We start from the raw sequence: 144,179 nt of genomic DNA on the forward strand, positions 1-144,179 counted from the left end.
TTTGCTGGTAGATTTTGGAGAAAAACCATTGAGTTAAAATTAGCTTTTGTTCATTCTAATCTGATCCGGGAGTGAAACATGAGTATCAGATTTCCCAAATTTACTTTCAAAATTCAACAAAAGTTCAACCAGAGTCCAAGTTGCACCACTATCTCAACATGACTTGTATAGAGTTGTGTAGACGGGGTACCTTTCTGTTGATGGGTTGGATCAAACAATAAAGAAAATCAATCAGAGGGAAGGTCTTTCTCTTGCAACATGATATGGATTTGCCACTGTGCAATAGCAGCCAAGGAACATACCCTGTTGATTTATAATTGTATTGAACGGATGCTTCAAATCACTAAGGCTGTGTTTGGTTAGGAAAAAGTAGAGAAAGGAAGGAAAAGGTAGGGAAACCTTTAGGCTCCGTTTGGTTTGTGGGATGGGGATGAGAAAAAGGGAATATTCAGAAAATATTTATTTTTCTCTCATTTGTTTTGGGGAAAGAGAGGGATGGGATGAGAAAAATGTGGGATGTCAGATCCTAAAATCGTGGATTTGGGGTCGCACCAAAACCGTGCGACCCCGGTGGAAAAATTTGGGAAAGTACTATTACAATCGAAAGAACCACCGTTACTAGCCTTCTTCTTCACCTGGCAAGGAACCAGTGTGAGGGGCAGCGGCGGTCTCCCTCCATCTTCCTCTTCTCCCTCACCTTCTTCTCGTCTTCACCAGATCTGCCACGATCTGCCACGATCTGCCAGGGGCACTCCTATTCTTCCCATCTTCACCAGACCTGCGGTGAACCAGGCAGCAGCGAAGAACCAACAATGCATTTCCGGCGATGAACCAACAATGCTTCCATGTTCCCTTCCCTGTTCTTTCCGTCTTCCTCCCTCACCTTCTTCTTCTTCTTCTTTCAGCGAAGAACCAACAGTATTTTTCCTTTATTTTCCCATATGTGAAACCAAACGCTGGAAAGTTAAATTTTTACACTTTTCCATCCCGTCCCATCTTTTCCCATCCCACCCAAATTCCCACAAACCAAACGGAGCCTTACAAACCTTGTATAGGTTTCCTTGCCTTTCCCTTCCTTTCCCTACCTTTTCCTTCAAACCAAACATGGAGTTCAAAAGAGAAGTTGAGAGGGCAAAATTGATCTAAAACCTTATACTGAGTTCCATCATATAACGAGAAGGTCCAATAATTTTCGTTTTAGTCCAACGTGATGATTTTAAAGGATATCCAAATTCCAAATTACCCGAATTAGATTTGAATCAAGTTAGAATAATATCCTATAGGAACGGAAGAATCATCAGCATACTTGAAACTAAGAACTATACCTCTACCACCCAACTAGAAAGAACTGGTTAATTTGCAAAACAAAAAATTTTACGAGTCTAGATTTGCTACCAACAAAGCATATTTGAGATGTTAAGGGATCCGGTTGGAAGCTTTGCTGGTAGTGTCTTGTTGGTAGCAAATCAGGACTCAAAATCTCTCAAAATCTATATGTGCATGTGCATCCCTATGAGTCAGAATGGACTAAGATTAACCTGACCAAGATGTTGCTCAACTTTAGGCCTGTATTTTGGCCCAGGGCTGGCCCTAGGTCTCCGTCCAGATGGCCACCCAAGCCCAATATTTATATAAACTATCAGGCTCAATGCCTCCATCTTCTCCTTAAGCTCTTTAAGCTGTGTATGGTTTGACAGAAAAATAAGTTAGTAACAGAAAGTTGAGGGATAGCTTTTATGGAATTTTACAGAATTTGTTAAGAATTTTCTCCCAACTTCTGCTTCATCTTATTTTCTATCAAACCAAAGATAGATTTGAAGAAAATTGTGGACAACGCCCAAAAATATGTATTTTTGGATTTTTTATATAATCTTCGCCAATTAATCCATTTAGGATATTAGTAAGCTCCCATTTTTTCAAAATAATTAAGAGATTATTTGGTACTGCACGTTGGCATTTAAAGTCTAAATGCTACTACATTAGCATCACATAAGCATTTTGAATTTAATGGAAAGGAGATGTAAATATGTCCTTGTTTGAAGTTAAGTTGTCAGGAAATTCCTTTTCTATTTGTTTTTAGAAATAGAAAAGGAAATTCTTCTCTCTCTCTCTCTCTCTCTCTCTCTCTCTCTATCTATCTATCTATCTATCTATCTATCTATAAAAGTGTGAATAGGTGTCTTTGGCTTCTAAAATTTTTATTGAACATCAAATGCCCCTCTCTAAAGTTTAAATTGGAAAAAAGCAAAAGCTAAGTTGTTACTTTACATCTTCATTTAATGCTTTTTTGATAAAAAGGCACAAAAGTACTTCTTTTGTTCAATAATTGGAAAACAAGCTATAGCAAAAATGTCATTTTACATTTTTCGTGTAATGTTTATTTATACTATTATTAAAAGTGTGAATAATGGTGTCCTCCATGTGGAACTTTTATTTGACTAAATTACCCCAATTTTTTAATTTGGTCATTATCTAATTTTAAGTACAGAAATGTAATTTGAAATTAAACCACTTTCCTCATCATTCAAATCCTTCTCATTAAGTATCGTATTTAAAGTATTAACTCCCATTGGCATTCATTGAATCTTATTCTTGACTAAAATACTCTTATTTTTTAAGTTGGTCCCTCTCTAATTGTAAGAGAACAAAATGTATTTTGAAGCACTACATTTCTCTTCATTCAATTCCCTCTCATTAAGTTTTATTTTAGGGTATTAGCTTTCAGTCTTTTATTGAATTCTATATTTAAGATATTATTTTCATAAAATAAAAACAAATAAATTATATTAATTAAATATATATCCAATACTTTTGATGATATAAACACATGTTTTTAAAATTTACTAAAAAATGGAACCATTTTTCCATCATGGTGGTGGCAAGTAAACAATTCAACCATCCGGGTCAAGTGGGCTAATCCAAGACATCATAATTAAATAAAAAAAATTAAATTATAAATAAATAACAAATATAGAAAAATTGGGCACATCTCTATTGTTATATATATAACATTCCAAAAATATATATAAACTATAATTATTCTTATTGATATTGGAATGAAATATAAATTTAAAACCAATCCAAAAATAAAAATTATTTTTGTAGTGACAAATCGACAATTCAACCTTTTTAAGTCAAATGTGTCAACCCTTTTAAGTAAAATGGTATCGCTAGTTTATTAGATAACTGCCCCATCTAACATGGTTAGAATTTGTTTTAGGGCCCATTGGTTTAAAGGAGGAAAGTGTTACAGGGTCTTCCCAAATGACAATGTTCTTCCCTTTTGAAACACTCCAAAAGGTTCCCTCTTTTAGGATATCTCTAGGACCAACAAGTTTATAAACCCCCAAGAATAATTTGATGGAACTTTTAAACTCCAAAAATTCTTACCCCTCAAGTATATTCCTTTTATGACTTTTTCGAAAGACTCTCTTTATTGGATAAGAATTTCAAAGCCAACTTTACTAGAAGATCTAGGTTAAAAGCCCAAGGATTCCTAAACCCTAAACCTTCATTAAATTTACTGTTGCAAACCTTTTTCCAATTAATCCAATTAATTTTCTTTTGATTTTTGGTCTCACCCCACATGAACTTCCTTTAGGCTATGTTTGGTTGCAGTGAAATTTTATTTGTACTAGTACAAATGCATAGGAGTGCAAATGAAAAAAAATGCAAATTCTCGTTTAATTTTGTTTTGGGTTTTACTTTATTATGCTTCATGTCTTAATTTGCTTCATTTGCACTGCAATCAAATAAAATAAGATAAGTTTTGAAGCAAAAATAGGTAAGAATTTACACTCAACTCATTTACACGGCCATAATTTGGCATCAGTGCAAATATATTTTCGTTGCAACCAAACACAGCCTTAAGTTTTAGCTAGCTGGTTGCAAATGTCCTTAGGGATTAAAAAGCATGAGATTGAATAAGCAGCCAACTTGATCATGACCTCTTTCCCTATGGAGACCTAAAAGGTTGTTTTTCCAGCCTTTGGATTTACTTTCCATTCTTTAATGATTTTTTGAAATTTAGGATGCAGATATGGACTAAAGAGGGTTTTATTTAGAGAGATTGACCTTACCTCCCCATACTACTTCAAAAGATCCTTGATTAACCCTCCTCCTACAATGCTTGCTCTTGAGAAGATGTATGAATCATCTACAAAAAAAAATAAATAAATAAATAAGTGAGTGATGGTAGGACAATGTTGATTTAGGGGATGTTTGGCAAATCTTTTCTTGTAGTCTTTTAGACTTTTCAAAGCTTGGAAGATCAAAATTTGGTCTTCAGAAAGGCCTATGCCCTAAAAAGCTCATGAAACCCCAGAATGGCAAAAAATCTGGAAGTTTCAAATGAAGCTTCCTATCTTTATATACCTAAAATCTTTCATTTAACAGCTTATCATGTTAGATTAGGATACTTACCAAATAGTCTAGATCTTTAAAGACAAGATCCCAAAAGTTCATTATTTCTTTTGACCATCTAGGCCATCAGGGAGATATTCTTGAAAAGACTTGCTAAATGACACCTTAGTTTAATACTATAGACAAAACCCTCATAATGTAAATTTTATAGTGTTAAAGAAAGAACTTCAAAGTAGATTAAGAACAAATAAGGTGATAGAGGAACACCTTGTGTTAGCCCTTTAGAAGGAAAGAATTGGTTGCTTGGGCTACCATAGACAAGAATTTGGTAGGACCCAGAAGTTACACATTACATGGTCCACCCTATGAATTGAACACCAAACCCCAACTTCTCCAACATATTTTTGACCAAAACTCATTCTACCCTATCTCATAAGCTATTCATATATAATTTGCATGATAGTCATGAAGCTCAGCCTTTGCCTAATAGATTTCATAAAGTGAATAATTCTGTGAGAAATCAACACATTATCAAATATCAATTTGCTGGGAGCAATAGTGTTTAATTCAAACTTATAATTTTTTGAGAGCATGGGTTTCAATTTATTGAGTAGAACCTTGGCAATTACTTTATATAGGGTATTGCAGAGACTTATGGGACGGAATTGGGCTACACTTTGGGTTTTTACATTTTGGAATTAAGGTTATAAAAGTTTTATTTATATCCATGTGCAAAATACCACTCTAGAAGAAATCCTTCATAGCCAAATTTATGTTGTTCCCTATCTATAAATATCCTAATACTTTTGGAGAAAGGAACTTGGAAAGCCATCTAGTCCCGGAGCATTGTGAGAATTCATTTGGAAAACATCAGCTTTGATTTCCTCCCCCTCAATCTCTTTTTGCAGCTAGTTGTTAACCTCATCATTGATTATCCGATTTAATTAATTAGGTCCAAAAAATGATTAATTAACATTCTAGAGATTCCATCTTGATTTGACACCCAATTCTCATTCTCATCCTGTCCATCCTCATAGTGATTTGATGGAAATACTATACCTAGCATTTTTGTCACCTAATTTCAATCAATTTTGTCTTGACTTTTGGTTCCATAAGATGTCTTTCTTCAACTCCTCATTCAAATGATGTTCCAATTAGTGGTGGGAATTGGGCGGGTTCAACCCAACCTATTTAACCCGTCAATCCGTTAATGACCTATTTATATAAAATTAAATGGATCGGGCTCAACCCAAATCTGCTTTAATTCAATTCAATCCGTCCAAACCCATTAATCTTATATTTATGTACTTAAACAAAAAGCTAATTCCCTTTTAACAAATAAGTTAGTTATAGCTTAGTGGTAATAGTAGTTGTTATTCATACAAGTGGTGGAGGTTCAAATCACATTATATTCTTGTTATTTTTATACAAGCTCGGGTTTCGGATTTGACAAACCACATAGGTTCAAACTGATCAGACTAACTTGAACTATCTAATTGGATTGTAATCACATCAAGTTCAAGAGTGGTTGAACCGTTTACATCCAGATCAGTTTGATGGGACAAAACGATTGGACCAGATTCAGTCCAATCAGACCAAACCTGGACCATACCGATTCAGTTCGATCGTGGTAGACCCCGATCGGGGTTGGTTCAATTCGGTCGGACCAGACCGGTCCTGTTCAATTCGGTCAAACCAGACCGGACCTGTTCAGTCAATGGTGGATTGACTTGGGTCGGCTCATATCAGGTTTGTGCACAGGTCTAGGGCCGAACCGATTTGCTCGAAGCAGGTCAAAAGAAGTAAATCTGATCGGGTCGGATTCGGGTCAGGTTGTGCGGATATGAACCAAACTGGACGATCCGACCTGGGCAAAGCAAGCGGGGTGGTTTCGGATTCAAGTCGACCCGGATTAGCTTATACCAGGTTCCGGTTGTGTGAATAATGGTTGGACTGGACAATGCAAATTGGGCAAAGCAAGCGGTACCGAGCCATCCCGTCCGAGGTTTATTTTGGATTCAGGTCGACCCAGATCGGTATATGTTGGATCGGGTTAAACTGCGTTGAACTAGTCCAGACTTGGGTCAAATTGATTTGGATTTATGTTGGGTGAAGTGTGTTGATTCAAGACAAAACTAAATTTAGTCAATAATTAATAGAAAATTAATGTATTAATTATAAATTATTTAATTCAAATGAAAAAAATAAAAAAAAGGCTAAGGAATTAATACTAATGTCTGTAATGGTTAACCCAATAGTTATCCACAACCCAACCCAACCCAATTCATTTAAATGGGAAGGTTGGGTGGCAACCCGTCAAATAAATGGATGGATTGGACGAGTTAGATACTGAGTGAATTCAACGGGTTAGGTGAAAAATTGCCACCCCTAGTTCCAACTCCTTCACTCTTGTTTTGTTGTAGGTTGATTTCTTTATATGCTTAATTCTAATTGAAGAGCTTTAATTCTCTCTCGAGCCTTGCCAAAAACCTTCTTCCTCTATTTTGATAGATCTAACCTAAGCTTCTTACAATTTTTAACCACTATATATTGACAATTACTATCTAGACCTAATTATCAAGACAAATAGGAATAGGAATATTATCTAAACCTCCTGTAGTTAAGTGAATCGTTCTAGCGTCCTAAGAAAATTAATCAAACCAATCCCTGTTAGTCAAAGGCAATTCAATTCTTTTTTTTTTTATGTTATCCAAACCATCTCTATTGTTTGTCGAGGTGAACTTAGTCAAAGGCAATTCAACCCATTGTTCTTAGAAACATTTTATTCCTAGCTAAGGTTAAGCTATTCGCTTTTTTTTTTTTCGCATTCACATTTATCCTCTTTGCTAAAAATCATGCTCAAATCCCCAATGCAAACCCAAGGGCCATTAGTCCATCTCGTTGTTCTCTACCAAAGATGCAAAAAAATTCGTCCTCTTTTTTCCTATCCAATTCTCTATAGATGAAAGAAATGTTCTAAGGGTCTTTCCCTTCTTCAAAAATAGTAGCTACAATCATCCTTTCATTGCCTACGTTCACTTTTAAATCATCTCTAATGGAGACCTGTGTGATGCACGGTTCCAACCAAAGCTTGGCTCGACCCAACTATCAAAAGAGAGACTAACCCCTTGACAGTTCTAGATTAGGGCTAACATTATCCCTTGGGGGGCTGACAAAGGGCAGCCACCCACACCCTTTATTAGTTGAGAGCTTTATGGAATCTGATTGTAAGGCTGAGATGAAAATAAACTCCTCAAGTGGCTTTTACTTGGATTTATTTCCTAAAATTTCTTTGTTCCTTTGAACCTCTTCTGCACTCTAAGTATCTTTTTTTTCTCTTCTTTTAACTTTCTTAAACAAAATTGCCTTTTTTTTTGTAGGGAGAATTCCTGAATTCCTAAATTCTAAATCTTTTTTTTTTTTTTTACAAAAAATGAGCATAGTTTCTATTGTACATGATGTGATGTACATTAAGGCTAAAGATAAAATTGCATTAAGAGAAATTGCATTAAGAGAAAAGAGATAAGGGATGAAGATAAAACTGCATTAAGAGAAAAGAGATAAGGGACATTAATAACTCTTAAGGGATGAAGATAAGGGACATTAATAGCAAGGGACATTAATATCAAAGCTCTTTAATAACTCTTAAGGGATGAAGATAAAATTGCATTAAGAGAAAAGAGATAAGGGACATTAATAGCAAATGAACAAGGCCTTGGTCAGGGGGAGGGGGGGTAGGCTAAGGGCTAAAGTGCAACGTTTTCCAGATTTTTAAGGTGGGCTCTACATGAACAATTTTTTTTTAAGTTATGTTTAGTGAAAAATCTGGAGAACTCAAATCAATTCAGTCTTTTTTCTTCAAGTATTCCTTTCATCCTCCTCATAATTTATCCCAAGCCACTCAAATCAGGTGAACCAACTTAGTTGAATGTTCACCTCAACCCTTCTTAAGAGGAGAAAGGTTTAACAGAATGCAATAGATGTTCAAAAGGTTATGAAATAACTAATAACACTCCAAATCAAGGTTCAAAATATCGATATACGACCGATACGTATCGTATCAGGAGCCTTCTGATACATCCCTACAGAGGGTGTACTGAGATTTCAACTGGTTCAGGAGATGGACGGACCTTAAACCAGCCCTTCTAAATCAGATTTGAAAAAAATAAAATAAAATAAGCTATTGATACGCCTATACACCAGTCATAAAAATCATAATACCCACAAGGGTCACAACCATTCAACCTTTTTCTATGGGCCCATATAATTTATCAATGATGTGGGCTCGCTACACAGCTAATGCGTTCAAACATTAAGTGAATCCAAATTGCCCCAAGGAGCGCTGAGTTCTCCGAAGCTCAAATGACTAGACAAAGCCGATTTGGTTATATATATATATATATATATATATTTGGATGTATCATGTCAGCATGTCCCTCTTTTGAGAGAAGCTATTTATATATACTTCTTCATTTTTTGTATTTTTGTATTTTTTTTTGTTATAGAATGTAGAGAGATTTGAGTTTTCTAAGGCCTCTTATTTTAATGCATGTTATTATTACATTTAAGAGAGAGAGAGAGAAAGAGAGAGTGAAAGTAGTAATAATATAAATAGGTTGAGGTTAAACAATCAAAAAATTATTAATTTAAAAATCAACTAAACTTTCACTTAAAATAAATATTAACAAAACTTAGTAAATATTAAAAATGTGTTTCAATTCTCATTAAAAATCAAACTTAATAAACACTAATAAAATCAAGAAATTTAAATATACAAATATTAATTGATAGTTTTAATAATATTATTTGATAACTTTGTATTAATGCATTTTTAATTAATTAATAATTTTTATGAGTTGAGACCTTTATTGTGCATAATGAACACATTAAAAATGATAAAAATTAATAAAAATTAAAATGTAGAACACATTTTATTAACAGTATTTTATTGCAAAAATTATTGAATAATAATAAAAAAATACCAACAATTAATTAAAAATCCAGAAAATCCTGAAAAACCTAAACATAATTAAAATACTGAAAATAATTAAAAATATTGAAAATTAACAGTATTTTATATTAAAAAGGGCATTTGCTGAAAAATAATTAAAAGGTACAATTAATAGTGTTTTATTATTAAAAAATACCAAAAAAATTATTAAAAAAATACCCAAGCCAAAAATTATTGAAAAATATTGAAAATTAGCTACATTTTTCTTAACTTTGGTAGTTATTTAGTTATTTAATTTATTTTTATTGAAATAAAATGTATATTAATTTTGTAGTGAATAATATGAAAAAAAAATGCTGAAAATACTGAAAATTATTGAAAAATACTCATATGCATAAATTACTGAACAATAATGAAAAAATTCCAAAAATTAATTAAAAAATCGAAAATTCTGAAAAACCTGAAACATAATTAAAATACTAAAAATAATTTTAATGAATTAAATTAATTGTTTTTTGCAAAAAATACTGAATAATAATGAAAAAATGATGTACTTTAATTATTTACAGTAATATAATTAACAGTAATTATTTTTAAACTGTAATTAACAGTAGTTATAATTTAAACTATTAATAGTAGAAAATTACATTTATTTACAGAAAAGTTATATTTAATTACCAGAAAATTAAATTTAATTCGTTTTATCCAAAAATTTACCAATATTTCTGAAAATATGATAATTTTCAGAAAATTACTGTATTTTATATAAATACAGATATTTAATAATTACAATATTTTGATAATCATAGCATTTTAATAAATTCAATTTTTATTAAAAATACCAATAATAATTACATTAATAAATAATGTATTTATTAATTAATCAATAGTAAATTAATAATTACAGTACTTGTAATAATTAGCAGTATTTTAACATATACAGTATTTAATAATTAAAAGTATTTAGTTAATTACAGTATTTATTAATTAACAGTACTTGATTAATTACAGCATTTATTAATTAATAGTATTTAGTTAATTAGCCATATATTCAATAAATACAGTATTTTAATAATTACAATATTTTTAATACTTATATTATTTTAATACTTACAATATTTTATTAATTAGTAGTATTTTAATAAATACATTATTTATTCAAAACAGTATTTTATTGTAGTAATAATAATAACTATAGTATTTTTAAATAATTAACTGTATTTATTAAAATATTTTACTCATTAGTAAATACAATATAAAAATGGTCCCTGTTCATCTAGAAACCTATACATGAAATCTATATATAATTTGAAGCCTAATAACTATATTTAATAAAATTACTAAAGTTAATAAAAATATTAAAATTTAGCAAATTTTTATCTAGCAATTATTAAAAGTTATGAATTAATAAAAAATAATTAGTAGTTCATAAATGAAAAAAAAAACTTAAATATAATTTAATAGGATAATTAAAAAAATATATAAAAAAGTAAAAAATTATGAAAATTAGAAATTAAACCATTTGTATAATGTGATAAGGCTCCTTCTACTTAGGGATGATCATTTATAACTTGGCTCAACCATGGGCTCAAGGAAATATTTTCTTATAAGCTAGGTCTATCTGAGATTTACAACAAACCCAGGTAATAGGTATAAATTATTGATAGGATTATTAAATTTTAATAGGTTTTATTAGGGGTGAGCACCGTTCGGTTAAAACTGAAAACCAAACCAAAAATTTTGGTTTCTTTTTTTTTTCAATTGGGTTTTTTTTTTATTTTTTATTAAATCAGTTTTTAGTTTTAGTTTTTAGAATTAGAAATTCGGTTAACCAAATTAACCAAACTTTCTATTATTATATGTAATATATAATATGTAAGATATAATATATAGTATGTAACATATAATATATAATATATTATAAAATTAATATATAATATAATGAAATTTTATTTCATAATATATATTTTATAATATATAATATATATTATATGTTAGAATATATGTCATAGATTATATATTATTAAAATTCAGTTTTAACCGAAATAACCAAAAACTGAACAAAAAATTTTGGTTTCGATTATTTCGGTTTCAGTTTCAGTTTTTATTTTTTAGTTCAGTTTTTGAAAATTCAATTTATTTGGTCCAATTTTTAATCGAATAAACCGAATGCTCACCCCTATTAAAAATTAGTATTGATAGGATAATTAATGTTAATAATAAAAACTAATAAATAGTTTATAACTTAACCTAACCTGATTAGATGTATAAGTTTCCAGGTTGAAGCAAATATTTTCTTTTAAGTTAGGTCTAGCTGAAATATGCACCAAGCCTACACATTATCAGGGATAATTAGATTCGAAGTCTAATTGGGCATCAAACTTTTGGAGTCCAATGATGGCTTTAGTTTATATAACCCAAGCTAAACAACCCCTAATAAGTTCAACTTGGAAGTTATATGCATATATGGTAAATATTATTCTAAATAATAAATTATATATATATACTAGAATTAAAAAATAATAAATTTTAAAAAAATCATAGTTTTATTATTAACACGAACAATATCCTATAGGCCTATAAAAATATTATTACACTTGAGGTGTGGGCTGGGCTAGGCCAAACAATCTTAAAAACTGCTAATACACTATCAAAATTTAGCCCAAAGTTTTTAATTTTTTGGTTCATCAAGCTACACAATGTGGGTGGCTGATCCCTCATAGTTCCTTTGGCTTCAATGTTATCCAAAAATAATTAAAAAAACTAAAAATAATGCATGCATGGATTGCACTTGATTTGGTGACTTTGGTCCAATCCAATTACGAATGTTACAATGCATGCAATCTGGGCTGGTTGGGTTAGGGTGACGATCAATCCAAGCCTTAAACCTTGAGTTTGGGCTTAGATTAATTTAGTTAATAACTAAAAAAATTAACTATAGATTAATTTAATTATAACTATAGCCTAACTTTATATATTTACTGATATTTAATTATTTTAAATGTTTAAGTGAAATTTACTAAAAATTGAAATATTTAATCATTAATTAATAAAATAAAATAAATAAATTAGAACACTAACAAATAATGTGGAAAAATAATTATTTTATTAAATAATAAGCAATGATTATTATTTCTTTCTAAAAATATTAATATAATTAATTCAAATTATTAAATTATTAAAACATTTTTATAATAAATTATTAATATAAAGATTTAATTATTTTAAACAACGTTGCATTCTTTCCGTAATGATTATTTCACTTTCCTTAACAAGTCCCGTGCGATACCTGCTAGTTTTTCACAAAAAGTCGTCCAACAATGTGATGCGGTGGTTCGGGTTCCCTGACATTCCTTCTCCAACTCGGATACGGTTCTTGCACTATAGTCTATACGAAAACGAGTGATCGTGCTAGTGTTTCTATATAATTTTCGAGTGTTCAGGATTTAGATTCATAGCATTTGTCCTTCAAAGTTTAAAACACAATCGTGGTTCTTCTACTTTCAGGCTTCCAAATCTGTTCTTCGATTCTTCGGTTTTAAGTCTTGAATCGTTCTTCCGTTCCTTCCCTTTTGAGTTTTACAAAGACGACGAACAAGAGGGCTTCAGTGTATCAGTTTACTAGGTCGGTTTTGATCTCTCCTTTACTTCTTCAAACATCGTTCTTTCTTCCCCTTCTGTTTTAAAGTTTCTGGGCTGTTTACTCGGTTGCTTACTTTGGATTTCTTTAATGTACGCAGAGGCTATTGGAGAAAAGATGTTTACACTGATGATGATTCAGAACGTTCGGAGATAAGGCCGTCGAAGGTTCCCCGTCTTTCTGGATTTAAATCGGTTGCCGAAGCTCAGACACCTAATGGGTAAATTGAAAATGTTTCGTTCATTTGATTGCTTGCCTCTCAAGCAACATTAGTATATATTTCTACCATTAATATGAAATGGGTCACTATCTATTGTTTCTTTAAGCCCCAAAACATATGCTAAAACTGTTTGACGATCATCTGTTGTTTCTGTGAATGCCCTCTTGAAGTAATCTGATCAACTGTTTGGTTTTTCAAAAAACAGGGGTGTTTTGCATAAGAGTAAGAGAAACATGATTCTGAAAGCTGGCTCATTTTACATACCCAAGAAGAATGCCCTAAAGCCGCAGGGTGAGGATGCCCATTTCATTTGTCCGCAACAACAAGCCTTTGGTGTGGCGGATGGTGTTGATGGTTGGGTAAAGCAGGGTGTGGACTCAGGGGAATATGCCCGAGAACTCATGAAGAACTCTACAATTGCACTTCAGGTTGAACCTGAAGATGCTGTTGATCTAGAGAGAGTACTGAGAGTGGCTTGCTCAAACACTAATGCCATAGGATCATCTACTGCCTGTATTATGCAATTGTTTAACGAGGTTAGTAAATGCTCTGTATGGTTATCTCTGATGAACAGTATGATTTATGAAGGCTCAGAATTTGTTTCATTTCATGACTAAACCCATGCTTGCTTTTGTTTATAGTGCTTACATGCTGTCAATGTTGGAGATAGTGGGTTTTTGGTTATTAGAGATGGGAAAATTTTCTATTCTTCCCCAATACAGCAACACAAATTCAACTGTCCTTATCAACTGGGGAACAACCCTAAGTGTGATCAACCTAATTCAGCAATGGTAAGTGATTACACATGCTTTCCTGCCTCATTTTGTGCTATCTTTGAGAATTTTCATATTGACTACCTTCTTTCATGGATATGCCAGGTATTAAAAGTTCCAATTAAACTTGGAGATGTCATTGTTGCTGGAACAGATGGACTCTTTGATAACTTGTACAAACATGAGATTGTTGAGGATGTGGTTAAGGGAACCAGATTCATGGGAGTGGATCCACACTTGGTTGCATGGATGGTAGCCATGGATGCACACCACTCATCACTCCAACGTAATTGTTTGTCTCCCTTCTCAGAGGCATCAAAGATGGCTGGATTCAATTATCTTGGAGGAAAAAAAGATGATATAACAGTGGTTGTTGCTTACGTCGTCCCATCAGAATGAAATTTTAATAGTTATTTCATTGTACAACTTATAGGATTTATAGGATTCAGGTGGTAGAGGCAAAACAACAACATCAGAGTGTAGTTATCAAACATTCTTTTTGTAAATGATTGAAGGGTAATACCACATGTCACATTGTAACTGACTCTATAATCCTTTAAGTTGTCCCGTCAGAATGAATACTTAGTAGCTATTCCATTGTACAGCTTGTAGGATTCAGATGTTAGAGATGAAACATCAGAGGGTAATCGTGAAGCATTCTTTTTGTAAATGAGTTACGGATAATACTACATGCCACATTTTCATATGATTGAGAATGTGTGGTATGATTTATTGAGCCCAAATCTATTTACATGTCTATTTTACTTTGTAATATATTATTGAGGTTTGGCATTTGGTAACTTCCCTTAGATTTGTGCATAAATTATGGTTTTTTATCATGTTGTCACGAGATATAATCTTTGGTTACATCTTACATGTAAGAAGGATTGCAGATCCCAGTTGCTGACTAGAAGGCTTAAGTAGGATATGACATTATATATTGTTTGGTTGAACTAGGCTCTGATTTTTAGTGGAGTTTTGAGACTACTAGATTCAAAGACAGAGAAACTTAAGTTAACTTAATAGTAATTACATTTTTTTCCGGTTTTGTTTTTTTTTTTTTTATTGTTAAGATAATGTCTTCATGGTTTCAGCAAAAAAAGATATGCCTCCATGGTTGAACTATGATCATAAATTTTAATGTTGAAATAAAAAAGACAAAAGAAAAAAAGATAAAAAAAAATATTGCTCTTTGTTGATGATCCATTCTGTGGCATTAAAGATGAAATACTGATATTTACTTCCATCTTATTGAGTTTAATTCATGGATCAGTAATGGAATCATGCCTGTGTGTGAAAGTCAAGCTGTCTAACAATTAACTATCGGCAGGATAGTTAATTGAGAGAAAACTTCTTTTGGTAGATTAGAAAGCTAACACCTTAATAGGTAAAATAGAACTTTATAAGGGATCTCTTTTTATTTCTTAATATCATTTTCTTTTAATAGGTAAAACAGTTTAGATGAAGCTTCATGAGGTTAAGTATCAGATTGAAGAGAAAACTTTGTTACTTGAGAGTATGAGATACCAGTTTGAACTGTTGCACAAAGATCAAAATGGCTAAAAAATGGAGATGCATAGTATTTGTCAGAGCAATTGGTTTTAAGTCCCGCTTAAGTAAAATCTTTTCAAGTTCTTATAGGAAAGGAGAGGTTAAACAAAGAAAGTAAAAAAGAGAAGACCCCATGGAAAGCAATCATTCGATTGAATTAAATATGGAAAATAATGTCATGCTCTATAGGTAGAGTTACACAAGTGATGCTACTATTCAAGAAGATACCAAGAGTTCTTTTGTTAAGGAAGAAATTAACTAGAGCAAGTCTACCTATGAGAAAATATCGAGGGAAAACATCTTTCTTGTAAGAATTTCGGATCTTTAATTATTCCATTCTTTAAATTCTTGTAGAGTTGCTCTAGAGCAAGGTTCAAAATATCGATACGTATCAGATCATATCAGTCGATACGGTTGATACATATCGGGAGCTTCCTGATATGTCTCTATAGAGGATGTATCGGGATTTCGACCGGTTCAGGGAGATGGACGGACCTTAAACTGCCCCCCCTGAACTAGATTCGAAGAAAACTCAAAAAAAAAAAAAGATATTGATACTACCCGGTACGCCTCGTATCAATCTTTTGAACCTTGCTCTAGATTACGTAGCTCCACTGATACCAGTGGCTCCAGAATTTTTAGTGCTCTATACCTTCAAGTCATTTAAACAAAAGATTCTGTAATTAACTTTCATAGAAAACTGTATTAGTTAGATTCCAAAAACTACTTATAGAAAAGCTATGCTACTGATCAATATTTATGCTATCTGCGTCAATACTTCTGTTCTAATTATTTGTGTTTTTATTTTCAATTACTGTCTTTATTCTTTTGCCATTTGATGATAGATCCTATTTGGCATGTCTTTACATGTGGGCTGTCAGCTTTTTAAAAGTTTGGCAGCCCATGTTTTCGTCTTTTTCTGTTTTGTTAGAAAAAAATTTAGCCAGCAAAAAACGTCATACCTAATAAACATGTAAAGCTCATTTTGGGCAAATATGGGAATCTCCAAATGAAGTTTTTTTTTTTTTTTTCAATTTCTCTTCACGAGAAAAGACATGCCTTCAACCAAATGGTCTTTAAGTTTTCAAAATCTTAATGCAAAAACTTACTACATCTTTTAACTGTCAGAATTTCAAGAAAATCTTTAAAAAAAGATTTGCCAAACACAGACTCAATTAACTCAACTTGAAACATACCGTAGATAACACACAAGGATAAGAGGAGACTTAGAAAACCATGTCTATGCATAAAGTTCACTGGAGCAGCACTAATGGTTTTTACTGTTAATAATAGTTTTGTAATAAACTGTTGGTTTCATCATTTTTCTGTTCATAACATCATAAAAACATTTATTACATTGAAATGTATGCCATGAAAATATCTTATTTCAACTATAAAATATTGAAAATGTCATTAAAACCGAAAACGATTCTTACCAAAGGGTGAGGTGTCTCACTGTCATATGTCGGTAATCTTGTGCATCATTAATTTGCTTCGATTTGGAACTCACAAGAGTTCTTGAATGAGTTTTTGATGCCCTCCCTAAGCATGTAAAATCAGGTATTTATTCATTTATCATAAATCCAACAAAGATTTTATTCAAATCAACTCCAATAGGAATGGCAACGGGGCAGGGATGGGGACGGTTCCCCGCAAGGATTCAAACTTTTGAAAATTTTTAATTTATAATATTTTTTAAAAAATAAGTTTACTTAAAATAAATAAAAAAATATAATATAAATAGTATTTTAAATATATGTAAATATACATAAGTAATATAAATAATATCATAATAATATATTTTTAATATATTTAATCAGGATTGGAGCAGCATGAGATCTCATTCCCCATACCTGACCCATTCCTAACTCCAAACAAAGAGTACTCTAGTGCTCCTATGACAGGACAAGGATGACATTGAAATTTGGTAATATCTTCTTGTAATTATGGATTTTGTTATTGTTTTATGCCTTTTTTTTCTTCTTCCTTCTTTCTCTTTTGGTATCATAAAGTGTGATTGTAACAATTTAAACTCACTCAAATAATGCCTCTTTCACACTAATCAAAATCCATTTGTTACCAACATGCCCCCTCTTTCTCTCAACATTTAGCCCCACCTCTCTTTTTGTTGAGGGGAAAAAACTCCAAAAGTCATTTATCAAAAAAAAAAAAGACCTTTAAGAGCCTGTTTGGTTTGCAATTAGAATCAAAATCGGAATGGTCGATTTATCCTACCTGTTTGATTCAAATAGGAATTGGAATCAAAATCGGAATCAACTGGAATGGATTTTCGTTCCCAAAGGAAGGGGAGGGAATGTCCATTCCACTAAGAATGGGAATGGGTCCCGATCTGACCAAACAGTTGGAATAGGACCATTCCTATTCTGATTCCAAAACCCTATTGCCATGAAATCAAATGGACCCTAAACCTCTCTAAACTCTTTAAAATGAGTAGAAACTTCCCTTGTTTCAGAAACGGGCTTAAACATCTTTCACTAGTCACTGGAGAACCTTTGTTAAAACACAATTGGAAGTGTGCAATAGAAAATATCCCTGTTTGAGAGTGTTTGTTTTCTAAAGAACTTATTGGAAAAAGTGCTTATTTTAGGCTGGGACTATACCAATAAGCACTTGAAATAAGTCCAAATAAACACATCTTTTTTTTTTTTTCAGAAAATGAGCTTGTTTTGATAAGTTCAAAATTTTGTTGTTCTATACATTTTTTGCATTTTATGGCCTGTCTTGGCCTGCCACTTAGAACACTTACTAGGATAAGCATAAACATTTATTTATCCAATACACACTCCCAAAACGAGGACTAAGTGTAACTTTTTGTTACTATAAATAAGGGTGTAATCAAGTAGATTCTGATTTGGCATATCTCTAATACTATACATTCATATATTTTTATTTTTTATAAATAAAAATATAAAGAATTAAAGAAAATATAAATATTTTATAAAAAAAATAAGGTATGACTCTAATATTATACATTCATAATATTAAATTAAAATAAAAATTATTTTTATTAATTACAAAAATGACTAAAAACAAAAAAAAAAAAAGAAAAAAATAGGATTAATATTTGACTTGTGACATACCGATCAATTCAAATGAGTTAGTGTTTTAGCTATTTGGGTCACTGGGTTGATGATTGAGCCAACATTATTTTTATTCTTGAATCAACATTATTTTGTGTTGGAAGGTAGTTTGGTAGTGAAAGGGACCATGAATTTTCATTTGGAGAGACCAATGGAAAAGACATTTATCTATATACATAAAGCATTGGGAGGGTGTACAACAGCATTGTGAGGTTGACATTTATATGTTTTTTGTTGTCTAAATTATTTACACATGTCTCTCTCTCCATTTTCTTCTTTATTCTCTCTTTTCTCCCACCTTTCTTTATTTGAAACATTATAAAAATGCCACATATAAGACCTCTCTATATAATTGCCTCTATAATATTAAAAAATTACAACAATGCCACATATAAGATAAATCCCTTATATAATTGACTCAATGGCATTCGAAAATTATAATAGTGCCACATACAATTATTTACGATTATGACATTCTATAAATAAAATGCCATTCCTCTTCTTCCTCATCTCTCTCTCTCTCTCTCTCTCTCCTATTCTCTATCTCAACTTTTATTTATTCATTTACTTATTTTATTATTATTATCTAAATATTTATTTATTTAATAAATTATTTATTTTAATAAAATAAATCTGTAGAATAAAAAAGACGTGACACTAATTTCAATAAACATCTATTTATTTATTTTACTAAATTGTTTTTTATTTAGAAATAACTTACTAATAAATTATTCTCTCCCCTTGAGCCCAATATTTTGTGTTGTCAACGGATCCAGTCTGGTTCGAGATAGCCTATACCAATCCCATCCCAATAGACATTTATTTATTTAAGAAAAACTAGGACTGAGCCAATGGGTTGGGTCTATCCTGATGGAACTAAATTGATTGAACATAATTATAACGGTTTTGGTTCAATGATTTTGTCTTGATTAATTATTGTATTGATTTTCATTCTTACTTGTCCATAATTGATTGAGAACCAAACATTTTATGAAATATATAATTTTTTATCTTTCTTGTTTTTTTATTATGTTTCATGTTTGTAATAGTAAATTTGATAAATAATAAATAAGATAATATTAATTAAAAATGTTTAACTTATTAACATAAAAATAAATTAGTATTATTTTGACTACTGTTTTTAATATAATGAGGTCTATGATTTAATTCCAATTAAATAATCGGTTTAAGACTGATTCAATGCAGTTGTTTATTATTTATAGTAATATAATTATAATTATTTTATTTTCAAAAATATAACCTAATTTATTATTGCATATTATTGCATCTTCAAATAAGCATAAAAAATTGTATCTCGAAATGCCAATTTTAAATTTTGCCCATGCGAAACCCCCCGTGAATTCTTATTAGAACCGAATTGATTGGTTACCAGTTACCACAGCACGGTTGATTGATTTTCCGGTATCGTGTATTTCCGGCATCATAGTTGAACCTTTGTTTTTCAAGCTTAGCCGGTTAAACCGATAACCTAAAACTTTCTGAATTATGATTACATATGTCCGGTCGGGGTCTGACCGTCTGACAGGGTCACTGGTTGATTGATAGGCTCTAGGCTCTAGAGTCTAGACTAATCAACGTTACGTCAGAATCCAATTATTGATCTGAATCGTCACATTACAACACGTGCCAAGAATCAACAACTAATCTAAAGCCGTTGAAGTCGCATCTGAGAAATCAACTATTTTTTGGACCTTCCATGTGACAATATACATCTTTTTTTCTCCATCTAACGTGGATCGCTCAGGCGTGGCCCACTGAGCGACGTCTAGAACTGGGCCAATATAGCCCATTATCTCCAGACTTCAAAAAGTACAAACCGCGAGAGGTTTCTGTTCTTTCTCCTGAGAAAAGGCAGCACCTAATTCCTTCAGTGACAACTCGCCAATTTCTTCAGGCTTAAGTGCTTTACTACTCGGAAAAGGAAAACCAGATAATCTCTCCCCAACAAATCTCCCCACATTCATGAGCACTTCAATGCACAGTCACGACGATGGATATACAGAGAGAGACAGACGGAGATGAGGTTCAGAACACCGAGAAGAGGAAACTCCGACGGCCCACCATGACCCGAGACCGCCATGTCAAATTCCAGGGACGTGATCGAAGGGTCAGGCTTCCGGCCACTTGTGCTCCCGGTATATTCCGCCTGACCCAGGAACTCGGTCTCAAAACGGCTGGCGAAACGATTCTGTGGCTCTTGGAACAGGTTCGGCCTGACCTTGTTGTCCCTAAAGGTGTTTCGTCCAAGAATGCTTCTTGGGAAAACTCGGCCGACGTTTTGGTTGCCGAACCCATGAATATTGCCTTACCTCAAGATGATGAAAGTGGGGGTTTTATTGAGTCTGCACCGGTTTCCGACAGCAGCGAGCCGGTGGTGGTCGCCAGTGAAGCCGACGGAATGTCTGATCACTCCGGTCCCCGGACCGTTCGAGCCACTGTTGTACAGGCCTCAACTGTCTTCTACGACACTCCGGCAACTCTGGGTACCTCTGTTTTTGGTTCTCTGCTTTTTGCGTTTGCTGGACTTTCCTTGAATTTCTTCGTGTTATTTTTGAGAGGCTTATTTGTAAAATTCAGCTTGGTTTGTTTTTAATTTGCAAAAGGAAGCTTTTCTTTAATGTATCTTGATACAATTGTGAGGGGGAGTGTATGGAGAGTTTGGTTTCATGAAGAACAGATGTCTGTGAGATGTTGCAGAAACTGCATTGTCAGAGGAAGTTGTAGAGAAATCACAAACAATAATAACCTGGTTTGGTGGTTCCAACGAGATGGTACAAGAAATTTAGAAAAAGATTTTTCAAATAAATCATTTATTTCAAAAACGATTCTGCGTATTAACATCCGCAAATTGGCTTCCATCCCAAAATCTATTCTCAAGAATAATACAGTGCTATTTTGTTTTTACACCCCAACGAACTTCCAATGGGTTGACATTCCACATAGACATAGTCTTAGCATGGGATCCTTCTGCAGTTACTGGCCCTGATGTTAAAAAACAAGTGCGTTTTTTAGTGATAACAGGTGAAATTACATTAACAAAAGAGTGTGGGATGAGTGGCTGGACAAAAAGAAGCCTGTCCATCCTAAGCTGTGCAACTGCATATATATTGGCTCTATCATCTATGGAATTGAAGGCTCACCATACATTTCTGTCCCGTTGACCCCCAACCTGGGTAGTTCATCAACAATCTCATTTCTTCCCATTGAAGCTCATCACAGCGTATGGGTACTGGATCTTGGGAGAAAAATATCTCAATTATCATAGATATGATCTCCATGGCCCTCTCCTAATCCTTTGGCCCACCTGACAGCCTTTGATAAGACACCTATCAATTATCAAAAGAGATGGTGGATTTCCACTGATCTCCCTTTGGATCAAGAAGGGGAGCCATCACCTCTTCTTTTCGTGAGTCTGCTTCTCCAATTGCTCCACTGTACACCTACATTGTGTTTCCTTCTCCATCTTCCAGTGCTCCAACTCAAGAAGAGCCTGGGTTACCGAGTGAACTGCCATCAAACCTCACAGTAAGATCTTCTCATATCAATTTCCCAGGCTGAACAATATTTTTTCCTGAATAATGAGGACTTGCAAGCGTCTATTGCCATGCCCTATGGATGCAGATGGTTGATGATCTCACTTCTTCCGTGACACACATCCCATATACTTGCATGTCGCACTCTCTTTAGATGATGAACTATTAGAATGCTATTGATGCCCATGCAATTATTTAAGTCCTTGGAGGTACCAAGTTGCTCTGTATAAATTCAAACTGAGTTGCTTTAACTTGGCCTTGGTAATGCTATTGTAGAAAGACCTTAATGGAAATTTGTCCCTTGAGAGCTCTTTCCATCAGTCATTGGGAACATTCCCACCATTTCTTTTTCCAAGTGTCTTAGAAAATTGTTCTGCTTCTCAACCTCCCTCTCATGCAGTTTTTTTTATCAGCCCTGTCATGCAGTGGTCTGCTAAACAAGTCTTTTCCATCTCAACTCAACAAAGCCTCCTATACATAGGGTCAGCTGGCCAAAATCCTAATCAACGGTGCCCTTCACTCTTTGTCTCTTCCTAAAATTCCTTGTTGAACTCTGTATTTCCTGTTAAAGTAGCAGCTCTATGCATGATTGAGGTTGCTCTAAATCTGATTTGGATTTAGACTAGGTCCTAGTGTCTTGTCGTGGAAAAGCATGGTTGTGATAACCTTCAGTAGAATTAGTTTATGCCAGTTGGAGTCCTAATTTCGTTTTATGCAAACTAGAAACAGAGTAGCATCATTGCTTAATTTGTGAGAGAAATTGAGCTACTGGACTAAGAACTGGTTCAAATAAGAAGTCAAAGATCACATTCACAGGATTCATCAAAAAAAAAAAAAAAAAAGATCACATTCACAGGATGCCTCAGCAGCTCAGCAGTTTGGTCACCTAGAATGACAGTACATCTCAAAATACCTTATTGTTTCCTATTATTCTTTTTTTATTCTTTCCAATCCAATCCATTATGTTTGCAATGACAATACCTCAGAAATTCTTCTGACACAAGGAATTGAAGGTTATTGCCCCACTAAGATAGGTGCTTTTTGTTGGGTGGAGAGGAGTTTGCTATAAAGTGTATGGAATTGGAAAAAAGGAGCATGTTAAATCAGACATGTTGAGCGAAAATCAGGTTTTGTGGTCTGATCATGATTCTGGGGATGAAGAATCTGAGAGTGCTTGGGATTTGTTCCAATTTGGATATCTTGGGTTGTCTTCAGTTGTTATGGTGTTTGGTGTTTCTATTGAAGAAGTGGGTTGTATGTTCTGTACTTACATTTCTGCTTTTGTTTGTACATATTTGATGTATTTTCATTCGTTTGATTTTGAAGGAGTTGGGATTAAAGATTGGTGTAGAGCGGGTTGTTTGGATTATGTCATTTGGCTGTGATTGAGTAGTATTTGAATTTTTTAGGTTGTTTTGGGTTGGCTGTTGGTGCCGGGGCCATAAAGCTTATATACCTTTTTTTTTATTTATATAGTTTTATTTTTTCTAAAAAAAGGTTCGTGATGCCTATATTTACACTGAGCATACTGTTTGTTTAGCCAGACACTGTAGTAACTGTCTCATTTATATGTAATCAATACATACTATAATTTGTTGGTTCCCTAAAGTAGGTGCTTTTTGCTAGGATGCAGTTCATTGGGAAATTATTATTTTTGAGATGCTTCATAGGAAAAATGATTCATCTCTCTCTCAATCTCCATGGCTATTTGATTCCTCAAAGGAAAAGTAACATTGGTGTTTGGCTCCACACACTTGTTGTCTCTGCCTCATCAGTGGGAAGACTAGTATCCACTTTTATTTACACAGTTTTGTATCTCAGGTTTGGAAATTATTTCTCCGGTATTTTCCAATATCCAGTTTTATGTTTCATCAGCATGAGCATGACTTCCTAAAGGGATGACATGCTAGTTTTGAATTCTCCGAACCTAGGACAAGGCTTTTCAGAGATACCTATCTCATGCATTTTGTGGGTATTCCATGGTAAGGAATGTAATAAAAAAGAGTATCAGGTAGTGGCTGAACTGATGGCCATGAGTTATCCATTAGGTGCAAGCAAGCACTAGCAAGAAGAGCAATACTTGGAAAGCTATGCGGGCAATCTTCACTGGATTCCGTTAATTTGTTAGATTTGATCCTGTAGTTATAGAGTGAGATTTTGGGAAGATATCTGGTGGGTGTGATAGATCAATCTGCCAACAGCTCCCTAGACTTTATGCTTTAACTGAGAACAAAAAAGAACAAAGTGACCTTGTGACTATCTCCTTCAGGATTATCATGGGATTTGGTTTTAGAAGAGGTCTTAGGGATGTTGAAGTGGGGGTTCCATTTAGCTGATTGATCATCTTGAAGTGGTTTTTCTTTTCAGGCAAGGATAGGTCAAACCAAGAGGGTTTGGACTGTGGATTCTTTGGGTCAGTTCTTATGCAAATCTTTCCTTAAGACTTCAACAAAAAATCCCTTATCCCCATTATCTTTCTCTATTCATGAGGCTTGGGTTGGACGTGCTCCACCAAAAACTGTAAGCATTTGTATGGGAAGCGGCTCTCAGGATTATTAGCATGTGAGACTCTTTAAAGAAAAAGAATCTTTGTGCTTATCCTCTTGTATATGTTCTTTTCCTTTCTAATGGGGTCTGTATTGAGTATTGACCATCTATTCCTTTTTCCTGCACATCTAAGGAATGGAATCTTTTCTTTCTTCCTTTGGATTGAATTGATCTTATGCTTCAATTATTATGGAACTTTTTAGCAAATAGTTCTTCCATTTACACATAAAGGACAAAAGTTCTTTGGAAATGTCTAGAGCAGTTGTGCTTTGGGGCCTTTGGGGTGAAAGAATATCTGACAACAAAAATCAACATGAAGACTCAATCATTGAAAATGTCATGGTGAGGACGGTTTATTGGGTGCTGGCATGTAAAGAATTCAAAGGCCTATTGTTGGATGGTGTGCTGAGAGACTAGGCTTTTGTATTGTATCCAGGTTCACAAATGGACAACATGGTATTATTACCATATGGTCCACTCCTGAATTGGGGAAAATGATGTTGAACTTCAATGAGTGTAGCATTGACAACCCGGGATCATCAAGCATAGGGGGTGTGATTAGAGATCATCATGGTATTATAATGATGAGTTTCACAGGTCCAGTTGGGATGGGCCAATTTGATTGTGGAAGGAAACTGTGAAGTGGAATTTGGATTAGCTGAACGCAATGGCTATTCAGCAGGCAGTGGAACCAATGATAATGTTCCACACCAGTAATAAATCCATGGACCCCACTGTAAAAGTTGCGGGTCCCATGTATTTTATTACTGGTATGGAACATTATTATTGGTTCCACAGCCCGCTGAACAGCCATCATGTTCAGCTAATCCTTGCTTTGTGAAGTGGCCCTAAGTTGGATTGGAAAACAAAACAGGGGGCCCTTAAATACTCTGGCAAGTGATCAAAGAATCTAAATTTTTGGCATCTATTTTGGACTGCTTGTTCCGATGGATACTTCAATTAGCTAATAGAATAGTAGATGCACTTGCAAGGAATGGTATAAATAGGGACAATTTTCTGTGCGGTATACCTAGGCTGGGTATTTATGTAATGCAATAGTTTTCTTCTCTGTACTACAAAAATAGTGCTACTGTCAGCATTTGTACTATTTTATATTGTCTTCTCTATCTCTAGTTTCTGACATTAGAGAAGTTTTCTTTTCTTCATAATTAATGCAATCATATGGCTACTAATAAACAAGAACAATGGGTCAAACACTAGAAATATTTCAAAGGGGTCATCTTTTCTTCATAAGTAATACAAAAATATGGCTCTCTAGCTAATGATCACATGATCAGCTGTCTTTGGTTGGAGGTGCATCTATAGATGGTATTGACATAATGACCTTAGAACCAGGTTGGCCATGCTGTAAGGGGATTTATTTATGATGGAGGCTTTGTCTTTGACTCAGGTAATTACACTTTCTATTTCTTTCTTTCTTTCTTTTTTTGAGAAGTAAAAATAAAACTTTAATTAAAGGAAAAAGAAAACAAAATACATCAAACTAAAAAGTGATAAGGTAGCACCACACAAAACAACTGGAAAACAACCCTATCTAACCAAACTAAAAGCAAACTACTACAACAAAACTCAACGCAGATCCCTTCTATCAAACACTCAACACCAACCCCAACAGCTCCCCTCGAAGATCAAATTCAGTCCTCTCCATCACAAAGTTCTTCCTGCCCTCCTTCGTCATTCCAAATTTCTCCTCCTTCCCCTACTATGGATTTTTTAAGGCTCTCTTCCATTCTTTTCCTCTCATATTCTTTAAAAGCTCTTCTAGTAAAACTTTCTTTTCCCCCAAAAAAACGGACCCAAAGATATGCCAACCTCCACGTCTTAGTCAACAATTTTCTTCAAATCCACACTTCCATTCTTCGTCCCTTCCCCTTTTGTGTAGTACCTCCAAAGCAACCTCATCAGCTTCATTTTCTTCCATTCCTTCTCTTAAAACTACAGTCTTTTGAGACAACCCCTTGGGAGGAGATAATGAAAGGTTTTTCTCCTACCTAGGTCTTGAAATTCTTGGGTTTTCACTGTAGGGGCTTCAACATTTAAGGCTCTAAATTTTACCCCCTTTCTTCTATATAACATTTTATATTTTTTGGTCAGCCTTGCCTTAACTAATCCTTTTTTTTTTTTTATAATTGCAAAAAGACCTTAATAACATGCACAAAATTGGATATTTTTTTGATCAGTGAAAATAATTTGCATTAATAGATTTAAAATGATGGTTAGTACAACATGATCATAGGAAAGTTGTTCCCTATTCTTAAACCCACATTACAAACCAGCCCAAAATAATTGTTGTCTTGTTACACCCACTTTAGCCAGAGAGTTAGAAAACCCATTTGCACCTCTTCTGGCCCACTTAAACTCGGCCCTTATGTCTTTTGCAATCTCATCCACTTCCCTCATTTCTTGTCTTGTTACACCCACTTTAGCCAGAGAGTTAGAAAACCCATTTGCACCTCTTCTGGCCCACTTAAACTCAGCCCCTATGTCTTTTGCAATCTCATCCACTTCCCTCATTGCTTGTCTCAAAGTTTAAGGGATATGTTTGTTGGTGTTTGCCCATGAAATAATTACTTTTGGATCTACCTCAATCAACATGTAGCCCAGTTGTTTGGCTAATCTGAGGCATTGTAAAAGAGCCATCAATTCAGCCTTCAAGGAGTTTCCCAGACCAATTGGTCCTGAAAATAGTGCCAGAATCCTTCCCTCAGAATTTCTGATTACCCCTCCTATTCTTGCCATTCTTGGATTTCCAATGGAGTTCCAATCAAAGTTTAGCTCGACTTTGTTGGCTTCTAGAGGTTTCCAAATACTCTTGAAGAATGAGCTACTTCAGTCCAAGCTCTTAAGATGTCAGTGATAGACAAAGTTTGGAAGCAATCCAAGGTCTTTACCCACAAAGCTACCTTTACTTTTATGATATCTATCACTTCCTCCAAAGTTTGGCTTTTTGGACTATGACTTTCTTTTGAACCTCTGAAGTAGCAACAGCCTCAATTTTCTCAAACTCCTTCCTCCTTTGGCCTAGATCAAAACCCACTCTTTCGGCTACCACTACATACATCAAATGGCCGCAATAGATGCTTGTAGGAACAAGCAAAGCCAAATTAAGACCATCACATTCTGTATCCTGGCAACAATGAACTCCTCTCTGAACACCACCTCCCTCTTCCGCTTCACCCCCCTTCGCCTTCTCCTTTTTGACATTCTCCACCACCTTGTCCACTCCAATTCCCAAAACATCTTCAACCCTCTTCTTCAAGTATACCTGCAACTTTAGCCCTAGTCCCCTGTTCCGGTTCATCAGGAACTAAGGAAGAGATGAGCAAGAGCAATGGAGAAACTGACTCTAGCCATTGAAGTTCAGACCCAAGCACATCTGACTTACCTCTAGGATGCCCTCTTAATTTTGCCTCAATCTCGCAGACCTCAGGACGTTGAACACTATTAGAGACATTGTTGAGAAATATAGTCTTTGGTTGTATTTGGGTTTTCTTTTAGGGAGAGTGTTGGAGGTTATAGGGGTATATTCGTAATGTTGATAAATTTTTGGATGTATTTATGGGAGGAAGAGGGGCCTATGTGTAATTTGGTCTCTTGATTATTTAAGCCATTGGTTGTGTAGGATTAGCATTGAGTTGGTGAGGATATTTTTTGTGAGTCTACCAAGCCGAACCAATGTTAAATCTTTGTGCTTTCTCTCTTTCTTCTTTTTCTTTCAATTTTCTTCTTGGTTTACTATTCTTTTTATTGCTGTTTGACAACCACCATGATCTTCTACTACCTTTGAGCCAGCCTTCCCATGACTGGATTTTTCATACTCGGAGATCACCCAAATCCACTTTTATTTCTTCTCGCTTTGGTCTTGACTTGCACCTTTCCTCCTACTTTGGGTCCCCCACTTCTTAAAATGGTTTGACACCTTTACGTCAAAACCCTTCCCATTAATGCCCTATAGCTTACTTTTTTGGATACTACTTCTACAATTTTTAATCTTTCTCTCTTTAAAGTGGTCCCCACTCAACCTTCTATCCCCTCTAGGGGCCATAAACAACTATTCTCCTCTCTCCCTTGAAAGATATCCCCATAACTATTTAACTTCAGTTCTCTCCTTAGATTTTTTTGATCACATGCCGATCGTTAGTATATTCATTGTCCCCCCTCATTTTGAAATTACTATCTTACCCCCAACTTTTCTTGTTCATCATCTTCAACTTTTGGATATTTGCTAGATCCATTTTGTAGAGTTAGACCTATTGAAGTAAAAGAGGCACTAAATAAGATGAAGAAGGGATAGGCATTAGGACTTGATGGGATTCCAATAGAAGTGTGGAAAGGTATGGGAGAGGTAGGCTTGTTATGGCTGACTAAGCTATTTAATAAGATAGTAAGGTAAAAAAGGATACTTAATGATTGGAGAAATAGTAGTATGGTGCTTATATTTAAGAAAAAAGGTGATATACAAAGCTATGATAACTATCAGGGGATTAAACTCATAGATAAACTATGAAACTTTGGGAGAGAATAATTGAACAAAATACATGTATCCCAATCGTGAAATAACTGATGAAGTCCATACATCACTATGTATAATTTCAAAAGGAGAGGTAGCATGTTCAGCTATGTGAGAAAAAGGCAAAGTACAACTTTTACTCAAATAACAAATAAAACAAGGTGTACTAAAAGTCTATAAAGGAACAACTGGTTCTTATAGGTCATAGAGAGGATGGGATGGAGCAATCGATTGGGATACACATATTTACTCTGTTAGGAGGATGGGATGGAGCAATCGATTGGCGCTAGCAAGGAAAACCTAAAACCTATGAAGTTATACTGAAATGGAATAGAAACAACTGGTTCTTATAGGTCATAGAGAGTTTTGCACAAGGAAAAAAACAATTGTTTTGCATTCCAAAAAAGAAGGATGAAACTGGTTGGAAGATTTTTGCAAACAGTCTACAGAAATTCTTACTGTTCATTGAGAAAAAGGAAGGTGAAAGGCCAACAAAGATATGAGAGAAAAAAACGAAAATTAGGAGTCGAAGGGTGCTTCAAAAGTGGCTCTTGAAGAAGATGTCTTGATGGTCTCTACCTTCACAGAGCTAAAATTGATCTGGGAAGGTAAGAAGATCGATTGGGGAAGGAAGAATGTGGTTACAACAGAGTAGAGAGTTGTTGATAGGAACGAAGTTTTGGACTTGATTGCGGAAAAGTTTTAGCTAGAGAAAAAACCAAATCTCTTCCCCTTTGACGAACAAAAAAGCAATCCTGGAAATAGGGGAGATAGATGAACTTGTGTACTTTGAGTCAGCTATAGGCCAGATTACGCAGGATAATTGGGCACTGTCTTGCAACGAAAAAGGGTTATCAGAAGGAAGCTTATCTATTAAGATTCTTGGGTTGTCATTTAACCTTTGGCAGGAAAATGTCTTTAAAAAAATTGTAGAGATCTGTGGGGGAGTGTTGGGAGATACTCACATGCAAAACCTTCATGCAGTTGCGGTGAAGATATTGGGAACTTGGCTAGAACTAATTCCATGATTGACTGAAATATTTACAAGTGAAAGATGAAGAGTTTGGCTAGCGTTGGCAGCAGAAGCGTCTCTTTGGTTGGCAAGAACGAAGGAGGAAGAAGATGATGGCTTGGAACGGGATTTCCTACATGGAAAGCTAGAGCTAGGGTTGGAGAATGGTTTGATTGAGGAAAGGAAATCTAACCCAGAAACTGAAAAGGTGCAGACCATAGCCACTTTGGACCACTTACCTTTTAAGGATAATTTTTAAAAAAATTTTGAAAAAAATCCAATGGCTCCATCTATCATATGCGTAGAGTTTAAAAATCTAACCTTCCAAATTGCAAAGGAAGGTTGAGAGGAGTGGGCCTTTCTCTTGTCTGGTTGTATCGAGTTAACCCAGGTGTTGGTCAAGTCTTATTATAATCACGTTACCCTTTAAGGGGGGGGGGGGCGGTTTCAGAGCCTCGATGGGGGGTGATAGTTCCCATCTATAATCGTCCCCTTCATTGTCTTTTGGTATTCTACAAGTTATAGGGAAGACGAACCTCCACGAGAACGAGAACAGAAGAGAAGTCTAAAGGGCAAAGAACTTGCATGGGTACATTGCTAATAGGGAAACTCAACCACCCTAGAGAGGCCTAATCCTCGTTATTATAGAGAACACCCAAATGAATTAAACTTTGAGGAAGAAACAAACTGGGAGGACCTAAAAATTGTAGAAGTTGAAGAAGTGAGCCAACCTTAAAGTATTGGAAGCATTGGCACCACAAAAGGCTTTAAACATTTGGAGGTCAATCAGATGGGATTTGAACTTATGTTTGAAGAACCTCCACAACGGAAGTCCTAGAGTTGAAAGAGTTCAAGGCAGAAGAAGGAACCATGTCTTTTGGGGCACTTGGAAGAGCCAAGTAGAGAAGTGAACATGGGAATAAATTAAACACTTTCATAGGATATCCGTATGTGGGAAAATGGTGTTCAAAGCGAGCAAAACAGGAATCCATGTGAGGAATAATCAAAATGGATGAGCTAGTCAATGCTGAAAAGGATTACAACTCACCAATGTGGCTTTGGGAAGAAAACTTTTATCCATCATCGATGAGTCTTTTTATCCACCCCTTCATCCTCCTCCCTCCTTTGTTGTGCTAATGTTGTCTTCCCCTTTGTTGATGCTATTCCTCTCTTTGTTGACTTTGCAAATCTAGCGGTGAATCCTCTTCCGAAAGCAAACAATGACCCTTATCTCCTTGAAATTAAGGGGATAGTGTAGAGAAAAAGGAGAAGTAAATAATGAATTTGGTGTTAGAAAATTTATTTGAGCTAGTAGATCGAGAGCAAGCTAAAGGGGAAGTTAGGAAAGAAGAGAGAAGCAAGAAAGAAGAAGGTGAGAAGAATGTTGAAAATGAGCAAGGAATGGTAAATCTAACCATCGGAGGAATCGCAAGTAAATCCTATAAAAAGAGGAGGAAAAATTCAAAGGAAGTCAAAGAAGAGCATGCAAACATGAGGGTATATATTAGAAAAGAAGGGGGTGGAGGAAAAAAAGGAAGGAAAAAGAGGAGTGAGGTGGAAAGATTAGCTTGTAGTGTCTCTTATGGGAAGAATAAGAGCCAAAAGAGGTTGAAAAGGGGGGGGGGGGGGAGAACAGTAAAGGGTTTGTTAAGAGATAGGGTTTTCTCAACATCTCTTTGATTAAGACATTTGCTAGAATGAGCAAGGTTTTGGGAGTGCAAAGAAGAGAAGACTAATTAGGAATGTCTTGAGGAAAGAGAAACCAAGTGTAGTGATGTTACAGGAAACAAAACTATTGGAGGTGGACAGGAGATGGACAAAAAGTATCTGGGGATTTAGAGGGTTGAGTTGGTCTTTTGCCTCATCTTGAGGAGTATCTGGAGGAATTCTTACAATTTAGAAAAACGAAGATAGGGAGTGGGTTTTAACCAATGTGTACAAACCTGATTCCTATAGAGATAGAAACCTTTTTAGGGAGGAACTATCTACAATTAGGGGCTTGTGGGGCAGTCCTTGGTGTGTGTGGAGAGATTTCAATGTTATCAGGTATACAAATGAAACAAATAACCCCAATTAGGGCATAACCATAAGCATGAGGAATTTTAATGCTTTGGTGGAATCTTTGGAATTAAAAGGACCCCCTTTACTGCAAGCTACCTTTACTGATCAGATTTTCAGGAGATCCCACTGTGTTCTAAATTAGACAGGTTCCTATACTTAGTTAATTAGGTGGAGCTTTGGGGAAATCTAATCCTGAAAGTACTTCTTAGAGCAACTTCAGATCACTGCCCCCTTTGTCTTGTTGAGGATCAATGTCAGGGAGGCTCTACCCCTTTTGGATTCAAAAATATGTGGCTAGAAGACTCAAACAGGTGGGTTTCCCGGAAAAACTAAAGCTTCTAAAAGCAAGAAAAAAAGAATGGAATAAACAAGAGTTTGGAAGATTGGAGGAAACAAAGGACAAATTACAAAAAGAATAGAGGAGATTGATCTTAAAAAGGCTCAAAGAGAGTGCTTAGTGGAGGAGATATCAGAAAGGTGGAGGCTAAAGGTGGAATTAGAGGAAATTCTTAGAAAAGAAGAAATTTTTTGTAGACAAAAATCGAGATGCATTTGGCTTTTGAAAGGGGATGGCAATACAAGTTCCTTGCCACAACTGCATTTTCCCCTTCCTAGACTTAATTACATAAAGTCATAAAATTAAATTTTGCTGGATGCTGTTTTAGAAATCTGTGATTGACAGGTTTTGGAGGGGTGCTAAGAGACTTAATGAATTTATTGTGGTGTTATACTTAAGCCCAGGGGGTCTAGGAGACTTTGAAAGCAGAATATGTAAGCGGTTGAACCTAACGAACATTGTGGTGGAAGGTGATTCTACGACAGTGGAAGGCTGGGTGATAAAATAGTAAATGACTTTGGCAATACAGGAACCAAATGAGGGAAATTAGACAGTTGGCAATGGGCCTAAATTCTAATTTCTGTTGGGTTTGTAGATTAGCCAATGGGTTGGATGATGCTTTAGCAAGGTAAGGTTTGAGTAGGGAAAGACTATATTGGGCTCAATTGTAGTGTATTAATTTATCATTTGGTTAAGGGAGTGGTGATTTGTCACCCATTTTGGGCTTCCCAATACCAATTTTCTTGTAAATTTGTAAAGTTGTGTTTATAAGTATTAATAGGATTCCCTTGACTGTTAATAAAGAAAAGTGTTAAGAGTGTGAGGGAATTTTTGTCCTTTTATGAGTATTTGTATTTGGGTGCCTATTCAAGGGCACCTTTGTAATTTTGCTTGTGAGGTTAAATGAAAGTCTGTTGGTGTGAATAGTAACACACCAAGCATTCTCGACACATCTTTCCCTTCTTTCTTTTTTTTCGTCTTTCCAACATCTCTAAACCTTCCAACTTGGTATCAGAGCATTGCACAATCAAGGAAACTATCTACATCTGGTTGTGACTCACAAATGGACATGTTGATGTTAGCACGTTTCCGGTTGATGTCAGTAGTCTGTACAGTTGGCGACATCCTCATGGGTTTTTGATGGTCATTGATTTGCCCTGACTTTAGGGGAATTTTGGTATTAGTTTCATGGTGGTTTGAAGCTGTTTTAGATTTTTCTTTGATTTTTCGGATGAAAATTGGCAAAAAATCCAGATCTGGATTAGGGCTTGCATGCTCGCATGGTGGGTTGGTTGTTGCTGAAACCTCTTGTGTTTGAGTCGTGGTAAACCCCTGGGACTGCAGGAAGTAGTCCTGAATTTTTTGGAGCCCTAAAACTTTTTTGGGATTTTTTTTTCTATCCATGTTTTGCCGCAAATACTTATTTTTCCTAGTTTTTCGCTGTAGCTCATGTCTAACCTTGTGGGAAAGGTATTTAGGAGTTTAGCTGGTGTTGAAATACTGTGGTGCTGGTGAGAAATATTGTTTTTGGAGGGGCTATGATCGATGGACTCACACAAAGACATTTGAGTACCTACCTATGTCCTCTTGGGAAGAAATGGCAATACCGGAGGGCAGATTACACCTGTAAAACTTGATGGAACAAATTTCTTGAATGGTCTCAATCAACTAAGCTTACAATCGGTGGAAGAGGTAAGCTCGGATTTATTACCTGTAAGGAAGCTAAGCCGAAGCTTGAAGATCCAAAGTCCAAACTATTCCAAATGGAAGCAGGATAATCCACTGGTTATATCATGGCTTGTATGCTCTATGTACCTACACATTGCTTGTAACTATATGTTCCTTCCAACAGCTACAAATTTTTGGGACAGGCTAACTGGGACTTATTCTCAAGTGAAAAACACTACTAGAATCTATCAGTTGCAAAGAGAAGTATGTAATATGCGGTAGAGGGAGAAATCAATGGCCATGTATTTCTCCTTCTTACAATCAATTTGGGAATGTTTTTACTGTAGCTACCGTAGCTACTGTAGCTATAGTAGTCCGAACCAGTAAGGGGAAGAAGAAAGAGAAGAGAAGAAGAAGAAGATGAAAGAACTATCGAACTTGATAGCTAAACCCTATCAATCGACCTCTTAATAGTGATTAGGCTTCTAATTAAATGTACAAGGACTAAACTGCCCCTACTTAAGTATGGGACAGAGAACCTCTAATAAGACTGTCACATAAGCTCATAACTTAACCAAGGTGAGATGACTAATCTACCCTTATTCGGCTAACTCTAACACTCCCCCTCAAGCTAGAGAATATATATCATATAATCCCAGCTTGTTACATATATAGTTCACTCTCCCTAAGCTTAAGGCTTTTGTAAACAAATCTGCCCACTGATCACCTGAGCTTACATGTTCTTTGCTTATCTCTCTAGTAAGAACCTTCTCCCTCACAAAGTGGCAATCAATCTCTATGTGCTTTGTTCTCTCATGAAAAACAGGGTTGGATGAGATATGGAGCGCAGCTTGATTGTCACAGTACAACTTCATAGGTTTATCCATGTGGAACCCGATTTCTTGTAGGAGATTCCTCAACCACACTAATTCACATGTAGTGTGTGCCATGGCTCTGTACTCGGCTTCAGCACTGCTTCTAACCACAACCGTCTGTTTTTTACTCTTCCACGTCACAAGATTTCCTCCAAGAAATGTGCAGTAACCTATAGTAGATCTTCTATCAGACACAGAGCCCACCCAATCCTGTACCCAACTACTTCAAGTTTTCCTCCTGATTTATACAATAGCCCACGGCCTGGAGCTCCCTTCAAATATCTTACAATTCTAAGAACTGCATCCCAGTGAGATATATGGGGGTTCTGCATAAATTGACTCACCACACTGACTGCAAAGGAGATGTCTGGTCTCGTGATAGTCAAATAGTTCAGCTTCCCCACTAGTCGTCTATACCTTCCAGGATCATCAAATATTTCCCCTGTATCACCACTCAACTTAACATTTGGTTCCATAGGAGTCTCAGCCGGTTTTGCACCTAACAGTCCTGTTTCGTTCAATAGATCGAGAACATATTTTCTTTGGCACAGGTTTACACCTTGTCTTGATCTAGCAACTTCTATACCCAAGAAATACTTCAATGTCCCAAGGTCTTTTGTTTGAAAATGATTTTGTAGAAAGATCTTGAGTTTGTCGATCCCCAATTTGACAATATCATCCACATAGACCATTAATAAAATCTTTCCAGCTTCCGAGTCATAGCTGAACACTGAGTGATCAACCTGACATTGTTTCATTCCAAAATTCTTCACCACTTCACTAAACTTCCCAAACCAAGCACGAGGCGATTGTTTCAACCCATAAATTGCCTTTTTCAGTCTGCACACCTTACCAGCCTCCCCCTGAGCAACAAACCCAAGTGGTTGCTCCATATATACCTCCTCTATAAGGTCACCATGAAGGAAGGCATTTTTTATGTCAAGTTGAAATAAGGGCCAATCATACATAACTGCCAGGGAAATTAACACACGGACAGAGCTAATCTTAGCCACTGGAGAGAAGGTCTCCATATAGTCCACTCCATACAACTGTGAATACCCTTTAGCAACAAGTCTGGCTTTCAAACGCTCCACACTACCATCTGGCAAGTATTTAACAGTATACACCCATTTACAACCCACAACATGCTTACCAGGAGGAAGAGTAGTGAGCTCCCACGTGTGAGTATGTTGAAGAGCAGAGAGTTCCTTCATTGCCTGCCTCCACCCAGGTGAACTAAGAGCCTCTTGGACATTGTTAGGTATGGAAATAGATGACAATAGTGAAACAAACTGGCGATGTGAGGCGGAAAGGCGAGATACTGAAACAAAATTGGAAATGGGATGGAGAGTAGAACTACGTTTACCTTTCTGTAAGGCAATGGGTAGGTCAAGTCCTGAAGGTTCAACAACAGGAGCAATGACAGGATCCGCGGACAAGGTAGAAGCTGGAGGAGGGGCCGGTGTCATTCGACGTGTATACACTTGCCGAATTGGTGGTCGTTCAGTAGGGATCTGCACTGGATGAGATGACGAGTCAACTCCAATAGGAACACCCGGAACGGGATCACTGACCGGAAGAGGAAGAGGAAGTTAAGGTGGAGACGAAGATGCTTCAGTTCCTGAGAAGAAGGGAACAGACTCAAAAAAGGTGACATCAGGACAGACATAACACTTCCGAGTAATGGGATTGTAACACTTGTACCCTTTTTGAGTCCGAGAGTAGCCAAGAAACACACACTTAATGGAGCGTGCATCCAACTTGTCTATTCCAGGACTCAGATTGTGAACAAAACACACACAACCAAAGATACGAGGTGTTAATGGAAAGGGAGACAAGGTGGGAAACAAGATAGAGAAGGGAGACTGACCATGAACAATAAAGGAGGGCATCCTATTAATGAGGAAACACGCAGTAAGTACAACATCACTCCAAAACCGTTTAGGAACACTCATATGATGAAGAATAGACCAAGCTGTTTCAAGGAGATGACGATTCTTCCGTTCAGCCACCCCATTTTGTTGAGGAGTGGATGCACAAGAAGTTTGATGAATGATGCCATGCTGTTCTAAATACTGTTGAAAGGAAGTTAGAAAATATTCACGACCATTATCTGAACGAAGAACTTTGATTGGAACACCAAATTGTGTACGTATTTCAGCATGGAATTTTTGAAAAATGGAAAATAATTCACTCCTTTCTTTCATTAAATAAATCCATGTCATTCTTGAACATCTGAATGAACCAAAGTAAAAGGACTCAACATACGACTTTCAACTCTAGGACTGAAGGAAACACGATGATGTTTCCCAAACTGACACGACTCACACTGTAACACTGACAAATGACTCAAAGACGGAACTAGTATCTTGAGTGCCTTGAGAGAAGGATGTCCCAGTTGACAATGCCACTGTAGAGGAGTGAGTGAAGTCTGAAGTGCAATTGACGATCCACCACCGTCAAGGTAATACAATCCACTAGCTTCATGCCCCCCACCAATCTTCTTCCCTGTCCTGAGATCCTGAAAAACACAAGAGGAAGGGAAAAAAGTAACAGAGCAGTTAAGAGTCTTGGTTAATTTACTAATACATAAGATTGAATGGAAACTTAGGGACATATAGAACAGATGATAAAGAAAGAGAAGCCATGTCAACATTGCCAACACCACAGATGGGAGAGGAGGAATCATTGGCAAGGGTAACAGTTTGAGATGTAGAAGTTTCAGAAAGAGAAGAGAACACACCTGGAGTCCCGGTCATGTGATTAGAGGCTCCAGAGTCAATAATCCAAGGAGAGGTTTTAGATGACAGGCAAGCTATACCTGAGTGGGCAAGAGTAGCAGTAATGTGCTGTGAAGTGGACTGAAGGAACCACTCATACTCATCACGCGGTACACTCACCATCTCCCTTCCGGAAACAGATGTAGATGTGGAAGGAGTTAGGTCTGCCTGTTGATTATCACCGACATCAACCCCACCAGCAATAGCATGATTGGCCCATTTAGAGGGAGGGTGGCCATGAAGATCATAACCGGAATGTCCTTTCCTGCCACAGTGGGTACACTTCCTTGTAGAGCTGCCTTTTTCTTTGCCACGGCCTCCCCTTGAGTCACGACCACCACCACAGCCAAATATGAAACCACCACGACCTCCTCGGGAGACATGTCCTCCCCCTTTCGTACCACGTCCACCTCCTCTGGTTGTTACAAAAGCTGATCTATCAGACTATGTGGGATTCTCTATCTGTCCCAAAGAAATCCTACGAAGCCGAGCAAACACTTCCTCAAGTGTAGGAAGGGTAGAGCCCCCCAATATTTGGGCTCTAACTGGTTCATACTCTGATTTCAACCCCACTAAGAACCTTGTGACATCTAGTTGTTCCCTCTGTTGTTGTTGAACCTTAACATCTGGAGTGAGAGGATGATAGACATTGAGTTCATTTCTGAGGTTCTTCATACTGGCATAGTACTCTTCTAGTGTTTTATTTCCTCGTTGCAGACCAAAGTACTCCTGATAGAGCTGATATACCCTTGTAGTATTATCTTGCCCAGAATACAGCTTCTTGGCATGTTCCTATATGTCCTTAGCTGTATCTAAGAACATGAAGTTGGCACTTATTTTGGGTTCCATACTGTTCCATAGCCATGTCATGATTTGAGCATCCTCCTGTTCCCAATCATCAAACCCTGGAGAGTCAGCCGGTGGTTTATCTTCTTTCACATGCTTCACTTTTCTCTTTGCCTTGAGAAAAACTTCCACTGACTTGGCCCATGGAACATAGTTCTCACCATTCAGTTTAATTGAGGTTATCTGTACACCTAGATAGTCAGAGGAAACCACCACACTAGGTTTCTGATCACTACAGCCATCTCCCATTGCTGCCATGATACTCTTTCAATGCTGACTCTAATCTGAATTCCCAATCACCAACTAAGTGCTGCTGTCAAGAGTTTGATGTTCTAGAACCTACAACAGTCCCTAAACACAATGATAAATACACGCGCCTTTGTTCTTATCCACACCACTACTGATTTCACAAAAAAAAAACACAGACTACACCGACTTTAATTCAGCACTTACTAACCACATGCAAGCTCTCTTACAACTACTCAACAAAAACTCAACTAGCTGTCACACCACTACTGCTGTCAAGAGTTTGTGCATTACAAGCACCACCACACAGCCATAGCTGTCACACACAATACAGACCTGCTTTAATGCTTTTAAGAGGGCATCACAAGACCAACAAAAACTCAACTAGTACCATTGCATTACACCTTGCACCATTCGGCCACCTACAGTAGCAGCCCTTACACCATTTTGGTCACTGTAAACACAATCTGCTCTTGGAATTTTTCCAAGAACCAGGGCAACAACCAACCTAGTTCTCTAGGTTCTGATCAGTCCTCTCAAGTTCTTGAAGATTTTCAACCCAGAAATACCAATAGCACACAGAGGAGAGATAACCAACCTTCGTTTGAGAGCTTCAGCCAACCATTCACTGCTGAAGTTGTTTTCTTAGGAAAGAAAGTTCTGTGCACTAGAAAAAAAAGAGTTGTGATGTTTCAGGCCTGGGACGAACCACTTTTCTCCATTGACAGCCCAGAGAAGAAAATGAGAGAATTGAAGCACGAATTGAAACAGGTCACGAACTGAAGTTGTCATGCTCTGATACCATACAGTAGCTACAGTAGTCCGAACCAGTAAGGAGAAGAAGAAAGAGAAGAGAAGAAGAAGAAGATGAAAGAACTATCGAACTTGATAGCTAAACCCTATCAGTCGACCTCTTAATAGTGATTAGGCTTCTAATTAAATGTACAAGGACTAAACTAGCCCTACTTAAGTATGGGACAGAGAACCTCTAATAAGATTGCCACATAAGTTCATAACTTAGCCAAGGTGAGATGACTAATCTACCCTTATTCGGCTAACTCTAACAAGGAAGAAATTAATCATCTTGAGGCTTTGGAGTGGAAGGATCTTGTTGATGCTGAACAGTACATGAAGTACATTGAAAAAAACTGAGTTTTTTTGTCACTCTGCACAGCATATTCTCTAGGCAACACATCCTTAGTGTTGATATTTTGTCACTCTCCACAGCATATTCTCTTGTGCAGAATGAAGAGAGTAGGAGGAATGCTATGATGCAAGTGTTTGTAGGTGAGCACTTTATAGGTGAGTACATTGTTCTTGTGTCCACAAATCCGAAGGATACAAAGGATAGATGCTGGAAACTAAATCCCCCAATTGAAACTTGAGAAGTTTAAAACTGGAAAGAAAGTAAATGTTCATGTTTCTACTACAAGTTATGATTCTCAGACTCACATGCTTAAGGGAAACCCTCCTACTCTGGCATCTACTCATGACACCTTTGATGTGATGGAAAAATTGAGAGGCATCTTACTCCATCTTGAAAAGAGTGGGTTGCCTACATCTACTAGATCAGATGCTTCTTCTGGTGCTTTTGCAAAATCAGGTATTGCACTTGCGTGTCATGTGGAGACTCAATAACTTGATGTACCTTATTAGTATAGTCCCTATTGTATATTACTTTTACATCTTATTCTTCTTTTCTCTTTCAGCCCTGTATGGGCATTCTTGTAATTGTACATATCTTTTAATATATAAGAGACTCTTTGAGGTGGGGGTCATTCATTCTTGACACCTCTAAGATTATTCTTGTTCTTTTCTCTATTCGGCCAAGAGTGTTGACATGGTATCAGAGCAGGTTGTTGTCTGATCTATTCTCTCGCTCTCTTGAACCTTACTAGAAGTAGTAAACCTATCGTATTAGGGCTGTCTTGATCAACCATTTTCTATTCTTTCTTCTTTGCGCAACTAGCAGGAGAGATTTCTTTAGATCTCTTTTGGGAGACATTGGTTTGAGGCCAAACTTCAAATCTGGTGTCGCCTAAACCTGATCTATTCTCCCTACAAACAACATCTGATTTGGTGAAGTTTTGAAGGAGTTCTGATCTTCTTCTTGGGGCGGCAACACTGTACAGTTTCTTTTTTTGGACTGCAACAGCTTTGGACTTCAGATCTGGTGTCGCCTAGACCTGATCTATTCCACCTACAAACAACATCTGATTTGGTGAAGTTTTCGAAGGAATACTGATCTTCTTGGGGTGGCAGCACTGTACAGTTTCCTTCTCGGGACTGCAACCTTTTTTTTTTTGAACTTTAGGCCTTCTACATCAACCTGCAATTTTAGTTTTTCTCTCCAGATCGAAGGGTTCTCTCAAGCTCTCCTTAACCCTACACTCAGTTTCTGGTTTAGAGTTTTTAAGGAGTGCCTTAATCAGCATAAGATACCTCCTTGTTCGTGAAGAAGACGTTTGATGTGTTGGTAAATCACAGATCTCTCTCAATCGGCTGGCTCGGTCAACCTAAAACCCTAGATCTGGTGTCGTCCTAGGGTTTTCTTGCCTCCCATTTATTTGATTCATACTTCAGATTCATATTTGAAAGGCCTTAGACTCGACAGTCTTAAAAACTTACCTTTTTTGGACTGCCATCTTTAGTTTTTGATTGCTGAATTTGGTTGTCTCTGATATCCTTGTGCCTGGATTGCTGTTTTCTTGCCAAAATGGCCTCCGATAGTGGCGATTCTTTTGTTAAAGGTGATTCCTTGGCATCTATGGTTGAGCAAAACATTCGACAACTGGTAACATTTGCTTTTCCTTCTGCTCTTTCTGCTATTGGATTACCTGGTGAGTTTTCCGGTTATTGTGCTTCTTCTCATATTTGGATCATTGACTCTAGAGCTACCAACCACATGATAGGAGCCTACCCTACCCAACCAAGTAACCTTACTAAAACCCATCACAAACATATTGTTACTGCCAATGCTGAAAAGTTAAACATCATTGGTAGTAGTGATCTGTCTCTTAAGCTTTCACCCACTGCATCTTTCCTTCTTACCAAGACCCTTCTTGTTCCTAATCTTACTACAAACTTGATTTCCGTTGGCCAATTAATTGATGAAGGTAACATTCTCATCTTCTCTCAGGATGAATGTTTGATTCAGGACCGGAACACTAGGAAGGTGAAAGGGAAGGGGTGCAGGTTGGGCCGTCTGTTTGCATTGGAGTTCGAGAAGCCTCAAACAACAACATCATCAGTTTATTTCAGTTCCTCCACTTCTAGTTCCTTTCTGAGTCATAGAAATAATGTTTGGGACTTATGGCATAAACGCCTAGGTCATTTACATTCTGAAAAATTAAAATTTTTGTTTGATTCAGGCCTTATTAAGAATAAAGTTCCTTCCTTGCACACCTTTGATACATCTTGTGTTTCTTGTTGCTTAAGTAAGAGTCGTACCTTACCATTTCCTCACATATCTGAGCATGCTACCTCTCCTGTCGAGCTTATACATAGTGATGTTTGGACTGCTTCTGTTTCTTCTCGGCTTGGATACAAATATTTTGTGTCGTTCATTGATGATTGTACTAGGTACACATGGATATACTTTCTTCGCCACAAGTCTGAGGTATTCCCAACATTTAAGTTGTTTCATGCTATGGTGCGGGTTCGGTTTCAATCACAAGTGCGCATTCTCCGTTTGGATTCAAGAGGAGAATACACTAATGGAGATCTTTTATCCTATTTGAAGGACATGGAATACAAGTGCAACGAAGTTGTTCATATACTCCTTAGCAAAATGGTGTGGCCGAGTGAAAAAATGGACATATCCTTAGTGTTGTGAGGACATTGTTGCAGGAATCCCATACTCCACCTTCCTTTTTGGTAGAGGCAAGTATAACTGTGTTTTTGATCAACTATATTCCTTCCTCAGTTCTTGGTAATATGTCTCCCTTTCAGAAGTTATTTGGTCGTTCTCCAGATTTATCCATGTTTCATGTCTTTGGATGTGTGTTTTGTTCATCTTCCCTCTCATGAACGTTCTAAATTGTCTGCACAGTCTGTCATGTGTGCCTTTGTGGGTTACAGTCCTGGCCACAAAGGATTTCTTTATTATGATCCTTCTATTCGTTGCATTCGTATATCATGTAATGTTGTTTTCCTTGAGCACATTTCATTTTTTGTTGGAATTGCTAGACTATTTGCACCGTCTGTTTCTATTTTGCCAAACTTTGATTCACAGGATGCTCCACCTCCTTCTACTGAGAAGGACTTTCTCATCTTCTCTCGCAAGCGGTTATGTGCTCTAGCCTCTGCGCCTGTGACTCTCCTTCCTCCTGGTTCAGATCATCATTCTACCACTGCTCCTGTAAGTGATACCTCTACTTCAGACACTCTTCATACTTCTGTTCCTCTTCGTTGTTCTACTCGTATATCTAGACCTCTTGACCGCTATGGTTTTCCTTCAAACAATAGCTCTTTGTCTGCTGTCCTATCCTCCATAGATGTTCCTCTCTCCTACCAGGAAGCTAATAGTAGCCCTCATTGGAAGGAAGCTATGGATGCAGAGATTCATGCTTTACATGAGAATAACACTTGGGATCTTGTGCCTCTCCTCCAGATGCATCAATTGTTGGGAGTTGTTGGGTTTACAACATTAAACTGAAGTTTGATGGATCTCTTGATCAATACAAGGCACATTTAGTTACCCAAGGATATAGTCAGGAGTATGGTATTGACTATGAAGAAACCTTTGCTCCTGTTGCAAAGATCACCACAGTCCGTGTTCTTTTAGTAGTGTCTGCTGCTCAGTCTTGGACTATATGCCAGCTTGATGTGAAGAATGCCTTTCTTCATGGTCAATTGAAGGAGACAGTCTACATGAAGCCTCCTCCTAGATACTGCAGTGATCCTTCTTTAGTATGTCGCCTCAAAAAGTCTTTATATGGTCTAAAACACGCTCTTTAGGCATGGTTTGAACGCTTTCGCAATGTTGTACTTGCTGTTGGATATAGCCAAAGTTCATTTGATCGTTCTTTGTTTGTTAGGCGACAACCTCAGGGTATTACCATTCTCCTACTATATGTTGATGACATGTTGTTGACTGGGAATGATGCTAAAGGCATTCATGAATTGAAACTTTTACTTCATAATTCCTTTCACATGAAGGACTTGGGCCCTCTCACATTTCCTAGGACTGGAAGTACATCGCAGTGATCGAGGGTATTTTGTTTGTCAGCAGAAGTATGCCTCTGACCTTGTTAACCTTTGTTGGCCTTAATGATGAAAAGCATGTTGATACACCTATGGCGCTAAATCATAAGCTATCTAAATCTGAAGGTCCATTACTTCCTGATGCTGCCTTATATCGCCAGCTTGTGGGGTCCCTCATTTATCTCACTATGACTTTGCCTGATATTTTAGATGTTGTCTAGGTTGTTAGTCAATTTGTTTTTTCTCCTCGTCGGCCTCACATGACTAGTGTTCATTGTATCATTTGATATGTTAGAAGCACAACTTCCCAGGTGTTGTTCTTCTCCTCCTCTCCTATTCAGTTGAGAGCACATGCTAATGCGGATTAGGCTGGTTGTCCAAACACTTGTAGGGCCACTTTTGGGTGGTGTGTTTTTATGGGTGATTCACTCATCTCTTGGAAGTGTAAGAAACAACAAACAGTCTCCAAGTCTTCCACTGAAGCAGAGTATGGGGCCATGTCTTTAGTTTGCAATGATATTGTTTGGTTACAGTCTCTCTTTATGGATCTTAGCATTCAGATTCCTACTCCTATTCCTCTCTATGCAGATAATGCGAGTGCTATCAAGATTGCATCTAACCTGTCTTCCATGAGAGGACCAAGCACATCGAGGTGGACTGCCACTTTATCCGAGATCTCTTCACTACTAGGTCTATATCGCTTCCTCATGTAGCCTCAGACATGCAAATTGTTGATATTTTCACCAAAGCTATGACTAAAGTTCGACATCTCTTTCTTATAGACAAATTGATGCTTATATCGAGGCATCGGTTTGAGGGGGGTGTGGAGACTGTATAACTTGATGTACCTTATTAGTATAGTCCCTGTTGTATATTACTTTTACATCTTATTCTTCTTTTCTCTTTTAGCCCTGTATGGACATTCTTGTAATTGTACATATCTTTTAATATATAAGAGACTTTTTGAGGTGGGGGCCATTCATTCTTGACACCTCTAAGATTATTTTTGTTCTTTTCTCTATTTGGCCAAGAGTGCTGACATGTCATGCCCCACCCTCTAGCTCTTGGATAATTGACACAGGAGCCAGTGATCATATGACTAGTATGCCTTCCTACTTTACCACTTATAGACTTTTTTCCAGAAAAGGTAAGATTACCGTTGCCGATGGGTCCCAAACCCCATATCTTTTCATTTAATACATATTGATGCTTGGGGCCCTTATTCTATTCCATGTATGGGTGGCTACTCGTAGTATACTTGGTTGCATTTGATGAAAAGCTGAGATGAAGTTCCTTTAATTGTAAAAGGCTTCGTCATTATGGTGGAGATACAGTTTGAGAAGAAGATCAAGATTACTAGATCTGACAACGCCAAGTACTTTAAGAAGCACTTATAAACCTTCCTTGAAGAGAGAGGAGTGATTTACCAGAGTTCCTGTCCTCATACTCCCCACAAAATGGGGTATCGGAGAGGAAAAACAGACATGTGATTGAAGTTGCTAGAGGTTTGTTATTCCAGATGCATGTTCCAACTCGGTTTTGGGGGGATGTTGCTCAAACAACTGTATATCTTATTAACAAACTTCCCTTGCAGACCCTGCATCTCCAGTCTCCTCATCAACTTCTTTTTCCTGATGAGAATACATTCCATCTTCCTTCCAAGGTTTTTGGGTGTGTCTGCTTTATCCATGACATGAGTACTTATAAGCTAAAATTTGATCCAAAGTCTATCAAGTGTGTCTTCTTGGGATATTCTTTAGTCCAAAAGGGGTATCATTGTTATGACCCTTGTTCTAAAAAAGGTATGTGTCCAAAGATGTCACATTCTTTGAGTCTACTCCCTTCTTCTCCATCTCTCGTCCTTTTCTCCAAGGGGAGAATGTTAGTGAAGATCAGACTCCTTTTTGTATGTTGTTCCTACAACCGATGTTGTCAATTCTTCTCCTCATCCTTGTGGTGACAGTAGTCCTCCTTCTATGCCTCCTCCTTTGCTTCCTTTTCCTTGGTCTTGGCATCAATGGTTCGTCAGACTAAAAAAGAGGATGACTCCAGAATGAGTGCCCATTACAATCTGACCTCCCAGACTCAAGTAATTTGGATTCTGAACCTCATCCTGTTTCCGATGCCTGTGTTGAATATGTTGTTGAGCCTCCTCGTGTAGATTCTATCCTTAACCTTCCTATTGCAATTTGTAAAGCAAGACAAACATGTGCTAAGTATCCTATCTCAAACTATGTCTCTTATGATACCTTATCACCCTCTTATTGTGCCTATATTTCTTCTATTGCTTCTTTATCCCTCACAATAGGTAGTGCAGTTCCCTTATTGGAAGGATCCTATGAACCAGAAAATGGAGGCACTTGAAAAAAATCTAGGCATGGGAAATTGTTTCTCTTCCAGAAGGCAAAGTTCCTCTTGGATGCAAGTGGGTTTATACAGTGAAGCATAAAACTAATGGCTCAATTGAAAGGTATAAAGCTCGACTTGTGGAAAAAGGGTACTTAGTCTTACGACATTGATTATCAGGAAACATTTGCTTTAGTAACCAAGATGAATTCAGTCCGAGTTATCATGTCTCTTGCTACCAATTATTCTTGGCCCTTGTATCAAATGGATGTTAAGAATGCCTTCCTTAATGGAAACCTTTAGGAAGAAATTTGAATGGAACTTCATCTAGGAGTGAACATCCCTGGGAGTGAGGGAAATGTTTGCCATTTGAAAAAATCCCTTTATGGCCTTAAACAATCCCCTAGAGCTTGGTTTGACAGATTAAGGAAAGATGTCTTAAAAATTGGCTTCTCACAATCTCAAGCTAACCATACCTTGTTTATTAAGAGAGCAAATGGAAAAATAACTATGTTGATAGTATATGTTGATGATATTGTTATCACAAGGGATGATATCTCTGGGATTACTGAACTGAAATCTTTCCTTGCTACTGAATTTGAAATTAAGGATCTTGGAAAACTCCGATATTTCCTAGGAATTAAGGTTGTAAGGTCAAAGAAGGGTATTTATATTTCTCAAAGGAAATATGCCCTTAATTTGCTTCAGGAGGTAGGAAAATTGGATTGTAAACCGGCTGAAGCTCCAATTGATCCCAATCATAAGTTGGGAATTGATGGTGGAGATGTCCTTCTTGACAAAAGTATGTATCAAGGACTTGTTGGTCGCCTTCTACTTGTGTCTAAGTAGACTAGATATATCATATGTTGTGAGTGTGGTCAGCCAATACATGCACAAGTTTAGATCATCTCATATGCAAGCAGTGAATAGAATACTTGCTTATTTGAAGGTATGTCTAGGAAAGGGGGTGTTGTATTCTAATTATGGGCATCTAGAGGTAGAGGCCTATTCTGATGTTCACTGGGCAGGTTCTACTGATGATAGGTAGTCTACTTCTAGCTATTGTACCTTGGTGGGTGGTAATGTTGTATCATGGAAAAGAAAGAAGCAATCAGTTGAGACTCGATCTAGTGCAGAGGCAGAGTACAAAGCTATGGCACATGGAGTCTCAGAATTGTGGTTGAAGAACTTGTTGACAGAAATGGGAGTGTAGATTGATACTCCAATGATATTATATTATCACAATCAAGCTGCCATAAACATAGCCCACAACCCTGTTTAACATGATTGTACAAAGCATATAGAGGTTGATTGGCATTTCATTAGAGAAAGAGTTGCCAGTAGAGAGATTTGTCTACCTTATGTGAGGTTTGAAGAACAGTTGCTGATTGTCTTACTAAAGGTGTTCCAAAATAATAGTTCGACAACAATTTGAACAGGCTTGGCATGACAAATATCTATGCTTAGCTTGAGGGCGAGTGTTAAGAGTATGAGGGAATTTCTGTCCTCTTATGAATATTTGTATTTGGGCTCCTATTCAAGGGCACCTTTGTTGTTTTTCTTGTGAGGTTAAATGAAAAGTCAGTTGGTGTTAACAGTAACACACCAAGCATTCTCGACACATCTTTCTCTTTCTTCTTCTTCTTCTTCTTCTTTTCAATATATCTGAACCTTCCAACTAAAGGGAAATAGATATAGCGCTAATACCTGTATTTGCATCATTTTTTGGCAAATACGAAGGCTCTTTGTTTCTTGTATCTGTCTATATATCCATATTCTTATCTTGGAATCATAAATTGGATCACAGCAGTGAGATCTGTGGTCTCTAGGGTGAACCCCCTTGTTCTAACTAGTTCCTTGGTCCAACCTGTTCTCTAGGCCTTGCATGGGGAGGTGTTATGAGGAATGGGTCTTACTGAGGCATTTCTTTGCTGAGCTTAGTGCTTTCTCTTTTTTGTATATTTCAAGGGGGTGCCCCAAGGACTGCTTTCCACCATCATATCTCCTCTGAACTGATATTGTAGTTTTTGTATATTTTGTACAAGAAACCTGACAACGGTTATAAATCTTCCCCTTGTTCCATTTTTATTGAATTTTGGGGAAATTTATTTATCTTGTCATTAATTAAATAGTTTTTTTCTGCTGATATTAAAAATCTAATATGTCCTAATTACTATTCCCTAAAAGGTTCCTGTAAGCCCATAACCCTAATTCTGTAATGACCCTCTGCTCACCCCATGCTATTGGGTTTAATCCTCCATGGGAAGTAAGAATTTCTGCATATTCTGGCAAAAGTTTTTCACGTTTCTACCCACAGGAGACCAGAATTCATCTCAAGTGGCACACATTAGATTTGATTCCTTAGAGTTAATATGTAGTACTTGGGTTTGTCAACAATATTTGTGCTGCAGCAAACAGATTTTACCAGCTTTGCAAGAATTACAAAATAAAGATAACTCATTGGGTTTAACAAGGTACTTTATCTTCGTATTTAAATCATTAAGTGAAGCACTTTGATAGAATGATACTAATTTCTTTAGGTGTCTCTGGCTCTGCCAACATTTTCTAAGCTTTCAGCTTAATATAATCGGTTACTGTATCTTAATATTTGTCTGTTAAGATCTATTTATATCTTTTCTTTTTTGAGTCATAAAAGAAATTCATTGGAACATAATTACAGATAATGTTCTTAGGCCTAGAGGCAGGCAAACCACCTGTACATATAAGAGAATATTATCTATTGTACTTCAGTTCTATGCCATATTAATGATTTGGTGTTCATAATGATATTGTCAGTGTAATAGTTCATGATAAAGCTTATTGTCAAAATATAATTTTGTTTACTTTGTTGAGGCAGTGATGGTACATTATCCACAATATTTTGAATTGCTTGTAGCTAATTTTCTTCTGGGTTAAGAGGACTGTGTTCATTGATTGTATATTAGGGGAGATAAACCATTAATTTATGGACTCAACAGAAAATTCTTTTTTTTTTCCTTGTAAGCAGATAAGGCAGAGAGACTGGTTGCAGGTGCTGCTGCTTATGGGTCACAATTAGTTGTCTTTCCAGAGGCATTTGTGGGTGGTTATCCCCGTGCTTCATGTTTTGATGTTTTTGCTAGAACCTGTATAAGTGAGGGAAACAGTCAGTTGCAGAGGTATCATGCTGCAGCTGTGGACATTCCTGGTGAGAACCCCTTTTTGAGACAACCAAGGCTTTTGATGCATTGCATCGTATTAGTTAATTTGCCTTCTGTATTACATGCATTCACATATACATCAATACATGCAAATGCCAACATGCAGAGAAAAATAGTAACCAAGAGAAAATTATCAAAAAAAAAAAAACAACCAAGAGAAGGAGCAAGATGGAGAAGAAACATTCCAGAGTTAAATAGTATGGTTCAGTAGCTTATATCCACAGGAGAGCATCAAAGTTCCACTGAGTAGAACATAAAAGACAGCTTCTCAATCATACCTTTCTCTCTTTCACATATTAGAACCCAAAAAGACAATAAATAGAAGACAAATATGTATCCCAAGATCAAAGACACACCCTATGCACCGGGTTGAGGGTTAATTTCAGCAAATCCAGCATTATGCTTATCAACTCAGTCGAAGAAAGACTCAGAGAGAATATCAAAGAGATTCTGAATTGTAAAGTGGAAAGCCTCCCCATTACCTACCTTGGTATGCCCCTGGGAGGTAACCCAAGATCTCTAAACTTCTGGGACCCAGTGGTGGAGAAATTTGAAAGAAAATTAGCCTCTTGGAGAAAAGGTTAACTATCAAAAGGGGGCAGACTGATTCTCCTAAAGGCCTCTCTAGCAAACTTACCAACTTATTACTTTTCATTCTTCAAAATTCCTCCAAAAGTGAGACTTTACTTAGAGAAAATCCAAAGAAATTTCCTTTGGGATGGAGGAGGGGTGAATAGAAATCACCTGGTAAGTTGGGACCAAGTGTGTAAGCGGAAGGAGGAGGGAGGATTGGGAGTTGGGCATTTAAATGGCTATGGAGATTCCCCACCGAATCCGATACTCTTTGGGCATCTGTTATCTCTAGCAAGTGTGGAACAAATGCAAATGGGTGGGACAGCAATCTCCAGTTGAACCAGGTAAAGAACTCAAACCCTTGTAAAGGTATAGTTTCCTCTCACTCATCCTTCATTCCTTTCATTAGACTCAAAGTGGGAAACGAAAATAAAATAAAATTCTGGAAAGATCTCTGGTGGGGGGATTCCACCCTAGCTGAAGCCTTCCCTAGAATCTTTAATCTCTCCTCAAATCAGGACTCAACTGTCTCCTCTTGCATTCCAGCCTTACCTGCTGACACCAATTTGACTCTGAACCTGAGAAGGCCTTTAAAGGAAATTGAGATCTCAGACCTTTTAAACCTCTTCCTTACCCTAAAAGAAGTCTCTCTCTCCCCTCAGTCCTCTGATACCCGAATCTGGACCTTAAACCCAAATGGTGTGTTCTCCTCCTAATCTTTGTTTAAGGCTCTTCTTGCAGGTGACCAGACTTCCTCTTTCCCTTTTAAGAGGATATGGATCAGCCATATTCCTCAAATAATCTGTTTTTTTTTTTTGTTTGGGAAGCATGTCTACAGAGAATAAACACTTGTGATCTTCTCCAGAAGAAAAGCCAAGGAAGGTTTTATTTCTCTCCACATGTATGTGTGCTTTGCCTAAGAGAAGGGGAATCAGCAGACCATCTACTCATTCATTGCAGTTTTGCTCAAAATATACTTTTTAAACCTGTTAGGCTACAGTTGGGTCTCTCCCAATCACATTAAGGAGTTCCTCAACCAGTGGTATGGGTCAGGTTTGAGCAGAAGAGGCAAAGTGTATTGGCAAACTGTGGTCATGTAGTCATGTGGGGAATTTGGGAGGAAAGAAACAGGCGTATTTTTGAAAACAGAATTAAACCTCAGAGGATTTAATCGTAGATATTTTTTTCTTTTGTAACTCTCGGGCCATTAACACTGAGATGTTTCAAGACCTATCCCTTAATAACCTTAACAGAAATATCCATTCGATATTACTTCTCCCAAATCACCCTAATCCAACCAAAAGTTTTCAGCTTCCTCAACTTGAAGCTGGGATGACTTTAAACTTTGATGGGAGTGCTGCAGGCAATCCAGGCAAAGCTGGGATAGGTGGAATCTTGAGGGATGAATAGGGTCTGATTTGTTGGGTGTTTAGTGGTCCACTAGGTGTTATAGACTCAACAAAGGCTGAAGTGATGGCAGCCCTCACTGGTATCAGAATAATAAAAAACCTGGGCATTCAGAAATTATCCATAGTAGGAGATTCAGCCAATACCAACAAATGGCTGAAAGAGGAGGGGGGCCCATGGAGGTTGAGTCATTATCTGTCAGAGGCAAGAGACACTTTGGAACATTTGAATGTTAATCTGAAGTGGATCCCAAGGGAGATGAATCATATTGCAGATAGTTTAGCTAAATTGGGAGCAAACCTAGAAAATTTATACAGCAACAAGCTCCCCCCCTTGTAATTTTGCTTTTCTGCTGTTTTCTCATCTAGTACATCTGCTCATGTACTTCTCGTCTCTTTCTATGAAATTTGGTTAACTTTTTCTCAAAAAAACACACCCTATGCACATTCTGCATGATTGGAAACAATTATATGCTTAGGTGGGTACCTTTGGAAGCTGCCAGCTTGTTCGGTTCAGTGTTTATGGCTCAAACAAAAAGAAGAGGAAAAGTGATGTGGAGAGCCATTAATGCATTAAATTTGATGGACAGTATAGAGGGGAGAAATGGCAGACTATTTAAGGAGCAAGGAGCAACTTAAGATATTGGATGTTTTAATTGAAGGTAATTCATTGGGTTAAGACAATGGAGTTTTTTAAGGACCATAATGTGGATGACATGATTAGAGGATGGGGAGTCATAGCAGCTTATTCCACCCTGAAGATCACAGTTCAAAGTACCCCCCCCCCCCAGATGTTTATTATGCAAGGCCATGGTGAGAATTGCTATCATTTGCTAATTTCTTGTTCTTTTACTACTTGTATTTAGTAATGGTTTCTGTCTTTATTTGGGTGCAGGTGACTCCTCCTAATACTGTTCAAATCCTATTTGCCTCAACATTCTTTGAATGGTCAAACAAAAGGGGTAGGGTTATGTGAAAATGTAAAAGGGTGGCAGTTGTTTGGACTATATGGGAAGAAAGGAATTCAAGGCTGTTTTAGGACAAGGAAAGATTTAAGGAGGCTATTATTGAAATTGTATGGCACATTGGTTAAAATCCATGGATACATTCCTCTATGTCTCAATGGATTTACTCAGGAGCTGGATGGTAGTGGCTGAATTGTCTTCTAGTAGGTTATTAGCAAATCCAATCTGGTGTCCACCAGACAGGGGATTCATGAAACTCAATTTTGATCTAAGCTGCATGGGTAATCTAGGACCTTTAGGTATAGGAGGTTTGTTCAGAGATGAGAGAGGTAATGTTATAGCACTTTACTCAAGGCCAGTTGAAGAAGGAGACTCCCTTAGAGCAGAGGTGCTGGCTGTGATGGAAGGAATACAAAGAGCAAGACTGTTAAACATTTGAAAATTAGTTGTGGAAGGAGATTCAAAACTGGTGGTGAGTTGGTTGCAATGTGATAATCAGAGGATGTGGACCATTAGCTCCCTAAAGTAGTAACTTAAATTGATAACAAAAGACATGGAAGTGAAGATCCAATGGGTAAAGCAGTCTGATAACTCTATGGCAGATGGCTTAGCCAAGCAAGGGGTGGAGAGGGAAAATTTGTTTTGGGCACATTTGTAAAACGAGTAGGTTGTTGGGGAGAGATAAGATTGTCTGTCAATGACATTGTGTGTATATTGTACCTCTTGTATCTATCATTTTATCATTGATATAATTCTTGCAGTTATTAATCGAGAAAAAAAAGAATTGGAGGCTTTTGTTGGGAGGTCTTCCAGGAATGAATAAATACTTGTGATCTACTCCAACTAAAATGACCTAAGTGGCTCTTGTTCCCACACTGTAAGGCTAATGGAGAAACTTGCTTTCACTTGTTAATCCCCTGCCCCTTTGTTAAATTGGTTTGGAAATGGTTTCTATCATTGTTTGGTGTAGATGGAATCCCCCATCCAATATGCAAAGCCTGTTTACTTCTACTTTCTTTAGATGGCCTAAGAAAAGAGGTAGAGTGTTGTGGAGATGTTTAAGGGCTGTAGTGAGCTGGACCATTTGGGATGTATGTGTTAGGTTGAAGGTTTTCATGTATTGATGGTTCGGCTGATAAGAGTTCTTATTAGCCTGTATTTGAGTTTCAGTTGTTATGTACTGGTCCTGTGTTAATGGGCCTAAGTTTGTTTAGTGTTTTTAATTGTCTGGGTGTCCCATCACCAATCAGGGGCATTCCAGTCATTTCCTGTAACATTGTACTGTACTCTAATATAAATAATAGTACTGTCGACTGGGTCATTCAGTTCGACATTCTCAGCATCTCTTGGTCTTCTCCTCTCTTCTACTGCTTCGGCTACAGCATTTCAGCTTTCATGGTATCAGAGCATTAAGCTCCTTCCTGGTTACAGCTGACGCCATCTCTTCTCTCTTGCTGTCTTTCTTTTCTTTTTTTATCTGGGTTGCTGCCGTGAAACCCTAGGGTTGTAGGAGAACAACACAAGGTTCGAACCTAGGGTTTCCCCTGGTTGTAGGGTGCAAGGGAAGTAAGACCCAGAAGCTGATGTCCTACTAGAGATTGTTTCTTGTAGTTAGTAGCTATTCGACTACTAAGAGAGGTCTGTATAGGACAGACCTAGTTGAGGACTGATTTCAGCAGTCCTAGTATTGGCCGTAAGGGGGAGAACTCTCTTTACAGTTGCAGTACTCGAAGCTCAAGTGAAGTCTGCATAGCATAGTGGTGGAGAGCCCTCAGTTTCAGGTCGGTTACCAGCCCAGAACACCTCATTTGCTGCTGTAACTGAACTGCTTCAGAACTGTGACAGTCTCGGCAAGTCTGAAACAGTGTTGCGAGCTGTCAGAACTTTATTCAATTCTGCTACTAGTCTCTTTTTCAGCACTGTGATCTCTTCGGCTAGTCTTAAGCAGTGTCATCTACACAGAGGCTGCAGTCAAGATGTCTTCAATATCCGGAGAGGTTTCTTCTAGGGATAATAGACCTGTTGCAAGGTCTTCAAATCTAGAAAACCCTAATCTGCACAGCTTGCAGATTACAAGTGTGCTGCTGGATGAATACAACTTCAGGGAGTGGTCCGTTTCTGCAATGCTTTTTATTACTTCCCGTGATCTCACAAGCTACTTAGATGGGAACAAGAAGGAACCTGAGGTTGGCAGTGCAGAGTATGCTGTGTGGCGCAAGGAGAATGCCACAGTTATGTCCTGGTTGCTTGCCTCTATGACTCCTCGGGTTGCTAGGACTGTTCATCACTTTCCTACAACAACCAAGATTTGGGAAAAGGTGTCTAAGACCTATGGACAGAAGAAAAACAATGTTAGAATCTACAGATTGAATCAAGACATTGCTGCCTTAAGGCAAGGGGATATGATGGTTGCAACATACTTTGCAACTTTGGAAGGTCTTTGGGAAGAACTTGACCACCACTTGATATTGGATTGGGAAAATGCCAGGAACAAGGAGAGACATGATAAGCAGATTGAAGAGAGCAAAGCCTTTAAGTTCTTGGCTGGCCTGGACCCAGTGTATGAGAGTATAAGGTCACAAATTCTAGGGAGAGATGAATTGCCCGAGTTACACCATGTTTATTATCTGGTGAGGAATGAAGAAGTCAGGAAAAAGGAGATGCAAGTTGACTCTCAGACTCAACAAACTGAACAATTTGGAGAACATTCAGCCTTGGTCTCTACTAAGGGAAATAGACATCCAGACAAGAAGCACCTTAAGTGCGCTCATTGTGGTGGTGAGAGACATGTAAAAGAAAAGTGTTGGGTCCTGTATCCTCACCTGAAGCCAGCTGCATTGAGAAAGGACAAGAAGCAACAGAAGGGTCATGCGACAAGTGGGAATCTTGTCACCAACAACAATGGTGACAACTCATAGAATATACCAACAGTCTCTTCTTCTCCTATGAGGTAGGTTGTTGATTCCTCTGGAGCTAGTGCTTTGGGCTTCACTGCTAGTGAGGTAGAGGTCCTTAGCCGGGCATTAGCCCGTCTAAGGAATAATTCTTTTGCTTCCACCTCTCTTGCCAGATCAGGTACAGTCTCTGCCTTTTGTGCAACTAGCTCTATTGACTCTACTTCTTGGGTTATTGATTTCGGTGCAACTGACCACATGACACATATGTCCTCCTTATTCTCTTCATATCATTTGTTGTCTGGTCATGATAAGATGAGAGTTGCTAACGGGTCTTTCTCCACCATCTCTGGAAAGGGGGTGGTTGACCTAAGCAAGGACCTCTCTCTTAAATCAGTTCTACATGTTCCCAGTCTTACCTCAAATCTTTTGTCTGTTTCAAAACTTACCAAAAATTTGAACTGTAGTATAACCTTTTTTCCTACTCATTGTGTCTTCCAGGACAGATTGACGAGGAGAACGATTGGGAGCGGTCATGAGTATGGAGGCCTCTACTATTTTGATGCAGACATTGGTTCAGCCTTACAAGCATCTACTGCTAGTAGTCCGGAGAGTGTGGAGTCAATAGCTAGGTTGCATCTGTGGCATGCTAGGCTAGGTCATTTGTCTTTCTCTTCATTAGAAATGTTGTTTCCCGAATTGTTTAAGGGCATTTCAAGTCAGAGTTTAATCTGTGAAGTATGTCAAATGTCAAAACAATGTAGAACTGTTTATCCAATTTCTAGTAATGAAATTCGAGCTTCTTTAGAATTGGTTCATTCTGATGTTTGGGGCTCTTCACCCATTGTTTGCATTGATGGCTTCTGTTACTTTATCAGTTTTATTTACCACTATTCTCGATGCACATGGATCTACTTGTTAAAAGGACGGGATGAAGTACCACGGATAACTATGGCATTTTTCAAGATGATTGAAACACAGTTTGATAAGAAGATTAAGCAATTTCGGTCAGATAATGCTGCTGAATATTTTGAAAAATCCTTCAACTTATTCCTGGAAGATGCTGGCATGTTACATCAATCATCCTGTGCTAATACCCCTCAGCAGAATGGGGTTGCTGAGCGCAAGAATAGACATCTATTGGAGATAGCTCGAGCCTTACTATTCCAGCACAAAGTTCCCAAGCAATACTGGTCTCAAGTTGTACTTACTGCATCATATCTAATAAATCGGATGCCATCTAAGGTGTTGGGTATGAAAACCCCTTTCTCTGTTTTGTGTCCCACTCTTCCAGACTTTCCTCTTCCTCCACGGGTCTTTGGCTATATATGTTTCATACATGTGAAGGATCCAAAGAAGACCAAGCTAGATCCTAAGGCTACGAAGGGAATAATTTTAGGGTACTCTCCTACACAAAAGGGGTACAAGTGTTATGATCCTGCCTCCAAGAGAAAGTATATCACCAGAGATGTGGTTTGTTTTGAGTCTCAACCCTATTTTCAGTCTTCTCAGAATCCTCTTCAGGGGGAGACTAGTGGGATGGAAGAGGATTCTCATTCTCCCTCTTTTTTGTTCCCCTATCTGCCTCGGCCTTCCATCCTCTTCTTCTACTCCTAGTTGTGGCATCTCGGGTCAACCTAGTGAGGCTCCCACTGTGCCGGTTACCTCTCCTGATGCTGCAGATGTCCTTGAAGGCTCCAGTAGGCAACAAAAGGAAAAAGGGCCCTCAACCTCATGACAACAACCAGTTGGACTCGGATCAATCTGTCTCTACAATCCAAGGTAATTCCAACTCACATACTTCTGATTTGGATCTTCCTATTGCTCTCCATAAGCCTATCCGTTCTTGTACCACCCTGCACCCCATTGCTGATTTTGTTTCTTACTAACATTTATCTCCTGCCTATCATTCCTTTGTGTCTGCTCTTTCCTTTGTACGTGTTCCTTCTAGGTACTTAGAGGTCGTGTTTGATCCAAGGTGGAAAGAAGCTATGAATGAAGAGATGAAAGCCCTAATGAAAGTAAGAACTTGGGAATTAGTGGATCTGCTAGAGGGGAAGAGCACTGTTGGGTGCAAGTGGGTGTTTACTATAAAGCACAAGGAGGACGGGTCCATTGAAAGGTACAAGGCCAGACTTGTGGCAAAGGGGTTTACTCAAAAAGAAGGAATTGACTACAAAGAAACCTTTGCCCCAGTAGCAAAGCTCAACACAATTCGGGTTCTATTGTCACTAGCAGCAAATTTTTCATGGGAACTTCATCAGCTGGATGTGAAGAATGCCTTCCTAAATGGTGACCTTCATGAAGAGGTATTTATGGAACCTCCACCAGGCTATGACTTTGGTAGAAAGGTGTGTAAACTGAGGAAAGCATTATATGGTTTGAAGCAGTCTCCTCGTGCATGGTTTGAGAGGCTTTGTGGGGCCATGAAGAAAGTGGGGTACACTCAGAGCGGTGCAGACCATACCTTGTTCATAAGGAGACGGGATAACAAACTTGCAACACTCATTGTTTATGTGGATGATATGGTGATTACCGGGAATGGCTTGGAAGAGATAAAAAGATTGAATGAGTTTTTAGCTTCGGAATTTGAGATCAAAGACTTGGGCTATTTGAGATATTTTCTTGGGATTGAAGTTGCTAGGTCAAGAGAAGGAATCTACATATGTCAGCGGAAGTATGTTCTTGACCTCCTAGAGAAAACAGGCATGATAGGGTGTAGGCCAGCAAATACTCCAATAGAACAGAATCATGGCCTACAAGAATCAGTAGGGGAGGACTACTGTGATAGAGAGAGATACCAAAAATTGGTAGGGAAGCTGATATACTTATCTCTCACTTGGCCAGATATTGCTTATGTTGTGCATGTTGTCAGTCAATTCATGCACTCTCCAAAGATCCCTCATATGAAAGTAGTTGAAAGGATTCTCAGGTACTTGAAGACTTGCCCAGGAAAGGGAGTTCTATTCAGGAAAAACAATAGAATTGAAATTGAAGCTTATACTGATGCAAATTGGGCTGGTTCTGTTGGAGATAGAAAATCAACTTCAGGATATTCTACATTTGTGGGAGGGAACCTGGTCACATGGCGCAGTAAGAAGAAGAATGTAGTTGCTAGATCAAGTGTGGAAGCCGAATATTGAGCTATGGCTCACGCGGTTGCTGAACTTCTATGGCTCAGGACTCTTCTTAATGAGCTTGGCATTAAAGCTGAGGGTCCTCTTAGACTGTATTGTGACAACAAGGCTGCCATCAACATTGCAAATAACCCTGTGCAACATGACAGGACAAAACATATTGAGATTGATCGACATTTTGTTAGAGAGAGAATAGTCTCGGGAGAACTCTGCATTCCTTATACTCCATCTGAGATGCAAATTGCAGATGTATTGACTAAAGGGTTGGCTGCAACAAAGTTCATGGACCTTCTTGGCAAGGTAAACATGATTGACATCCATGCTTAGCTTGAGGGGGAGTGTTAGGTTGAAGGTTTTAATGTATTGATGGTTCGGCTGATAAAAGTTCTTATTAGCCTATATTTGAGTTTAGGTTGTTATGTACTGTGTTAATGGGCCTAAGTTTGTTTAGTGTTTTAAATTGTCTGGGTGTCCCATCACTAATCAGGGGCATTCCAGTCATGGGATTTGGGTTGGATGAGTAATAACAGCCAAGGGATTTGGGTTCATAGGCAAGCTTTGAGAGAAATTAGGCAGCTAGCAAGAGTGATATGGGCCATGTTCAGATGAGTCTACCAGTCATCAAGTGGTTTGGCTTCTACCTAGCTAAACAAGGGTGTATAGGGAATGACACTCTTGGGCTTCACTTTATGTATGATAAGATTGGGAACAGAATCTTGTGAGAGATGAGAACTGTAAAGATTGATGTATAACTCTTTGTATTCTGAATTTATAAAAGTTATGACAGTTACCAATAAAAAAAATGCTTTCCAGGAACATTCTAAAATGAGCTTTAAACAATGATAACTTGTTTTAAATGGGCTTATCAAAGTGGTCTTGCCAACTTTCATAATTATATGATCTGCTTCATTTCAAATGAGTTCAAAACCATTTCAAATTGTTCAATGATGCACATACACGTATATATATCTTCATTTTGTTCTTCTGTTGTTATCTATGATGTATGTATGTTGGCATGCATTATACAATTTTTCTTGTCAATCTCTAATGCCTTACTGATCTTGCCTGTTTCTTTTTGTCTGTTGAGGCTTGGACATCTTCTCATGTACACCCTTCTTCTTTTTGTTTAATGCAATTTTAATACAACTTATCTTTTCTCAAAAAAAAAAAATTCAACTCAAACTGTTTGCTGCTCGCAATCATAAATTAATTTAAGATTCTTATCTGAATTTAGTTTATTATCTGGATTTCAGGTCCTGAAATTGAACGATTATCAGCAATAGCTGGAAAATATAAAGTAAATCTAGTAATGGGGGTGGTAGAGAGAGAAGAGTCTTCTCTCTACTGTACTGTTGTCTTTTTTAACTCCCATGGCCATTATCTTGGGAAACACCGGAAACTCATGCGAACATCTTCAGAACATACAGTTTGGTCTCCTGGAGACAATTCAACACCATCTACATATGACACTCCGATTGGGAAGATAGGTGGCCTCATCTGCTGGGATAATAGGATCCCACTTTTAAGAACAGAACTTTATGCTAGAGGTAAACCTTTTGGCACTCCAGATTCTGATCCATGGTTTTATACTTTTATTGTTAAAACTTAAGAGGCTAGATATCTGAATGCTTTACCATATTATGATCGATGACTATGATCTGATAGATCCTGTGTTATACTTGATGTAATTAATACAGACTAAGACTGTGAAGACACTTCCAATTATGGATCAACTGGAATACACAAAGGCCTTATAAAACTTTCCATTTTTACTAAAGTCTAATTTATTTATTTTTTTATAAGAACAATAACTTTCATTGATTAGAATAACTTAAGTACAACTGTCACCACCCAAAGAATGGTGGAGAACCCATAAGAAAGATTCTTACAAAACAGCCCAGAACAAAGCCTCCCTATTTACTCCATGTTTTGCTAAACATCAGCCATACCATTCTCTGATCTTCAGGAGAATGTAACTGGCCTTACCATAAAATCACCAAACTGGGTTTCTTTGGTGGGCTAGGGTGTCTCCTTGTTGGAGCTAGTAAAGCAGATTGTTGCTCTGTAAGCATATAAATATGATAACATGTATTATTGCCCTGTATTTTCCTTAGGAATCTGATGCTGATATAAGTTGTCTAACATACCAATTCTGGATAAATTTGAAAGCAAGCATGGCTATGCATTCTTCTGATTTTTTCCCTAAGAAGGTAGTGGAACATACTTTGTTTGAAAGGCAAAGGTAGACATGAGAATGAGATGTGAAAAAACTATGATTGTAGTTATACAGCCCAATCCTCCATAGAACTACTTGTTGAACTTTTCTATAAAAAAAATCCCTTTTCATGCCAGACCTAGATTCTAGAATTTTTCCTTGTTTCATTAAGATAGTAGATAATCTTGTAAAAGTTTGTTTCATACGCTACAAGTTTTTTTATCCAATTTATTTGTATGAATTCAAGATAATGTACTTCGGAGAAATTAGGCTCAGTTTGGAAGGAGTACAAATACAAATATGTATAGTACAAATATGTTTTTGTACTTTGTATTTTTATTTCTTCCTAACTGAGCCTAAGTGAACATCAAAAACTGTATAAATGGTATCTATGCTGTAATGCATCTGTTTTTTTTTTAATTAACAGAATCAATTTGATTAATTTGGAATATGTATCTATTATTATGACAACAAACATACTCCAAAATCTCCAGTGAAAGTTGTTTGTTGCTGCAGCTGATGTGGAACAATGAAGTTTTAGTTTGCTGTTTATATGAAAGGAGACTTTATATTCGCCACATGTCTGATGTGCTTCATTAGTTTCGTTTTACTTATCAATTCCACAACCACATGCATGATTGTTGTGGGAACAAAACAAGTCAAAACTGAAATTTTCTGAATTTTATGCTTTTTTGTATATTGTGGGTTTTTTTGGTCATTTTACATGTCTGTGGTGTCTGACCTTGTATTCTGATTTGTTTAGTCATAGTTAAGTTGTGTTTAAAATTTCAGGTGTCATTGGTTAAATAGTCAAAGTAGGATAGTTAGTAACTGCGAAGGTGTTTTTTTTGGGTAAATTACAAAGACCCCCCCTGTACTATGGGGTCTGTGACAAAGACCCCCTGTACGTTGTTTTGCGACAAAGACCCCCCTATACTATGATCGTGAAACAAAGACCCCTTTCTGTTAGCCTTCCGTTGAAGTCTGCCATTACAATACTTTTTAATCCCCATACTACCCTTGTAATAACTATTCGAAGAATTGGAAGAAAAACACTGTTCATCTTCCCTGACCTCAAGATACACGAACAGCAGCGGCGGCGAACTTTCATTGAAGTCCTCCCTCTCTTTCTCTCTCTCCCCTCGATCTCTCTTCTTCCCCTTCCCCTTTCTCTCCTCCCCTTTCTTCTTTTCAATTTCCTCTGTTTTCTGTTCCTTGCAAATTAGAGAAATCGGACTGGGCACACCAAAACAAGATTTTTGGGTGAACATCGACATCAGAAGCAGCTTGAGTTGGGTCCGATGCCAACCCTATACTAACTGCTCCAAAATTACAATTCATCTGATAATGCAATTATGGGGGCCATGGTCTCCTGCATTGTGAATAGGGTTTTAAAAAAAAGCAGAAGGAAAAGCCAAGAAGCCCCCGGGGTTCATTCAGGTTGTATTTTAGCCTTAACGAGTAATGGAGAAATGGCCATGTCTGTGTCATATGTGTGAGAAGTATGTCAGAGAGAGAGAGAGAGACCCAAACATTCACAAATTTATAATAAAAGGTTTGGCTGATTGGCTCATGGTTGTGACTTCAAGCGACGAACGATAGTTGGATTGTTGGAAAGATTCTCTGGCTCTTGTCTTCTCTTCACCAGTCACCCCTTTTCATAAATTCCATAAATTCCATTATTACTATGTCTTATGTAAGTGAAAAAAGAGTCATGAGAGAGAGAGAAAGAGAATATGTATTGTCTGAACATGACAACTGATCCATCCATTCAATTTCCAAGTGGTCCTTAAAAACTTTAACCTCCATTGATACCCATCTCCCTATCCTCTGCACCTTCCTTCATTCTTCCCTCCCTAAGTCCTATTAACAGCCGAACAGAGGTAGGAGAAGAGAAGAGGAAGAGAGGAGAGAAGAGAGAAGAGAGGAGAGAAGAGAGATTTGGAGTCTGCTACAGTGATGGCGGCACCAACTTATATTAATATATATAGAGCGACCATAAATAGAAGGGAAAGGACCATTATGCCCCTACTTAAGTTACAACATAAAAAACAAAAGAAAAAACTGCTTTAATTTGTCCAAACGGACCCTAACTCAGCAGAATACAAACATAATAAATAAAGCTAACATTCCAACACTCCCCCTCAAGTTGGGACATGGATGTCAATCATGCCCAACTTGTCACACAAATTATTATGCCACACGTGTTGAAGACCCTTGGTGAAGATGTCTGCAAGTTGTTCCTCTGAACTAACATAAGGAGTGCACACTTCTCCGCTCACAAGTTTTTCTCTAATAAAATGCTTGTCCACTTCAATATGTTTTGTTCTATCATGAAGGACTGGGTTAGCAACAATGTTGATAGCAGCCTTGTTGTCATAGTAGAGTGACATAGGTTTGTTAACTGCAAAACCCAACTCTCCTAACAAATTTTTTATCCACATCATGTCATGAGACATGAGACATGTTTCTATATTCTGCCTCAGCACTAGATCTAGCCACCACACTTTGCTTCTTACTTTTCCAGGTGACGAGGTTTTCTCCCACAAAGGTACAATACCCACTGGTAGATTTTCTGTCATCGATTGCCCCTGCCCAACCAACATCTATATACACCTCCACTTTCAAATGCCCATGTTTCTGGAAAAGCAAACTAGCTCCTGGGAACTTCTTGAGGTATCTAAGGATTCTTTCTGCAACTTCAAAGTGAGTTGTCTTAGGATTATGCATGAATTGACTAAGAACACCCACTGCTCAGGCAATATTAGGTCTGGTCATAGACAAATATAAGAGTCTCTCTACAAGTCTCTGGAAATTCTTTACATCTTTCAAACACTCCCCCTGATTGTCTCCTAGCTGATGGTTGGGTTCAATGGGTGAATCAATTGGTTTCACTCCCAACTTGTCTGTATCCTCTAATAGATCTAGTACATATTTTCTTTAGGAAATATAGATGCCCCTTTTTGAGCGGCAACTTCAATTCCAAGAAAATAACATAAGGGGCCTAGATCTTTTACCTCAAATTGAGTGGCTAGGAATTTCTTTAGCTTCTGTATTTCAGTCTTCTAGTCTCCTGTGATTACTATGCCATCAACATAGACAATTAAAGCTACAATTTTCCCTTCACCTTTTTTCACAAATAAAGTATGACCTAACTAGCATTGTTTGAATCCCATCTGTTACACTGCTAAATGAAACCTACTAAACCAGGCCCGAGGTGATTGCTTCAACCCATATAAAGATTTTTTTAACTTGCACACCTTCTAGTCACTATCTTTGGCATAGAAACCTGGAGGTTGAGTCATGTAAACCTCTTCCTCTAGGTCACCATTCAAGAATGCATTCTTGATATCCAACTGATGAAGTTCCCAATCAAGGTTAGCTGCCAGTGAGAGGAGGATTCTGATTTAATTCATCTTGGCTACTAGAGCAAAGGTCTCTGCATAGTCTACTCCATACACTTGTGTAAACCTTTTGGCAACCAATCTAGCTTTGTATCTTTCTACTGAACCATCAGCTCTATATTTTACTGTGAATACCCACTTGTAACCCACTAGTTCCTTCCCTTCAGGAGGATCCACCATCTCCCAGGTGCCATTTTGTGTAAGGCATTAATTTCTACCTTCATTACAGTAGAAATCACTGTTTGTAAATCAGGATGAATTCCTTGTGAAGAGAAAGAAGAAGATGAAGAGTTTTAGCAGTAGAGAAGAAAAGAGAGGAAAGAAAGAGTGGGATGCTAACCAGAATTGAATTAGTTTTGGCCACCAATCCCTCATATTTTATACTTAAAAGAATGAAAGATTACAAGAATGCCCTTAGTGGGGCGGCTACTAAAGTAGCTAAACAGTCACAACCTAAAAACATAAGCTAATGGGCCTAAAGCCCAACAACTTCCTAACATAACAACTTAAAATAAGAACAAAACAACTGGGCCCAATAACTAAGAAATCGGCCCAACTCAACACTCCCCCTCAAGTTGGGAGTAAATGTCACACATTCCCAACTTGCGTAGATCATGCTCCAGGTTGTTCCATGCAACACCTTTTGTGAGAACATCAGCAAGCTGCAGATCATAAGCAATGCATGGGAGACAAACTTCCCCAAAAGTCACCCTTTCTCTGATGAAATGTCTATCCACTTCAATGTGCTTAGTCCGGTCATGATGAACTGGGTTATGGGCAATGTTAATTGCTGCCTGGTTATCATAGTACAACATCATAGGCTCTTCTGCCTGTACACCAATCTCTCCCAATAGGGAATGGATCTAGAGAATTTCTAAAACTCCATGTGCCATGGCCCTATATTCAGCTTCAACACTTGATCTTGCCACCACTGTCTGTTGCTTACTCTTCCATGAAACAAGATTACCCCCAACAAGGGTGCATACTCTTGAAGTAGATCTCCTGTCATCAAGGCATCCTACCCAATCTGCATTTGCATAAGCCTCTAGTTTCAACTGTCCATGATTAGCAAACAATATGCCTCTGCCCGGGTGTCCCTTTAGATAAGCAAGAATCCTGTTAATAGCCTCCCAATGCTGGACTCGTGGAGCATGCATGTATTGACTTACCACACTTACTGCATAGGAAATGTCTGGTTTTGTCATACACAAGTATAGCAGCCGCCCCACAAGTCTTTGATATCTCCCAATGTCCTTTACTGGCTCACCTTCCGTGCTAAATCCAAGTATACGAGAGGGCACCCTGTTAATCAAATATATTGTTGTGAGAACTGCATCACCCCAAAACCGAATTGGAACTGTAGATGTGATCATCATGCTTCTTGCAATCTTAACAATGTGTCTGCTCTTCCTTTCTACAACACCATTCTGCTGTGGACTGTAGGAACAACTGCTCCGATGGACGACACCATATTCTAACAGATATGAAGCAAGGTGTTTTTCAAAATATTCCCTAGCATTGTCTGATATGAACACCTTTATTTGTGTTCAAACTGTGTTAGTACCATCTCATGAAATTGCCTTACCAAGGATAGTACCTCATCTCGGGATCTCATCAAGTAAACCCAAGAATATCGAGAAAAATCATCCACAAATAAGAGAAAATATTGATAACCACCTATAGAAGGAACATGATAAGGTCCCCACACATCATAATGAATAACATCAAAAGAAGAAGAACATCCAGACTTGAAAAACTGACAGACTCAAATAGCTTTGGAAACAAAAGGCTCAAAGAAGAAAAAGGAAAATGACCCAAACGATTATGCCAAAGCATAATCTGACCCACAAACCCTGACTCACTATCCCTGTTGACATGATGACTCTGATGAGGAGGAAGCACATCTAGGAGGTAGATTCCATTCACTTCACGACCACTCCCAGTCATCCTCTTTGAATCCAGATCCTGCAAGATACAATGATCAGGAGAAAAAAATATTGAATAGTTCAAGTTCTTAATCAAACTACTAACAGATAACAAATTAGTGCTCAATCTGGGAACATGAAGGATAGTGGGAAGGGAAATGGAATCACTAATCTTGACAGACCCCTTCCCAGCAATGGGAACATGAGATCCATCAACTGTGGAGACCCTGTCTTTGCCAGAACAGAGCTGGTAAGAGGAAAAAATGGTGGAACTATGGGTCATGTGCTCTAAGGCTCCAAAATCTATAATCCAAGGAGGTCCCTCCTTACCTGAAGTAGAAACATAATTCATAGTGGCATGTGAACTACCTGTGTGAGCAAAGGAAGTAGAATAAACTCCACCAGAACCACCTGTACCTTGTTGTCCGCCTATTTCTGAACTAGAACTGGCTGTATTCCGTTGGTTCAAAAACTGCCCATACCTCTCAAGTTCGGCCCTTACTGCAACAGCTGCAACAAACTCTAGAGCAACTATAGTAGGAGGGGCCAGAATGTCACCAGTGACTGCCATGCAAGCATTTCCCTTCTTATTTTCGAGTCTATTCAGCACAAGATGTGGATGAAGCTTCCAACAAGTATCTCTTGTGTGTTTAAGCTTCTTACAATAGTCACAGATCAAATCTTTTTTGTTTTCCTTCTTGATTTCACTACCACCCCGGTCTCCACCTTGCTTAGGTCTCACAGTGCTAACCATGGTTGACTGATCAAACCCAGAAGTTTTCCTCATCACATTTCTCCTGCTCTCCTCCCCTGACACAAAGGCATATGCCTGGGAGAGGGTAACACTATCCTTGGAAATAATGTGTTGTCTTGCAATATCATACTCGGGATTAAGGCCGACAAGAAATTCAAACACCCTATACTTCTCTAGGTGTTTCTGGTAGGCAGCTGCATCCTTAGTGGTTTCCCAAGAAGATGTCTCTAAATCGTCAATCTCCTGCCACATGTTTTTAAGGGTTGAAAAGTAAACTGTAATAGGTCTATCTCCCTGCCTTGTAGCAATAATCTGATTTCTCAATTGATAAGTCCTAGCAACATTCTCCCTCTATGAATAGGTTCCTGTAACCCCATCCCATATTTCCTTAGCTGTATTTGCCCATAAAAAGTTTTTACTTATATGGGGCAGCATGGAATTACACAACCAAGTCATCACCATATAGTTCTCCTGTACCTACCGGGAGCTGTTAGTTTCGGGTTTCACTTCACCAGTGATATACCCTAACTTCCCACAAGCACTAATGGCCATCTTTGCAGATTGTGACCATTCTAAGTAATTCGAACCATCCAACTTAACTGTAGTAATGGTCCCAGTCCCGAAAAGGTCTCCAACACCTCCTTCCACTGGTCCCATTTCACTCCTGGGCTTGTTTTCAACTCCGTGACCATCCATACTTCTCAAAAGGTGCAAAGAAAATTACTGTAATATGCAAGAAGATCAAATGAAACACTTTTGGAACCAACGGCACCTTTCTGGTGCCCTAGATGGTCCTCCCACAAAGGATTCCTTTTCTGTAGGATGGAAAAAGAGAGAGAAGAGGCAACTGCTCTCTCCAGAAACCTCCAAATCAGGCAGGACTTGAATTGCCCCCTACAGAAAACTCCAAGGAACCCTAAAAAATTAGGGCGCTACTTCCTAGGTCAAATTGAAGAGTCCAACAGAAAGAAGACTCTCCCCCTTTCTCCAGTTTTTCCTCAAAAGGTGCAAAGAAAATTACTGTAATATGCAAGAAGATCAAATGAAACACTTTTGGAACCAACGACACCTTTCTGGTGCCCTAGATGGTCCTCCCACAAAGGATTCCTTTTCTACGGGATGGGAAAAGAGAGAGAAGAGGCAGTTGCTCTCTCCAGAAACCTCCAAATCAGGTAGGACTTTAACTTCCCTCTATAGAAAACTCCAAGGAACCCTAAAAAATTAGGGTGCTACTTCCTAGGTCAAAATTGAAGAGTCCAACAGAAACAAGACTCTCCCCCTTTCTCTAGTTTTTTCTGATTTTGATGAGAAACCCTAGACTAGCTACAGGGCAAAACATATTCACAAAAATCCAAAAACTAGGCTTACCTGAAATCTTTGATTAGCCTCTTAAATCACCATGTAGTCGGCTGATTTAGGGCTGCATGAGAAAACAACTCAAGGAACCTTCGGCCTTGCTCTAATACCAAGTAGAAATTGCTATTTGTAAATCAGGATGAATTCCTTGTGAAGAGAAAGAAGAAGAAGAAGATGAAGAGGTTCAACAATAGAGAATTAAAGAGAGGAAAGAAAGAATGGGATGCTAACCAGAATTGAATTAGTTCTGGCTGCCAACCCCTCATTATATTTTATACTTAACTTAAAAGAATGAAAGATTACAAGAATGCCCTTAGTAGGGCGGCTACTAAAGTAGCTGAACAGTCACAACTTAAAAAACATATGCTAATGGGCCTAAAACCCAACAACTTCCTAACTTAACAACTTAAAATAAGAACAAAACAACTGGGCCCAATAACTAAGAAACTGGCCCAACTCAATAATTGCATCTGTCCATTTAGGTTTGGATAAAGCTTTTGCCACATTCTTAGGAACAGAGACACTGTCAATAGAGGAAAGGAATGCACGGTATGAAGGTGAAATATGATCATAGGACACAAAGTGAATGATAGGATGACTAGTAGTGCAAGACCTAACAACAGGAGGATCAATGTTAAGAGATTTAGGCATATCAATGGGAACAAGTGTACATGGCTGATGAGGAGGATCTACCTCTGGAGAGTCTGATGATATTAGTTGCATAGTTTCAGGTTCCACGACTCATGAACTCTGTTGGCTCTTATGGCACAGCAAAGAAAGACCCGAAATGGAGAAGGGTTGGGAAGAGGAGGTAGTTGAACCTGAGTGTGTTTCTCCTCAACCCTACTCTCCCCCTGAGGAGAAACCGGGAAGAAAGGTTGACTCTCAAAGAATGATACATCCATGGAGACATAGTACTTGCGTGAAGCAGGATCATAGCAGCGGTAATCCTTTTGAGATAACGGATAACCAAGAAAAACACAAGGAGTGGCATGGGGATCGAGTTTACCGTGAGTAGGAGACAAGTCATGAACGAAGCAACGACACCCAAAGACACGCATTGGAATGGGGGACAACGGAGTTGTAGGAAACAAGAATTGATGTTGGGCCTTATACTCTAGTAACCAAGATGGCATATGGTTGATGATATATGCGACACATAACAACATCCATCCAAAAATGTTTCGGAACATTCATATGAAGTAATAAACCATGAGCTACCTCAAGTAGATGACGATTTTTCCTTTCAGCAACACTATTTTGTTGAGGTGTTGGAGTCCCTGCAACCCCCTTGGGTTTCACTCCCATATTAGCAAAGTGATCGTTTAGACCAGCCCCTTGGACCTGGACAAGTCTTCTGCTTTCTTTACTACTTACCAAGGCATATGCTTGAGACAGTGAGACACTATCCTTGGATAAAATATTTTTCTTTGTATAATGTCGTACTCTGGATTTAGCCCTGTCAAGAACTCAAACACCCTGTTTCTCTCAACCAGTTTTCTGTAGGTCTCAGCATCATTAGTGGTGTCCCAGGCTACAGATTCTATCAAATCTATTTCTTGCCATAAAGACTTCAGTGTTGAGAAGTATACAGCTAATGGTTTCTCCCCTTGTCTCAAATTCTTCACATCACTTCTCAACTTGTAAACCCTTGGCCACATTTAATTTTTGGGAATAGGTTTCAGCAACACTATCCCAAATTTCCTTTGTTAAATTCATCCACAAATAGTGCTGACTAATTTGTGGTTGCATTGAGTTCACAAGCCATCCAATAACAGTATAATTTTCTTGCATCAACCTTTCATATGATGGATCATCTTCCAAAGGAGCCTTTTTGCTCCCGGAGATAAAACCCCATTTACCTCTACTACAAATATGAATCTTTACTGATTGTGACCAAGCCAGATAATCAGTTCCATCCAGCTTGACTGTGGTCACAACCAGTAGAGAGTCTACAGAGGCTCTTGGAACCTGTTCGGATTCAGCAACACGCTTGTTTTCAAAGTCTGAGGAGTTCATATTCTTAAATACTTAAAAAATGACTTAAAACAACTTCGAATAACAAGAAATGAAGACAGAACAAAAACTGTGTTGTGAGCCAACCTCTATGCAGCCGTATTAGTAACCTGCGTCACACCCGGAAGTTGGGAGAAATAGAGAAAACTTAGCCGCTCCTTGTAGACTTCACAGAACACCAATCCACTTGATTCGATCTTCAAGAAGAAGAATGAGAAGGCCTTCAATCACTGAGCGCCTAGGTCAAACTCCCTATGGGGCCCGCAATCAGATTTCTCCAGAAAATTAAGGTTACGGGGAACACACTTGAATCTGTCAAGAGGACGACAAAACCAGTCCCCTTCTCTTTAGAAACCACTAACAACTGGGCTGAAATAGGTTTCTTTAACTATTCATACGATTCAGTTTTCCATACACACTGTATGGGAAAAAAAAGGTGAAAAAAAGGGAAAAACGAGCCTGCTCTGATACCAAGAAGAAAAACAGCCTTTTGAAAAGAAAGGACTGTTTAGGAAGTTGCAAAACTTCAAAAGAAAGCAGAAATCAGAGTTCAAGAGGAGAGAAGAAGAAGAAGAAGAAGGTGGCGGCAACTTGGGTTCAAAGAGAGAGATTTTCGAACATAATCTCTTCTCTTACTCCCATAATTCTATTTTAGTAATTTACAGAGAAGCCCCTAGTTGGGCAGAAAATTAAAAAGGCATAACATAAGAAAGAATAAAGCCCAGATTAAGGCCCATTACAACAAAGAACATAAAAGATAAAAAAGGATAAACAGCCTATGGGCCATTCGGCCCATCTTCTCTACAGTGTCCTAGCACAAGATCTTCGATGAAGAGATCCACACGAAGCAAAGAACTCCGTAAGATCACTATGAAAGTACTCTTTTGCATTGTCTGACTGGAAAATGTGAATTTTAGTTTGAAATTGAGTGAAAACCAGTCGTTGAAAGATTTTCACAATCTTTGGCACTTCATCTCTAGATCGCATAGGATACACCCAAGTATATCTTGAGTAGTTATCGATCAAAGTAATGAAATATTTATATCCAGTCTCAGTAGGTAGAGAAATAGGGTCCCAAACATCAGAATAGACAATATGAAAAGGAAATTCAGATTTTTTATTTCTAAAGGAAAGGGATTTCTACAATGTTTGCTCAATTGGCATGTATGACACTACAATTTACTAACCAACAAAGACTTAAACAACTCAGGAAATATAAGTTTTAAAGACACAAACAAAAGGTGGCCAAGACGCTTATGCCACAAGTAGGCATGACTCTCACTAGAAGAACTTAAAGACTCTATAGCCACAAGACCAGCTTTATTCTCCAACACGTAGAGGCCATCCACGCTTCCTCTACCAATCGTCTCTCCCGAGGTCAAATCCTGAAACACACACGAAGAAGGAAAGAAGGTCACTGGAGAATTCAAGGAATGAGTAATACTGCTAATGGAAAGTAAATTGATAGGTAATTTAGGAACATGCAACACATTAGAGAGGGTAAGAATAAGAGGAAGGGAGATGGTTCCTTGACCAGCTATGGTGGAATAAGACCCATATGCCAGTTTCACCTTACCTAGAGAGGAGGTTATCTGCCTGAAATAAATTTGACTTACCAGTCATGTGGTTTGAGTTTCCAAAGTCAATTATCCAAGGGGAATCAAATATATGAGATGACACATGGAAGGTAGTGGCAGTGTTAAGTGTCCTACCATATAATTCCAAGTGGTTACGAAAGGAGTTGATGATCTCTTCCTTGAGGTCAGAACCAGAGTGTCGCTCTTGGGGTACCATAGGACTAGTCTCTTGAGATGCCACATTTGCTGAGTTATATTTCTCTGGCTTTGCTAGGTTGGCTTCTTACTCGGATCAGACTTCTTACTCAATTACTGAGCCCATTTCGGCTTGCCATGAAGATCCCAACATGTGTCTCTAGTGTGCCTGGACTTTTGACAGTGAATGCACCAAAGTTTGTACTCTCTTCTGTGAATCTCTCTTTTTAAAAGAACCTCCAACATTTGAACTTGTACCCCCTCGAATAGCTAGTGCAATCGGTTCCCCTTCTGTACAATTCATCACACTTTTTTCACTCTCTTCAGACTGGACTAGGGCATAAACTTCTTGGACTGAAGATAGGTTCTTACTTCCTAAGATTTGTACCCTCATGGATTCATATGTAGGATTCAGCCCCAAAAGAAAGGCAAATACCCGTTGCTGGGAAACGAATGATTTGTAGGCCTTTGCATCCTCATCGCACTTCCAATTCACATTTTGATAATGATCCAGTTCCTTCCAAATTGATGTCAAATTTGAATAGTACACCAAGAGACTCTTCTCCCCTTGCTTGCAAGTGGAGGATTCTGCTTGTAATTGATATATCTTTGCATAGTGTCTCTGTTCTGAATAGGTAGATTTTGCTTGTTCCCATTATTTCACAAGCTGTTTCAACCCACATAAAGGTCTTCCTTACTTGTGGCAACATGGAAACCAAGAGCCATGACATCACCATGCTATTTTCTTGGTCCCATCTATCATGTTTAGTACTACCAATCTTTGGTTCCTTGATTTTACCATTAATATACCCAATTTTTCCTCTGCAGTAATATAAAGTTTAATTCCCCTAGACCATTCAAGATAGTTCAGTCCATCAAAGGGGATTTCAGCCATGGGGAAACTCATATCCATCCCCCCACTCATTCCATTTTGACCTCCTGAAATTCCTGAAGTTGCAAAATTCTCAGAGGACATGATTCAAACACCTTTAAGACCTTACACACACCTTATGATCCCTCCTATCACCAAACAAACAGTCCTAGAAACTCCAAGGATGAAGCCCACATGCACACACTGCAATTTGGACACAATCTGACCACAAACCAGCCTAGATTGTCCAAAAAGGCAAGATTTTAGGGTGATCTCAGAGCTGATCTGACCTAGCAGTCACACTCCACCAACTTCCAGACACCCCAAACACATCGACTGCTAGGAGGGGTCATAAACCAGTATGGTTACACCACAAGGGTTAAAAGATCAGGTCATCCACGATCTAGAGATCTGAATTCTCAGACATGGGGTCACACGATCCATAAAAAAAAAGAATGTTTTCTGAGAAGCTGTGAGGAACCTCACAGCTTCTCAGAAAACAATCAACAGTCTGGAGTCATATAGTTTCTTCTTGGTACACGACCAAGGAAAAGGAAAAAAACACTAAAAAAATCTGTACCAGTCGTAGGTCTGCACTTTTTTTTATCTCAGTTGAAGAAGACAGTAGGTTGTAGCTTGTTCGATCTGCTCACAGGCCTAGCAGAATCGGTCTGATACCATATTAACAGCCAAACAGAGGAGAGGAGAGGTAGGAGAAGAGAAGAGGAAGAGAGAAGAGAAGAGAGAAGAGATTTGGAGTCTGCTACAGTGCTGGTGGCACCAGCTTATATTAATATTTATAGGGCGACCATAAATAGAAGGGAAATGACCCTTATGCCCCTACTTAAGTTACAGCATAAAAAACAAAAGAAAAACTGCTTTAATTTGTCCAAACGGACCCTAACTCATCAGAATACAAACATAATAAATAAAGCTAACATTCCAACAAGTCCCAACATAGCCAAATAGCCATGCTAGCAAAAGAAATCGGATTCTTGTAATTAATCTGTCATCATCATTATTTGGTATAGAATGAGCTTGATTGGAACAGTACTAGACGAACGAACATGGCTAGTGTAGGAGGATGGAGCAGAGAGAAGGAGGAGGCATTCGAGACTGCAATTGCGATGCATTGGGCTGCTGATGACTCAAAAGAACGATGGGAGAAGATTGCTTCCATGGTTCCAAGTAAGGCTATAGCTGAACTGAAGAAACACTACGAGGTTTTGGTTGAGGATGTAGATGCAACTGAGTCGAGCCGAATCCCAATTCCCACTTACGCCAAGGAGGAGGCTGCCAGCAGAAAAGATCAGCACCTCTTTCCTGCTTCTGCTTCTGGGGCTGCTGATAAGAGGTTGAACTGTAATTTTGGAACTGGGTTTTCTGGGTTGGGCATTGATTCAGGCGGGGTTGGCATCGGACCCAACTCAAGCTGCTTCCTGTGTTGATGTTCACCCAGAAATCTTGTTTTGGTGTGCCCAGACCGATTTTGACAATGTAGTTGGATGTTCTGAGAAGGTGACCTGACTTGATTGGAACTTTGGCCTTGGAGTCTCCCGTACCCAGAGGGGATGGTTTGTTGATAGTCGATTGGATAGAGCTAACTCGGAGTTCTTCTTGGAGAAGGATTTCATGGAGACTAAGAAAGGGAGAGAGAGGGGGTACTTCAACAGAAGTCTGCCGCCACTGCTGTTCGTGTATCGTGAGGTCAGGGAAGATGTGTTGTGTTTTTCTTCCAATTGTTTGAATAGTTATTACAAGGGTAGTATGGGGATTAAAAAATATTGTAACGGCAGACTTCAACGGAAGGCTAATGGAAGGGGGTCTTTGTCTCATAGTCATAGTACAGGGGGGTCTTTGTTGCAAAACAAAGTACAGGGGGGTCTTTGTCACAGACCCCATAGTACAGGGGGTGTCTTTGTAATTTTCCCTTTTCTTTTTTACTTTTTTTTTGGTTGAGCCGAAGTAGGATAGTGGTAATTCTATAATTTTCTGTTTCTAGTCCTGTTGGGATTTTTATTGTTCTAAAGTCCTTGGAAATGTATGGAAACTTTTAGACATCAGTGAATAATGTTTTATTAAAACTTGTTAATTGTTGCCATGGTGAGTGATTCCCATAAGCCCTAAAGTGGTTTTAGGTCCCCTATTGAGTGATATTGCATTACTGCCAACTGTTCACAAGTTCATCAAATGAGTTCATTCAGTAAAATTATATTGTTTTCTGCTGTTGTGCAGTTTTTTTTTTCAAAACAAAACCATATATATTTAATGAAATTTGAATTATTTACCAAAAAAACAATCAATATACATTGGTGAACACCCTCTTAAAATTTCAAGCAGAACAATTTAACATGATAAATATTTGATAGAGTAATAGCATGTCAAATTAAACTTTTGAGAGTAATGAAAAGGGAAATGAACAAGCGTAGTGTCCTTCACTTTTTTTTCTTTCTTTTTCTCTTCTTTAACCCTTTGATCTTTCATTTTGCTTCTTTTTTTGTGGCGTTCTGCATTGCTCTTTTGGGATACATACATGAAATATCTCTTTTTAAGCGAAGGTCACTACAGGAAGCTTCTGTCTAGGACTGCTGGTGAAGGAAGAATCTGTTGAGGCTTCAAAATTAGATAAAAGTCCAAGTGGATCCTCTTCTCACATGATAAAAATCCAAGTGAATCTGTTGAGGCTTTAAAATTGCACCCTTACACGGTGACCAGGTGGAATGAGTCAACAGTTCAACCATCTGTGTCGGATGAGTTTTGACCAAGTCAAAGATTTTGGTCAATTTCCAGGTTTTAGAAAAATTGAACCTGGAAAAGGGGTCAAGTGACAGTTCTAATGGTTTGGTCATTTGGATCAACGACAGGTTGAAAACATTGGATGGTTGTTGAAAAAGAAAGAAAACCAAGAGTGGATTGATTATACTAAATTATCAAGTATTACAAATTAATCATAATTTGAGATTCTTCAGTCACATATTACAGATGTGACAGAGAGAATAATCCTCCAAAGAGTTGGTGTTCAAGTGTCTGAGATGGGTATGGCCCCAATTTTAAGTGTTTGTGTAGCATAGATTTTTGTGTGGAATCTTAACTGTCAAAGCAATTAAATGAATTGAATGATCCCATTGTTAATTTAAGCAGTTGATATTTTTGTTGTTCAGAGTCATTGTGGACAGGAATCATTTAGCTATCTTTTTGGGTTGGCTTCTTAACTGTTTCTATGCATTGCTACCCATTTTGGAGGGTAAATTCCATTTTTCTTTCATTTGTTTTATATGACTATCGTTTATTCCTAGCTGGAGGTGCCATCACATAATTTCCTTAAATGATACTGAATTTTCTCGTCATTCATATCTTGGATTTTCCTATGCATATAATTTCTAGGTGTGGAGATATATTGTGTTCCTACAGCTGATGCCAGTGATTTATGGAGGTCATCTGCAACTGCCATTGCCCTTGAAGGTGGATGCTTTGTTCTATCTGCAAATCAGTTTTGCCAAAGGAAAGACTATCCCCTTTCAGAGAAATGTATGCCAGGAGATGAAAACAAAGATCTCTCACCAGATTCAATTGTCTGTGCTGGGGGCAGTGTCATTATTTCACCATCTGGGTCTATTTTGGCTGGACCCAATTATCAAGGGGAGTCCCTTATCTCAGCTGATCTAGGTATGTCAAGGTTCCTTCGAAAATCATTTGCAAAATGGATACAATTTAGGGCCGTCCTGGTAAGCATGAGGTCCTATATTATTATTGCAAATCTTGGGCTTGTGGGATCTTTGCACTTATTTTGGTGGTGTTTAAGTGACCTAAACTCTTGAATTCTGCATTCTTGTGATTACTGTTTAGAGCTGGATTGGAAGGGTGTGCCAGATGAGATGCACTATATTGTTTAAATCACACCCCGTCCATATGCACCGTTGTTAGACCATCTACGCTTTCTTCCCATGAGGACCTTTTATTGTTGCAAGTGTAATATTTTGCTTATTTGTCAAAAGAGACACCAAGAACTGATTTATCCTATGTGAATGGTTGCATTTAAATACCTACCAGAAAGAAAAATCTCTTCACAACAATGACATTTATTAATTTTGTTATCTCCTCTTTGATGTGTCCAGATCTTGGAGAAATCACACGAGCAAAGCTTGAATTCAATGGAGTGGGACACGATGGAACATCCAACTCCCCTGACTTGGTAGTGAGTGAACCCAACGCAATTCCATTTGCAGCTGTGGCAAAAAAGGAAGCTACTTATGAATAACAAGGATGCATATTTGGAGCTGCACGCATGGGAAGGCCAATCTTTGGATCGTCTTAATTGCATTGTCTCATTCTGCATCAAAGAGCCTGCTAGCGTTGTGCCCATCACTTTCCTTGGCAGATCTCTTGAGTCAAATTTTGTTCCCAGATTTTTGATCTATGCCATTGAATTTCTTTTTGTAAATTATGTTTTGTGTTTTGAAACCTTTGTATAGGTTTCCTTACCTTTCCCTATTTTTCCTTCAAACCAAAAACAGCCTTAACGATTACAAAGTCATTAGAACATGGTGGTGAACTGCACCATATAATCATATATAGCTTCTTTCCTAATTTGTCAAATTAGTATATGAATTTAACTTTATTCAATTCATTTTTCTTGATAAGGCTTGATCAAAGACAGTCCATTTTTTCCTCCGAGGTCCCTATGGACTCGGGACTGCTAATTTGAATTTCTATACAGTATCAATGGTACCAATACGATACCATCAATTGGCCTTCCGTTGGTTCAATTAGTTTATGTATCTGTTTATATTATCATTATATTTTTTTGAGTATAAAGAAATCCTGTTATTAACACCAACGCTTAAATTCCCTTTTCTACTGAAAATGCATGCATTAGAAATGGGAAATGCAAAGAAAATTACATGTTAGGAATAGGAATCCTTAAAAATAAAGGCCCTTAGACAAATTAACACGTAGACAATTTAACAGGAGGCCTTGTTAATGTCAGATGGAGGGGTGGCTTCCTAAAAATTTTGTTAACCATTGTTGAAAGTAGGGGTGAGCAAATTGATAGGTTCTACCTGGAACCGAATGGATCTAACCTCGAACCAGCCTTGAACCGACTTTACCCTAGACCAAATTGACCCAATTAACTAGCCTTAGAACTGAACTTGCCTTGAAATAAATCCCAAAATATTCTTAAGGATGTGAAGATTTAAGCCCAAACACTTTACCACTGAGTTACTTATGTGATTGATCATTTGTTTTCATTTTAATATTTGAATCATTGAATGTGTATAATAAATAATGTAGAATGTAATATTTACAAAATTTAAACTATACTGACGCATTTTGAACCATATATTAACATATTATGATAATATGCATATTAATTTACTCAAATTAATTAATAAAGATAATATAAGTTTTAAAATATATATTGTCATTATTAAAAATCAAGTTTTAATTTACTCAAATTAATATATTGTTCTTTTTTTTTTTTTATAAGGGGGAGAGTAAAGAAAGAACAAGTTCCATGGATAGGCCCAAGAACCGACTCCGGAACTGTCAAGACCAGAACAGACCCTAAAACCGATCCTCACAAGGTAGATTCTAGTTCTAAAAACCTGGAATCAACCCATACAGATCCAGGTTCTGTCATGAAACCAAACGGACCCATTCTCACTCCTAATCCAGGTTCTGTCATGGAATCTACCCATGCATTGCTACTCAATCGATGTGCAATAGAGTATCCACGTAATCCTCTATTAGTAACTGTTCTGTGAGAGGTTTTTAGGAATAACTGAAGCTTCTCCAAAAATTTCAAATCTTCCTTCATCCACATCCAAGTTTGCCAAAACGGTGTAGGTCGTAGACCAAGGTTGAGTTATCTTATTAGCCAAATGATCAATCATAATATACCCTCCACCTCCACAACGGTGATTCCTCTGTTGAAGCGAATCTTGAGGTAGTCATATAAAGAATGAAATTCTGTCTGGATTGAGGATGTAGCACCATAAAAATTATGAAAAAGAAACACAAGAGAACCATTACTGGTGCTGAATTTGGCTACATCAATTATAATTTCTTAAAGAGTGCCTCCACCACTAGCTCAAGCGTTGCACCATCAACATTCAATTTAAAAGAATGGATAGAATATACACCTCCGGTAGCAGGCGTTCCTGTCGACAGACACATTTGGCAAGACGGCTGTCCAGATTATACACCTCGAGTACTAAGAGTTTCTCTACCATTTTTGTGCTCTTGGTGATAAGGATAATTTCGTCAAGTGGGTTGCAAGATACCTCTAATAGTAGTTGGTTTGCTTTTCTTTAGCATTCCTTATGCTCAGTTTGGAAAGAATACAAATGCAAATATGTACAGCGCAAATACATACAAAGTACAAGGTTTTGCACTCTACATATTTGCATTTGTATTCCTTCTAAACTCAGCCTTAGTGATAAAGACTAAGGTTTTTAAAAACGAACCGGACAACAAACAATTCCTGGGTTGAACGGTCTGACCATTCAAACCGAATGGATTGCCTGTTTTGACAAAAAACAAAAAAGAACGGTCTGACCATTCAACCGCCCGGGTCAGTGATTCGCTGACCAAATCAATTGTTTTGGCCAAAACATGGTTCTAGGGTGAAACAGAACCTGTTCCCGATTTTCCAATCTGACTGTCCTATCCAATCCGGTTTTGAAAACATTGATAAAGACACCTCCATTAGGAGGTTTACTTGGGTTGGTATGGATACCTCCAGCAATTGGAGTTTTCCTTTTGTATCTTTGTTTGTAAAGACACCTCCAATATAGGGTTTGCCCAAACCGGTAAAGGCACTTTTTAGTTAGGGTGATGATCAAAAACCAAAAAACTGAGGTGTTGTTTGGTAAGCCTTTTTTGAAAGATCTTCTTGAAGATCTGACTAATAGAAGACATTGTGAGCTTTTACATAAAGATCTTGGTAGCCCAAGATGTGACACTCGACCCAACATGAGTGGGTTACATTTACATACATAGCAGTGCATCAAGTGCTTGTGGGTCCCACCTACAATTACCATGAGTGGATCCCACATACACTTGTCATTAATGTGCCCTAATTATGAATAACCATATGGGTTCCACATGGTTTTTCCATGAGTGGGGCCCACACATCATTTTTGTGGGGTCCACATGTCAAATTTGTGGGGCCCACATGTAGAAACTCATTTTTCTACACACTTTAATTGTATAATAACCCCAATACAACATTGTATACCTAGATGTAACTACAAAAACATGTCCACAATAAGCAAGTTAAAGCGAGTGTCCCTACAAATCATTTCCAAGCTAAGAAAATAATTAAAACCATCATTAAAATGATGAAACACATAATGTCATAACAACATGCACAGGCTGCAAGTGCACCAGCATGCTCTCTCTTATAATCCACATTGTCATGAGCAATATTATGTTGTTCAATGATGCATACTTCAGGTTCTCCGGGGTATAATTATCTGCCCATATGAAATTGTATTCATGTGGCTGAAATGGAAGAAAATGAGTGCCATTATTATTCCTTTTTTGACAAGCACAATTTCTCACAAATAAGATTCTTTGTGTATTGGTTCTATACTTCACTAGTTGGACATTTATAAAATCATCATCCATAAATTTTCTTTTTCAATTTTTTTTCCACAAATAACCTCATACGTTCTCATCTGCATTCACACATGGGTCCCCTTCGAATGGTGGCCATAACTATAAAATGAATCATTAATCATCATACCATAACTAATCAATTAATTCCTACTAAGCTAACATTGAAAAGATACAAGTTCATAAAATTCACTACATTATATATTACAATTAAAACATAAACACATCAAAATGTTCAAAAATCTAATAAAAAAACACAACTAGGTAGATTGCCTCCTATTGTTTCTTGGTTGGGTATGATTAAAATGTAAGTTGTAGTAATCAGCCATCTTGAACATGATTTCATCCCAAACTTGTTCCATTTATCTAGATGCCTATGAACCCACTTCAATTGGAGTCGGTGTTACATTATGGAACATTCCTCCCTTTCCTTTGATAGTTGTTGCATCATCTTGGAAGATCGATTCCAATGAAACTGTGCAGAACACAACAAGCAAACACAATACTAATTTGTTTGTGAATTGGGTATGGAGGCATCAACTTTAGTATCGGGAATCGTGCCTTCAAAACACCAAAACAATGCTCTATGACAATCCTCAATGAAGAATGCACATAATTAAAGTACTCATCGACATTCTTTGGACGTCCACCTCTTCCTTGAAAGTCTCTTAAATGGTACCTCTCCGATCGGTATGGAGATAGAAACCGGACATATCTGTTTAACTCGAGTTAACAACATAATACTTTCTTACACAACATTGCAATCATATTTATTAGTGTATTGAAGATATAAACCTTATGGAATTATATGATAGTTTTGCTAACCTTTTGGTGGTAGAGGAAACATATTATTAGGATTTTGGACTGTCTCAATGAAAACCCTTGAATCATGTGTAGCACCCTTTCTATCTTGCTTAACAAAAGTGAAAAACATGTCAAATGAATATGCACACATCACATTTTGTGTGGTGGTTAAGTTTCATCCTCTAAATGGTACTTGCTCACTAACTGGAACATAGGCATGGACATGTGTACCATCTATAGCACTAACACAATTACGCCTGGAGAAAAAAAATTCAAATGAAGAATGTTTTTGATGGTATACTGAGTAAGAAAACACCCCACACATAGAATGAGTTATCTTAAACCATGGATAATATTTCGGATTATTGAGAATATGTTGTTGAGCAATTCTTAAGTCACCGGGTTGTGCAATTTCTTTGCCAAATTCACAAATGACCTTCCAAGTAGTGTTAAAGTGTCATGAAATTATTTCACTAGAATGTCGAAAGTGGTCTATAGTATCTTGGTTTGATTTATTTTGCCGTATATTCTATAAAATAATTCCAATATCTTCATTGGCTAATACATATCGACTATCTTTCATTAGCCCTTGTTGTCTCAATCCATCCAACCATCATCAATCTGTTTCAAGTAAATAGATCAACCTGTAATACCATCCTATTGATGGTTTTAGAACGAAAAAAATCACACACACACACACATGTCTATCAATCCATCCAACCATCATCAATCTGTTTCAAATATAGTTTAACCTACAATATCATCCATCCAATTGCATTCAACATATCACAATTAAATCCGGATAATAGTTTAACCATTAACAACTAACTAAAAGTTAAACAAGTCAAATGTGTTTTTAAGTTCATCAAATGGAATAAATCCATAGTGTAGTTCAATGGTTAAGGTCACAAATCACCCAATTCTTCCTAAGGTTTGGAGTAGGCATGTTCAGAAACCACTCTCTTGCATCTGGCTTCTCAAAAACATCATATAGTTTCACATAATCATTATGGTCAAGCCTATCAATGGAGTTTAGACTTGCCAACACACAAGTTATGGATGTTTGACTCCCTGGCTTCCTACTCAAGCCATTTATTGCCTCCACCAGCCTATCAAACCTCTTATCAACTGATATAGTTTGCTCAACAATTTCCTCGGAGAATTCTAAAGGTTTCTTCCTATGTGAATTTTGCTTAGAGGTTGTAGACGAAACCTAGTCAATATCAACATTGCCTGAACGATCAATGCTTGGTAATGGTTGTTGGATCTCATCAATATGTGGGTCAGATGAGATATTTCCCTCATCTTAGGATGGAGACTCTATCCCATGTGCCAATGATGTTGAAAACCTTCCGGTTGGTGTAGTTCCCCCAGATATGACCTCTAGGTTGTTATATTTTGGACAACTCACATTGTGAAACTTTTTCGCCTTGGAGTTAGCCTAAAAGAAGATAAGGGGACACCAATCAATTTATTTGTAGATATGTATATTTACATATACATGTAAAGTCCCAAATAGAAATCTAAAACAAAAATACAAAATTTAGAAAATACCTATAAATAGTTATCCCATGCCTCCGGTGAGGCTACAACCATCTGCTTATCTTCATCCCAACCAATTCTGATTTGTCCAAACTTCAATTTTTTAATTTCTTAAACCTATTCTTTAGATCCTATATCTTGTTACTAAATGATCTGGCATTGAACTTTAGCACAACTTGTGTGCAAAAACTTTTCTTGACCTCTTTCTAAGCAGATGGTTTCAAACAACCTCCCCCCCCCCCCTCTGGACTTGTTGTACAAGTAAATCTATGAAAATATTTTCTTGCATAGGTGTCTAGTTTGCATTTATAGTGGGTGCATCATCAAATGATGTAGTATTGGCTACACTAGTCGCCATGTAGTCATCATCAAATAAACTGGTTACTAACATATAGTGTTTAAACTTCTAAGCACTTCCAAGAAATCCTTGAAACAGACATGTTATTCACATTCAACCACATTGACAATCAACTAATCCAAATACGAGGTTATGCTAGTGGTATGAGTCACCTGTAGTAACTATTCCTCTCAAAAGTATGCAAGTGGGTATAATATATGAAACTTCCAAGCAATAAGAAGGGAATTTTGATAGTCTCAGCAAATTGCTAGTACAGCCCACATTCAACCAATCTGTCTTCTATTTACACATGCATGATGTTCATTGAGTAGCAAATGATACAATCCATACACTTAAAACAAAAAAAAAAAGAAAGACATACAAGAAAATAACACATGCTACTAGTGTAGAATTGAACTTGCAATACCATCCATCTGATGGTTCAAGAAAGGAAGGAAAAAAACACCACTCCCTAACATATTTTCAAAACTAGTAAATCATGAGAACACATAAATCTGGTTGAACTAATAAAAAAGATTGTTGGAACTGCTAAATCATCCGAATCATGTTAACACCATTCAGGTGATGGTTCAAGAAAAAAAATGCATGAAAGCGTCTGAAAAAAAATTCTCTCTCTCTCTCTCTCTCTCTCTCTCTCTCTGACTCTTTTCCTCTCTCTATCTCTTCCCATCTCTACCATTCTCTTTCTGTATTTGTATATTTCTCTCTCTGTCCCCCTCTATCTCTTTCCCTCTCTCTCTCTCTCTCACTATCTTTCTCTCTATTCCCCACCCCCTCTCCCTCCATCCTTCTTTCCGGACTAATAATACAAGCTCACAAATTGTCAAGGTTGTTAAATCATGAGAACTAATGAATATAAACAGGTTAACTGATAAAACATCAGCATAGTGCATTAGAACTTGCCAAACCATCAGAACTAATGTATAAGCACCTAAAATGGTAATTATAAACTCACAAATCAGCGGAAAGATGAGGTAGGATTAGGATGTGTTTCTTGGTAGATTATCAATCTTCATGGCTAAGAACCACTTGGTGTGTTGGCACTATGTTTTTAAAACGAAATGCTTCAATGTTGTTATCATTCATTTTAAAGTTGTGCTATATGTTGGTTTAAAACTAGGGGTGGGAATGGGTTGGTTCGGTTCGGTTCGGTTCCATGGAAAAACTAGGAACCTCCCTTGTAGGGGCCGGTTCTAGGTCTTTGGAACTAGAACCTACCCTGTGATAGCTGGTTCCAAGGTCAGTTCTAGCCTTCGTGGTTTCAAGGTCGATTCTAGTGTCTACCCGTGGAACCTGTTCTTTCTTTACTCGCCCTCTTCAAGAAAGAAAAAACATGTTATTTAAAAACTTGATTTTCAATAAATATAATATATAGTTTAAAACCTATGTTATCTTTATTGATTAAATTGAGTAATTTAATATGTAGATCATCATTATATGGTTCAAAACTTATAGTTTAAATTTAAAATTTTTAAATATTACTTTATACATTACTTATTGTACATATTCAAATATTAAAATGAAAACAAAATGATCAAATAATTTAAGTAACTCAATGGTCAAGTGAGACCATGGCCTTTGTAATTACCATGAGTGCTAGGGTTCAAATGTTTACATCCGCAAAAGTTATTTCAAGGCAAGTTCGGTTCCAAGGCAGGTTCAACCAAGGGTGGTTCCACCAAGGCCAACCAAGGTTAGCTTCGAGTAGGGTAAATCCGTAGACCCTGGTACCAACCTGAGTGGGGGTCTGTTTCAAGAATTTGGAACATGTTGGAATGTTCAATTTATTTCTTATGTTTGTATTCTGCTGAGTTAGGGTCCGTTTGGACTAGTTAAGTAGCTTTTTCTTTGTTTTATGTATTGTAACTTAAGTAGGGGATAGGGGTCCTTTCCTTTTCAATTATGGTCACCCTATATATATTAATATAAGCTAGCACCGCAAGCCAGCTAAGTTGGCTCCAAAATTACTCTCTTCTCTTCTCCCTTCTCTCCTCTCTTTCCCTTCTCTTCTTCTTCCTTTCTTCTCCTCTATTATGTTGTCAATATGGTATCAGAGCAGTTCTACTAGGCCTGAGAGCATATCGAACAAGTTCTCTCTCCCTCAACTTGCTACGAATGGTACATATTCACTTTAATATCTTTTTTTTTCTTTTATCTTGGTCGTGTACCAAGGAAAAATAAATGAATTCAGATTGTTGAATGCCTTCTGAGAAGTTGTTAGGTTCAAACCTCTTTTTTTATGGATCATATGATCCCATACTTGAAAATACAGATCTGTAGGTCATGGATGACCTGATTTTTTAACCCTTGTGGTGTGACCATACTGGTTTATGACCCCTCCTACCAGTTGATGTGTTTGGATGGTTTGAGGTTGGTGGAGTGTGACTATTAGGACAATTCAGCATTGAGATCAACATAAAATCTTGAATTTTTTGGACAATCTAAGCTGGTTTGTAGTTAGATTGTGTCCAAATTGTAGTGTGTGCATGTAGACTTCATCCTTGCCTCCTTAGTATGTTTCTAGGACTATTTTTGGTGATAGGATGGATCATAAGGTGTGTGTAGGATCTAAAAAGTGTTTGAATCATGTCCTCTAAGAATTCTACAACTTCTGGAATTTTAAGAGGTCAAAATGGAATGAATGAGTGGGGGGATGGATATGAGTTTCCCCATGGCTGTAATTCCCTTTAATGGACTGAACTATCTTGAATGGTCTAGGGGAATTAAACTTTATATTACTGATAGAGGGAAATCTGGGTATATTAATGGTAAAGTAAAGGAACCAAAGACTAGTAGTGTTGAACATGGCAGATGGGACCAAGAAAATAGCATGGTGATGTCATGGCTCCTAATTTCCATTCTGCCACAAGTAAGGAAGACTTTTATGTGGGTTGAAACAACTTGTGAAATATGGGAACAAGAAAAACCTACTTATTCATAACAGAGACATTATGCAAAGATATATCAATTACAAGTTGAATCCTCTACTTGCAAGTAGGGGGAGAGGAGTCTCTTGGTGTACTACCCAAATCTGACATCAATTTGGAAGGAACTGGATCATTATCAAAATGTGAATTGGAAGTGTGATGAAGATGCAATGGCCTACAAATCACTTGTTTCCCAATAATGAGTATTTGCTTTCCTTTTGGGGATGAATCGTACATATGAATCCATGAGGGTACAAATCTTAGGAAGTAAGAACTTACCTTCAATTCAAGTTTATGCCTTAGTTCAGTCTGAAGAGAGCAAAAGTGTGATGAATTGTACAAAAGGGGAACCGGTTGCACTAGCTGTCTGAGTGGGCACAAGTTCAAATGTTGGAGGTTCTTTTAAAAAGGGTGATTCACAGAAGAGAGTGGATGACAAAGATAAATTTTGGTGCAGTCGTTGTCAAAAGTCCAGGCACACTAGAGACACATGTTGGGATCTTCATGGCAAGCCTAAATGGGCTCAGGAATTGAGTAAAAAATGTGATCCGATTAAGAAGCCAACCCAACAAGAGTCAGAAGAAATACAACTCAACAAATGTAGCATCTCAAGAGACTAGTCCCATGGTACCCCAGGAGTGACACTCTGGTTCTGACCCCAAGGAAGATATCAACTCCTTTCATGACCACTTGGAATTATATGGTAGGACACTTTGCCAAATGGATTCTGACCCTACTCCTTCTACCTCCTTTGCATCTACATCAGGTAGCACTACCACTGCTTTCCATGTGTCATGTCATACATCTGATTCCCCTTGGATAATAGACTCGGGAGCCTCAAACCACATGACTAGTAAGTCAAATTTATTTCATGCATATAACATCCTCTTTGGGAGAGATAAGGTGAGACTGGCTTATGGGTCTTTTTCCACCATAGTTGGTCAAGGAACCATCTCCCTTCCTCTTGGTCTTACCCTCTCTAATGTGTTGCATGTTCCTAAATTACTTATCAATTTACTTTCCATTGGTAGTATTTCTCATTCCTTGAATTGTTCAGTAACCTTCTTTCCTTCTTCGTGTGTGGTCAATATTTAACCTCGAGGAAGACGATTGGTAGAGGAAGCATGGTGGATGGTCTCTACATGTTGGAGAATAAAGCCAGTCTTGTGGCTACAGAACCCTTAAGTTCATCTAGTGAGAATCATGCCTATTTGTGGCATAATCGTCTTGGTCACTTCCATTTCAGTCTTTAAAACTTATGTTTCCTGAGTTACTTTAGTTTTTGTCAGTAAGTGAATTGTAGTGTCATACGTGTCAATTGAGAAAACATCGTATAAATTTTTTTCCTTTAAAAAATAAAAGATCTGAATTTCCTATTCATATTGTCTATTATGATGTTTGGGGCCCTGCTACTCTACCTATTGAGACTAGATATAAGTATTTCATTACTTTGATTGATGACTACTCTAGATATACTTGGGTTTATCCTATAAGACCTAGAGATGAAGTGCCAAAGATTGTGAAAGACTTTCAGCGAATGATTTTCACTCAATTCCAAACTGAAATTTTCACATTTTCTAGTCGGACAATGCAAAATAGTACTTCCATAGTGATCTCACGGAGTTCTTTGCTTCGTGTAGATCTCTTCATCGAAGCTCTTGTACTAGAACACCTCAACAAAACGATGTTGTTGATAGAAAAAATTGTCATCTTTTTGAAGTAGCTTGTGCTTTATTACTTCATATGATTGTTTCAAAACGCTTTTGGATTGATGCTTTTATGTGTGCTGCATATATCATCAATCATATGCCATCTCTATTACTAGAGTATAAGGCCCCACATCAACTTCTGTTTCCTACAAATCCACTGTCCCCCATTCCAATGCATGTCTTTGGGTGTCGTTGCTTCGTTCATGACTTGTCTCCTACTCGTAGTAAACTTGATCCCCGTGCCACTCGTGTTTTTCTTGGTTATCCGTTATCTCAAAAGGGTTACCATTGCTATCACCCTTCTTCACACAAGTACTATGCCTCCATGGATATGTATCATTCTTTGAGAGTTAACATTTTTTCTCGGTTTCTCCTCAAGGGGAAAGTAGGGTTGAGGAGAAACACACATAGGTTAAACAAACTCCTCTTCCTAATCCTTCTTCATTTCGTGTCTTCCTTCACTGCCATAAAAACTAGCAAAGTTCAAGAGTCATGGAACCTAAAACTATTCAACCAATGTCATCGAACTCTCCAGAGGTAGATCCTCTTCATCAGCTAGGTACACTTGTTCCCATTGATATGCTTGAACCTCTTAATATTGATTCCCTTGTTATTAATGATCTTGATGTTCCTATTGGTAAGAGAAAGGGTGTTAGATCTTGTACTACTAATTACCCTATCTCTCTTTGTGTCTTATGATCATATTTCACCTTCATATCGTACATTCATTTCCTCTATTGAGAGTGTCTTTGTTCCTAAGAATGTAGCATAAGATTTATCAAAACTTAAATGGACAGATGCAATGAATGAATAAATTAATGCCTTACACAAAAATGGCACCTTGGAGTTAGTGGATCTTCCTGAAGGGAAGGAACTAGTGGATTGCAAGTGGGTATTCACAGTAAAGCATAAGGCTGATGGTCTGATAGAAAGGTACAAAGCTAGATTGGTGGCCAAAGGGTTTACTCAAGTGTATGGAGTAGACTATGTAGAGACCTTTGTTCCAGTAGCCAAGATGAATTTGATTAGAATCCTCCTTTCACTAGCAGTTAATCTTAACTGGGAACTTCACCAGTTGGATATTAAAAATGCATTCTTGAATGGTGACTTAGAGGAGGAGGTTTACATGAATCAACCTCCAGGTTTCCGTGCCAAAGGTAGTGAAAAGAAGGTGTGCAGGTTAAAAAATCATTATATGGGTTGAAGCAATTACCTCGGGCCTGGTTTAGTATAGGTTTCATTTAACTGTACAATAGATGGGATTCAAACAATGTCAATCAAATCATACTCTATTTGTGAAGAAAGGTGAAGGAAAAATTGCAACTTTAATTGTGTATGTTGATGACATAGTAGTCACTGGAGATTGGAAGACTGAAATACAGAAGCTGAAGAAATTCCTAGTCACTCAATTTGAGGTGAAAGATCTAGGCCCCTTATGTTATTCCCCTGGGATTTAAGTTGCACAATCTAAAAAGGTCATCCTTATTTTCCAAAGGAAATATGTACTAGATCTATTAGAGGATACAGGTAAGTTAGGAGTGAAACCAATTGATTCACCCATTGAACCCAACCATCAGCTAGGAGACAATTAGTGGGAGTGTTAGAAAAATGTGAAGAAGTTCCAGAGACTTGTAAGGAGACTCTTATATTTGTCTATGACCTAACCTGATATTGCCTATGCAGTGGGTGTCCTTAGCCAATTCATGTATAACTCACTTTGAAACTGCAAAAAGAATCCTTAGGTACCTCAAGAAGTTCCCAGGAGTTGGTTTGCTATTCCAGAAACATGGGCATTTGAAAGTGGAGGTGTATACAGATGTTGATTGGGCAAGGGCAATCGATGACAGAAAATCTAACAGTGGGTATTGTACTTTTGTGGGGGGAGACCTAGTCACCAGGAGAAGTAAGAACAAAATTGTGGTGGCTAGATCTAGTGTTGAAGCAGAATACAAAGTTGTCTCATGGAGTTGTTGAAATTATGTGGATAAAAAACTTGTTAGGAGAGCTGGGTTTTGCAGTTAATAAACCTATGTCACTCTAGTGTGACAATAAAGCTAGTATCAATATTGTTGCTAACCCAATCCTCTATGATAGAACAAAACATATTGAAACGGACAAGCATTTTATTAGAGAAAAACTTACGAGCGGAGAAGTGTGCACTCCATATATATGTCAATTCAGAGGAACAACTTGTAGACATCTTCACCAAGGGCCTTCACCATGTGTGGCATAATAATTTGTGTAACAAGTTGGGCATGATTGACATCCATGTCCTAACTTGAGGGGGAGTGTTGTAATGTTTAATTTATTTCTTATATTTGTATTTTGCTGAGTTAGGGTCTGTTTGGACTAGTTAAAGTAGCTTTTTCTTTGTTTTATGTATTGTAACTTAAGTAGGGGGCATAAGGGTCCTTTCCCTTTTAATTATGGTTGCGCTATATATATTAATATAAGTTGGCGCCACCAGCCAGTTAAGTTAACTCCAAAATCACTCTCTTCTTTTCTCCCTTCTCTTCTTCTTCCTTTCTTCTCCTATATTCTGCTATTAATAGAACCAAACCCTACCATATAATAGATTGGATAGGGTCGATTCAATGCTGGTTCGAGAGGTCGATTCCATTTGGTTCCGGGTAGAACCTACCCATTTGCTCACCCCTATTTAAAACCAATGTTTTGATAGTCCACAATGGTATTTCTACACTTGGTTCTTCTGTTGAAGGGAATATGAAATTAATATATGACATTGACCCGCACCTTGATATAGCGGGAATGGTAAGCACAAATCTGCAACATCCTGTCCGATAGTGCCATCCTTTTTTTCTCTACATTCTTTCTGAGACAGCCAAAGTTTCCAGCTGTTTTCTAGTACTTTAGTACTAGTTAACATGATATTGATATCTAACATTTTATTTATATGTTTATCTATTACAACTATAAGGGGATGGGAAGATTTGTATGGCCTCCATATTATTGAATGTCATTCTTTATGTTTAACCAATGTAAATATGGACCCATGCCAGTGTTTATTGTAAAATTTGTGTGGTTTGATTCTCTTCATTTCTCTTTTCTTCAAATCTATCTTTTCTTTACTGGTTCTTTTTTACATTTCTTCATGTAATTTCCATTGACAAAAGGAAGACTGAAAGGGTTTACTGTAATTTCCATCAACTTGTCTCTCCCCTCTCTCTAACTCTTTCTCTCTCTCTCCCTCTTCCCCCCCATACCATCACAATATGTAAGCATCCACAAATCATTAAAGACGATGGATCACGAGAACTAAGGAGTTGAAATTGTTGAAAGGATAAACCATTACCCATGGAACATCTAGACCCAATAGACATATAAATTAATGAGGCCGAAGCCAATCTATACCCTTGATAAACCATTAACAATTCAGTTGATGGTTATATAAAAAAAAGATTTACATGATAGTTAGAAGTAATTCAACTATTAACCAAAATCATTCTGAGGATTAGTGAAAGGAAAATTCATGCAATTAAACACTTCCATCTTCTTGCTTTCATTCAAAAAATAAACAATAATAATGGTTTGTTTTGTCTCCAATGTTATAGACATATTCCAAAACAAAACCCAATATCTATTGTTCATCAGGAACTGACTTCCAATCAAATGTATCAAGAGATTGTTTGCATTATAGACACTAAACAAGAGTAATGGATCCATACATTTCCAAACAAAAGCACATACGAAGATTTTCCCAACCAATTGATCAATTGGAATTAATGTCTACCCAAAAGAAGTAGTAGAAGTTGAAATTATACATTACAAAGCACAAATTAAACCATAAGAAAATGGAATGAATCTCGTAATTGAAACCCTAGAAAATGAAATGAACATTCACAAGTAAAATGGAGGACGAATCACAAGTAAACCCTAACAAAACATATGGTGAAATAGAAAAAATCCTATCACTGAAACTGTATAAAATGAAACAAACATTCATAGGTAAGATGGAGGATGAATCACAAGTAAACCCTAAAAAACCAGATGGTGTAATGTGAGTTGTACCTCCAAGCACAAACTTGCAATTGATTGCTATTGTGATGCCGCCAACCGTCAATAGATGTATGTGCACCTATGGAAATGAAAAAAAAAAAGAAATAGTAAAACGTGGAAGAGTGAAGAAGAGAAACGAGGTGGAGGAAGACAAAGAGGAGGCAGATGAGGTGGTGGAAGAAGAGGAAAGAGGATATGGGGGAGGAGACAACGGAAGAAGAAAGAGTAGGTGGAAGAAGAAGAAGAAGAGGAAGAAAAAGAAAAAGAAGAAGAAAAACGTGACCTATGCCGGCCAGTGGTTTCCCACGTGGCACGAATAAGCTTTGTTTTCCATCTTCTAGGGATTTTTTTATTTTTAATTTTTTTGGTAAGACAGGAGTTCTTGACTATAAGAAAACAAAAGTAAAATAAAAAATTCAACATGTAATCTCAAGATTAAAAATACAACTTAGAATCATGTAAAATCAGCCTTGTACAAATAAGATAAATCCTTCACAACTAGGACTGAGATGTAGTCTTGTTGGTTTAATTAGGACACATGACCTCTTCATTGTTCTTTAAACATTCCCCATAGTTCGAACTATCTGAATTTCTCTTAGCTCAAATATATCTTAATTGTTCCCATACACCATTGACTATGCTGAACACAATTTTGACAAAATAAAAACAAAAGTATCAGAATAGTATATTGAAACAAGGAAATTATGTTTTATATCAATGCTTAGAAATACTTGTGGCAGCTGAGTTGTTGTCGAATATTGAAGCTACTGAACAAGAAATCCTTTTATGTTGATTATAAGTTTTCTTAGATATAAATATTTGACATCTTAAATATGAAGTTGATTTAAAGTTATTTCTATGTTGGAAATGATTTTACTTCAATTTTCCAAGTATAACTATTAATAGGAAGGTTGGCAGATTTGGAGTTGGTGGCTCTTGACATATTTTTTGTCAATATTCCCAGCCTGACTCCCTTAGGTTTGGGGTAGGGGGTTGGCAGATTTGTAAATTATTATTTTTACTAATTTCTGTTTCTTTACATTAAGTTGATTTTAATAAGATTAGTGAAGTGTTACTGGATTTGTTTTAGGAGTTAGAATCCTTATTTAAGGTCACCTATGGGTTGTAATCTTCATACATATTTAATGTTTTTAAAAAAGATGACTGTTATTGGAATAATTTCCTCAAATCCCTATCCCTAGAAGTCACTTGTGTTTACTTCCCTAGAACTGGAAATGCTACTTAGAAATGACTTTTCATTGTTTCCTTTGATCAAGAATTCAAGACCACATGAGAGAAAAACACAATCCACAAAGTGAACACCCCTGCTCTTACCAAAAGAATCAAGATTTGAATAATCACCAAGTTAAATCATTGGGGACATTGCGTTCATTTTGAAGTCTGTGATGTGCAAATAGATGTATACTTACAAGGGTAATGAGTTATGTATGTATTTATGTATGATAGTATCACTATACATCTTAAATCCCTAGAAAGGTTGTACATGTTGATTTTTGAGGAAACTCTTCCTCTGTAATACATTCTTAATTTGTCTTTCAAAGAACATTGTTAAGAAACTTGAGTGCAGCCTAGGAAACCTAGGGGATTCAGGAGTTGCAGGAGCACTGAGAGATAGTAACAGCAATATTTGCATTAGCTTTTCAATCCCAATTGAGCAAAACAATTATATAAAGGCAGAGCTTCAAGCTCTTATCCAAGGCCTATAGCTGGTCTCCATGCAAGGATGGATGGATAGAATAGTAAAGAGAGATTGTCGAATAGTGACATCTTGGATGAGACGTGAAGAAAAATTCCTTAGGCTTATAGGTTTTTGTTCAGACAGGTGCAAGCAGTGGCAATATTTTGAATAGCTTACTCAAGTGGATGCTTTGTACTGTTAATATCATGGCTGATGCCTTAGCAAAAGCAGGGGCAACATGGGAGAGTATTGAATGGAGATCGAATACCTGGGTTGGGATTGTATGTGTAAAGTTTTCTCTCTTTAACTGAATGATGAAGTCAATGATAGACTTGTTCCTCTTGATTACCACCCAATCTATTGAGTAATAGGGAGTTTTTTTCTCTTAATTGAATGCAATGTGTTTTGTTGTTGATAAAAAAAAACTGATGTTTCTTTTGAGGTCTCTTCAAGTTTCATCCAAAACGGAAGTATGACAGACTAAAATTTTTATCAACGGCTTGTTTTGCATCATTCTCACTCTTGAATTTGTGATTTAACCCAAGAAATACAGCCATGCACAATCTGATTTTTTTAGGATTCAAGGTAACCTCAAATTTCTACAACAAATTTACAAATTTGGACTGCAATTTTTTCCAAATATAGACATCATTTACACATACAATCATGTTTAGTTCAAAAGCTACCTACCTGAGAATGAATGGTAATTTGACATTGAATGGTTTATCCTCATTCAGTGATCTACTTGATGTGCCTACAGAACATCAATAGTTTTTGTAATTAGTATTCTTCATCAACAAGTTTCTCTTTACTCTCAGAGTAAAGATATGAATTTACTCTCAAAGTACAATTAAGGTAAAAGATATGAATTTCCTAGGATATACCTACATCATTATCCCTCTACCCATAGAATCTTGACAAGACAAGCAAGGACCTCTTATATCCTTGTTTTTTCTATCCAGGACTGCGATATCTGTCCCTATAAATCTTCTCCAAAGAAAGGTGTGTGCTTGTGTGTGTATGTGGAGTGAGAGAGAGAGGGAGAGAGCAGGTTGAAAAAGCAGCAATAATACTACCTTTAATCGCCTTTGAACCTCAGTGTCAGTCATGCCCTCAAAACATAGTGGATCTTTGTTTCCATTTGAAGCAGAAGGATCATCTTGAACAATAATTTAGTTAAGGATGTTAAATGCAAAATAGGTGAAGAAGAAACCTAAATTCAATTCAAGCATACCACCAAGAGCTATATTTGGTGCACATGCAGAGGAAAATGGTTAGAGGTTGAACACAAAATGCAACACCATAAACATGGAAGAAAAGGCCTTTCCTAAACCATCAATCCTCATACAGTAAAATGAAATGTAATGGATGCATGGTTCAACCACCAAATCAAATCAACACTTAGAGGACATCTTCTATGTGGGACCATCAAGTGGTAGGTCACACCAGCAGCATGAAAAGCTGCAAGTTTTGCTAAGACGATGTTAGTGGTTCACCTTGAAGTTAGATGCATCCAGATCTTTTTTATTCCATACATAAATAATAATGAGTAGAGAGCCCAAACCTAGATCTTCCATATCATCTTCATAGAAAATGTTAGGAATCCAGAACAAAATTGACTAAGGTTTTGTCATGACAAAAATGACACAAGTCCACATCCAAGTAAATCCAGAACTTATAAAGTACTTTTACCACCAAACATACTAAAAAATTCTCCAACGATGCAATTTTTTATCAACAATCCAGAAGTGATGTGTTGCAGCAGAATATCTGTCCTTGGTAATGGAGAAAAAGGATTTTGTGTAGCCAAAACTCTATATGATTGGGATAAAGGCCTTGTTAAGTGGAGTTGATTAGTGATCCAAATAAGCAAATTCTTAACAGGGTAGACTTTATTTGGGATTTCTGTAGCCTTACTTGAAAAGTCCACCTCTAATATTGCAGGCAACTTTTCTTGCAACACAAAGAACCGGAGAAGTATGGACAGGCCCATTGCAGAATTCTGATTTCCACTGTAGATCTATTACATTTCAAAAGGTCAATTACCCCCACCCTATGCATCAATGCCCGCCCGTGAATTGGCATCGATTCTGAATGTCACCTACCCCAACTGTATTTTGTACCTATAAATTCTTACCCTGGGTTGAACTGTCATTCTCTGGGATAGTATTGTTTGCCTGCCAAGAAGAGAATAATATAAAAAAAAACTTTCCACTTCATATTCCAAGCCATCCCTTTCATTTCTTTCCTTTCCATTTTAGCTATATGTTTTGCTTTTGAAAGTGGACAATCTTACAATCCCCTCACCACAAGTCCTCCCAAAAAACTTCCTCTTCAAATGCATTTATTTTAATCAATAGCAAAAGAGAGTTAATAAAACGACAAGCTGAAACATAGTAGGGAATTATTTTGGCAGGAAATTATTTGAGATGCCGTTACATTATCTCCATTCTCCAATACATGTTGTAGCTAAATTTTAGCGTGAAAAATGCAAAAACAAAAAGTTAGGAATAAATTATTAGGGTAATAATGCAACAATGGCATCATCTTCTCCACCTACTTTTCTCGTGACCATGAATTTAGTATCTACAATCAGTCTTAAAAAGTATGAACATATCTACAATCATGAGAAAATTCAATTATTAATATAGAATTGAAGGAAAAGAATCCAAGCAATGAAATTCCCATTTAAATCAAGCCAATTGGAGCCTAACCCAAGATTTTTTGGTTTGTCTAACAGATATAGCTTACACTTCTATTGATAGTAGGTAAATACATTAATAATAATATTAATTAAGTGCAACTTGGGTGACTTGAATCGGGTTGAAGATCAACCTAATTAGGTCCAACCCTAAGAAGTAAACCTTAGGTTCAATTCTGGACCAATCAAAGTTAAAACTGATTTTTATGACATGAACTTAACCCAAACAAACTAGAACAAAAGTAGGATCAAACGAGATCACATCTCTGCCCCAGAAGGAACCGCCCTACAACGCCCCACAGTATATTCCCGCTGTGTATTAAGAACATCTCTTGATAATAGTACCAGTCTCAATAATATCATCATCGGAAGATATTTCCAATACATAGGAGGAATGTGCTATGAGGCATTGTTGGGCGATTCCTTATGAGGCGGAGATGTAAACTCGGATCAAGCTAAGTTCAGTTGGGCCGAAGTGGGTTGGTTGAGTTAGAAAGTACTTATGAATATAATTTTGCATGATCAGCATCTGTTGGACTTTATAGCTCAAGTTTTCAAATGTATTGGAATAGTTTACAAATTTCATTAAAATATGTACAAATGTACGCATATTTTATACACATGCTGACATGCACATGTAGATAAATTTTAGCGTGAGGTGAAACACTAGTCTTAGGAAAAAACAAAATGTCAGGAATAATTTTTTGGGTAATAAACTAATAATGCAACAATCATGCTATTTTCCCACCTACTTTTCTTGAAGACTTCATTAGAAAATTGAATTATTGATATATATTGAAACTAGCGGGGTCCTGGGCAATGCACACGCTCTGTTAAGTAAAATTAAAGGAGAAGGGCGTATGACATTCCCAAATAAATAAAATCAATTAGAGCCCAACCCAAGATTTTATACAACTCCAATACAACTTGCATTTTACTAAATGAACGTGGGTAATTTATATATTAATATATTAATATATTTTTGCATAATCATCATCCGTTGGGCTTTATAATTCAATTTAAGAGTAAAATGGATTGAAAAATCATACATTATAAATATTTGTTCAGTGGGCTTGTAGTATTTGAGGCCTCAATCCAAGCCCAACCCGCCATCATTAATTTAGGCCTAGTCCAAACCCCAAGAACTCATGCCCAATTCATGTAAAAACTCGGTTTGGATCAGGTTGGCTCGAGGTTAGTCCAGCCAAAGTTGTAGCCCTAATTAATGATAATGTATTAATATTATTTATTTCAAACATTCAAATTCTAATAATTTGCTGTTAACTACCAACGAATTTTCCTTGAATAAGTAACTTTTAATATTTAACAATTTTCTGTAAATTAACTGAAGTTTACTGTTAATATATAACTTTGAATACTCTACTGTTAAGTTTCTATTAATTTACTTTTAATATTTATCATTAATATATTGATAATTTTATTCATTAAAATTTTCTAGTAAATATAGTTGATATGTACTGTATTTATTAAATTTATTGTTAATTACTGTTAATTAACTTTTGCATATTAGTAAATTTTCTATTGTTAATTTATAATAATTTAAAATCAGTAAATCCACAGTAAACTGAAAATTAATATTAATTAACTTTCATCAGTAAATTTGTTGTTAATTAAAAAATGTGTCAACCCTTGATATCATAACTAAATAATAAAAATTAGAAAGATTAAAATGAAAAAATTATGATAATAAAAAATTAATATTATATGTTCATCACATCTAACAAAAAAAAATACAACATACTTAAAAATTTGTAGAAAAAATTGGGCACATATCTAATATTTTATATTAATCATATTAAAGAAAAATAAGTATGATTAAAAAATTTGAAACTAACCCAAAATGAAATTATTTTCTTTTTTGGTGGCAGATCAACAATTCTACCTTTTAAGTCAAATGTATTTACCTTTAATGTCAATAATTAAATAAGAAAAATTAAGAATTATAAAAATACAAAACACACATAAATTTTATACAAAACCATTGGACACATCTATAACATTTTATATTAATCATATTAAATATGATAAAAACAAACTATCATTATTGATGACCGAATTAAAATACAAAATTTAAAATTGGCCCAAAAACAAACTATCGTTTGGTGTTGGGTTAATAGTTCAACCCTTTGGATCAAATGTGTCAACCCTTGATGCTATAATTATATAATAAAAATTTTAAATGATAAAAATGAAAAGAATTACAAAAGAATGCAAATTTTTGTACAACATTTGGACACATCTACAATATTTTTTTTAAGATAAATAAAAAATATATTGAAAGAAGATAAAGGATATAAAGCATCATCCTACATAACACAAAATACCACTAAGATACCAAGACCAATAACTTGGAACCAACAAAAACAACTCACTAAACACCCCAAAACTAGTACCAAAAAACTGTCTCTGATCTGTCCAATATCTGATTTTGCCCTCACAAAATCGGTCCTCACACCATTCTCACAATACTTGCAGCCGTGCATTGAGAACATCTCTATACTTGTATATTTTCATTTATGAGAAGATGTTCCCAATGTATTGAAAGGTTGCAAGGATGGTGTGAGGACCAAATTTGTAGCATCCAATATAATTCCAACTCCTCTTCTACTTCCATCTCATCTACCAATGCATGTTATTATCTCATTCCACCAACTTCTCTTCTAAATCATGGCGGTGTGTTTGGCATCAATGTCATTTTTTTTAGAAAACGGTGCCACATCAATGCCACGCCAGAAAAAGTGGTGCTTCAAAAAATAGCCTCTTATTTGGCATCATTTTTCTAGAAAAAGCCATTGCTCTAGACCACATCAGTGCTCACAAAGGGCGGCTTTGGTTTTGGTGCGATATTGATCGTTGATCACCATGGATGAGATCAACGGTCAAAATTCGATCAGGTGTGATCAAGAGGCATGATTCAAAGTTGACAGTCATTAACTATTAACTACTTTTTAAACAATCACAAGGTGCCTTCTCTGAACCAACACCTACCTTTTCTTCGTACCTCTTCATAAAATATTTAAGGAGCATGAATTATACTGCAAAACATACAATTTCGAAATTCACTCTTTCTCTCTCTCAGTCTGGTCTGCTATAATCCCATAGAAAGTTTCTTTGGAGACTCTTCAACTTTGCTAGTTGCAGATTCTCACCCAAGGGTCTGTTGTATCTTAGGAACGAATTTTCCTATATCCCAACAGCAAACTCAGTGAAACTGAGTGGGGGCAAATAACGTTCTAAAGACAGTGTCTTCAGACGCACCTCACACCTTTTCCTCCAAAGTTACAGTGACCCCATTTATCCAACAGTTATTTCAGCTCTTGTCAATCCGAAACCATGCATGGTTTCTTATATACCTTTCAATTCTATGATCTCCAAGGGCAGAGATTTTGGGGTGTTTTGGGTTTTGACTGTTTTTTTAGCACACGATTTTTTACTAAATAAATTGACTTTGAGGGAAAAAATCTTGTGAAGAAAGTTTCTGACACAACACAGCAATCTTATTCCTTTGTCGAGGCATGGGGAACAACAAAGTAAGATCGACAAGCTCACGCTGTTGAAAAATGGACGAGACAGCAATCTTATTCCTTTTTCGGTAACAGAGATGTTACATCATAATTGATCAAGCATAAAACAGATTGAAATTGAAGGAAACCCACTTCTAATTAAATTGATCATCAAAATATGCCGAAAGCAGGATTCACGATGGTAAAACCTCCATCAACCACAAGATTGTGTCCACTAACGTACATGGAATCATCACTCCCTAGATACAGAACAGCTTCAGCAACATCTTCCGGCCAAAGCATCCGTCCCTTAAGGTTGGAGTAAATACCTGGTGATCCATTTTCGTCCAGATTGAAGAACTTCTTTGTCAATGGCGTCACAACCAGGTACGGTGAAACACAATTAACTCGAATGCCGAACTTCCCCAGCTCTACCGCCGCGTTCTTCGTGAGCCCCACCACGGCATGCTTTGAACAAGTATAGGCATGTGATGCAACGCCTCCGACGAGAGAACAAACACTGGCTGTGCTGATTATGCTGCCGCGCCGGGCCGGGATCATTACATGGGCTGCATGTTTGGTGCCCAAGAAGGGGCCTGTTATATTCACGGCGAGGACCTGCTCGAACTCGGCCTTGTCATTGTCCAGGATGTTAGGGTTGGGCGTTCCAACGATGCCGGCGTTGTTGAACATGATATCCAGCTTACCGTACTTGGCTACAGTGGTATCAACGGCGTTCCGAATGTGTGATTCATTTGTGACGTCGCAGTGGACGAAGGACGCTGCTTTGGAGCCGATGTCGTTGCAGACCGAGTGCGCCAGATCATCTTGGACGTCGGCAATAACTACTTTGGCGCCGTGGCGGCAGAATAGTCTGACCGTGGACTCCCCTATGCCGCTGGCTCCACCAGTAATCAGAGCTACCTTACCTTCCAATCTAGAGGAAAGTCGAAAACAATTTTGTTATTAATATATACTGATCGACCGAGAATTGAAGAATAGGAAGAAATTATAAAAGCTCTGCTGAACTAAGCTTGGTATAAATTAGCAATTGAGTATAATATAATATACCTCTTAACAACAGCAGAAAGTACTGAACTGCTTCCCATCATCCACTGCCCGCCTGGACTGTTTTCTATCCATACATTTACTTTCTTATATAGATGATCCATTCGGTATTAGAACCAATAAGCCAACCAATTCATTTTCAAAAAAAAAAAAAAGCCAACCAATAAGCCAATAATTGAGGAATTGCATCCTGGTCGTCTGCCCCTAATTAAATGCCAGCAGGCGTGGTGTCACTCCTCTGGTAAGCTATTTTGGCATTTATTGATCTAAGCTCTCTATTTTATTGCTGAGCATGTCTAACCTATTTCTACTCAAGTCTCGTCCGACTCCTTTGCTACGCCTTTATTAACTTGACTTGACTGTTGGAGTCTCCGCCTCGATAACACTCGGGGCCTCTTAACAAGTTCTCTCACCTACAGGTCAGATCTATAAGCCCTCAGCCCTATCAGCCCTTAATCACGACAAACCCTGACTAACATAAGCAAAATTACATTGTTGCCCTCAGCCCATTCCAGGTAGCAACAATTGGCGTAATCTATGGGAAATGATTGCTAAAGACTTCCCTCACTCACTTACTCTAAGAACCAACTACTAAGTTTCCAACATAATGGCCGATAACCAAGACAACAATCAAAATACTCATAACCTTGTCACCATGGACCAATTTCGGATGGTCCTCGACCGGCTCGACAACATAACACAAAGATTGGACGAGGTAGGGCAATTGGCAAGAGTCCTCCCACAGGGGGGTCGCCCTGCTGGGAACCTAGGGCACCACAGCGGACGCTCTTCCCAAGCTCCACTAGTTCAACGCCCAGTCAGACCCAACCGGACCAACCCCTTAGGGTCCGACTACAGTAGCCAACGTGGTAGTTATCTGTCAAGGACCTCTTGCCTCCCAACTGACGGGGAAGAGACCCTACAGGATCCCATGACGACCACCAAGACCATGAAAGACACTACTGCATGGAGAGCCCCCGAGACGATAGTGGGCACTCTGGCCACAACAGTCCTCCTCCAAGGGCTAGGGGCTGACGTCATGCCTCTCCCTCTCAAGTATCAGACCCTCCAAGAACTCCTCATTGACCGACGGGACAAAAAGATTCAAGACGTGCCCGCATTAGAGTACTTAGGGAATTGGGCCAACCCGTTCTGCGTTCGAGAGAACCAAGACGAGGCCCAGGCCCCTGTCAATCATAGAATTGTTGACCTTGAGGCACAGATCGGCGCCATGCAAGACAAAATTTGACAGGTTAAGGAGGGTCGAGGTCATGCCTCTACAAGCTAGAATCCCTCATCCAATAAGATGGACACCTTCACTGACACCATCACCTCGGAGCCCCTCCCACCGCACTTCAAAGCCCCCACCTTGGAAATGTACAACAGAACCACTAATCCAGACAACCACCTGGAAATCATCCGAGTGCTCATGCTCCTTTATGAATATTCCGATGCCTTAACATGCTGAGCTTTCCAAGTGACCTTCAAAGGGGCAGCCCGTCAATGGTTCTCCGTCTCCCAATTCTCTCCATCAGCTCGTGAGAGCAATTCACAAGTCTTTTCCTCGCCCATTTCATCAACAGTCAATGGTGCTAGAAGAGCGTTATCTCACTCATGTCCGTCTGGTAGAAACGTGGTGAGAGTCTGCCGTCATACATCGATCGCTTCAAGAAAGAAGAGCTTGAGGTCTGAGAAAAGAAGAGGAAGAATGGAGAATTCTTCCTGTCGAGGAGGCCTCGGTCCTCAAGTGCTCCATTGCCAAGACACCGCCCAAAACCAATGCAGAATTCTTAAAGAAGGCTCAAAAGTACATCGCCGCCGAGGAGGCCTCGGTCAACGGGAGCCAAGAGGGAGAGGCCGACCACAACTGTGGGAGCTCAGAAAAGAAGAGGAAGAATGGAGACGGTCGTGGCAACAACAACAACAACAACAAAGACGGCAACAAGAACCTGCCAGCCTTGACATACAACAAGTATATACTACTCAACACCACTCAAACGCAAATCCTCATGCAAGTAGTGAAAGAGGAGTACATGAAGTGGTTGGAGAAGATGAAGAGGAACCCCAAGAAGGTTAACCCGAAAAAGTACTACAAATACCACCATAGCACTGGCCATGACACTGAGGACTTCTATGACCTCAAGAATGATATTGATTCCCTCATCCGTCGTGGTCATCTGAAGGAATACGTGGGATGTAATGCCGACACCTCATCCTCATAGCAGCAACAACTGCAGAAATTGGCTGGAGTCATTGACGTCATCGCCAGGGGCTCGGCCTCAAGTGGTGCCTCAGCCTCAACCCATAAGGCCTACACCAGGCATCTCAACATCTAGGGATCAGCTCCCAAGAAGTCAAAGCAAAATGAGGCCCTCACCTTCACAAACAAGGACCTAAAGGGGGTGTGGGTCCCCCATGACTATGCATTGGTGGTGTCGATGACCATCACCAATTATCTAGAGTGAAGAGGATACTTGTCGACAATGGCTCATCAGTAGACATCCTCTTCTACGGCGATTTCAAGAAGATGAAACTGGCACTAAAGCGCCTTCAGCCAGCCGACGTGCTATTCGTCGGCTTACTCGGGAGTGTTGATAGACCGGAGGGAAAAATCACCCTACCCCTCACAGTAGGGACAGAGTCTCGGCAAGTGATGAGGATGACTAAATTCCTGGTTGTGAGGATCGGCTCCCCCATACAATTCTACATCGTGAGACCAACTCTCCTTGCACTTAAGGTAGCCATCTCCTCCTACCACCTCGCCATTTAGTTCCCACCGAGCACGGCATCAGAGTCATTCGTGGGAACCCAACAATGCTATGTGGTTGCACTGAAGGGCAAGAACAAAGAAGCTTTGCTCTTGGAGGGGCTCAACCTCAAGGATGAGCTAGCGAGCCGAGGACCTCGTCTCAATTCCCGTAGACAAGGACGAGCCCGAGAAGACAATGCACGTTGAGTCCAACCTTCCTCCTAACACCCTTTTTGAACTGGTAAGTTTCCTCAAGACTAATGATGATGTCTTTGCTTGGTCTACCACTAACATGCCCAGAATTAACCCTTCGTTCAATACATACAGGTTGAGCGTGGACTCGAGCTCTAGGCCAATTCGACAGAAAAAGAGGAACTTTGCACCGAGATGTTGGAAAGCCATCGGAGGGGAAGCTAACAAACTACATGATGCCAGATTCATCTGAGAGGTACACTACCCTACCTGGTTGTCTAATGTGGTTATGGTAAAGAAGGCTAATGGGAAATGGTAAATTTGTATTAACTTCACAGACCTCAACCAAGGTTGCCCCAAAGACAACTTTCCTTTACCGAGGATTGACCACCTTGTCAACGCCACCACAGGGTATGAGCTACTCATCTTCATGGATGCCTTCTCTGGATACAACCAGATAAAGATGCACCCTGAGGATAAGAAGACCTCTTTCATCACCGAGCATGGCACCTACTACTAAAAAGTTATGACTTTCAGCCTTAAGAATGCCTGAGCCACCTACCAACGACTTATAAACAAGGTTTTCAACCTCCAGATGGGGAGAAACATCGAAGCCTACGTAGATGACATGGTAGTGAAAAGCCTGAAGGCTGGCTAACATACCCTGGACCTTGCTGAGACCTTTTCCACTTTAAGGAAGTACAACATGAAGCTTAATCCCAACAAGTGAGCTTTTGGCATCACCTCAAGCAAATTACTAGGCTTCGTTGTCACACAACGGGGCATTGGGATCAACCTAGAGAAGATTCAGGCCATATTGGACATGACACCATCTCGGTCGATCAAAGAAACTCAGAGACTCTCTGGCCGGATGGTTACCCTCAGGCAATTTTGAAGGAAGGGGAAATCCACCATATGGATGGCCGAACCATATAGGGTGGATGGGCGAAATTTCAAAAATTTATTTTCTCCCTTCTGGGAATCGTATTCCCAATTTTAGAAAATCTGCATATTTCAAGGATCGTTCTTGATCCAAAGTGGACCAGATCTGATACCACAAGAAAGAGAGAGCAATACCTAATACGGAATCCACACATGTAGCTCCCAAAATAGGTGTTTACACCCAAAGAGGGTACCAAAACCCACTTCCACTGAAGATGGCACAGCTTGAGATGAAGCAGGTTCAACAATGCAGTCCTTCAGCAACAAGTGCAAAAATCAGAACTGACCTCTATCAGTTCAAGAATGGAGGTCAAATTAGGGTTAGGGTGGTAAGAGCAGAAGGAGAGTGGGAGAACTAAGAGTAATGAGTAAATTTGGAGCATTTCGCCCTCATCTATTTATATAGATCTTAAAGAGCTGATCTCCTAATCTAATTAGAAGTTTCCTAATCCAAATCCTTATTTGGATCTAAACTCTTTAAGTGGATAAAACTTATCCTCCTATCCTTATCTGCTGATCCAAAACCATATTCATACCCAAATTCGCCTAAGATAATTAATCCAATTAATCTTTGGGCTTTAGGCCCATTAAGCAGGTGGCTCACGTCCCTTTATTAATTGCTGGCTAACTTGGCTCTCTTTGTATGGCATGGGACCCTAACATTGACTTCACAAAAGCCATATGGGTTCAGCCTAGCTTCTATGACAAAGCCTGGCCGAATTCACTACTAAACACAGTGAACCCATGAGTCCATCAGTATGGGCTCTTAATGGGCCCAACATTTACACTAAATTGTCCTTTAGTCTGGCCCAATGACAATGGTCTTAAGTGAGATTAGCCCATCAGGTATAAAAGTGCTAAATGGCCTTACACTTAACCTCTCATCCCTTAATGATCAAACAATGCCTGACAAGAGAGGACTCTCCCCTGGCTGCAAGGTACGGTGTCACACTCTCTGATCGGATGGATCCCGGGAATTAAAAATTTTACAAACCTTTCTCATAAAACATAATATATATATATAATATATATATATATATATATATATATATATATATATATTCATATAAATATGTTTTGCAAAACAAATCTCAAACACAGTTGAAATCGACTACCAACACTTTTTGTTTCCATCAGAGAGAGTGATGTCCCCGATCGTTCACTTTGTCCGACAAAGGGGCTGATCCTGTCCTTATGATCATCCACTCGAGTGATATCTTAGATTGCCCCAACATACCCAGGTTTTGACCCCCGAAAGATCTCACTAATTGGCATATCAAAGACAACCTAATCCAACACCTAGTGTAGTACCATAATCAAGTCTAGGGGTCAGGTGTAACTTTTGAGTTTTGCCCACCATTCTCCAAGGTCCAAGGCACAACTAGAAAATGGTCCAGGTTTAGTGTTTCAAGCAAACACATACTACATGTTGGGTCTAACCTTGGTAGCTGAGACAAATCACCCCAACCGATTTGACAACACATTAGTGTCAGCCATGGTAGGATAAACCTCCCTAGGTCTGCCCAATGGCTGTGAACATTCTAAACTAACACGAATCTCATAAGTGTCTAGTTTAAGGGTAATTATACAAAAACACACCAAGTATAACATAAATCAATTATGTACTTTTATTCATTTACAATAAATGTCTAATGTACCTCAATCTGATTTGAGCTAAGGGCATACATTGTCTAACAGCTCCCACTTGCACTTAGGTCCAATTGGGTACGAGCCGAAGTCTCATACTATTCACATGTTTCTCAAACACTTTCTATGTTAGTGGCTTTGTCAATAGGTCTGCTACAATTTTTAATGATGCTACTTTCTGAATCTGGATGTCCCCTCTACCAACAACCTCTCAAAGTAGATGATACTTCCTCTCGATGTGCTTTGACTTTGGGTGTGCTCTTGGCTCCTTTGCCTGAGCAATAACTCCAGTGGTATCATACAATGGTGGAATGGTGATGTGTTGGATGGAACTACTCCTAATTCGTGAATGAACTTCTGTTAGACAGTTTTGTATGCACTTAGCTCCAATCAGTTTGATGTACTTATGACATTTATTATAAATGAATAAAGTACTTATTTGATTCATGTTCCTGTGGTGTGTTTCTGTGTAATACCCTTAAATCGGACACTTATGAGACTTGTGTTGGTTTAGAATGTTCACAACCATTGGATAAGTCTAGGGAGATTCATCCTGCTAAGGCTGACATTGATGTGCCGCCCAAGTCGATTGGAGTGGCCTGTCTCTGCCACCAGGGTGAGACCCGAGGTACATGTAGTGTAGGATTAATTGAATCTTTGAACCGAACCAGATTTCCAGCATTGCCCTGGACCTTGGAGATTGATGGGCAAAACTAGAAAGTTACACCTTACCCGTAGACTTGATTATGATACTACACTAGGTATCGGACTGGGCTATCTTTGATAGGACAATCAGTGAGATCCTTAGCGGGGTCAAAACCTGGGTATGTTGGGACAGTCTGAGAATTCATCTAGGTGGGTGATCAGGGATGCACTCTCTCTGATGGAAACTAAGACTGCCAGTAGTCGATTTCAATCATTGAGATTTGTTTTGAAAAATATATTTTATATGAGATATAAAAGTATATATATTATAGTTTCTAAACGTTTGCAAAATGTTTTAATTCTCGGGATCCATGTGAGTGGAGAGTGCAACACTGTTCCTTACAGTCGAGGGAGAGATTCTCTCTTGTTGCACAATGTTTGATCATTATGGGATGAGAGGTTAAGTGTAAGGCCATTGAGGGTAATACCTAATGGGCTAATCTTACATCTGCCCACAGTCTCTGGGTGTTACAATGTGTCTTGGCCCAGGGACCACTAAGTGTAAGTGTTGTGCCCATAGAGCCCATGTGATGGATTTCAGGAGGTGCACTGTCCAGAATAGTGTATTCGGCCAGGCCTTGTAACAAAGGCTGGACTGAACCCCTGTGACTGATGTGTAGATCAATGTTTGGGTCCCATGCCATACAAAGAAGCCCAACTGGACAGTAGTTTGGAAGGCTAAGTGAGCACATGACCTTATTGGGCCTAAAGCCCATTTCGAACTGGGCTGATTTGATTAGTTAAATAGGGGGCGAATTCTGAGATTAGATTAGCAGATAGAATGGGGTCTTAACCCAATCCACTCAGAGAGTCCAGATCTGAATGTGATTCAGATCTAAAAACCTCGGGTTGATCTAATCTGCAGATGAGATAAGGATTTACCCTTATCACTTAAGGGGAATTCTGATCCAAATATGATTTCGATCAGCAACTCCTAATGGGATTAGGAGTTGATCCCTTTAAGCTTATAAAAGAAAGAGGGGGTGGCAGCCTTTAGAAGACACATGTTCACATCTTGAAATCACAGAAGAAAGAATTCAGCACCTCTGCGAAAATTCTTTCTTGCTGCCTCCTTCCTGCCGTCGCCACATCTGCTAGTTCGTTCTCCTCTTGTCAGTAGGAGTGACCAAGATTGCATTTTGATGTCTGTCCTTTGTGAAAGGGCTGATTAGAAGTAGTGCTCACGTGTCGTCCAACTGATTCTTGCGAAGGATCTGGTTCTTTTGAAGAACACTGATGATTCTGCTCCATGGGCGTGAACACCTCCATTGGGAGATACTATTTCTTCATATCAGGTATATCCCTCTCCTACTGCTTTTGTTCAGATCTGGTTCGGTTCTTGGTTCAAGATTGATCCTTGAAAAATATGATTTTACTAAAATAGGGAATACAATTCCCAGTAGGATGGAGAGAAATTTTTGAAATTTGCCCATTCTATTCTGCAAGATTTGGGCGTCCATACGATGGATATCTCATCCCTTTAGTATTATTAGAGCCAGGTTCAAATCTTGAACCGAATTAGATCAAATTTGAACCTGCGCAAATGGGTAGAAGGCATTCTACCCGATTTGCGCAGTTATTAGGTTTTTCTGGAAAATTTGTTTCCAGTTGATGGGCGATTAATCTAAAATTAAATTTTATAAATCTGACTATTATTTATAATTATTCTTTATAATTTTCTTGATTTATGGGTTGTTCGTACACATGGAGATCAAAATCTTGATTGGCGCAGGGAACCTGCAATTTTGCTGTTTCTTGTTTTTTTTTATTACATTTGGTTTGTAAAAAATTTTTTTAGACTGAATGTATAGGCATTCGATCTGATGCAATTATAATAGAAATTAGGTTTCCTATTTATTTTATTTTATATCATAAATGGCGGCGCAAGGAAGGAGTTTTCGCAAATGGGAAAATCTTTATCTGCGATTTGTAGTTTATGAAACTGCAAACTGTGATTTAACCTCTGTTTTGTAGGATGGATTATGCGAACAATCCTATTTGACTGATTCTTGTTTTTCTTTTATCAGTATTTAATTTCAGATTAATTTCTTGAATTAAATCTTTAATTAAAGATCAAACCCTAGACCCATTCGAACTAGATTGGTCTAAACTGGTTGGACCGAATCTAGGGTTCGATCAAGGCTGAATGTCAGCCCTATTTCTCCCACTAATGGGCCTAAGGATAGCTAATTAATTGAATATTTAATTCGGCACAACCTGTAAAGGCCGTATTTTAATTTGTTAAAATTGCTAAAAGCCCACTTCGCAAATAAAGCTATATGGACCGAATTGATCAACCCTAATTTTGGCCCATATACTTAGATAATATTAATGGTTAATATTATGGGCTTTAAAATGGGCTTTATAGATATTAATTGATTGGATCAATTCTTCCCTAAATGTGATGTATGGATGTGTGATGTGCTACGTTCATGGGTCATAAGTGTTTGGCCCATGCTGATTCAATAGTGGCTCTTGCGCACACCATGGCAGAATGCACATTATTGCCATAGTGTCCCTGCTGGTCATTAGATGACCTCCCTCAATGGTGGACCCCACACCTCCTAAAGAGGATATGTGTGGAACCCTAGCCAATTTTGGTCCATTGAAATCTGGTTATATGAAAGTCAGTGGGAACCACTTTGGTTTGACCTAAATCAAACTAGGGCATAATTTTCCATTTCCTCCTGCAAATATGAGTGCATGTGATAGGGAGATTCATGTGATGAACTCTCTAAAGGCCTTCCATCATTAGCATGAGGATGGGTCCTTCGGTAATGAGGAAATGCACCAGAAAATGGGCTATCCATTTGCTATTGGGCTTGTCTGAGTGTTTCATAAGATAATAGGGACGTCATAGACTGATGTGGGAAGGGCTTCACCAGAAAATGGGAACTCTCTCACGGTACCTTGGCGTTCACGAATATGATGGGAGAGCACTCACTGGACAAAAATATTTACCTGAAAATGGCTCTGAACCTTGTCTGACAGAGGCCAAAGGGAAAACTCATATGATGAGTAGATATGATCCTTTACAGAAAGGTGGTGGGGTTTTGCGATTGAAACAGCTGGCTCCATGCACCCTATGTGGTTTCCCACATTTCGAGAGACAAGTCACTGTCTTCCTCACTGAGATAGGAGGAAAATCTCAGAGATGAACAAATGGGAACGGAACATAGATTAAAAGCCATATCTATGTAATGAACCTTAACCAAATTAGGTTGTGGGCTAATGTTTGCTATTTTACTAGAAAATGGCTAACGGACAATTTGCCAAGCTTCTTGATGACAACAAAATTAAGGGCCCTAATTATGCTGACTGGTACCGTAACCTCATGATGGTACTGACTTCTGAAAAACTGGATAAAGTTGCCAAAAACCCCACCCCGGAGCATCCAGGTGATCAGGCTTCTGAGGCCCACAGAAGGGACTACCTGGAGTGGGAGGAGAAGAACTCCCTGGCCTGCTGCTATATCATAGCTTCTATAGACAATCCAATATAGAGGAAGTTCGATCAGATCGAACTGGCCAAGGACATATTGGACAGTCTGAAAACCATGTACGAAGAGCAGAATCGTTCTACTTGGCAGAAGGTCTTGAAGTAGTTCATGACTGCTTAAATGACCAAGGGACAACAAGTGCATGACCATTGTCTTCGGATGATGGGATACATAAACGAACTGGAAGCCCTAGGGTGCGGGCTAGACCACGTCACCAAGGTAGACGCCATTCTGAATTCTTTACCTCCATCCTACAATCAGTTTGTCATGAATTATAACATGAATAAGCTGAACGTCAGTTTACAAGAGCTCAGCAATATGTTGCAATGAGCTGATGAACTGATTCATAAGGATGAGCCCGTCACCATATTTATGGAAGCAAGGAAGTGTGGCAAAAAGAGAAGGTTTAAGAAGAGGCCCCAGAAAAAGGTCAACAAATCCAAAAACAGAAGAAGGACAAGGCATCCGATGCCTGTCACCATTGTCACCGGACCGGCCACTAGAGAAGGAACTATCCTACCTACCTGGAATCCAAGAAAGGTATTCCTAAATCCTGTGTCATAGAAACCAATTTGTTGGTTACTTCTGCATCTTGGTGTATTGACTCTGGGGCTTCGACTCATGCTTGTAACACATTGTAGAGTTTCAGAATAAGCAAAAGACTGAGTGAGGGAGAGGTGACACTCTTCTTGGGAACTTCTACAAGCGTTGTAGCTATGGCCACCGGTAGTGTAGAATTGTTTTTCTGAGAATGATCACTTGTACTTAAAGATTGTCTTTATGTACAAAATTTAAGAAGAAATTTGATTTTTGTCTCAAAATTGTGTGCTGATGGATATTCTATTTTCTTTAGTAATATGATTACTATTAAAAGAAACAACAAATTCCTCGTATGCGGGGAACTAGAGAATGATCTCTATGTTCTGCATCCTTCTCTAGAATCCAACATAGGCGAAACTACGTCGGTTAATGTTCCCAAGAGAATTCGTGATACCATTAGTCCCACGTGCCTGTGGCATTACCGTCTTGGCCATATTGGTATTGACCAAATTACAAGGTTGGTAAAGGATGGTCCTTTGGATTTTCTAATTGTAAAAGATCTTCCCACCTATGAGCCTTGCCTTTGTGGTAAGATGACAAAATGGCCATTCGGTAGCAAGCCTAAAAGATGTATGGGCACGCTTGACCTTATACATAGTGATGTATGCGGGCCCCTGAATGTTAGGAGTCGTAACCAACACGTATACTTCATCACCTTCACTTATGATTATTTGCAGTATGGTTATGTGTACCTAATGAGACACAAGTATAAATCCTTTGAAAAGTTCAAGGAGTTTAGACAAGAGGTCGAGAAACAATTGGGGAGAGAAATCAAGACTCTTCGATCTGATCGAGGTGACGAGTATCTCTCTGACGAATCTAGGGACTACCTAAAGGTCAATGGGATAGTATCACAATTAGCTCCTCCTGCTATACCACAACTTAACGGTATTTCAAAGAGGAGGAATAGAACCTTACTTGATATGGTCCGGTCACTTCTCGCACACTTGGAATTACCCACATCATTTTGGAGATACGCATTAGAGACTGTGATTTATGTGCTGAATAGGGTTCCAACCAAATCGGTTTTGACACTCCATATGAACTTTGGAGTGGAAATAAACCAAGTGTCAGATACTTGAAGATTTGGGGTTGTCTGGCACACGTTAAAAGAACAAGCTCGGACAAATTGGAATCTCGAACCAGCCATTGCCTATTTGTAGGCTACCCCAAAAGCTCTATGGGCTATCTATTCTATGACCCAGGAGAATAAAAGGTGTTATGTAGTCAGAATGCCCATTTCTTGGAAGAGGATTATATCCTAAACAATCATCGTTAGGAAATTGTTCTTGATGAGGAGATCTCAGGAGTAGTGGGAGATGTCCCACATGTTCTAGGTAGTGACCAACCTAGAAGATCTACCCGAGTATCTAGGCCACCAATACGTTATGGTTATGACCCGGATAGTTACCTAGTGGAAGCCTTGACCAGTGAGGAGGATCCCATGACTTACGTAGAAGCTATGTTGGACATAGACTCCCTTAAGTGGGTAGATGCCATGAGAGTTGAGATGGACTCAATGGATACCAATGGAGTTTGGACTCTGGTAGATCTGCCTCCTAGAGTAAAAACAATTGGTTGCAAATGGATTTATAAGAGGAAGAAGGGCCCCGATGGTAGTGTTGGGACCTACAAAGCTCGTCTGGTGATGAAAGGGTGCACTCAGAAAGAGGGCATCGATTACGAGGAAACCTTTTCGCTTGTGGCCATGCTTAAATCCATTAGGATCCTGCTAGCTGTAGTAGTATACCATGACTATGAGATTTGAAAAATGGATGTCAAAACTATGTTCTTGAATGGAGATCTTATTGAAGATATCTATATGTAACAGCCGCAAGGCTTCATAGCTATAGGTCAGGAACACATGTATGTTAACTAAATAGATCCATATATGGACTTAAGCAAGCTTCTAGGAGTTGGAACATCCGATTTGACTCTACTGTCAAAACGTTTGACTTTGAGCAAAATCAGGATGAGCCCTGTGTTCACAAGAAGACCAGTGGGGGTAAGGTTACATTCTTGGTTCTGTATGTGGATGATATCCTACTCATTGGGAATGATGTGGGAATGCCTCGGTCAAAGTATGGCTTTCACAGCAATTCTCCATGAAAGATCTTGGAGAAGCATCTTATATACTGGGTCTTAGACTCTATAAAGATAGATCGAAGCGGATAATAGGATTATCCCAATTTGCTTACATTGACAAAATCGTCAAAAGGTACAACATGGAAAACTCCAAGATGGGAAATGTTCCTTTCAGGCATGGAGTTGCTCTCTCCAAGAAGATGTCTCCCAAGACATCTGAGGAGATCAAGGACATGAAGAATGTTCCCTATGCCTCTGCCGTGGGGAGCATCATGTATGCCATGCTGTGCACTCACCCCGATATTGCTCACGCGGTGAGTGTAGTAAGCAGATTTCAGGCCAACCCAGGGTAGGAGCATTGGACCGCTATGAAATGCACACTTAAGTACCTTCAAAGGATAAAAGAGTTTTGTCTGGTATTCGATGGTGCATCACTATAGATCCAAGGGTATACTGATGCCGATTTTCAGTCGGATCCAGATGATAGGAAGTCTACATCTGGTTACGTATTCACAATAGAATCGTGTGTTATTTGCTGGAAAAGCAGCAAATAGGGGTCCATGGCAGATTCCACAACCGAAGCTGAATACATTTCCATAAGTGAAACTGCCAAGCTAGCCGTGTGGGTGAAATTCATCCAAGAATTAGGAGTAGTTCCATCCTGCACATCACCCATCCCATTGCTGTGCGACAACAATGGGGCCATTGCACAGGCTAAGGAGCCACAAGCCCACACGAAGTCCAAGCATATCGAGAAGAAATACCACATATTGCGGAAGATTGTTGGTAGAGGGGACATCCTAACTCAGAAGGTAGCTTCAAAAGAGAATGTTGCAGACCCATTGACTAAGCCACTCACACAGAAAGTGTTTGAGAAACACGTGGAAAGTATAGGACTCTGGCTTATTCCAGACTGGACCTAAGTGCAAGTGGGAGCTGTTAGACAGTTTTGTTTTCCCTCAGTTCCAACCAGTTTGATGTACTTATGACATTTATTGTAAATGAATAAAATACATATTTGATTCATGTTCCTGTGGTGTGTTTCTGTGTAATACCCTTAAACTGGACATTTATGAGACTTGTGTTGGTTTAGAATGTTCACAGCCGTTGGATAAGTCTGGGGAGATTCATCCTCTAAGGCTAACACTGATGTGCCACCAAGTCGGTTGGGGTGGCCTGTCTCTACCACCAGGGTGAGACCCAAGTTACATGCAGTGTAGGATTAATTGAATCTTTGAACCGGACCAGATTTCTAGTATTTCCCTGGACCTTGGAGATTGATGGGCAAAATTGGAAAATTACACCTGACCCCTAGACTCGATTATGATACTGCACTAGGTATCAGATTGGGCTGTCCTTGATATGCCAATCAGTGAGATTCTTAGCGGGGTCAAAACCTGGGTATGTTGGGACAGTTTGAGAATTCATCTGAGTGGGTGATCATAGTGACAGGATCAGCCTCTTTGTCGGACAAAGGTAATGATTAGGGATGCACTCTCTCTGATGGAAACCAAGATTGTCGGCAGCCGATTTCAATCGTTGAGATTTATTTTGCAAAATATATTTTATATGAGATATAAAAGTATATATATTATGGTTTCTAAACGTTTGCAAAAGGTTTTAATTCCTAGGATCCTTGTGAGTGGAGAGTGCAGCACTATTCCTTGCAGCCGCGGGAGAGGTCCTCTCTTGTTGGCCAATGTTTGATCATTATGGGCTGAGAGGTTAAGTGTGGGGCCATTGAGGGTAATACCTGATGGGCTAATCTTGCATCTGCTCACAGTCCCTGGGTGTTATAAGGTGGCTTGGCCCAGGGACCACTTAGGGTAAGTGTTGAGCCCATAGATCCCATGTGATGGATTTCAGGAGGTGCACTGTCCAGAATAGTGTATTCGGCCAAGCCTTGTAACAAAGGCCGGGCTGAACCCATGTGGCTGATGTGCAGATCAATGTTTGGGTCCCACGCCATACAAGGAAGCCCAACTAGGTAGTAGTTTGGAAGGCTAAGTGAGCACATGACCTTATTGGGCCTAAAGCCCATTTCGAACTAGGCTGATTTGATTAGTCAAATAAGGGGCGATTTATGAAATTAGATTAACAGATAGGATTGGGTCTTAACCCTTTCACTCTGAGAGTTCAAATCTGAATGTGATTCAGATCTGAAAACCTCCTAATAGGGTTAGGAGAGGGCTGATCTAATCTGCAGATAAGATAAGGATTTACCCTTATAACTTAAGGGGAATTTTGATCCAAATATGATTTCGATCAGCAACTCCTAATGGGATTAGAAACTGATCCCTTTAATCTTATAAAAAGAGGAGGGGGCGGCAGCCTTTAGAAGACACATGTTCACATCCTCTTTAGAGCTGAAATCATAGAAGAAAGAATTCAACACCTTTGCAAAAATTCTTTCTTGCCGCCTCCTTCCTTCTGCCGCAACATCTGCCAGTTCATTCTCCTCTTGTCAGTAGAAGTGATCAAGATTGGATTTTGATGTCAGTCCTTTGTGAAATGGCCGATTAGAAGTAGTGCTCACGTGTCGTCCAGTTGATTCTTGCGAAGGATTTGGTTCTTTTGAAGAACGTTGTTGATTATGCTTCATCCTGCACTGTGCCATCTTTAGTGGGAGCAGTTTTTGGTTCCTTCCTTCGGCGTGAACACATCCATTGGGAGATACTATTTCTCCATACCAGGTATATCCCTCTCCTACTACTTTGGTCAGATCTGGTTCAGTTCTTGGTTCAAGATTGATCTTTGAAAAATATGATTTTTCTAAAATAGGGAATATGATTCCCAGTAGGATGGAGAGAAATTTTTGAAATTCGCCCATTCTATTATGCAAGATTCGAGCATCCATACGATGGATATTTCATTCCTTCAACTTCTTCATCCAAACTGCTCTCTTGGAAGCTTTATTTGCGGCAATGTACTCAGCCTTGGTCATGGAATCTGTTGTGGACCCTTGTTTGTTGTTTTTCTAACTAACGCCACAGGACCCCATCGTGAAGATGTGACTAGATGTAGACTTTCTATCATCTGGGTCTAACTAGAAGTTGGCATCAGTATACCCTAGGATCTATAGTGAACTACAATTGAATACTAGACAAAACTCTTCTGTCATTCGAATGTATTTTAGTATGTTCTTTACAGCTATCCAGTGCTCATGCCTTGGGTTTGATTGGTATCTACTTACAACACTCATAGCCTGAGCAATGTCTAGTCGAGTGCACAACATGGCATACATGATGCTCCCTACAGCTGAGGCATAGGGAACCTCTTTCATGCCATCAATTTCCTTGAGTGTCTTGGGAGACATACCCATAGAGAGAGTGACTTCGTGTCTAAAAGGGACAAGTCCCTTATTGGAGATCTTCATGTTGTATAGTTTGACAATCTAATAACTCTGTATTTTGATGCCTTAACGGGCATCATTTTTGGCTTACCTATGCTTTAGAATAGTCAAAAAGTGTCATTTTCCTTGTTAAATTCAATATTGTGACCTTTAAGGGTCCCTATGCAAATCCTGGGGAAAACTGGGGAAGTTTCAGGGTCGAAAAGCAGTTTTTGGGAAGCTATTGTGAATTCCAACTGAGAGAAGGGGGTGTTTCTATGAAAAACTGAGCACAGGAGGGTGCCTCCATTCTGCCAAACCTAGATAGGCGCCCCTCCACTGTATTAGCAAACCTTAGGGCTCCTCCCCACTCATTCTTTTCACCTATAACTAACCCTAGCCACCCCTAACTACTAAATCTTCACCTTCCACTCGTCCCTAACATCTAATCTCAACCATCCAAACCTTAGCAACCCCTCATACCCCTAGATCTCCACCCTCTATTCTAGGGTGCCATCTCTTTAGCATTCTAACCCTAGGGCACTACCTAACTTCTAATCCCCACCATTCAGCCTTTAGCCATTAGATCTCAGCCCTCTATTTCACTGTCTATCTCAAGCATTCACTTTAGGGTGCTTTCACTCCTTTTAATTTCCACCTTTCAGCCCTAGGCGCTTAAATCTCTACCATTCAATTCTGGGCGCCCAAATCTTAGCATACATAATATTGGGTGCCTTCTCCTTCTCTTCTTAGCCTTAAGATCCCCTTAAAACAATCCTAACCCTCCATTCTCAACCCTAGGGCACCCATATTTCTGCAAAAAACCCAATTGCCACCCCCCTTTCTCTCTAATCCCAATTATGTCCACCCTTCTCTATAAAAATGACCTTCGGGACCTTGGAGAAGGGGTTGGTCAATTCACCCAGTTCACAAGGCTAAGGTTTCTTGAAGAATTCAAGGGTTGTAGAAGGAAAGGATGCCCAGATCTTGTCAGGAGGTGTTTCTGCAAACTGTCCATCCAATCTGCAACTACCACCACTAGATTTGATCAACCATCCTTTTTATTTTCTTTATTTTCTTTTATGTTATTTTTATTCCAACAATCTTTTAGATTTAATTTCTATTTGTTTGTGTATTTTGCGGATCTGAATTCTCGGACAGCTACTGCCATTGGATTTGAATTTTGGATCACTTTTATTTGTTTCTTTTGTTGATTTCAGTGTTCTTTAATTTTTGAACATTAATTATTGTCTTGTTTAATTCCGAACCTTTAATTTCAGCATTGATAAATTTTATTTTTTTTATTTTCTACAAATCCTAGATCCATTTTCCTTTTATTTGTCCGAAACAAAAAAAATAATAATTTTTGTTCTTGCTTCCCTATTAGTTTGACCCCTTCCTCACCATGTACTATGTTGCTCAAGGTTACATGAGGATTGGAAAAATTTATAAATCTCTAAACTGGTCTTCCAAAATGGTTAACGACACGCTTCCGGCTACACCAAGTTTTTGGCGCCATTGCCGAGGAAGCAACGGAGAAAATTTTTTATTTTCTTTGTTCAGATTTGTTTCATTGTACTTTTTTTTTCATTTGATCCCTTGAGCTATAATCTCATTTTAATTCTTGTTTCTCTTTGATTGTGTAGGACGTAATAGCAAAAGGTGGGGTACCCGAGCATTGTTTTTATTTTAGAATTATTTTTGGTAAAATAGTGTTTTCGAATTCTTAGTTAATTATTTTTTTACAGATCTGATTTATTTGTTTTGTTCTTAGATCTATTTTTTTTCTTTGTTTTAATTTCTTGAATGAAATAGATTTTTGTTTAGGATTGTTAGGTTCTATTTTTTTCTTTATTTTTAGATTAAAAACTCACTTTGTTTTTTATTTTATTTTATTTATTTATTGTTGCATATTCTTTTTTGTTATTTTCTATTTAATCCTTGGAGTAGCGATTTCCCTTGTTATCATTTATTTTTGTAGTTGTTAATTTTTTTTAGCATAATTAATCCTTTTATTTTTGGTTTGCTATAATTATTTGTTGCTTTATTTAATTGCCCCTTTAATTAATTAGTAATTTAATTGATTAATTGATTGTTGATTAGAAGATTATTCAAAATTTTGAATTTGAGTTTAAATTTCAAATTAATTGGTCCAAAAACCACCACCCTTTCACGTGTGGTTCACCCTAAACCTTAATCTAAAATTTGGATAGCAAGATCCTTTAGGGGGCCCCACACGTTTGGTTCAAAAGTGTGCTGAATTTTAGGGAATCTTGTGATTATTTTTCACAACCGGCGGTTGGTGTCAAAGGAAAGAGGTTAACTAGCTAAGCCTAAGCGGGTTTTGTGGTTACATAATTAGGTCCTTGTGAGAGCAAGGGGAGCCTCCCACATCCCTGCCTCTTACTTGGCTAACCAAAGGAAGTGGTGTAATTCCAAGTGAACCTGAGAGGATTCACAGTAGTTGACCCACTAATTTAGGAAACCTTAGGTCAGCCCGTAGGTCGTGTGTTTGAATTGCTTGCATTTTTTTTACATTTAAAAATTCAAATTTGAATTTAAACTTCAGGAATTTAAATTTCAAATTTCAATACAAAAAAGAAAATAAAAAATTTAAAAATTCAAATTTGAGTTTAAATTTTAGAATATAAATTTCAAAATATAAATTTGAAATTAAAATTCAAAATTTAAATTTCAAATTTCAAAAAAAAAAGAAGAAAAAAGGGGTTAAAACAAAATAAAATAAAATGAACTCAATGACCGGGTTTGTGGAATGAGAAACTACTTCCAACTTGAGCCACAGATAGATTGGAATCATGTGTCTCAACAACTGGATAAGATTAATGGGATGGCCAAAAGACTCGATCAAGTCCTTGCATTTCATCAACAAATTGACCCATACCCAACCTTGTCATCTAGTGCCCTACAGCGGGCCCATGTCAACCAATCATTCCAGAGCAAGTACATGCGGCCAATGGATTTTTCAAAAAAAAGGTTGACCCCTTCTTTCACCCATATAACCCTGGGTGGGAAAATCAACCCAACTACACTTATAGGGCCCAAACCAAAGAAACTACCATACAAAATGTGCACTCTCAATGGTTTGAAGCCTAGACTCACTATGAGTATAATGATTACCTTGGGACTCAATCAGCTCAGCCATGTCAAACCTACACATAGTCCTAGCATTATCATTCATCTAACTCCATGGCCCAGCAATTTCAGAGGCCAAAAGTGTAGAGCCAATTCCAGTAAACTTACCCTAGGAACCAGCCAATCCAACTTTATCAGGTTTACCCACAACCTCCTAAGACTAATACAGTTGATGACAAATTCATGCAGCTTCAACAACTGATTCTAACTCAATAGCAGTCTGTAGCAAGATTAGAAAGAAAAATAGGATAGCTAGCTAAAGCCAATGTAAGGAGAGAAGTAGGACAACTACCAAGTTATCCGGTTGCAAATCCTAGAAATTAGCCACCGGGTTTTCCTCCACAACAGATTCAACCACCTCCTAAAAACCCTCAGTTTGAAAATTCCAAGGCTATTACAACCTTAAGGAGTGCAAGGATTTTAGAGGACCCGTATGAGAAAAATAAAGTTAGTGAAGAAGAGAAGGAGCAAGAAGACCATAAGTTGGGGCGAGGGAAGAAAAAGGAAAGGAAAGTTTAGAAGAAGAGCCTATATTGAACTGACCTGTAGTTCCCTTTCCAACCGCACTCACAGTCGGGCTGTTGTGAAGGATGAAAGAAACTTGCAACAAGGAGATCGAGGAGTTATTCAAGCAAGTCCATATTAACATCCCTCTCCTCGACGCGATTCAATATGTCCCGGCCTACGCCAAGTTCTTGAAAGAGTTGTGAACTCAAAATGGGATTTTTAAGCCCAATACTGATCTATATAAGATTTTTAAGCTAAGTTTTTGAAATATTCAAAACAAGACAGAATTACCCCTTAAGCCCAATACTGATCTATACAAAGTTTGAGAATTCTAGAATCAGGATATGTGGATTTTGTCAAGGATGACCTTGCTATGGGAATGACTTCTTTCTTTACTCGGTGTAATTTTAAGGCAGCATTGCTAAGTGACTAGCAATGGTTAAGTTGGGGGGTGTGATAACTTTGTATTTTGATGCCTTAATGGGCATCATTTTAGGGTTACCTTAACCTTAGAATAGTCAAAATGTGCTCTTTTCCGAGTTAAATTCAATATTGTGACATCTGAGGGTCCCTATGCAAATCTTGGAAAAATTTGGGAAGTTTCAGGGCTAAAATGCAATTTTTGGGAAGCTGGTGTGAATTTCAGCCGAGAGAGGGGTGTTTCTATGTAAAGCTAAGCACAGGAGGGTGCATCCTATCTGCCAAACCCAAATAGGCGCCCCTCCTCCTGTATTAGCATACTCTCCTCTCCTTAGCAAACCCTAGGGCGCCTCCCCACTCATTTTTTTCACCTCTAACAAACCCTAGCCGCCCCTAACTACTAAATCTTCACCTTCCACACCTCCTTAACATCTAATTTCAACCATCCAAACATTAGCAACCCCTCATACCCTTAGATCTTCACCTTGCAATCTCTACCCTCGCTATTCTAGGGCGCCATCTCTTTAGCAATCTAACCCTAGAGCACCACCTAACTTCTAATGCCCACCATTCAGCCTTTGGCCATTATATCTCAGCCCTCTATTTCACTCTCTATCTCAACCATTCACTAAAGGGTGCCACCCACTCCTTTTAATCTCCACCTTTTAGCCCTAGGAGCTTAAATCTCCACTATTCAATTCTGGGCACCCAAATTTCATCCATACATAATATTGGGTAGCCTCTCCTCTCTTCTCAGCCTTAGGATCACCTTAGAACAATCCTAACCCTCCATTCTCAACCCTAGGGTGCCCATATTTCAGAAAAAACCCAGTTTGTTGCCCCCTCTTTCTCTCTAATCCCAATTATGTCTACCATTCTCTATAAAAAGGACCTTAAGGGCCCGGGAGAAGGGGTTGGTCAATTCACCCATTTCACAAGGCTAAGGTTTCTTGAGGAATTCAAGGGTTGTAGAAGGGAAGGATGCCCGGATCTTGTCAGGAGGGGTTCCTACAAGCTGTCTAGCCAATCTGCAACTACTGCCACTAGATTTGATGAGCCATCCTTTTCATTTTCTTTATTTTCTTTTATGTTATTTTTATTCCAGCAACCTTTTAGATTTAATTTCTGTTCGTTTGTGTGTTTTGCATATCTGAATTCGTCCGGTTCAAGGCTAATGTGCCTCAAGGGGTTCAAGGGCTGAATGGAAGGAGAAAGCATTTCATCTTCCTAGACAGCTACCGCCACTGAATCCGAATTTTGGATCACTTTTATTTGTTTTTTTTTTTTGTTGATTTCAGTGTTCCTTAATTTTTGAACATTAATTATTGTCTTGTTTAATTCCAAGCCTTTAATTTCAGCATTAATAAATTTTATTTTTTTCTAGAAATCCTAAATCCATTTTCCTTTTATTTGTCTGGAACAAGAAAACTAATAATTTTATTCTTGCTTCCCTGTGGTTTCGACCCCTTCCTCACCACGTAATACGTTGTTTAAGGTTACATGAGGATTGGAAAATTTATAAATCTCTAAACTGGTGTTTCGAAGTGGTTAACGACACGCTTCCGACTACACCACAATCTTGTTAATGTAAGTAGGCTGGGATAATCCTATTATCCTTTTCAATCTATATCTATAGAATCGAAGTCCCAATATATATGAGGCTTCTCCAAGTTCTTTCGTGGAGAATTTCTGTAAAAACCATACCTTCACCGTAGTCAACATTCCTACATCATTCCCAATGAGTAGAATGTCGTCTACATATAGAACCAAGAACATAACCTTGTCTCCCACTGCTTTCCTATAAACACAAGGCTCATTCGTATTCTGCTCAAATTCAAACTGTTTGACAGTAGAGTCAAATCGGATGTTCCAACTTTTTGAAGGTTGCTTAAGTCCATAGATGGATTGGTTAAGTTTACACACCATGTGTTCCTGACCTACGGCAATGAAACCTTGCGGGTGCTGCATATAGATATCTTCAATAAGATCTCCATTCAGGAACATAGTTCTAACATCCATTTGCCAAATCTCATAGTCATGGTGTGCTGCTATAGATAGCATGATCCATAGGGATTTAAGCATGGCCACTGGCGAAAAGGTTTCCTCATAATCGATTCCCTCTTTCTGAGTATACCCCTTCACTATAAGACGAGCTTTATTGGTCTCAACCTTCCCATCAAGGCCCTTCTTCCTCTTGTAGATCCATTTGCAACCAATTGCTTTCACACCAGGGGTGGGTCTACGAGAGTTCAGACCTTGTTGGTTTCCATTGAGTCCATCTCGGCTTTAATGGCATCTACCCACTTCAAGGAATTTATGTCCAACATAGCTTCTATATAAGTCAGGGGATCTTCCTCACTAATCCTGGCTTCTATCATGTAACTTTCTTGATCATAGCCGTAACGAACTAGAGGTCTAGAAACCTGGGTAGACCTTCTAAGTTGGGTGTTATCTGGAATGTGTGGGACATCTCCCACTACTCTTGAGCTCTCCTCATTAAGAACAATTTCCTAACGATGATTGTCTAGGATGTAATCTTCTTCCAAGAAGGGCATTTCAACTACAAAACACCTTTTGCTTTATTAGGTCATAGAATAGGTATCCTACAGAGCTTTTGGGGTAGCCTACAAATGGGCAACGACTGGTCTTAGATTCCAATTTGTTAGCACTCGTTCTTTCAACATGTGCTAGACAACCCTAAATCTTCAAGTGTCTTACACTTGGTTTCTTACTGTTCCAAAGCTCATAGGGAGTCTTAGGAATGGATTTGGTTGGAACCTGGTTTAACACGTATATCACAATCTCCAATGCGTATCCCCAAAAGGATATAGGTAGTTATTAGTGGATGGGAAGTGAACAAATGTTCTAAGATTATCAGGTCATAGTTCAATTCCTTGGTTGGTGTCATGTTTAGGACTATAAAATCCACTTGGAATTAACAATCCTCTAGTCTAACAATGATGTCCTCAATAACACCTTGAGGAGTCTTGACTGACCAATTGGCGAGTTGCAGAATTAGCAGGGTAGGTTTTAACTCGCCAATCTTGAACATTTCATAAATCATAGAGGGGAGTAGATTTACACTGGCCCCAAGATCCAATATGGCCCGATCGAAAGTAATTCCAGAGATTACACAACTTATTAGAGGAGTACTAAGGTCTTTCATTTTCTAGGGGAGTTGGTTGAGGAGAACTACACTAACATCTACCGAGAGCATCACTTTTTGTGAGGCCGACCGTAGCTCCCTCTTTTGAGCACACAACTCTTTTAAGAACTTGGTGTAGGTTGGGACATGTTGAATTCCCATCAAAGAGAGAGATGTTAATATGGACTTGCTTGAATAACTCTCTAATCTCCTCGTTGTGAGTCTCTTTCCTCTTTCACAATGGCCCGACTGTGTGCGGTTGGAAAGGAAACTGCAGGTCGGTTCACCATAGGTTCTTCTTCTAAATTTTCCTTTCCTTTTTCTTCCCCCCCCCCCCCCCAACTTATGGTCTTCTTGCTCATTTTCTTCTTCATTGATGTTTTCAAGTTCCCTTTTCTCATAAAGGTCCTCTAAAATTCTCCCACTCCTTAAGGTTGTAATAGCCTTGGCATTTTCAAATTGAGGGTTCTTAGGAGGTGGTTGAACCTACTATGGAGGAAAACCTCGTGGCTGATTTCTAGGATTCACAACCAGTTGACTTGGTAGTTGCCCTACTTCTCTCCTCGCATTACCTTTGGCTAGTTGTCCTATTTGGCTTTCTAATATAGCAAATGATTGCTGCTGAGTTAGAATCAACTGTTGAAGCTACATGAATTTGCCATCAACTGTAGTGGTCTGAGGGGGTTGTGTGTAAACCTAATAAGGTTGGACTGGCTAGTTCCTAGGGTAAGTCTGCTAGAATTGGCTCTGCACTTGTGGCCTCTGAAATTGCGAGGCCATGGAGTTAGATGGATGGTACTGCTGGGATTGTGTGTTAAGTTGATGTGGCTGAGTCGGTTGAGTCCTGGGGTAATCATTATACTCACAGTGAGTCTGGGCTTCAGACCATTGAGAGTGCACATCTAGTAGGGTGGTTTCCTGGGCTTGGACCCAATAAGCAAAGTTGGGTAGATTTTCCTACCCAGGGTTATATGGACAAAAGAATGGGCTAGCATTGGGTTGGAAAAATCTGTTAGCTACATGTGCTTGCTCTGGAATGATTGGTTGACATGGGCTAGCCGCAGGGCACTAGCTAACATGATGGGCTGGGCTTGCATAGATGGAACATGTTGGGTAGGATGACAAGGTTGGGTATGGGCCAATTTGTTGATGAAATTCAAGGACTTGATCAAGTCTTTGGGCCATCCCATTAATCTTATCCAGTTGTTGAGATACATGGTTCCTATCTATATGTGGCTTAGGTTGGAAGTAGTTTCTCATTCGACAAACTCCGGCCATTGATTTTTTTTTATTTTCTTCTTCTTCTTATTTTTTTATTTTTTTATTAAACACAAACAAGTAAAACACACGACCTAGGGGCTAAACTAAGGTGTCCTAAACTAGTGGTTCAACCAATGTGAATCCTCTTAGGTTCACTTGAAATTATGTCACTTCCTTTGATTAGCCAGGTAACAGGTGGGGATGTGGGAGGCTCCGCTTACTCTCACAGGGGCCTAATTAAGTCACTCCAAAACCCTCTTAGGCTTATCCGGTTAACCTCTTTCCTTAGACACCAACTGCCAGTTTTGGAAAGTAATCACAAGCTTTCCTAAAATTTAGCACACATTTGAACCAAATGTGTGAGGCCCCCTAAAGGATCCTGCTATTCAAGTTTCAAATTAAGGTTTAGGGTGAACCACACATAAAGGGGTGGTGGTTTTTAGGCCAAGGGTGATGAAATCCCCACCTTATTAATTCAGCAAAGAGAGCAAATAAAAATGAAAAACCTTAACACATTAACTACTAATAAGATAATTTCAGCAATTAAATAATCCTATATGATGCATACTCTAGAACATATCAAACCCTAAATGTTAGAACGCAAATGTAAAAAAATTTTAAATGTTAATTTTTTTTTTATTTTTTGAAATTTGAAATTGAAATTGAAATTGAAATTGAAAATCTGATTCAAATTAAAATTAAAATTTTGAAATTTAAACTCAAATTCAAAATTTTGAATAATGTCCTAATTAACAATCAATTATTCAATTAAACCACTAATTAAGCGAGCAATTAATTACAGTAACAATTAATCACAAAATACTGAAAAATGAAGGAACTAATTTTACAAAAAAAAATTAATACTACAGAAATGAAGATTAAGAAGGGAGTTCGCTACTCTAAAGATTAAATAGAAAAAAAAAGAGTATGCAGCAATAAAAATCCAAGAAATGAAAGAGTTTTTAATATGAAAATAAAGAAAAAAACAGAACCTAACAATTCTAAACAGAAATCTAGTTCACTCAAGAAATTAAAACAAAGATAAAAACTAGATCTAAGAAAAAAAAATAACTCACTCCTATTAATTTAGAACTTAAAAGAACATAGAAATTGATAAAAAATAAAAAAAAAAATCAAGAAAACAGCAACAAAGGAAATAAGCACCTAGTACTAAAAGAAAAAGATCAAAGAAACAAAAAGTTACAAGAGTGATTGATTCTAAAAATGAAAAAAAAAATACACAATTCGAACCTAGAAATAAATAGAAAAAAATAGATCTAAGAATGAAATAAAAAATAATCCTAAAACAACAATTAAATTGGGTCTATCAAGAAATAAAAATAAACTAAGAATTCAAAAACACTACTTTACCAAAAAAGATTTTGAAAAAAAAAAACAAAAAACAAACAGGATTAAATTGGGACAACTACACCTGAATTGCAATCCCAATTTCTCTTCTCTTCTCTTTTCTTCAATAGTCCAGCAACACTCTGATACCCCATCTTTTGCTATTACGTCTTGCAAAATCAAATAGAAACAAGAATTAAAATGAGATTATAGATCAAGTAACCAAATGAAAAAAAAAATTAATGAAACAGATCCGAACAAAGCAAATAATTTTTTTTTCTCCATTTCTTCCCCGACAACGGTGGCAAAGACTTGGTGTGTCCGGAAGCATGTTGTTAACCACCTCGGAACACCACTTTCAATATTTATAAATTTTTCGATACTCAAAATAACTACAAAACACAGTTAATGGTGAGAAAGGGGTCATATCCATAGGGTAGTGAGGCAAAAATTGTTACATACTTCAATCCGGACAAAATAACAAGATTTGAGATTGCAGAAACACAAAATTTAATTAACTAAACTGGAATCCATTAAAATAAAATTCTAACAATGTTGAAAGTAAAAATTGCAGAAAAATAAATAAATAACAAAAAAAAAACTAAATAAAAAAATCTATAACTCGATCAGAGGTAGCAGTCTTTGGATCTATCCTTTGACCCTCGAACTCCTAGAGCTGGGCCTTCCATCTTACCTAGCTGAATTTCAGAATTGCAGAAAGGAAGACAAAAAATAAATTTGATAAAAATAAATTGCAGAAATAAAATAAAAACTGATAATTAAAGAACAAAAAATAAAAACATGCGTAAAAAGTAAATCTAAAACTATGGGAAACTATTTGGGATCCGGATCTAGAGGTGGCAGTAGTGGTTCGGCGAACTACAAGTAGGAACCCTCCTCTTGCCTAGGCGTTCTCCTCTTCTTCTACCCTTGAACTTCGCAAGAACAGCCTTTCGTCTTACCTGGGGCAGAATCCAACCTAAAAGATTGCCACAACATAAATGAAAATAAAGAAAACAAAAGGGATGGCTGTTCAAATCCAGTGGCAGTAGTTGTAGATTGGCTGGACTGCTTGCAGGAACTCCTCTTGACAAGATCTGGGTGTCCTTCCCTTCTTCAACCCTTGAACTCCTCAAGAAACCTTAGCCTTGAGAATTGGATGAATTAACTGACCCCTTCTCCAGGGCCCTTGGGGTCCTTTTGATAGAGAATAGTGGACAAAACTGGGATTAGAGAGAAAGGGAGGGGTGGCAGTTGGGTTTTTGTAGAGATATGGGTGCCCTAGGGTTGATATTGGAGGGTTAGGATTGTTCTAAGGTGATCCTAAGGCTGAGAAAAGAAGGAGAGGGCACCCAATATTATGTAAGACTGAGATTTGGGTGCCCAGGATGGAGAAATGTGATTGGTTGGTGTGATGCGGCGCCCTAAGGTGATTGGTTGAGGTTTAAGGAGTGAGGTGTAATGCTAGGATGCTGTATAGGGAGAGATATAAGGGTATGAAGGGCTGTTAAGGCTTGGATGGTTGAGATTAGAGGTTAGGAGAAAGTGGAGGGTGGAGATTTGATAGCCTAGGGCGGCTAGGGATTGTTAAAGGTGAAAAGAATGAGTGGGGATGCACTCTAGGGTTTGCTAAGGAGAGGGGAGCATGCTAATACAATAGGAGGAGTGCCTATCTAGGTTTGGTAGATAGGAAGCACCCTCTTGTGCTCAGTTTTTCATAGAAATTGCATTTCAGCACTAAAACTTCCTCAGTTTTCCCCAGGATTTGCATAGGGTCCCTCAGAGGTCACAATATTGAATTTAACTGAGAAAAGTGCACATTTTAAATATTCTAAGGCATAGGTAACCCTAAAATGATGCCTGTTAAGGCATTAAAGTATAGAGTTATCACACCCCCCAACTTGATTATTGCTAGTCCCTTAGCAATGCAGCCTTAAAATCCTACTGAGTATAAAAAGAAGTCATTCCCATAGGAAGATCATCTTTGACAAAATCAGCCAAGTATTCTGATTCTATAATTCTCAAACTTTGTATAGATTATTGTTGGGCTTAAGGGGTAAAGCTGTCTTGCTTTGAATATTTTAGAAACTTAGCTTAAAAATCTTGTATACTCTTCCATTAGCAGTTTGTCAAGAAAATCTAAGATTGATTTCAAAATCGAACAAGTATTCTTCTTACCATTTCTAACAATGGATTTCTACCCTTGAACTTTGAGACACACACTTATTTCTATTGCTACCTTCCACCATTTGACGCAAATCTCGACACTTGCCTTAGGTGAAGAGACATAATCACTAAGTGTTAGGTGATTTTCTTTGGCATTCCCTTTTCCGTTTGACGAGAACCTTGACACTTGACTTAGGTGAAGAGACCTGGTTACTAAGTCCAGGGTTTCCATTGACCTATCTTTTTTTTTCGGAAACACTATTTAGAGTAGTCCAATGTCTCTAATGACTTGAAGAATTTTTTTCTAATTTCTTAATCTTTCTCTTCTTATCTTGACAAGGGAAAACTTGGGAGTATCTTCCAATTTCTAAACAGTTTCGACAATATTCAAATAAGATCACTTTTGACTCCTATCACTTACGACCAATTTCTACAAAATTCAATATTCTTCTATAAATTTCCTCAACTTTTTCTGTTTGGGAATCTCTTTTAATGGAAAAACTTAAAAACTTCTCAATAAAATTTTTAGTTCTACATTTCTAAAGGCTTAGCTCTTATTATTATTATTATTATTATTATTTTCAATTTTTTCTCTCTCTTTCCTCACCCCCAACTTAAGTGCCATTGATCCTAATGGCATGACAAGAATGTTGCAAACGCACTTGGGCCAAAGGGAACAATCAAGAGGGTTTTCCTAAGGGGTTCAAGGTCTGCTAACTGGTCTCAAATCCTAAAAGTTAAAGCAACTAAAAACTACGTTGGGTTGACTCCCAACTAGTGCTAAGTTTAACATCTTCAGCCAGACGCAATCGCTCACTTCTCACATCCACAGTTCCAGACTCGCTTTCTTCTTTACATAGGCAGGGCTTAAATTGGACTAACCAAAGGGTAGACAGGGCATCTACAAGGTCATCCAATACCTCTACCTTAAACTCATCTTCTCCTAGGTTTGGATACTTTGTGGCACTAAATACATTGAATTAGACTTTTGCTCCCGAAATGAAATGTCCATTTCTCCCAATTTATGGTTGATGTTTGCATTGGTAGTTGCTAGAAGCAAACGTCCTAAGATTATCGGATTATGGTTCAGTTCCTTGGTTGGCGTCATGTCTAGGATGATAAAATCCACTAGGAAGTAACAATCCTCTACTCTGACAATGATGTCCTCAATAACACCTCGATGAGTCTTGACTGACTGATCAACGAGTTGTAGAATGACCAGGGTAGGTTTTAACTCGTCGATCCTGAACTTTCATAAATCATAGAGGGGAGCAGAGAAGGAAAGGGTGTCCAACAGGTTTTAACTCTTCGAACGTCTACAACATATTGCCGAGTTTCTGAAGGCTAATATTTAGCTTGCTCATGTTGTAATTCATGACAAACTGATTGAATGAGGTCGGCAGAGAGTTTAAGATGGCATCAGTTTTGGTGTCCTCATCTAGCTGAGAACCAAGAGCCTCTAGTATGTTAATATAACCCATCATTTTTAAACAATGGTCATGGACTTGTTGGCTCTCGGTCATCTGGATGGTCATCAACAATTTGAGGACCTTCTCATCGGTAGAACGGTTATGCTCCTTGTACATAGTCTTTAGACTATCCAGGATGTCTTTAGAGACTTCGATCTTATCGAATTGCCTCTAGATAGCATTATCTAAAGATGATATGATGTAACAACAGGCAAGAGAATTTTTGATGATATGATGTAACACCGGGCAAGAGAATTTTTCTCTTCCCATTCTTGATACTCTCTCTTGCAAGCCTCAGAAGCCTTGTCACTCAGACGTTCCAGAGCAGGGTTCTTGGCAACCTTGTCCAATTTCTCGGACGTCAGAACCAGGTTAAGGTTATGAAACCAGTCAGCATAATTGGGTCCCTTAAGCTTATTATCATCCAACAACTTGGTGAATTATTCGTTTGCCATTTCTGATAAAAGGAAATAGTGATTAGTCCACAACCTAAAATTGATTCATGTTAATTACATAGAAAGGTCTTTTATCTATTTTCCATCTCCATTTATTCATCTCTGAGATTTCCCTCCTATCTTAGTGACGGAGACATGGTGCATGTCTCTGGAAATGTGGGAAATCACATAGGTGCATGGAGCCAACTGTTTCAGCTACAAAACCCCACCACTTTCTATGAAAGATCATATCCACTCATGCAATGAGCTTTCCCTTTGGCATCTGCCAGACAAGGTTCATTGCCATTTTAGGTTAAACCTCTCTGTCTAGTAAGTGCTGACCCGTCATATCATAGATTCCAAGGTACCGTGAAAGGGTCTTCCATTTTAGGATAGGACCCTCTCACATCGGTCTATGACACCCTATCATCTCATGAAGCAATCCAGCCAACTGAACCAGAAAATGGATAGCCCAATTTTATGGTGCATTTCCTCATTCCAATTCAACCCGCCTTCATGCTAATGACGAAAGGCCTTTAGAGAATTCATCATACGAAATTCCATAACACTTGCACTTTTATTAATTGGTGGGAACAAATTAAAATAATCCCTAAATTTAATTTATGTCAAACCAAAGTGGCTCCCACTGACTTTCATAAAGTCAGAATCAAATGGGCCAAAACGAACTAGGGTTTCACAAGGTTCCTCTTGGGGGGAATTGATTAGGGGCCCATTGAGAAGGGAGATCATCCAATGATTTGTGAGCATCATGGCAATGATGTGCATTCAAAAATGGTGTGAATAGAGAACCACATATGAATAAACATGGGCCAAGTACTTATGGTCAATATGGGAATTACATTCAGCACATCACATACATTCACATCCATAAATTGATCCAGACAATTAATAATTTGTAAAGATCCTAATTAATTTAAGTTAACACACAATCAGCCCATTAAGCCCATGTATTATCAAATAATAACATCTAGGTAAATGGCCAAACTACAATAGGCAGTTCAACCCATATAGCAGTTATGCTGTAAACTGGGCTGATCTTACTTTAACTTAATAGAAATTAGGTTTTACAAGGGAGGGCCGAATTGTATCATGTAATGGGCCATCAAACCCTTGGCCCATAACCAAATTTAGGCCACTTAAAAGGTGATTCATGGGGTTAGGATCAGATCCCATCGAACCATGGGTTCGGTCCAACCAATTTGGACCAAATTGGGTCAATTTGTCCTAGGGTTTGGTGTCCAAAACAAGTAACAATTTCCAAGATTTTGATCTAAATTAATTAACAGCTGAAATTGACATTCAATAATAGCAATAAAAACACAAAACATAGCGCTACAAGTGTGATGGTTCGAATCTGATCTAGACGAACTACAAACCTGCAAGAAAAGGGTTAATCGTAGATTGCAGATTTCTTTTCTGCGAAACTTCTTCTTCCTCTTCGCATGCCCCAACAAGTCTTCCAATGTAAAAAAAAAATAGAAAAGCCTAATTTTCTATTAATTACATCAGAATAAATCCTATATATTTTGTCAAAAAATAAAAAAATTATTTGCAAACCAAAATTGAATAAATAAAATTGTAAGGTGCACAAATTTTGGCACCATTAAAGAATTCCATCTCCATCACACAAACAGCCCAAGATTTCAAGAAATAATGAAAGAACCATTCTAAAATTATTGCAGAATAATAAAGAATTAGTTTCAGATCAAAACACCCTAAATCTAAGAACCGAATTCTCAAGAAACTGCTATTTTCACAAATCGGGAAGAATAGTTCTGCCGATTTGCTTCTTAATTTAGATCTAGTTTATTTTGGTTCAAGATTGATCCTGACTCTGATACCATTGAAGAAAGGGGAAATCCATCATATGGATGTCTGAACCATGTAGGGTGGCTGGACAAAATTTCAAAAATTTCCTTTCTCCCTTCCAGGAATCATATTCACAGTTTTAGAAAAATTGCATTTTTCAAGGATTGTTCTTGATCCAAATCAGACCAGATCTCAAACCAAAAGAAAGAGAGAGCAATACCTGATATGGAATCCATACGTGTAGCTCCCAAAGTAGGTCTTCATGCCCAAAGAGGGCACCAAAACCCGCTTCCACGGAATATGGTGCAGCTTGAGATGAAGTAGGTTCAGCAATGCAGTCCTTTAGCAAGAATTGCAATCCAACAACTTGGATTGAGCAAGGGAGGTGAGCACGAAATTAGATCTGATTTTTCTTGCAAAAATTAGAATTAGAACTAACCTCTATCAGTTCAAGAATGGAGGTCGAATTAGGGTTAGGGCGGCAAGAGTAGGAGAAAGGGAGAACTAAGAGCAATGTGTAAACTTGGAGCATTTTGCCCTCATCTATTTATATAGATCCTAAAGAGTTGATCTCCTAATATAATTAGGAGTTTCCTAATCTAAATCTTTATATGGATCTAGAATCTTTAAGTGGATAATACTTATCCTTTTATCCTTATCTGTTGATCCAAAACCATATCCATACCCAAATTTGCCCAAGATAATTAATCCAATTAATCTTTGGGCTTTAGGCCCATTAAGAAGGTGGCTCACCTAATTTTATTAATTGTTGGCTAACTTGAATCTGTTTGTATGGCGTGAGACCCTAACATTGACCTCACAAAATCCATATGGGTTCAGCCTAGCTTCTGTGACAAAGCCTGGCCAAATTCACTACTAAACACAATGAACCCCTGAGTCCATCAGTATGGGCTCTTAATGGACCTAACATTTACACTAAATGGTCTGTGAGTCTAGCCATCTTATAAAGGCCCAATGATAATGGTCTTAAGTGAGATTATCCCATCAAGTATAAAAGCCCTAAATGGTCCTACATTTAACCTTTCAGCCCTTAATGATCAAACACTACCCGTCAAAAGATGACCTCTCCCTTGTCTGCAAGGTATAGTATCACATTCTCTACTCGGATTGATCATAGGAAGTAAAACCTTTTTCTTAATTATGATAAAAACAACTTGTTGTTATTGATGACGGAATTAAAATTCAAAATTTAAAACTGGCCCAAAATGTAATTATTTTTTTGTTTGGTGTTAGGTCAATAGTTCAACGCTTTGGTCAAATGTGTCAATCCTTAATGCTATAATTAAATAATAAAAATTCAAAATGATAAAAGTGAAAAGAATTACAAAAGAATGCAAATTTTTGTACAACATTTGGACACATCTACGATATTTTTTTAAGATAAATAAAAAATATATTAAAAGAAGAGAAAGGATATAAAGGATCATGCTACATAACACAATATAGCCCTAGAAAAAACCAACCCAATCCAGCCACAAAAATACACCCCATGGTTTTCCAAAGCAGACCGGACCGGACGGTCAAACCGAAAAAACTGGGAACCAGTCAGGTGACCAGTTCCATTTTCTCTAAAATCCGTTGATTTTGGTCAACGAACTGCTGAACCAAGCGGTTAACCGTTCAAATGGTTTTGAACGTTTCTTTTTCTTTACTTTTTTGTCAGAACATGCCAAGCATTCGGTTCGAACGGTTAGACTGTTCGACTCGATAACTGGACCCCTGACCGGTTCGGTCTCCAGGTTGGTTTTAAAAACCATGGTACACCCAAAACTACACAAGTTAACAACTAAAACCACCAAGACCAATAACTTGGAGCCAACAAAAACAACTCACTAAACACCCAAAAACTAGTATCAAAAAGCTTTCTCCCTCCAAGATCTGATTTTGTCCTCACAAAATCGGTCCTCACACCATTTTCACAATACTTTTGCAGTCGTGCATTAAGAACATGCATCTCTTTGAAACCCTAAGCTACTAGTCTGACTTTGTATCATTCCACAGAACCATCATGTTTATTTTGTAAACCCACTTAGAGCCTACAACATTCATAGACATATCATAAGAACAAGCAACCACATACCATTCTGTATGAGAGCATGAAATTCAGATGCCATAGTAGTGTGCCAGTGAGCAAACTTCAGTGCCTGAAAGTAGGAAGTTGGTTTTGCATCACTTTGACTACCATCTACAAGTAGTCCTTCAGGCAATGGATACCTTGTGGCAGTCTGCTTATGGTGGGAACTCATGGAACGAGTAGTCATAGAATGGGTCCTTACAACCAGAGTAGGAACAACAGGTGTGGCATCCATAATCTCTTGAATCAGCCGTGTCTCTTGATGTGGCTGATCTATCTGATTATCAACATGAGATAAAGATTCATTAGTATCAGTTGAAGATGATCTTGTAGTTATACCTTGTTCAAGAGACGGAGAGTCACGAGAAGAGATATCATTCTCTTGCGCGCTAGCGACTGAAGGAACAGGTAGCAGGGTGACTGGTGCCGAATTCAGAGGTTTAGAAGGATTCCTCTCTTGGGAGATTCCCAGAAATAGTTTCTCACCAAAAACCACATGTCATGCAATAATTTCTTGTGAAGTGACCAGATTATAGCACTTATACACTTTATGAGAAGAACTATATCCAATAAAAATGCATTTAATAGATCTATAGTACGTCTTGTGCGTGTTTACATGCACATATGAGCTCAATGTCAAACTATTAGGCATCAAAATCTCATACAAAGTTTTGTAGGAACAACATTGGAAAATCTCATTGTGCTAGAAGACAAGTTTTGTATTTGATGCTTCAATAACAGTTAGAACTATACGATCAGAAGGAAGACCTTCCAAGTTTGAATACAATGCCTTTAACTTCTCTAGCAAAGTCTGCAAATTCAAATAATGCAGATTTGAAGAGCGGGTGCATTTCTAAGTGCAATAAATGCAGATTTAAGACATTAAAACTTCAAATAATGAGCCTCAATAGACATTATTTGAAGAGTGGCGGGCTCCAAATGTTTATATATATATATAAGACTATGTTAAATTACAAACAGAGCTGGGATGTTTTACCCAGCAACCCTATTTACAATTACAATTCAGCCCAAAACAGTTGTTCCCTGTGAACCCTTTGCTTGGCCAAAGAATCTTCCATTACATTTGTTGTCCTCCTAATCCATATAAATGTAGTTCCCAAAAGGAATCATCTATTTGAAAAAGTATATCAAAATTCACCATAACAACTGTCACAACAGAAATTTAAGTAGATGGGGACTGCAAATTAGTGATAAACTGGTTTAGATTTGGGAAAGAAGTAGTTTGGACCTTGCAGTTTTTGGTAAGACATGCATGAACATTGAATTTCAATCCAAATTGCTCATTCAGGTGGGTGCATAAATAGATCGACCACTAGCTATACATTCCTCATGATGAATGGAGCTCTAGATTCAACTAACTCAAAGGATTCTTCACCCAATGACTCAAGACAAACATAACAGTAGATAAACCACCTAACCTGCTAATCACAAGGGAACAAATCTTTCATAGTCAAGAATAAGGTTATCAACTCTGGTTCTTAAAACCCAAACCAATATCTAGACAAGTATTTTATCATATTAAGGAAAGCTCTCTAGAAGGTAGCTCCACAAGTCTGGCATTTAGTAATGGAGGCTCTTAGTCCAGCTTAGTAGCTACCAATAAATAATCTTTAGCAGTTGCCAATGAAAGCTCTTCTCCAAGAATAACAGTTACTAATGAAGGCTCTCTTATAGATTTGTCAACCACTAAATTAGAAAGAGAATTAATTAGCAATCTTTGTACATAGGCAACTACCTATTCTATTCTTACTTTCTTTTATTATTTTTGTTCTTTGTGTGTGTGTATATATATATATATTGTACCCATCTCAGCCTGGTCGATAGGTCAAGCAATACAAAGAATTGTTTTATTTTTTACTTTTTATCTTCAACATTCTTATCTTGGTATTAGAGCCTATGGCATCTCATAGTGCTGATTTGTTTGAAGCCATGAGCTCCAACTCTTCTAATCTTCAGAACATGACTACTACAGTAGCCATGAACTTGATTCCCAACATTTCTCCATATCTCACCATCAATCTGAATGGAAAAAATTTTCTTCTATGGAGGGCTCAACTTTTTCTAGTTCTCAGAGCCTACAAACTTGTTTTAACCCAAACCATTGGTGGTAGTGAGAAAATTCTTAACCCAAACCATTTTCCATGGGTATAACTAAGGTGGCTACTACGAAATCTTAAGAAAGAAAATCTGTCCATAAGTGAGTATCTTCAGAAAGAAAAAACTATTGCAGACAATCTGTCTGTTGTTTTTGAACTAGTAGCTAAGGAAGACCTTGTTCTTTACATTTTTTCTAGACTAGGAAGCAAATATGAATCTCTTACCACTGCTATTACTAATAGAACTGATGTTGATTAGTTAGGCATCAATGATATTCTTGGTCTACTACTTGGCTACGAATCTTGGTTTGTTCAGCATGATGTTTCTAGCGAAGCTCCCAATGCCAATATAGCTGCAAATAACAATAATAATGGCAAGAATAGCAATAATAATTCTCAATTTTGGAATAACAAAGGGAACTATGAAGCGCTTAAGTGCTACAAATGGTATGACCTCTCGTACCAAGGAGAACATAACAATAATTCTCCAGATCCTGTAGCTATGTTTCATAGTGGCATGTCTTCCTACAAAGGCTCAATAGCTAATTTTGACTTTGCTTGGTACCATGATATTGGAGCAACTCATCACATGACTCCAGATGTTCATAACTTATAGAACAAGTCTGAATTTTTGGATATGGACCAAGTGAAAGTTAGTAATGGTAAAGGTTTGACAATTAAGAGTATTGGTTCTTCTTCATTAAATTATGATCATTATTAGTTTAATATGAAAAATATTTATCATGTTTCTACCCTAACAAAGAATTTGATCTCTGTTAGCAAATTTACAAGAAATAACAATTTAGTATTTGAATTTCAACTAGATTTCTTTTTATTGAAGGATCGTATGGGGAGAATTTTACTCAGAGGACCTAGTAGAGATGGACTCTATCAGTTCCCAGAAGCTAATGATGACAGAGAAAATTCAGACGAAGCACTTATTGGAGAAAGAGCCTCTTTCCAGGATTGGCATCATTGTTTAAACATGCATCTTTGAAAGTAGTTAAATTAGTAAATTCTAAATTTGGTTTACCTTATTCAAGACATATGAATGATCATTTTGTTTGTGATGCTTGCCAATTAGGCAAAGCACATCGTTTAAATTTGCTAATTTCTTCTAGTAATGTGTCTCAGGCTCTCAGCCTCTAGAGTTAATTCATTTAGATGTATGGGGACAAGGCCCAAATAAAAAGCTATTCATAAAATAATACCACTAGTTGAACCAACGGTATCTTCAGCCATGATTTCCTATAAGAAAGAAAACAAACATTTTCAATAAATTTTAGGGTAAATCTCTTAAACTACCCCTACTATTTGCGAAATTGACTGACTCCACCTTACTGTTTTACTATTGTCTTAAAATACCCGTTGCCCATTCTTCTTCTTTACTAGTACTATGTTGGCCAGCCACTGGGGGTGTGCTATAGGCTTGATGAATCCTACTTCCAAGAGCCACTCTACTTCTTCTTTGATCTTTAGGGTTACTTCTGGTTTGAAAATCCTTTGCGGCTGCTTCACTGTTTTGAACTTAGAATCTATGCAGAGTGAGTGTCTACCGAGATCTAGGTCTAATCCTGGCATCTGGTCGAACGACTAGGCAAAAAACATCATAGAATTTTGTGAAAATACACAAATTAGACTAATTTATAGGTCTTAACATTTTGCGATAAGGAGAGTTCCTTATCTTTTAGCAATGCGATAAGCTTTTCTTTGTCCTTGGATCCTAATTTGGCTGATAGGTATAGCGGTCTATTTTCTGCTCCTTCAACCGCTAGGTTAATCTCTTCTAAGGGCTCCTCTACCGTGTCGTTGGAATCCGACATGCACTTCTGAGATGCTTAAACTTCATTGTAATACTCTACTGTATCCTCTCTCAACTCCTATCACCATACGTATTATTCGATATTTGATTTTTATGTGTTGTGTTTGGTATACTTTTAATTCAGTTCAATGTCTTACCTTTGTTTCATGCTCATGGTGTGGTTTATGATAAGAATAAAAATTATCATTATCCCTGAATATTCATTCCTTTTACACATAATTAACACCTAATTGGACTCATTACTCTTGTATTTTGATTCAGGGCAAGGAAATAAGTCGTCAAAAGGAAGACAAGACTAATCGGATGGTTTTTCACTGTTTCGGCACTGCTCAGTAATCTGGTCTTAACTCTCATATCCGGGCTCCGATTGGGCTGATTCAAGATGCACTGAAAAGATAAGAGATAAATCTACAACTTTAATGTTTTAGGTTTTGACAGATTCGGCATGAACCGAGGTCAAAATTAGGCCTGAAACCGAAGAAAATTCGTAGTAAAGCCTAGTTCACAGCTGAAGCCCAATTCGCAGAAACGCCTTGTAGCAGCCCAAATTATTAAAAAAGCACAACTCTAATTCAAGAATGAAGAGTCCTATCAGATTTAAATTTCAATGTAATTCTAGAAGGATAAGAGGATTGGGATTACTAGATAAGAAATAGGATAGGATTAGATCAAAACCAATTAAAACTTTCTAATTTTGAGGATAATCTCCTAAGAGGAGTTGGAGAGAGCCCCTCCTCCTAAAGCTATATAAAGGGGGGGGGGGGGGGGGGACCAGCTTGAGGCATCACTCAATCTATCAATTACTGAAGCTCTCTCTGAAGCAATCAAGAAGACCATCAAGAAAGCTTCAAGAAGGAGGTGGCGGCAAGAAGAAGAGAAGATCTCAGCTCCAAGGGCGACATCATGAGTTCTTTCTTTCCTCTTGTTTGTTTTATTTTCTTTATCATGAATTGATTTATTTATAGCTAGGGCTGTGGAAAGCCTAACCATGACAATGAATATATCTTTATTATGATTTATCTAAGATTGTGATTTCCATATAGTCTATGAGTTATTATGCTTAATGCGATTAGGAGTGGCCATCTCTTAATTGATTGGGTTTATGTGAATGAATCGGGAGTGGAATTCATATAATGGATGAATAATTCATGGTGTAAATTGAATGGTGTATAAGGATATATACACATGATTCATCTAAATGTATAAGTTTTTCTTTGAACATAACGCATTTCTATCTTGAGAATTCTAGTCGAGGGATCGAAGGGTTACTTGATAGAAGTAGATTTGATATATCTTGGGAAAGAATATTAAATAAATTTGAAAAAACTTCAGCTTATGGAAATGACAAATTATCTTGGTTAATTTCATCCATTAATATTCATTGGAATGGTTAGGCAGACCAATGGTCCTAGCGATTTCAATTAATCGTTGCATATTTAGTTATTGATTACACTTGCTTTTATTTTCTTTTTTTATTTTTAATTTTCAGTAGTTCTTATTGTTGGATCTGAATTTCGGTTCTCCAAATAATTAAGGAAGGCTGTAGTTCTAATACTTATTTTGTTAAATCCTCGTGGGAATGATATTTTTATACTACTTGATAACTAGTGTACTTGCTAGGGTTATAATTATAGCTATCAATTTACTGTCTGATGACATTATTGCGATGACATTGGTTTGCGAAAATGATCCAAAAAAATAGTGCTAGTTGAAACATTACTTAGGGTTCTTTGGTAGAGAAATATGATTATTTTCTTAGCAGAAAATAAACAATATGCATGTGCATCTGTAAATGGTTACACAAGTATGTTTGGAGGGGAATTGCAGTTTATAATGAACTTCCTTGAAGATTCAATTTAGTAAACAATTTTCAAGACATTGCAGCAAGAATCAAAAACCTTAAAAAAAACTCATACCTCATGGATGGCCTTTTTGTTTGCGGGTGGTTCGTCATTACCGCAGTCCATGATGATTGTGTAATAGTCTTTTCCATCAGTCTCGGTCACCCGTACACATCTGGTTCTATTCTTCCGCTTGGAAATCTCTAGAGGCTTGCTTTCTGTGAGGTCTGACAGTTTTGTCCCTTTTACCTTGGCTATTTTTGTTTCTCCTTCGTCTGCCAACTCTTTGTAGTAGATAGCATCCTATAGATGTGTCTTTGACTTATCAAAGGGAGCCCTAGTGGCTGGGATTCTGATTGCGCATCCCATGTATTTGGCTTTGTTGCACTGGTGGTATGTCAAGGGGACAAGGGCTAGGTCGTGTATTAGGGGATGTCTTAGGAGGGCATGGTAAGAGGTCCTCCCCGGGATCACCTAAAACTCTTGCGTAATGGAGAATGGCCCAATCACGACTTGCAGCTCAATGGACCCCACTGTGATAGATGCATTCCCATTGAAATCTGTTACCTCCAGTGGCAATCCTTTGATATCTTCCTTTTGTATGTTCATCAGTTTCAGGGTAAATGGAAATGAGGTTGATGGAGATTCCTGGATCAATCATTGATCTTCTCATTTCAAAGCCACCTATCTTCGTTGAAATGTACAACAACCAGTTATGATGGGGGTCAGCGGCTAAAATGTCGTCCGCTGTGAATTCTACACTGCTTCGATCATGACTGTAAGGCTGTAGTGGATGCCTGAAGACTTCTGCTAGTGCTCTAATGTCCAGCTTTCAAGTTATCGTATTTGCCCCTTGCTTGTTGAAGAACTGCTGTAATTCCTAACTTTGTTCAAGTTTTTCTATTAGAGCATCAAACTAGTACCGGCTAGCTCCTCCTACCATGTTGGTGCTGACTCGTCGGGTATGGGCTTGGAGGGGGTCAACTTCCACGCGCTCCAGGTCTCTCTTTACGAATTAATCAAGTTTCACCTTCTACATGAATAGTCTTCTTAGGGTTAGCTAAATATTTGAACAAATCCCTCTTCTCTTTTCATATAAAACCGTAGTAGTAACCAGACCTCCGGCGATGTGCGACAACCGACGTCTGGCAACATGCATATAGAGGCCGGCAACAACATTCATTCGAAATAATCATTATTGGGAGTCCCTTTGCATCTCCTTCTTCTTCCCTACAGACTGAGGTTTTGTTTTTTTTGAATGTTCCAAAACCATCCTAACCCTAGATTATTTTTTTGAATCTTTTGATGTACCAAACTGTAAATGCCAAAAGGGTAGATTCTTTATTTTTGTTTGAATGTATTATGAAGATTATTTGAAGCCAATGAATTTTTAGTTTTTTTGCAGGGGACAAAACCCATGATGGGCTATATAAAACGCAAGGTTCTAATTAATTTGTAGGGCAAGTTAGATTCATGTTATTCTTCCTTTTTCAATTAAACTAATAACATGGGAAATATGCTCTGGTTGTGGGGTTAACAACCTCTCTCACAGATAAAAGAATAAGAGAATAAAAAAGATTCAAGATTTACCTTTACTCTGTATTCTGATGCTAATCTAGGAAGTGCCGCCACCCAGTTTTGGAACATTTAAAAAAAACAAAAAAAACTGTTTGTAAGGAAAGAAGACGAAGAATTCAACCAAAGCTAGTCAGTTAATCAGTTGACCAATTTGGTTAACTGTTGGTTTGATTCATCGGTTTTTTAATTTTTTAATTTTTATAATATATTATAAAAAACATATATAATAAAAAATTATAAATATATATAAAATGTTATATTTTAAATAATAAATAATATATTATATATTATAAACATATATTTATATATATAGTGCATATTTATTTATTATAATATACAAAAAATATAAAATATGTATAATATAATATACATAAATAAATAAATAAATATATATATATATATATATAGTTGGTTCGATTAACCATCAATTTTTTATATTGGTTAACCGATGTTTTGATAATTTTTTCAGTCGGTCCGATTTTTGGGGATTTTTGCTCACCCCTACACATGCACTATCTTTTTCGCTTTACTGGGATACATAACAAAGGATGAAGTGTCTTTCAAATATCATCACCTCCTTCATCTGGAGAAACAGAGCCTTGAATGCCAACTACCTTGCGGCTTTTGCATTGATCATGGTGAGAAAGGGAACTGCCGACACTTAAATGGACGATGAAGCCTCATCATCCAAAAATCAAAACTTAACCTCATTATCCTATAACCCCCCAGATACATTAATTTTTCCATCCCAATGAATTTAGGATATATGTTTTTTAGCATGTGAAGACTTGTATTCGGATCTCCTACCCACTCGTCATTATAACCGCCCATTGAGAATATGTATATCCTATACTTGTATGTTACTATTGATATTCCCAATCTACAGCTGTAGTATTATATGAATTGGTTTGGGTAGGAAATTCCGATTATGTGTTTTAAAATACCTTTGACTTTATTTAATTTCTATAATATTAGTAGGGATCCGTGTAATGCACGAGAAAATCTAAAAGATTTAATAATTTTAATTATTATTAATTAATATTAAATTAATAATAAATTTTTTTTTGTTAATTAACTAAAAGTATTTAAAGTTATTGTTAATATCTAAGATTTTAATAATTGTATTTTTTATTTATTGTTGATTTATAGAAAATAATAATTGTTAATTTAATATGAATATTTTTTTAATAAATTTAGTTTTATTAATAATTTGTAGTAATTTTAATAATTGTTATTATTTTTATTATTTTTAAATGAAATTGATTAACTTTGAATAAATAAAAAATAATTACAAAAACTAACATTTCATTAATTTCACTAATAATTAACAATTATATAAGAATGACAACGAGGTGGGTTCATAGCGAGGTACCCCATCCTTGTCTCTACTCCATAGTCAAGACACTCTAACCCATCCTCACCCCATCCCTAGTGTCAGGCGGGTTTAGGGCAAGGCTACCACTCAATGTCGGGTGAGTTCAAGGGTAAGTTACCCCACTCCTCATCAAGGATGGAGAATTTTTGAATTTCCCCATCTCGTCCCCAATATTGGGTGGATTCAGGTAGAGGTGTAAATTGGGTCATGTTGAGTTGGCACGACATGACTAGCATGCAGCCCACACTGTGTTGTTGGCCCACAGGGCGTCTCGGGCCGTGCCTCCCTCCCTTGGGATAATTTGGGGTCCTAAGCCTACATGGGCCCATGCCGTACACAATCATTGAAAATAAATTTATAATGAAAATATAATAGATATATAATAAAAATACAATAATTACAAAAATATATAAATACTGAAAATATACTAAATTAAATAAATAGCGTAATCTCAAATAATAGTTTAATATCTGATAAGTATTAATCTATAAATTATAAAAAATATATAATTAATAAAAATAAATTTATAACAAAAATACTATAAATACGATAAATTAAATCTTAAAAGTTAAATAATAGTTGTTTAGTCTCCAATAATTATTGATAATTTTCTATTAAATAACAAAATAAAAATAGATTTATAAATAATTGTTGAAAGCATATTTATAAAATGCAATAAATAATCACTGAAATAAAATAAATATTAATTATAGTATATTAAAATTTATGATGAATATAAACTATTATTGTAAAATTATTACTAAAAAGTATAATTTTGTTGATGGTTATTTTCTGTAATTATTAATT

General features: G+C 37.8%; 4 protein-coding genes and 1 long non-coding RNA gene across 7 annotated transcripts; 3 read left to right on the forward strand and 2 right to left on the reverse strand.

The window, feature by feature from the left end:
• Nucleotides 1–12,638: 12,638 nt before the first annotated feature.
• On the forward strand, nucleotides 12,639–13,827 carry LOC148871284 (putative protein phosphatase 2C 55). The gene is made up of 3 exons (XM_088970020.1): nucleotides 12,639–12,685; nucleotides 13,054–13,173; nucleotides 13,379–13,827. Exons 1-3 carry the CDS (start codon nucleotides 12,639–12,641, stop codon nucleotides 13,788–13,790), a joined length of 579 nt encoding a protein of 192 aa, XP_088826146.1. The 3' UTR covers nucleotides 13,791–13,827.
• LOC148871285 (putative protein phosphatase 2C 55) lies at nucleotides 13,821–14,538 on the forward strand. The gene is made up of 2 exons (XM_088968552.1): nucleotides 13,821–13,964; nucleotides 14,052–14,538. The coding sequence occupies exons 1-2, from the start codon at nucleotides 13,962–13,964 to the stop codon at nucleotides 14,343–14,345; spliced, it is 297 nt and encodes a 98-aa protein (XP_088824678.1). The 5' UTR covers nucleotides 13,821–13,961; the 3' UTR covers nucleotides 14,346–14,538.
• Nucleotides 14,539–20,361: 5,823 nt separating this feature from the next.
• On the forward strand, nucleotides 20,362–77,690 carry LOC148871286 (bifunctional nitrilase/nitrile hydratase NIT4B-like). The gene is made up of 5 exons (XM_088973010.1): nucleotides 20,362–21,102; nucleotides 49,614–49,793; nucleotides 60,035–60,328; nucleotides 76,479–76,760; nucleotides 77,210–77,690. Exons 1-5 carry the CDS (start codon nucleotides 20,610–20,612, stop codon nucleotides 77,350–77,352), a joined length of 1,392 nt encoding a protein of 463 aa, XP_088829136.1. The 5' UTR covers nucleotides 20,362–20,609; the 3' UTR covers nucleotides 77,353–77,690.
• Nucleotides 77,691–80,850: 3,160 nt separating this feature from the next.
• On the reverse strand, nucleotides 80,851–92,502 carry LOC148871287 (uncharacterized). 3 transcript variants are annotated; one of them, XR_016108307.1, is made up of 3 exons: nucleotides 92,084–92,303; nucleotides 81,540–81,775; nucleotides 80,851–81,429 (listed from the first exon to the last, which is right to left on the reverse strand). It is a non-coding gene; the product is annotated as an uncharacterized LOC148871287 (long non-coding RNA). The 3 variants fall into 3 exon arrangements; XR_016108305.1 differs by lacking the exon at nucleotides 81,540–81,775 and having other exon boundaries at nucleotides 80,851–81,189; nucleotides 92,084–92,502; XR_016108306.1 differs by lacking the exon at nucleotides 81,540–81,775 and having other exon boundaries at nucleotides 92,084–92,361.
• Nucleotides 92,503–100,045: 7,543 nt separating this feature from the next.
• LOC148871288 (borneol dehydrogenase, mitochondrial-like) lies at nucleotides 100,046–101,230 on the reverse strand. The gene is made up of 2 exons (XM_088967718.1): nucleotides 101,067–101,230; nucleotides 100,046–100,932 (listed from the first exon to the last, which is right to left on the reverse strand). Exons 1-2 carry the CDS (start codon nucleotides 101,165–101,167, stop codon nucleotides 100,167–100,169), a joined length of 867 nt encoding a protein of 288 aa, XP_088823844.1. The 5' UTR covers nucleotides 101,168–101,230; the 3' UTR covers nucleotides 100,046–100,166.
• Between the last annotated feature and the right edge of the window lie 42,949 nt (nucleotides 101,231–144,179).

This window comes from Nelumbo lutea, chromosome 2 (genome assembly GCF_056320005.1).
Source record: "Nelumbo lutea isolate HS-2025 chromosome 2, American lotus-T2T, whole genome shotgun sequence".
Lineage (NCBI taxonomy): Eukaryota > Viridiplantae > Streptophyta > Magnoliopsida > Proteales > Nelumbonaceae > Nelumbo > Nelumbo lutea.

Bases quoted from the DNA above. Each gene is read 5' to 3' on its own strand.
- LOC148871284 (XM_088970020.1), top strand. From the start codon at position 12,639: ATGCGGTGGTTCGGGTTCCCTGACATTCCTTCTCCAACTCGGATACG. The intron at 12,686-13,053 runs GTTCTTGCACTA...TAATGTACGCAG, and splicing joins CCTTCTCCAACTCGGATACG to AGGCTATTGGAGAAAAGATG. The intron at 13,174-13,378 runs GTAAATTGAAAA...TTCAAAAAACAG, and splicing joins GAAGCTCAGACACCTAATGG to GGGTGTTTTGCATAAGAGTA.
- LOC148871286 (XM_088973010.1), top strand. From the start codon at position 20,610: ATGGATATACAGAGAGAGACAGACGGAGATGAGGTTCAGAACACCGAG. The intron at 60,329-76,478 runs GTAAACCTTTTG...TATAATTTCTAG, and splicing joins AACAGAACTTTATGCTAGAG to GTGTGGAGATATATTGTGTT. The intron at 76,761-77,209 runs GTATGTCAAGGT...TGATGTGTCCAG, and splicing joins CCTTATCTCAGCTGATCTAG to ATCTTGGAGAAATCACACGA.
- LOC148871288 (XM_088967718.1), bottom strand. From the start codon at position 101,167: ATGGATCATCTATATAAGAAAGTAAATGTATGGATAGAAAACAGTCCA. The intron at 100,933-101,066 runs GTATATTATATT...ACTTTCCTCTAG, and splicing joins CTTTCTGCTGTTGTTAAGAG to ATTGGAAGGTAAGGTAGCTC.